This window comes from Glycine soja, chromosome 1 (assembly GCF_004193775.1).
Source record: "Glycine soja cultivar W05 chromosome 1, ASM419377v2, whole genome shotgun sequence".
NCBI lineage: Eukaryota > Viridiplantae > Streptophyta > Magnoliopsida > Fabales > Fabaceae > Glycine > Glycine soja.
This window is the reverse complement of record NC_041002.1, coordinates 27,717,567-27,861,745: the sequence shown is the minus strand read 5'-3', so window position 1 is coordinate 27,861,745 and position 144,179 is coordinate 27,717,567. Positions and strand designations below refer to the sequence as shown.

At 38.1% G+C, this 144,179-nt stretch overlaps 1 protein-coding gene and 1 pseudogene across 1 annotated transcript; one reads left to right on the top strand and one right to left on the bottom strand.

Moving 5' to 3' along the window:
- Positions 1–43,506: 43,506 nt before the first annotated feature.
- Positions 43,507–76,705, top strand: LOC114420745 (annotated as a pseudogene).
- A 44,107-nt stretch (positions 76,706–120,812) lies between these two features.
- Positions 120,813–122,184, bottom strand: LOC114404919. Its single transcript, XM_028367642.1, has 4 exons — positions 121,893–122,184; positions 121,676–121,781; positions 121,327–121,464; positions 120,813–121,068 (listed from the first exon to the last, which is right to left on the bottom strand). Exons 1-3 carry the CDS (start codon positions 121,970–121,972, stop codon positions 121,348–121,350), a joined length of 303 nt encoding a protein of 100 aa, XP_028223443.1. The 5' UTR covers positions 121,973–122,184; the 3' UTR covers positions 120,813–121,068; positions 121,327–121,347.
- Positions 122,185–144,179: the final 21,995 nt, after the last annotated feature.

Below are 144,179 nucleotides of genomic sequence, written 5' to 3'. Positions count from 1 at the left end.
CTTTGCTTTCGTGTAGCTTAGGAAAAACGCCATTTCTTCTCCTTTCTTTCTTCCAAAGCCATTTCTAACGTTCCAAGCACTTTCTCCATCACCCACAACCACCATTAGCCACTACAAACCATCATTGTTCTCCATTGAAACCCCACACCGAGAGGAACCCTTCAACCGAAGCTGAATCTTCCAACTTGGCTTGCAGTTTCGGTAGAGAACGAAACCCTAATCTGACCTTTCGTTTTCTTTCGAGGTAACCATGGTTCTATGCTTGTTTCTTGTTAGTTTCATCTTGTCTTTGCATCTTTTCTGACTTTGGAACCGCCATTGCATGTCTTATGCTTCCTTTGAAAAACCTTAGAGAAAGAGACTTTGTAAACGTTATCCTTTCATGAAATGCATGTTATTTTCGTAACCTACACTGAACCCCGGTCATATTGGCGTGGTCGGAATTTCCAAATGATGTTCCTTTGTAAAACCCGAAATGCTCTCAGCTCTTTCATGTAGTGATGTGGGTGTTTGACCCAGAGCACTATTACTAGCTTTGTTTTCTGAAATCCATACTAAGTCTCCTTCGTTTTGGCATGGTAGAGGCTTGCGTGGAATCAATGAGAAAGGACAAAAAGGAATCTTCAAGTGACGCGACGAGGAACCTGCGGGGTAGCCCACAATAGGTGAGGGGAGTTTATTATAAAATTTACCATTTTAACACCATAGCTAGGGTCAGGGAACCTAGCTATGAGGATATCTGTCTATCCCTATTGCATGCTGATTTTTCTTCAAAGAAAATTACGTTTTAACTAATGGGATGCGATATATATATATGAATGAAGTTCTTGGAGGATACTTCGCTGGAAAGGTTCTTGGCATAATAGTGAAGTTGACTGCTAAGGCGATTGCTCAAGGCATAGGCTGCGAGCGTCGTGGAACCAAGTTCATGAATAACAGGGGAAATGAACTAGAAGACTACATTGGGGGCACTCCTTGTGAGGAACTGGGCGAAGATTCCAAGGAAATATGGAACCCTATTGAGCAAGGTGAAGATTTTCCAATAGATTTTAAACAAGGCCATTATTCACAAACAAGGATCGAAGGACTTCCTGTCAAATGCCCATAAACTCATTTTATGTCATCTCATGGAGGGTACATCCTTTGACTTGCCCCAAATTCTCTTTAACTGCTTTGGAACTAAAGTGATGAAGAATAAGAGCATAGGGAAGAACATCTACCACAACGTTGTCCTAGCAAAGGTTTTTCAGGCTCATGGAGTCATAAGGAAGTTCTTGTATGAGACACTCGTGGATGTACAAGAAAAAATCTACTTTGACGGGGTGTTTATACTAATGCAGAAAGCCTTTAGCCAAGAGAATATTTCAAATATGAGATTGGTAGATGATGGATCCTACCAACAGACTCCCCAGGTGGATGATTCCATTCTTTTTGAACTTCATAAGTAGTTGGACTTAACATTGGGCCAGATGACCAGCTGGATGCAATTTGGGAGAAAGCTACTGAGCAAGATGAAGGAATGGATGCAAACGCAACCACTTCTCAAGTTCAAAAGAAAACTAAGAAGAAAATGGACACTTCTTCGTCCAAGGTTGCTTCTACTTACCAGCGTCCACCTCCCACTCTCTTTGCTCCTAACACAACAGGTGCAATGGCCTATGTGTCCAGAAGGGTAGCATCCAAGAAGCAGCAACCTTCATCCACTGTAGATTGTGTAATGACCCGCCTCATCGCTACGATATCACCACTCTAAATTGCGTAAATTTCAATTTTTAAATGAAAAATCCGTTAATTTGCTTATGAAAAATGAGAGTAATTTTTTTGCGATATAAATTCACCAAACAACACACAATTACTTAAACGAATATATATATATATATATATATATATATATATATATATATATATTAACTCAGTACACATCATTCACATAGCGGAAAGTAAATTAGTTTATACACATAATTAATTGTTTTATTTATATCCTCAATTCAAAAAGAATTATAGAACCAGCTACAGAAGAGTTGATTAACAAAACACAACTCTCTCTCAAAATAATCCCAACATCATTGTTAGTCATCTTATACGACTAACTTGTGTATAGAAAACTTTTACAAAATGTATATATTTTCCCCAATTTATGGTTCTTTTTGTAGGATTGTAAATAAATTTTATGCTAAGCTTGCCCTCTCACGCTAAGCGCAATTATCTCTCTATTTTTCTATTTGTTGGAATTGTGCTTAGTGAGCCTGCTCGCTAAGCCAGTGCTGCTCAGTAGACTAGTCGCACTAAGTGCAAATCCTTTTCTGCTTTGAAAATTTATGGAATTGGGCTTAGCGAGCCTGCTCGCTAAGCCAATTCTGCAGAAAAAATTGGATCTGTGTTCACTCGCTAAGCGCATGGCTATCGTGCTTAGCACATGAGTAGTTTTTCCTAAGGCGCACTAAGTGAGTCTCTTGTGCTAAGCGCCCAGACTGATTTTCAGTTTTATTTTCTGCTTTTCAAATTGAATAATTTCTTGTCTAATCTTGTGTTTTGATTCTTTTGTTTTGCAGATGGCTTCCCGTAAGAGAAAAGCCACAACTACATTGTCCCAGGCCAGTTATGACTCATCCAGATTTGTTTCAAGGGATGCTTGGGACCGTTATGCAGATAACATCCTCGGCCGGAACATTCTTTCGGAGAGGAATGTGAAGCTATACATTAATGAGTTTGATGACTTCAGAAGAGAAGTCGAGAGGAGGAATTGGCACAGGGAGCTCACTATTTTTTCTGAAGGAAGCATTGATGTGGTAATTGTTAAAGAATTCTATGCAAACCTATATGTCCCTGAGGACAAAGAACCAAACCAAGTTAGGGTTCGAGGGTACCTAATTAAGTTCAATGCGAACTCCCTCAACACCTTCTTGAAGACTCCAGTGGTCTTAGAGCAAGGGGATAGCTTACCTTCTTACTCTAGGTTTTGCAGGTTGAGGCCAGATCCTCAAGAGCTGGTAGCCTGGCTGTGTATCCTTGGAAGGGAATTTGTTCTTAACACCGAGGGCTTGCCGTGGAAGCTCTTGAGGAAGGATCTTTCAACTTTGGTGCAGACCTGGAGTGTTTTATCTTATTCTAACCTAGCCCCGACTTCACATACCTCTGATCTTAATCTTGACAGGGCTAGGTTAGTTTGTGGGCTAGTAATGAAGATGGACATGATCATAGGAGCACTTATATTCAGACAGATCTCGCTCATTGCTCAGTCCAACTCCTCGAGGCTTGGATTTCTAGCCCTCATCACTGCCTTGTGCAAGGCCCGAGGATTCACCTTAGATTCTCTCACTTATGAGTCACTCAGTCCAGCCATTAATTTGGCTTATATTAAGAAGAATTCCTGGAACCTGGATGACCCTTCAATCACTTTTCCAAGGACCCAAAAATCCAGGGCTAGAAGATCTGAGGCCCCATTTCCTTCAGTTGCCCCTGCTCCCTCTACTTTTGTTCTCCCTTCAGCTCCAGTAGCCCCAATTCTTCCAGGTTCCTCCGCTCAGAGATCAGAGCCTTTCATGTCTATGTGGCAGAGCCTACACCAGGGCCAGCTCTTGATTATGCAGAGCTTGCAGGATGTGGTCCAACAGCGACCAGTTATGAGTGTGGAGGAGTTTCTGCAGAAGGTTGCCTGGTCAGGAGTCCAGCCTTCTCCTTTGGGAGGGGGTGAGGCCTCCGCAGTCTAGGAACCTCAGCCAGACTAGGAGGATGTCTTTTCTGAAGCCACTCCTACTCCACCTGAGCCATTTATTTTTGAGGATGATCCAGTGACCGTAGAGGGTACTCAACAGGCATCTCCAGTAGGCACTCCTGCACTGGACTTGAACGAGGAGGCCATGGATCAGGGCCCACCACCACCATAGGACTCTGCATAGGATCATTGGTAGGATCAGGATTTTTATTTCCCTGCTTTTCGAATAGTTTTAATATTATCTCGTCTTTAGTACATTTTATAATTTAGATTTATGTTTATGTTTCAGTCTTTAAATTTTAGTTTATAGTTTTTATTTTGGTTGATAGCTTGTATAGAGCTTGATTGAACAATGCACTTATATTATCCAGTGGTTTGATGCTTGGTTTTGAAATTCAGTGTTTGCTGATTGGTTTGAAGTGATCGATTGCGTGATTTGAGTGAATTGGAATGCGTAAATCATATGTTTTGAATGAGTGTGCAATGATTAGAAGAGAAAGAACATGGATTAGGATCATGACTGAAAATGTTAGTCAGTTTGACAGTTTGATTGTGAAGGTACTCATTAGCCACAACCAGGTGAGAGTGTGATCTTTAATTGTGAGAGAACGACTAACATTGAGTAATGATTTTTGCATGAATCTCTGAGTATGGAATGAATGCGTGAAATTGAAGATGATGAAGGCCATGTTTTGATTGAAGATAGCCACTTAGCTAAAAAGCTTACCTTGTGCATGATTGATTTATCCCTTGCACCTATTTTGAGCTGAAAGTATGATTGTTTGATTGAACCTTGAGCCTGTAGAATTTATCTCCTTCTACCTTGTCTTAGGTTGTAGGAGAGCATCATTCATAAAAGAAAATTTTGGTTCAAAGAAAATTTGCCCAAATTTGGGGTAATTATGGGGTGAAAGCTTGTAATGGTAAGAAAAGAGCAACACACACAGTCATCTAATAAGTAGCAAGTATTTAAAAAAAAAACTGTAAGTATAAAATAGAAGTGTGTGTGCTGCTATTTAAGAAAAAGAAAAGCTAAGTGCGGAAAGGCAAGTAATAGAGTTGGAATAAAAATAAAAAGGTTGATCTATGTATGAATGCTCTCTTAGAACCTAAGCTTTTGCATCCTAGAAAAACCATGAATTGATTGCAGCCCAGCCTCGTTACAAGCCTAGTAAAGTCCTTCAGATTCAATTTGTGTGTTCTTGACTATATGGCATGAGATGAATTGCAAAGATTAAGACTTGTGTTAGTTGTTGATTGTTGAATAAGCCTAAACACTTGTGTTTGAGTGAAACAGTAGCTGTGTGACCTTGGTTAATGATCCTTCCTTGATATCTTTTGCTCTTACTAGCTTATTTCAGTTGTGTTCCTTAATAATCATGTTCACATCTTTGAAAAGCTGCATGTCTTGTGAGAAGATGTGATTGAAGCATTGTATGCCATTCATTTCATGTGATTGAATTCTTTGGAGCAAACACCTTGTGAATAACCACTGTGATTTTGTTACTTGAGGACAAGTGAGTTGTTCTTTCTTTGCTTGAGGACAAGTAAAACTGTAAATTTGGGGGAGTTTGTTAGTCGTCTTATACGACTAACTTGTGTATAGAAAACTTTTACAAAATGTATATATTTTCCCCAATTTATGGTTCTTTTTGTAGGATTATAAATAAATTTTGCTTTGTTTTTATCTGTGCTAAGTAGAAGCCTTGTGTATGGAATTAATGTCAATTTCTCTCAAATTTCAGGCAAAAAGGAGTTATTTTGAAGAAGTGCTAAAGTTGATGTCTCGCTAAGCGAGCTAAATGCGCTTAGCGAGTGTCATCCGCTAAGCGAGGCATCAACGCGCTTAGCGGATAGGAGGAATCTAGAAGGGAATCTATCACGCAGGCACGCGCTCAGCGCATCATCAGCTCACTCAGTGAGTCGTTTGTCACCTTTCAGGCTTAGCGCGAGTTTGGCGCTGAGCGAAAATTCACTTACTCGGGCTAAGCGCGACGTCGAGGTCAGTGAGCCCTTTTTAAGCCTGGAATAGCAGAAAAGAGAGAGAGAGAGAGAGAGAGAGAGAGAGCGCTGAATAGCCGTAAGAGCTTGAAGAATGAAATACACAAAGGTAAAGAACAAAGCAAAGAAACCAATTTTTGATCTTTTAGGAAGATTTGTGAGTTTTTGAGTGATTGCAAGATTCCTAGAGGTGGAGGAGACATCCCCACTCCTTTGTAAGCAAGCAATTTCTCTTAATTCCTCTTCTTCATTATAAAAGGAGCTTCCTTGCTATGGAAGGCTAAATCCTCAGTTGGGGATTCTTGCTGAGTAATTAATGTAAACTCTTTCCCTATCTAATTAAGGTTGTTTTATGTGTTCATTATTTCTATCAGTACTTTATTATTGCATGCTTGTGGCTTGATCACCCATATGTGTGTACTATTAAGGGCTTTAGCATTGAAAGATGTATTGTCTCCTTAGAACTTGATAGAGCAGGATTAGGTTACCGTATGTCCGGACACAGAGTGATGAAATCCTCCCTAGGAAGGGACCAGTCACTAGAGCCATGAGCAAGAGGCTCCAAGAGGATTGGGTTAGAGCTGCTGAAGAAGGCCCTAGGGTTCTGATGAACCTCAGGGTAGATTTCTGAGCCCATGGGCCAAGTTTGGGTCCAATTCTCTTTGTACATATTAGACTAGGATGTCATTATATTTGATCCTTGTATTTAGGGCTCCATATTATAGGTAGGGTACCCTAGAAATATAGGATTTTTCAGCCCTTGTATTTTAGGGCACTTAGACTAGTTTTTGTATTAGGGGTAGTTTTGTAATTTCACATGAACTAAGTGAATATTTGATGTGTGTGGTTGGAAATAAATTTAATTGAATTGGTAGAAGCCCAATCTAATTAAATTTTAGAGGGGGAGGTGAGCATTTGCTTACTACACCCCATTGCCACATCATATAGTCACACTTTGTGCATGTCCTTCATACTTTACATGCCTCATGACACCTAAGCACACTTAGTGGAGAATCTTGGAATTGATCTTGGATTAGTGGGCTGAACCATAACTAAAATTCACTAATCATAATTAGTGAAATTTTGGCTACAAAGTTTGGCTCCACAAATTCAATTTCAAATTCAAGTGAAATTTGAATTGAAATTCAAATTTCCCTCCAATTTTGTGTGACACTTAGCCTATAAATAGAGGTCATGTGTGTGCATTTGTTTCAACTTTGATCATTTGAATATTAACTTTAGATTTCAGAGCTCTTTTAGAGCACAAAATTTCGTGCTCTTCTCTCCATCTCCCTTCATTCATCTCCTTCTTCCTCCAAGCTCTTATCCATGGCCTCCTATGGTGGTGAGCTTCTTCTAGACTCATCTTCTCCTTGAAGTGGCGTCTCCTCTCTCTCTTCCTTCTCCATTCCGCTTCCATTTATCTTCCAAGAAGCAAAGGAATCTATTGATGAAGAAGATCCTAGGCCTACAAGCTCCAATGGAGCTTACATCACAGAGTGCGGTAATTTAGTTTTTGTTATGCTGTGATCATAAAGCTGTTCAATTAAGCTAAGTTCGAAAAGAGACATCTGCGAACAAAGTTTAATTAGAATTAGACTAAACTCACGAGACATCGGTGTTTAGTACTTGAGCCTTCAACATAGATCACAAAAACATCTTTAATTAGAGAAACATCCTTAATTGCATCAATTTGCTCAGTAAGAGGACCCAACGCCTTTAGATATCTATTTTCACACTTACTTGCTCACATTTATTGCTTTGTAATTAGAATAGAACATACTTTTACTTTCATTCACAATCATGATTTGTATTTGCAAATGCCTGCTTATAGAACAAACCTTTACCAAATGAACAAGTTCCCTGAGTTCGATACTCGGTTCACACCGTTTTAATTATTTACTTGATGACCCGATGCACTTACCGGTAGATTTTGCATTCACACAAACAAGTAGTATCCCAGAGTGCGAACATCACGTTGGCTTGGCAGCTCAACAAAAGAATCTCACTTCATTTACTCTACTATTGTCCGTGTACTCTGACGAACGAAGGTTTGTGATCATCACAAGTATCAAGCACACAATACAAAAATTGCAAGGGTGAGTTTATTATAAAAGAAATTAATACAAAAATCAAATGACCATAATCATACACAAACATCCTTGTGATCTATGTACCCTTAGGAGTGATCTATGTACCCTTAGGAGTCCCCCTTGTTATTATGTGCACATTCATCTTCTCCATCTATCATCGGAAATCTCTTTTTCTTTGTAAAGTTCAATCTTAACCGATCACTAGTGCAGTAAAATTGTCTTTAAAAAGATTGAAAGTTCATAAACAAAACCAAGATAAAACCAAGATAAAACCAACTCATAACTAACTTCATTTAATCAAATATCACTTGAGATCATTCCAAGGTCCAACGCCTTAAACGACTCTTTGTTCGGAATTAAAATGAATCTTTTAAAAGCATAAACCAACTCAACACACAAGCTTTTAGTCTTAAGGAACTACGCAGGTTTGAATTCCTCATCGCACCTGAGGATACATAGGAGCAAGGGCAACACCCTTGTTGACCCCCAAAAAATAAAAGAATATAAAAAGGGAAAAGTAAATAATTCTGAAGTCACGTTGCACACACTCGATTAAAGGCTGCCGTCCCTCGTGACAGGCATGTGGGGTGCTAATACCTTCCCCATGCATAAACAACTCTGGAACCCTTCTTTTCAATATTCGCAGACCTCTTTTTGGTTTTTCTAATGTTTTCCTCCAATAAATGTTGGTGGCGACTCCACTCGTTTTCTCCCTTGGAGACGAACACTTTGGCTTATCTATTTTGCTTTTGCCCTCTCGTCGAAGGGTAGGTTGTGACAGATGGCGACTCCACTGGGGACTTGTTAGAGAGTTAAGCTATTCGATAAGTGTGCAATGTTTATCATGACTTCTTCATTCATGTTCCATTTTCTCTTTTATCTTTTGTTTTGTCCATATTTGTGTATAACTTTTGCTATGTTATTGTGTTTGGTGTGTGTTTGTCTATCTATTACATTGGTAGTTAGAAATATTTGTTGCTCCATGCACACATGGCACCTACACCTTTGCACACACATTGAGATATTAGGCCCTATACCCGGGTCTGTATGAGCCATAGGGAGTGGAGGTCGATCTGTGGTCATGCTAGGTCTCCAACTCACTTGATAACAGTGAAGCCTCACCTAGAGTTATCCTCTTTTGGTGAAGCATTGTCACTGGTAGTCCCTACCGCCACAATGTTATTATCTAAGAGGATGATATCTTTAGAAGACAGTGAAGTTACATGAAAGTACCTTTGGGAGTTATCACTAGAAGTAGACTTTGGGATCCTTTCCATTAGGTTCCTAAATTAGGGGGCACATAGCAAACTTACTTTGGCTTGTTCCTTGATCACATCATGCATCTCTTTGTGGCATCGTAATGGACATATCATTCCTGCATTTATCATTTATCATATTCATGCATTGCATTTGCATAAGTCATTGCATCATCATACATCTTCATTTAACATGCTTTTGTTCTGCCAATTATGTACATTTTCAAAATTCACATGTTATGTTCACTCATATCGATCTCATAATTACATGTGTCATGCATAGCATGAGTATGCCATAATCATTCATCTTTATGATAGGTTGTCGAAGTATTGGCAATCAAAATTTCTATTCCTTCGATTTCTCTGTGCATGATGCCCGCCGGTTGGTTTGCACCAACCAAGCGAATATGACCGGAAGACTTCTTGCTGGTTCATTGGCTTTTGAGAGCCGCATCCTCCATTACCTTATTGTTCGCATCTTACTCCCTAGATCTTCCAACCTTGCTCAGGTTTTTGAAGAAGATCTCATTGTCATGTGGGCCTTTCATAAAGGTTTACAAATTGATTGGGCACACCTTGTTAGATATCGCATGCATAAGGCATTGCGATTGAATGCCCCATTTCCTTATCCTCATCTTGTTACCCTTTTCCTTCGACACTTAAACATCCCTCTTGATTCGGAAACTTATGTTCCAATCAAGAGATCATTCCTTATAGGCGCTTCAGTCATAGCATCCTTTGGTTATATAAAGGAGCATGATGGCTCTTGGGTGAAGAAGGGTGCTAGAAATATTGGTGAAGAAGGACATGAAGGAGAAGATTCATCTCTTCTTTCGAAGATAAAGGTTTGATGGTTTTCAAACCTTTGTTGGTGAGAGGTTTGATACTTTGGAATTGCAAGTGGATATGCGCTTCAATGAAATGGAGTCAAGAATGACAAAGGTTGAAGAAGATGTATCTCTCATCCGGTCAAGCTTTGATCTTCCACCACTGCCGCCACCATCATCTTAGAATTATATTTTAATATTAGTACTTTGATTTTCAGCCTTGTATTTTGGCTATATTATTATGGTATTTGAACAATTTACTATTTCCCTATTTGCATGGTATGTTTGAACAAATATTAAGTATGTTATTTGACTATATGGTTTTTATATATAATTTATTTATGATTGTTGCTTCATGGTTTGGTTGTTAGGTTCTCAATGTATGTTATATGAATGTTTGGTTATGATTGATTATTTCAAATTTATTATGCACTTTGGCTTTTTGTTGATGCCAAAGGGGGAGAGAAATGAGATTAAATCAAGAATTCACATGAGTAATCAACTTACTTTTAAAAGATAAGCATAAATTCAAAAACAAAGGGGGAGAATTTATGTGAGTGATCGACTAAGAAAAAGTGTGTGTGTGTTTCTTGATTTCAGAATTTGTCATCATCAAAAAAGGGGAGATTGTAGAAGCAAAGCTTCATGGTGAATCAAAGGTGATTCAAAGGTGTTTTGATGATAACAATGATGATAACAAAAGATGATGACAAAGGTGATGACAAAAAGCTCAAAGATCAATTGAAGAACAACTCAAGTGAATCAAAGATCAATCAAAGAACAACTCAAGTGAATCAAGAACAATTCAAGAGTTCAAGAAAAGAATCAAGAAGAATTCAAGACTCAAGAAGAAAGTCTAAAGACAAGAATCAAGATTCAAGGTTCAAGATCTCAATAATCAAGATCAAGATTCAAGACTCAAGATTCAAGAATGAAGAGAAGACTCAATCAAGATAAGTAATAAAAAGTTTTTCAAAACTTTGAATAGCACATGAGTTTTTGACAAAACCCTTTACCAAATATTTTTTACTCTCTGGTAATCGATTACCAGATTGTTGTAATCGATTACCAGTAGCAAAATTGTTTTGAAAAAGTTTTCAAATTGAATTTACAACGTTTCAATTATTTTCAAAAAGCTGTAATCGATTACAGTGTTTTGGTAATCGATTACCAGTGCCTTTGAACGATGAAATTCAAATTCAAATGTGAAGAGTCACATCTTTTCACATAAAAGTTTTGTGTAATCAATTACACTTTTTTGGTAATCGATTACCAGTGACTGTTTTTGATAAATCAAAAGATGTAACTCTTCAAAAAAGTTTTTGACTTTTTCAAATTGGTTTTAAGTTTTTCTGAAAGTTATAACTCTTCTAAATGGTCTTCTTGACCAGACATGAAGAGTCTATAAAAGCAAGACTTTGTTTTGCATTTTAAATTCAATTCATTCAATCTTGAATACTTTTCCAATCAATCTCTTACAATCCTTTACAAGCCTTAAATCTCTTTGAACTTCTTCTTATTCTTCTTCTTTGTACCAAAAGCTTTCTAAAGTTTTATGGTTTTCCAAACCTTGAAAACTTGTGCTATTCATCTTTTCATTCTCTTCTCCCTTTGCCAAAAAGAATTCGCCAAGGACTAATTGCCTGAATTCTTTTTGTGTCTCTCTTCTCCCTTTTCCAAAAGAACAAAGGACTAACCGCCTGAATTCTTTTGTGTCTCCCTTCTCCCTTGTCAAAGAATTCAAAATGACACAGTCTGAGAATTCTTTTGATTCTTCCCTTTCCCTAATAGAAAAGTGTTCAAAGGACTAACCGCCTGAGAATTCTTTTGTATCCCCATTCACAAAGTATCAAAGGTTTAATAGCCTGAGATCTTTGTCTTAACACATTGGAGGGTACATCCTTTGTGGTACAAGTAGAGGGTACATCTACTTGGGTTTGACTAAGAACAAGAGAGGGAACATCTCTTGTGGATCAGTTCTAGTGGAGGGTACATCCACTAGGTTCAAAGAGAACAAGGGAGGGTACATCTCTTGTGGATCTTTGCTTGTAAAGGGATTTTTACAAGGTTGAAAGAAATCTCAAGGACCGCAGGTCGCTTGGGGACTGGATGTAGGCACGGGTTGTTGCCGAATCAGTATAAAAACTCTTGTGTGTTTGTTTCCTTCTTCCCTACTCTTTTACTTTCCGCTGTGCATTTAATTTCCGCTTTTACTTTCTGTTAAGTTTCTCTTCTACTCCTCATTCTCTTAACAACATAAGTAAAAGCCTTACAAGAGTAATTTTTTAATTAGTAAAGGTTTAGGAATAATTAATTCAACCCCCCTTTGTTAATTATTCTGAGGCCACTCGATCCAACACTACACCTTTGCACACACATTGAGATATTAGGCCCTATACCCGGGTCTGTATGAGCCATAGGGAGTGGAGGTCGATCTGTGGTCATGCTAGGTCTCCAACTCACTTGATAACAGTGAAGCCTCACCTAGAGTTTTCCTCTTTTGGTGAAGCATTGTCACTGGTAGTCCCTACCGCCACAATGTTATTATCTAAGAGGATGATATCTTTAGAAGACAGTGAAGTTACATGAAAGTACCCTTGGGAGTTATCACTAGAAGTAGACTTTGGGATCCTTTCCATTAGGTTCCTAAATTAGGGGGCACATAGCAAACTTACTTTGGCTTGTTCCTTGATCACATCATGCATCTCTTTGTGGCATCGTAATGGACATATCATTCCTGCATTTATCATTTATCATATTCATGCATTGCATTTGCATAAGTCATTGCATTATCATACATATTCATTTAGCATGCTTTTGTTCTGCCAATTATGTACATTTTCAAAATTCGCATGTTATGTTCACTCATATCGATCTCATAATTACATGTGTCATGCATAGCATAAGTATGCCATAATCATTCATCTCTATGATAGGTTGTCGAAGTATTGGCAATCAAAATTTCTATTCCTTGGATTATGGGGTCGAACCAAGCACGTGCTTTTAAGAAAAGGTATTCATCAAGTCAAGGTCAAATATGGAAGTAACCAGCATGCAAAAGTTGGGGCAAAAGATGGATCGAGTTTTACATAGCTTCTTTAGCTACTGCCAACACATGATTGAGCTAAATAATTTACAAAAATTTGAGACTGTTGATGTTTCATTTCTAGTTGCACTTTGACCCTGACAGGATGTAATGAACAATGTTGATTTGACCCTATGTTCTACTGAATGTCCTGCATAAAATTTGCAATACTTCAACAAAGCATCATTCACATACATCCATGCTTTTTTTTTTCACATTTGCATTGCTCATTGCATTCTTTCCTTGTAATCATTGTAATCAAAAGGAAAGAATGTGCTTTTCGGCGCCCTTACCGAACTCATGCTAGAGCTAGAGTAATGAGTGAAATAGAGGAGGTGCAAGAGCAGATGAAGGCTGACATAGAGGCCATGAAAGGGCAAATGACCGCAATGATGGAAGCCATGATGGGTATGAGAAGGATGATGGAGGTCAATACAGCTACAGTTGTTGCTGCAAGTACTGCCACAAAAGTGGACCTGACTACCCACCTGGCTTCAATCAAGTAAATCATCCAGCCTTAGATATGGTAGGTCAGGGAGGCAAAGCATTGGGAAGTGCGAGCGGCCCCAATTTTGTGCAAATTCAGAATAAGCATTCCTTCCCACCATATAGCTTGCCTCCCAACTATACACCACCCAATGTTGCACACACTCCTAATGAGAATGTCAACAACTCCGCATTCATACCCATTTAGATCCAACAACCCTAATCTGATCATGCAAATGTCTCTCAACCTATGGGGGAGACACATGAAGCACCCCGAGACCACAATCTAGCCGGCTTCTAGCCTCACCTTGGATATGCCATAGAAGGGCAGGCATTTTGCGGCGTAACCTTGCCAAACACTTTGGGGGACCCTTAGTATCCCCTACAACCACAACCTTGCATTTTGTGGTGGAAAGACTGCCTCCTGCTATGGTGGAAAGGGAGAAATTTGATTATATAGAGGAGAGGCTAAGGGCTATTGAAGGAGGCGGAGGTTATGCCTTTACTGACGTGGCAGAACTGTGCCTAGTGCCCGACGTCGTTATTCCCCCAAAGTTCAAGGTGCCGGATTTCGATAAGTACAAGGGGAATACTTGCCCCAAGAATCACCTGAAGATGTATTGCAGGAAAATGGGAGCATATGTGAAAGATGAAAAATTATTGATGCATTTTTTCCAGGAAAGTCTTACTGGGGCAGTTGTCACCTGGTATACTAATCTGGAACCTTCTCGAGTCCATTCTTGGAAGGACCTAATGGTTGCCTTCATTAGGCAGTATCAATACAATTATGATATGGCTCCTGATAGAATGCAACTACAGAACATGTGTAAGAAGGAGCATGAATCTTTCAAAGAATATGCCCAAAGGTGGAGGGATTTGGCGGCTCAAGTAGCGCCCCCAATGATGGAGAGGGAGATGATAACAATGATAGTAGTCACGTTACCGGTGTTCTACTATGAGAAGATGGTGGGTTACATGCCTTCAAGCTTTGTCGATTTAGTGTTCATTGGCGAAAGGATCAAAGTGGGTCTGTGAAGAGGCAAATTTGATTATCCTGATTTGATGCATAGGAAGCATGGGGCAAATGGAGAGAATAAGAAGGAGGGAGGAACCCATGTTGTGACTACCGTTCCTACATGGCCCAATTTCCCACCAGCTCAACAATATCAATACTCAGCCAATATCAGCCCTTCTCATTACCCACCACCTTATCAGCCAAGAACACCCAATCATCCACAAAGGCCACCCCTAAATCAGCCACAAAACCCGCCTGCTGCACATCTGATACCAAACACCACCCTTAACATGAACCAAAACCCCAACTATGGAAGGAATTTTCCAGAAAAGAAGCATGTAGAATTCACCCCAATTCCGGTGACGTATGTGAACTTACTCCCATATCTACTCAATAATACAATGGTAGCCATAATGTCAGCAAAGGTTCCTGAACCTCCATTTTCCTGAGGATACAACTTGAATGCAACATGTGCTTATCATGGAGGAGTTCAGGGGCATTCCATTGAGCATTGAATGACCCTAAAACATAAGATGCAAAGTCTAATTGAAGCCGTCTGGCTAAAATTCGAGGAGGACAATCGCTTATGAATTCTGACGTTGTCAAGTGACACTATGTATGGGAAAATTTAAAGGTTGTTGTTAGATTTCTCCAATGACTCATTAGGATTTTCAAGTTTATGACATTACTATAAACAACAGTCACAACGCTAATAATATGGATGTCCTTGCCTCTCATTCTCTCTTAATTAAATCTTTGCGTATTTATTTAACATTCACTAGACTGTGAATGTATGTCGTTGGTTTGTTTGCTTAAGTGACTTGCGCTCTTGAGTTGATCTCCAAGTCTGTTCAATCACAAATTGCTCGTTCTACACGTTTGGTGGGGGTGCTGTAAACGACGAGTAAAGTAAAATAAAAAGTTCGATTGAGTGTGTTTCAAATGAAAAACAAGACGTACAAACATTCATGTGACCTCATTTTATCATTCTTAAAAGTTGTCTTTTGAGAGAAAAGTGAGTTGCAAGAACAAGAGTCATTCGACTTAATCTGTCAATTGGAAATCCTTTAAATATTTCTTGTCCTTGAAAATTCATTTTTGAGAACCTGTACAATTTCTTTCATTTTTCTTTGCTACAAGGTCATGACAAAAGACATCAATAGATACCTCAGAGCCCTACACTAGGGCAATGAGAGACACCATGCATGAGCCTCAAGCGAACCTAGGGGCAGATCAAAAGTTCTCACCTAGTAGGTTGAAAACTCGGAAGGGCGGCCTAGGAAAAAATTATGGTAATAAAAACATAAAAAGAAGAAAAAAATCAAGAGCGTGTTTATTAGGGGATTGGTCCCAAAATCCAAACTACAAAAGTATCTAGTCAAGTTTTGAAATGACACATGGCTGTGTTTCAACATCCCAAACACTAATTTATCCCTTGCTACCCTCTCTGAGCCAAAGCATATTTGTTTTCTAAAAACAACACGAAAAAAACAACAAAAACAAAATAGGAACCTTGAGTAGGAACCACCGCTAAACCGGTGGGAAGAGCAATGCAAACAACACATGCATGAAGTTGGGCAACAATGAAAGGAAAAAGAAAATAAAATCCGCCACAGGCGAGTGAAGAAAAAAAGAGACCAAAGATATCTCGATTTTACAAGGAAGGCACAAAAGTGCAATTAATGTATAAGACAAAAGGAGTAGAGCCCGACCCAAGAGTTGAAAGGAACAAAAGTACAAGCAAGACTCTCAAGGTTCTTACTCAATATAACCCTTAAAAACTCTTTGAGCCTATCTAATCCTTTCTTTCATAGCCCTCTTACCCCTGACCATGTTACAAGCCCAATAAAGCCCATGTGGATCAAGGAATGACTAATTTTGCTTTTAAGTTGGGATTCTGGAATGAAACCCATACACGCTTTTGATTGTTCAAAAAATATATATATAAAAAAAAGAGAATCCTCGAGGTTTTGCACTTGCACATTTGAGAAGAAAACTCATTCGACTAGGAGCTCGTGGAAAATGCCCAAAGACAATTGTGATAGTAGGGTACATTTGATGTTAGTCGCTTATGCAAACTCCTTAGGATTCTTTTGAATCCAAGGGTGGCTTTTGTTGTATAAATTCTTTCGAGATCAGCCCATGTCATCAAGTTTCAGCGGGATCGACAAACCCTTGGCATCACTCTACGATCTTAAATCAGGAAAGTTTCACTTGGTCACATACCAAAGTGTGACAATCCATTACCATCCTTCAATGAGGCGCACGATTGATCCCAAAGCCTTATGTTTTCATGTTGTACAAAATAATCGAAGATTTTAAAAAAGGGAAAGGGGAAAAACCTAGGATCAATATTTCGATTGATTGATTAAATGTCAAATGGGTCCATTGTAGTCACTCCAAAATTGTAAAGGAAAGGACTAAATAAAATGAAACATATACTTTGAGGGAGTCCCCGAAGAGATTTGCAAAAAGATAGGATGAGGTCTTAAGAGTTATCACGTCTTTCAGAAAGAGACAGTCAATCTATGTTTTCCACAAAAAGAAAAAAAAGAAAAAAAATCAAATCAAAATCAAAATAACAAAAGTAGGAAAGAATGTCATGAGCATTACACAATTTTCATGATTGAAAACCTTTTTCATTACTAGCATTTCAAGATGAAGGTTGCATGCATCTGCATCCCAAAAATCATGTTCATATTAGGCTATAAGTGCGTAGATTTCTCTTTATATACCAATTTCCCAAATATAATGTCCTATCTTTTAAGTTTAGGACGAGAGGCCCTCTTAAAGAGTCAATCTCTTACTTTCTCATAAGGTTGAGCCCTTTGGTACTAGTGCCTATTGGCTTGTTTCATAGGACTCAACGTCCTTTGCTTTATGATTTCATGGGACTCAAAGTCCTCACCTTTATCTTTCATAGGACTCAAAGTCCTTGCCTTTATCTTTCATAGGACTGAAAGTCTCGCCTTTATCTTTCATAAGACTCAAAGTCCTCTGTCTTTATGCTTTCATAGGACTCAAAGTCCTCTGGCATTTACATTTCAAAGACTTCAATGTCTTCGGTCGTTTACGCTTTCAAAAGACTACAATGTCTTCATTTACATTTCAAAGACTTCAATATCATCAGTCATTTATGCTTTCAAAAGATTACAATGTCTTCATTTACATTTCAAAGACTTCAATGTCTTCAGTCATTTACGCTTTCAAAGACTACAATGTCTTCATTTACATTTACAAGACTTCAATGTCTTCTATCTTTTACGCTTTACAAGACTTCAATGTCTTCTGTCTCTTACACTTTATAAGACTTCAACATCTTCTGTCTTTTATAGGACTCAATGTCCTTGTCTTTGTGCTTCTTAGGACATAACGTCCTTTGTTTCTATGCTTTGAAAAAAAAAAAAACTTCAAATTTCTTCTGCTCTACAGGACTTCAATGTCCTCTATATTACGTTTTATAAGACTTCAATGTCATCTTGTTTTTTCGGTTTCACTTCCTTGGTTTTCGCCAGTTGCCCGGTCGAATAGCAAGGTCGCTCGAACGAAATTAGTGTCCTTATCTTTACTTCCCTTTTATTTCCAATAAAAGATAAGTAAAGACGGGCAACTGTCATACCCTAATTTTGTTCGTTGATCTTTTGATCCTTGCTAGTCGACTTACGGTGTTGAACGCCAGTTACAGTGCGAAACAAATGATCATTCAGTGTTTTGATCAAGAATGCGAAAAATACCAAAAAAAAGGGGGGCAAAAGGGTCTTTTCCTTGGTTTTCCTGGACCCTAGCCCGCCCAGGCTAGTCTCTGGCTCGCCTGGGCCACCAAATAGCTTCATGGTGAAGAAACCAACTCGCCTGGGTGAGCTCACTGCTTCGGGGTTAAGTTCAACTGCCCCAACGTGACCCTTTTCCTATAAATGGGGGTCCTAGGGGTGTTATAAGGGGTTCCAAGGTTCATAAGTGGAGAGAATTGAGAGAAGAGAGAAAGAAGAGGAAATGAAGTTGAGGCGCTACCGAATCGCGACCACGATCATTCCCTACATCGTTCCTTGTTCGATGTTCTTCACACCAGTTGGTTAGTTTTATTTTTAGGCATTGGATGTGATCTATGTACCCTTAGGGTCCCCCTTGTTATTATGTGCACATTCATCTTCTCCATCTATCATCGAAAATCTCTTTTTCTTTGTAAAGTTCAATCTTAACCGATCACTAGTGCAGTAAAATTGTTTTTAAAAAGATTGAAAGTTCATAAACAAAACCAAGATAAAACCAACTCATAACTAACTTCATTTCCTCAAATATCACTTGAGATCATTCCAAGGTCTAGCGCCTTAACGATTCTCTACGCTTTTCAAAATTTAAAACATCGTTTCAAGTTCCAACGCCTTAAATGACTCTTTGTTCGCAATTAAAATGAATCTTTCAAAAGCATAAAACCAACTCAACACAAGCTTTCAGACTTAAAGAACTATGTAGGTCTAAATTCCTCATCGCACCTGAGGATACGTAGGAGCAAGGGAACCACCCTTGTCGACCCCAAAAAAATAAAAAAATATAAAAAGGGAAAAGTAAATAATTCTGAAGTCACATTGCACAAACTCAATTAAAGTCTATCGTTCCTCGTGACGGACGTGTGGAGTGCTAATACCTTCCCCATGCATAAACAACTCCTGAACCCTTCTTTTCAATATTCGTAGACCTCTTTTTGGTTTTTCTAACGTTTTCCTCGAATAAACATTGGTGGCGACTTCTCTTGTTTTCTCCCTTGGAGACGAACACTTTGGCTTATCTATTTTGCTTTTGCCCTCCCGTCGAAGGCTAGGTTGCGACAGATAGGAAGAGAAATTACATCAAGAGCAGTTGGCTGTTAAGTTTCCAACAAAAAGGGTTTAGCCTCTCATTGTCATGAGAGGCTTTACAAATGCAAGGGGTTGATGGGGAGAGAAGAAGAACAATTGGGATGGAGATGGAGGGAAGGAATGGCTTCCAAAGGTTGGTTTCCCTTATTTGGGAGACTCTAATTTTGTGGATATTGAATATAGAGCTTTGTGTCTCGGTGCGTCTTTTTCCTTTGCTTCCTCCTCTATTTATAGATGAAGTCAGCTTAAAATTTATGAATCCTCACACTAAGCATGACCTTTGCGCTTAGCGAGTGAGTCGGGGGTCACGCGCTTAGCACGTGAATCTCGCTAAGCGCACCTTCACATGATATCTGGCTTCTCCATGTGACTTTTGTGCGCTGAGCGAGTGCTACGTGTTGAGCGAGTATCTTCAGATCTTCAACTTCTCTTCCAATCTTTACTATGTGTTTTTGCATCAAATATAATACCAAAATAGCATAAATTCACTATTTTAAGTACCTACTGGACAAAAACTTAGATGATGCTAAAATTCAAATTATTCACGCAAAAAGGAGCAAAATTTTTATATGACTTAATCATAAAATATACCTATGCACAACAGTTATCAACAAACCTCTGCCTCACCCTAGTCCCAAAGATTAGGTTGCCTTGAATCCAATTCCTTACAATTGGAGTAGGTACGTCACTTGGGATGTTGCTAAGAAAATTGTTGCTTTAAAGCTGGATGTTGAGTTTGATCCAAACGATGCTATGCTATTTTATTTTAAAGACATGTGTGAAAACTCTTGTCTAGCATCCACCTTAGAGTATGACAAGACACCTCCAATCATATGCGCATGGTGAAGATCTTGCATCCAACCAAGATTTATAGATTCAATGATTAGCAAATGTGCTTCCTGATGCAAGAGGGGGATAACGAGTTCTATCAATGCCTCATCCATGATATTCCTCCTTTTCACTTTTGATTTGTATTTAAGTTGCATAAGTACCCCGAGGCTTCTATGAGAAGAGCAACAGTAATATTTTGGGCAAGGTTTCCTACACTTAAAGAGCATCCATTCTCTTTTGATTAGAACCCTTGGGTTCTAGGACAAGGAATGGCTGCTAAACTACAACGGAAATAGGACAAACTCAACCATTAGTTAACGGAGATACAAAAGGAGGCTGAGGCAAAACAAAAGTAGGAGAATCTCGAATCTGGAGAGTTGTTCAACAACCCACATGCTCATCTTGGACCATAGGTCAATGCAATTGAATCTCCGCTGGTTGAAGTCACCTCCCAACCTCAACCTCTCTTTGAAGATACATTGACAACTATAAGCACTTCCAGTACTCCTTGTGAGATAACCCCCTTGACCGTCATTGGTCCAACTAGTGTGTTTGAGGAACGCCTTCAAGAGCTATTGCATCTACAACAAGCCAACCTGGAAGAAACTATGGAGAGAAGGTTCCTTGTTGAATGCCTGGAAACCAATTTGATGATAAAGAATACTCTGGAGTCATCCCTTAAGTCTTTCAATGACTTTGTGCTTTTCAATATGAACTTATTAATGCAACAAAGGATGCCTCCCTCCGTCCAACCACCTCCACTGCCACAACCCACTATTCCTCCATCTACAACCACTACATATCTTGTGCCTACGCCTTCACCTTCACCACCAAAGTCACCACCTACTATCCCTCAACCTCCGTTCACTAAGGGTTGACCATGATGTCCTAAGTCATTTCCTTTCTCTTCAAACGCGTGTCTCTTGATAATGACAAAGGTGGGAGAAAGTAGAATAGGAATTTTGATTTATAACACACTTGTACTCATCTACTTTTTAATTAAATCAATGTTTTAGTGGTCAAATACATGTGTTTTTCATGTTTTTAAAATTTTCATGCGCACATTCTATGTATAATACATATTCACTAACTCATGCATAAGATAATGAACTCAAGAAGAGTCTCATCTATCCTCCTATAATCTGCTCATTCTTTCTAATAATATACATGCTCCTATTTATGCAATATTTGTTCTAATTATGTCTTTGAAAGATCTCCTTATGTTCTAATGTTCAACAAGTTTGGTGTATATCAAAGTTATATTCTTCATATACACGAACCAAGAGTAAGTGGTATGCAACAATACATTCTAAATTACTTTGATACTTTGACCCTAATCTTATCCTTTTGGTATCAAAATTTATACTCTTTGTCATCATCAAAAAGTGGGAGATTGTTAAGTTTGGCTGCATTCAAGTCACATTGGATTGTACCAAACAATTTAAACCCTAAGGTTTTGATGCTTAAAAAGTATAAATTTTATGTATTAACCTTTCATCCTTAAGCTACAGGTTCATATATCTTTGTGAGATACAGGCAGAAAACCATGAACAAAAAGGCTTTAGACAATAGGCAAAGTATTAATCATTGGATGATACTTCTTTAGCGCCCAGTCCTGAGAAGACAAGTGCTTTAGCACTTGGCTCGTAGTACAGAAGCAATGGAATAGTTACTTGATCCTCAAGTACTGAAAAAAATCATTAGAAAGTAACCTCCATATGTTCAGTAAGAAACTCATGCCCCAACGCAAAAATGGAAAGATTTAAATTGTCTTGCCTTAACATTCTTAATTCATTTTTTCTTATTCTGTTAATGTTTCTTTTAATTTGTATGCTGAAAGTCAACTCTAAGCACTGGACAATACTAGCAGATTGTACTTCTTTGAAGAAATGATGCAGAAAGTGTTTGTGGTCCCCATTCTCTCTTCACAATAGCGACCTTGTGTCAAGCACCAAAGCTATCAGACAATTGCTAGTTAGGATCTCTCAACAGATCGAAGCTCTGAAGTCTATATAAAGCATGAAGATGTTCATGTTCAAGTCTTTCAAATCACACAAGAATAATTTGAGACAAAACAAACAAAGTGTTGTAACACAGGTAGTTTATTGGACGAAGGAAACTTGAGCAAGTTTAGTGAATCTTAGCATTGCTAAGTTAGTAAGTTTCATTGTATTCAATCTTATTGTGTAAACACTCTTCGAGTGATCAGAATACATTTTCTATCAAACATATATTGTTAGTGAAAGCCAGGAGTGGCATAGTGACAAAGAATACTTAGGTCTTAATCTTAGGGGAAGATTAAGTGTCAAGTGTGGCCTAGAGAGTATTGGCTGTAGCCAGAAGTGACATAGAGAATACTTGGTTGTAATCAAAGAATTGATTAGTGGAACCCTTCAAGGTTTGAAGGAGAATTGGGCGCAGCCCAAGAGTTGGGGTGAATTAGTATAAAACATTTGTGTTTTCTTTACTGGAACCCTTCAAGGTTTGAAGGAGAATTGGATGTAGCCCAAGGGTTGGGGTGAATTAGTATAAAACATTTTGTGTTTTCTTTACTGCTTCTATATAACTAGTTTTTTTTTTCTATAATTTACTCTTACACTACTATATCCAAGTTTTGTGAACTATTTTTCTAAGCACAATGTGATTTCGAACCTCTTGGAGAAAACCCATCGTCCATTGATATCTGTTTGAGAAAAACTTTTAAAAGTTTTTCAAAAACTAAGTTTTTATCCATCACACTATTCAACCCCCCATTTAGTGTGTTTTAGGTACTTCAAAGAGAAAGAGCAACAATCATCTTCAAGGATCTATTTAAGGATCCTCAAGTGTAGCTGAAGTTCTTTGCTAGTAAGGAAAATAGAACAACGAGTGTATAGATTAGAAGCCGAATTGTACATACATATTATTAGCTTTTGATACTAATCTTCCTTATCCTAGACTATTTAGGATCTTAAAGTCAAATCCATCTAGCCATAGAGAGTCGATAAACATCTTCTCAAGGGGAGCTTAGTGATAAGTTTTCCTTGAAAGGTGTATTAGGCACCCATCCGTAAAATAAAACCATATAGGATAGAAAACCTTAGGAAAATGGGTAGGTGATTATTGCTTCTAAAGGTTGTGTGAGTGAGTATAACAGGGTGTTGTGTGAGTCAAGTAGTAGGTGTTGCATTAGGTTCAAAGCTTGGAGAGACTTTTTTGAAAGGATACATGGATAGAACCTACAGAGGGATAAAGAATACTAGGGAGGAAGCCTAAAGATGATTTTAGAAAGAATACTTGGGTGAAGTATGGAGAGACTTTTCAAAAACAATACATAGGGGTAGCCTGTAGAGGCTTGGAGAATACTTGTCTAGGAGCCTATGAAAGCTTCATGAAAAAAGAATATTGTAGTTGGTGTTATTGTTAGTGGATAATCCTACAAGTGTAGGGACTAGACGTAGCCTAAGGTTGTGGGTGAACCAATATAAATTTTGTGTGTGCTTTATCCTTCCTTACTAATGATTAGTTGCTTTTATATCTTTTTCTTGGTAAACAAGTTTTACAATGTTATATCTTTGATATAAAATCATAAGAAGTTTTCCCAGACTATTTTCTTAAAGTTCAGAAGCAACCTCTACTCTTCACTATAAAGATAAAGAAGATTACACAAGCAAGAGTATGATATTTTGAGTAGCTTTTCAATATTTTGAGTAACTTCTCAACCAGTATACGTTAGTGTCTTTGTAAAGACTTAATCAGAAAACTATTTTAATACAAAGTATTATTGAAGGATAAGCATCAATTGCTCCTAACAAGGCATCTGGAAAACTAAACTTTGATATATCTTAAAAACTTTAAAAGTTATGTGTTCTTTTGCAAAAAAAGCCATAGTCAATCAAGTGACATTATTCAACTCCCCTTCTAGTGAAATTTTGATCCAATTCAATAGTAGGATTTAAGAAAATTTTATAAGGATTAGTCTAATTAGGACATTGTTAAAGAAATCACACAATCAATCATTATGTTTTTTGTAAAGGTAAATATCACAACAAGGGATTGAATTGTGATATTAGAAATATTTTAAATCCTTTTTTCGAAGAAAACAAAGTTATCGTCTAAAGAGAAACTTTGTAAGGCAGATAACAGATTTCAATAGAAAACACTTTTAGACAATAAAAACAGATTTTGCAAAACAGATAGAGTTTTCTAAAACAAAATCAAATTCAAACCCTAGGTTAGTTTAAAGTAGAATGGTAAAGAAAGCACATACGACACATAGAATTATATTGGTTCATCTCTACTACTGAGACTATGTCCAGTTCTTAGCAAACCACCAAGTTCCACTAACTTTAGCAAGTTACAAGTATTAATAGTTACCACTTCTGGCTCTACAACTCAAGCTCTACCCTAAGCTTGATACAACCCAATATTCTTTGTCCTACTAAGCCACTGCTGGTTTTATACAAGTCAAAGTAGATTTCTTGTTTGATTGCACAATGACTAACTCTGAATCGTCTTACAGACGGATATACAATTGATAAACAAGATTTTATGGTATTTTTAAATGATTTTTCATGCCAATTTGATTCATTGTGACTCATTTTCATTGACAGAACTCATGTTTGTTATTAGTTTGTCTAAGATAGGTGTTTAAAAGGGTTCATGGAAAAAGAGTTGAAAATTATTAATTTTTTTTTATCTATTTAGACACTTCTGAGAAGACTACGACCATGGTAATTTCATACGTGATTTGATTTTTCAAGTGTGAGGTAATTTTGTACGCACGAGGTTATTTTGCACGGTTGCAATTTTGTACGATGGGAGTTACTTTTAGAACATAATAGATGGAGAAGTTAGGTTTCGCTTGGGGGATCCTATTGTTTTGTGCACAAAAATTGTACACTGACAAAAATTGTACACAACAAGGAAATTTTACCCGGACGAAAATTGTATGCAGTAGTGAACTAGGCACAAGGTGGGAAGATTTTGGTTGTAGAGGGACGTGTAGATCATCATTGGGGATAATTACTATGAATTTTATTCTCCTATGTAATATTTATGTCTCTTATTGAGTTGTTTGCTTATTCATGACTATGAGTGGCTAATCCTTCCTAGCCCCAAATTTTGATGTAATTGTATCCTTATACCCGACCCGATTCTGATTCTTAATAAAATTGTTGATGTTATTTAGTAGATTGTAACTCTTCATTGCTTTACTAGTTTTAGAACCAGTCACTCTATATTTTAGTTAATTGCCTGACAATGATCAACTACATGTAATACTCGAACCCTGAAGTGATAGGGTTTGTACAATTTGCATGACTAAACATATTGTGTGAACTTCTAGTGGATTAAACCAATTTAGTAAACCTCTCTGAGTTTATCATTCACCTTAAATTAATTCACCTATGATTAATTGGGATTTAAATTGGGGGGAATAGTATGGTTAACTATGGCCAATTGTTAACTATGATTTTAAGAGGGCTAGAAATTGAAACTAATTGAGAATTTTATTGGAATTAGAATTGGGGGAAATGGGTGCATGTGAGTTACAATCCTAGGTTGCTATATAACTATTGTTTTCACACCATTTTTTCTTCTTTGATTCTTATTTCATAAAGAATACAACAAATTACACCGGCACCTCTTGTCTTTTTTCTAAATTGTACCGAATATGCCTCCTTTTTTTTCACCCGACAAAAAACCCCTTATTTGTTTAGCTTACATTACACCCAGACCCCCTCCCTCCTAGACGCCGTTTAATAATTTAACACAAAGTATGCACATGTTGGTCAAATGACTTTTAATGAAAATTTATGTCTAAAATACCCTCATCTTCTTCCTCTTAACTCCATAAAAGACATGTCACCATTTTCAACCTAAAAATATTTTAACATTATTTCTTCTTTTTCTTATTTCTCTAATTAGATGTGAACCCAACTTTTTGTTGGATGTGAACCCACCTTGTTGGTTCACATGTGTTAACACCCTTCCCTTTTCTTCTTTTTGTTTAGTTCAATTTTTTTAGTGCGTGTTGGGTCATTTGAATGTTGCATTTTTGTTGGACATGTTCCTAGCAATGCTTATTGATTGAATATGGTCTTTTGCTTCAATTTTTAGAGTTTTGCTCCTGCATTTGTGTTTTAACTTTTTTCTTTGAAATATTTATTTTTGATGGCTAGGTGTGTGATATAATGTCCTAATCAAAAGTTGCATCTTCTTCAAGTGTTAGCAACAATGAAGAGTCAATTATTAAAGGAAAAATTGTTATTGCCTTAAGAAAGGTCCATTCATAGGGTCAATTGAAAATTTGTTATTGAGTATTTAACAAAGATGTTAGGACAATTTTGTCTGTTCACATATTTCAATTGACATTTTTTAACAATGTTAATAGAAAGGGGTGAAAGTAATGTAAAAAAGTGAGGGATATCGGGTGCAATTTGAAAAAAACATAGGGGGTGCGAGTATAATTTACTCTAAAGAATAATTGAACTCAAACCACTTTCAATTTGATAAAAATCCAAAACTGTTTGGTTTATTACAAATTTAATTATTTTGGGAACATAACTAGTCTTTTGGGTACGATATCTAGATTTAGGTCCACTATAATTATTGTGTAAGGTACATTTGCCCTTTGCAAACATATTTTTACGCAACAAGTTTCTAGCACCATTGTCGGGTACTAGTTGCAAAGTTCCTAGATAATTTCTTGTGAAAACCAAACAATTTTTTTTATACTGTTTATAATTTTTCATACCTTTTATTTTTTGTGTTACTTGTTTATAGTATTTAAATTAAAAAAAATTGTTGAATTTTATTTTAATTTATTTTCTTCGTACTTGTTGCATGTTGTGTTTAATCTTTTCTTTCTCATGTTTAACAATTTATGCTAACCCGATCTCTAAGGGTTGTTGTTTCTGAGTACAACCCTGAGATTGAAAGACCTTATCCCAGGAACAACATTGACACAAGGAGAAGAAGGTGGAGCAAAACCTATTAGACTATCTTACTCCTCAAGTGGGGGTAACCGAGAAAGGAAGAGAGGAGATTGTCATTGCAAGACTCTTTGATGCAGTATATCAACCAAAATGATGTCCAAGTGAAAGCCGTGGAGTCTCAAATCTCCTCTGTGGAAGCCTTTCTATCTTAGAGTGCTCCTGGCACAATTCCTTATCAGACAAAAATAAATCCCAAGAAGGAAGATGTAAGTGTGGTGACTACCAAGAGCAAAAAGGCTAAGGAGGAACTATGGAAGAAGGATGAGATAGTTTCGAGTGGAGAAGAGGTTCTTACAAAGCAGAACCCAGCTGTTGAGAAGGAGAAGGAAAATGAGGTACTAACACCTCCTAAGGTAAATATCCATTTCCCTTATAGGGTAAGGAATGATTTGTAAGATAAGCAATTTTCCAAATTTTTAGAAATGTTTAAAATAATTCATATCAACATTCCTTTTGTTGAGGCTATTGCTTAAATGCCTAAATATGCAAATTTTTTTAAAGAAATAATTTCCAAAAAAAAAAAGAAATTTGGCAGAATTTGAGACAATAGGACTTACTGACGAGTGCTCTACCGTTGTTTTGAAAAAGTTGCCCCCAAAAGTTAAAGGATCCTGACAGTTTTACCTTGCCATGCAAAACAATAAAGAAAAATGTTTGTACAACTTGGTGGCAAATATTAATTGGATGCTTTATTATGCTTTTTCTTTTAAAATTTCATGGGGCCACCACAACCCACAAACGCCACCTTACAACTTGTTGACAAGTCTATTGGTCATCTTAAGGGCATAGTAGAGGACGTGCTTGCTAAGGTGGAAAAGTTCATATTTTTGATAGACTTTGTTGTGCTTGATACGGAAGAGGATGGTGACGTCCTTATCATACTGAGGCATCCATTTTTGAATACATGTAATATGATTATAGAAGTTAGACAAGGAAAACTCACCCTCGGGTTGGGTGAGGAAAACGTTATGTTTAATTTGAATGGTTTTGTGAATAAGCCTGTTTATTTTGCCTCTTGTAATTTTATACAGGCTATAGACATTTCTAAAGAATTAGTATAGGCTTCATTCCTAAATATGGGGATTAAGGACCCCCTACAAAATTTTCTCTCTTTGGAGGACTTGGACTGGGAGTGGAGTAACGATGAAGAGGAAATACTAATGTTCCTCCAATCTCAACAAGATGCCAGATTGGCCAGAAATCAACAATTTGAAGAGTTGGATAGGGGCAATGGTTCAAAGCCAAATCCCTCAATTGAGGAACCTTTTACCTTGGAGTTGAATCCTCCTTCGTCCAACTTAAAATATGTTTTTCTTAACCCTCACGCTTCTTTGCTAGTTGTGATTGCTACAGGTTTAAATAAAATAAAAGAGGAGAATTTTGTTGAGAGTCTTGAGAGACAACAATAAAGCCTTTGGGTGGTCAATACATAACATCAAGGGCCTTGACCCTGCACTTTGCACACATCGGATTCTTATGGAAGAAGAGCATGACCCTAGAAGGCTTCCCTAAAGGAGGCTTAACCCTAACATGATGGAAGTTCTGAAAGGTGAAGTCATCAAGCTGCTAAATGCAGGCATCATCTATCTTATTTCTCATAGTGAATGGTTAAGTCCAGTGCAGTACGTCCCTAAAAAGGGGGTATCACAGTAATGGAGAATGAGTGAAAAGAGCTCATTACGGTAAGGAAAACTATTGGGTGCGAGATTTGCATTGATTACAGGAAACTGAATGAAGCCACCCAAAGGATCATTTTCCCCTTCCCTTTATTGAACAAATGCTTGAGAAATTGTCTTGACATGCATTTTACTATTGTTTACATGGATATTCTAGCTATTTGAAAATTCCTATGGCTGAAAAGGGTAAGCACAAAACCACTTTCACTTGCCTTTACGAGACATATCCATATATGAGAATGCCATTTGGATTGTGTAGTGCGCCATCTACTTTTCAAAGATGCATGATGGCCATTTTTTCTAATTTGCTTGAGAATTGCCTTGAGATTTTCATGGATGACTTTTCTATGTTTGGGCCATCATTTGATTCTTGTCTAAAAAATTTAAATGGTTTTTTGAAAAGGTGTAAGGAGACAAACTTGGTCTTGAATTGGGAAAAATGTTAGTTCATGGAGAAAAAGTGCATGTTCTTGGACACAAGGTGTCCTCTAAAGGTATTGAGGTTGATCCTGCCAAGGTGGAGGTGATTGCGAAATTGCCACCACCAAACTATGTCAAGGCAGTGAGAAGTTTTATTGCTAAACCAATGTGAGACCTCTTGGTAAAAGATGCTAACTTTGTCTTCCTTGAAAAATGTTTGTATGCTTTTAACTTGCTAAAAAAGTGCTTGGTCAATGCCACTGTTATGGTGGCCCCTGATTGGTCTTTACATTTTGAGCTAGTAACACTTCAGTGGGGGCAGTTTTGGGCCAGAGCAGGGACAAGGTGTTCCATACCATTTATTATGCCAACCAAACATTGGATGAGGCCCAAACAAATTATACCACAACCGAAAAAGAACTTCTAGCATTGGTGTTTGCTTTTAATAAATTTAGGCATTAATTTTTTTTGTCTAAAATTGTTATTTTTACTGACCATTCTGCCATCAAGTTTTTGCTCAGTAAACAGGATGCAAAACCAAGACTGATAAGATGGATATAATTGTTCCAGGAATTTGATCTAGAAATAAAAGATAAAAAAGGGTTAGAAAATTTGGTAGTGGACCACTTATCTCGCCTTGACCCCTTTGTGAGGCAATTTGCTGATGATGGAGTGATACAAAAGACCTTTCTTGATGAGCGTCTCTTCATTGTTGCTACTTTGATTGGAACACCTTGGTATGCTGACATTGTCAATTACCTAGCTTGCAAGGTGTTTCCGCCTGAGTTTGGTTACTAGTAGAGGAATAGACTAATGGTTGAGGCTAGGAAATACTTATGGGATGACCCCTACCTTTATAAGGTCTATGGGGACAACTTGGTAAGGCGATGTGTGCTTTACGAGGAGGTGAGTTTTATCTTGAAGCATTGTCATTGTATTGAGGCTGGCAGTCACTTGGGTTTTGCCAGGACTTTCCATAAAGTGTTGCAAAGTGGTTATTACTGGCCAACCCTTCATAGGGATGCTCATGCTTTTGTAAGGTCATGTGATAACTGCCAATGCACTGGTGCCTTGTCAGGGCGCCTTGAAATGCCTTAGAATAATATGCTTGTGGTTGAAATGTTTGATGTGTAGGTAATTGACTTGATGGGTCCTTTCCTTAAGTCTCTTGTAATAAATACATTTTGGTTGTAATTGACTACATGTCAAAGTGCGTTTAGGAAATAACACTACCCACTAATGATGCTCAAAGTGTAACAAAATTTTTGAAAAAAAATATTCTTACACAATTTGGTACACCTCGAGCAATCATAAGTGATGGAGGAACACTTTTCTGCAATAAAGTGTTTGATTACCTTTTGGCTATATATGGTGTTATCATAAGGTTGTTACTCCTTACCACCCTCACACAAGTGTTCAAGTCAAAATTTCAAACAGAGCTGAAAAGAATTATGGAAAAAATTGTTAGTGCCTTTAGGAAAGATTGGTTTGTGAAACTAGATGGTTCACTTTGGGCTTATAGGACAACCTTCAAGACACCCATTGGGATGCGGCCTTATAGGTTGGCTTTTGGAAAGAATTTCCACTCTCTTGTTGAACTTGAACACAGAGCCATGTAGGATCTAAAGCTACTAAATTTTGATTTTGAGCTTGCGGGTAGTAATAGGTTGCAATATTTGAATGAGGTGGATGAATTACGATTCAATGCTTATGAGAATGCTAAGTTGTACAAGGAAAGAACCAAGAAATGGCATGACCAACACATCCAGAAGCGTGAATTCCATGAGGGACAAAAGGTTTTAATTTATAATTCACGTCTTCACTTGTTTATGGCGAAGTTGCGGTCCCAATGGTATGGCCTTTTTGTGGTAGAGAAAGTGTTTCTCTATGGAACGTTGGAGCTAAGGAAATAAAATGGGTCAACATTCAAAATCAATGGTCATAGGGTTAAAAATGAGAGAGGATTTTCACAAGTGCACTTTGTTGTGCATTTTAGAGGGCGACTTATCCCTCATGATCTGTTGGGCTCGGGACGTTAAACAAGCGCTACCCAGGAGGCAACCTATGGACATTCTAAGTTCCTAGAACTCATAGTATCCTTTACCTGCTTCCTTTTACTACTTTCTATATTTTCTTTTCAGTGCTTTACATGTTTGTTATTTCCATTCCATTGTGTTGTTTTGATCTATTTGTGTTTATGCGTTGGGGACACTGCATTGTTTAAGTGTGAGGAGGGGGTTTTACTGCACATGGCTTGTACAACTCATAACTTGAATTACTATGGTGCTTTTGTTTTTTATATGTGAGTGTGATTATTTTGATTTCATGATGTGTTCTGTTTGATTCAAGAAGTGCATTTTCAAGATCCCATAAACAAATGTCTGTGTGTTTGGACTTGCAATTGAATGATGGATGTGTTTTTAAGGATTTCATAAACATTAGCAGAAATTACGTAGTTTGGTAGTTTTCTTTGAACATACAAAAGGGTGAGAATTGAGCTTCATGATCTTTCAGTGTGTGTTGTTTGGTCCACTTAGGTCGTCAAGCACTTGGTTATATTTTGACATGCATATCCTTGAATGATTTTCTTGTGTGGATGAATTGATAAGGCTGTTTGTAGGCTTTATTCTTGAACTCGGGATTGTGTTGCAATAAAACCCGTAGTTTCCTATGAGCCTTAATGAAAAATTCTTTGGCACCCTCTTACTCAATTTTGGGGGAAATTATATGCTTGGTGATGTGATAAATGAGCAAATGATGCATGCTTGTGACAATTGTGATGTGATCCTGGTTGACTTCTTCATCTCTGAGTTAAATAAAATAAGGGCAATGATAAATGTCAAATATATTTTATTTTCATATGCGATTTGAGATGTTTATTCGATACTTCAGTATACTTTAGGTCTTGTTTTGAATCAAATTTGTCATTTTTTCAGTTTTTAATATATTTTAGATAGGGATTACGATTTTAGAAGTTTTTAATATGATTGCAATTTTTTGTAGAAAAATAGGGCAATTTAACAAGGTAGCCTCACTCAAGCGAGGTATGGGCCGCTCAAGCTAGCTAAAAAAAAAGAGTGTGCCAGGCAGTGCGTCTAGAAACTAAATTAATTCAAAACAAAGATAACTATGGAGATATAGCTCAAAGATAAATGAAGAAAATCACTTGGAAGATAATTGCAACAATTAAAACATATTATATTAGGTGAAGAGATAATTTCCTTATATAAATTATATTATTTTGTAAATTAAGAAGATTATTTGCCTCTTTTAAACACATGTGATTCTATAAATAGTAAGGCATAGGCAGCAACAACAAAAAACACCTCTACACACCACCCTTTACTGAAAAACCCTATTATCTTCTCTTTTCTTGTATTTCATGAGTGACTAGTTTCTTTCTTAGCTAGGAGAGGAAGGATTGAACCTTATTTGACGTAATTTTTCTCACATTAATATATTGTTTGAGTTCATTATTCGCCTTCTATACTTAATGCTTTGTGAGCCTATGCACCTCATAGATGATTCTAGGGATTGATGTGCACTTTGACGAGTCTCGTTGAAATCCAAACTAAATCAGATACTTAATTGGGGTTATCTCTAGGGATAGAATAATATTGGTTAAGCCTCGTTAATTCCTAAACAATAATGCTGATTGCTTGTGTTGGTTTGCCAACTATCACAACCTACCCTTCGTTGGGGTGCGAAAAAGGCCAAAATAATGGGCTGAAGCGTTTGTCTCCAAGGGAGAAAACGAGCGGAGTCGCCACCAACATTTATTTGAGGAAAACGTTAGAAAAACCAAAAAAAAAAAAAAGGTCTGCGGATTTTGAAAATGAGGGTTCGGGAGTTGTTTACGCACGGGGAAGGTATTAACACCTCATGCGTCTATCATAAGGGACGCCAGCCTCTAATCGAGTGTGCAAAACATGATTTCAAAATTATGTATTTTCCGTTTTTATGTTTATTATCTTTTCCCTTTTTATGTTTTTTACTTTTTGGGGTCGACAAGGGTATTGCCCTCGCTCCTACGTATCCTCAAGTGCGATGAGGAACTTAGACCTACGTAGTTCTTTAAGTCTGAAAGTTTGTGTGTTAAATTATTTTTATATTTTTGAAAGGGTGATTTTAATTACGAACAAAACTCGTTTAAGGCGCTGGACCTTGAAATGATGTTTTAAACTTTAAAAAGTGGAGATGATCATTAAGGCGTTGGACCTCGAAACGATCTCAAGATTTTTGATGAAATGAAGAAGTTTATGAGTTGGTTTTATTTTGGTTTTTTGCATATTAACCTTCAATCCTTTTTTAAAGATAACTTTCAACAGTAATAATCGGTTAAAACTTACTTTACAAAAGAAAAGTGATTACCGATGATAGGAGAAGGAGATGAAGATGCACAAAACAATAAAGAGGAACCCTAAGGGTCCATAAACCATATTCATATCCTTAAAGACAAACACTAACCGGATGAAGAATGAAGAACGAACGAAGAATGCTCGAAGAACGAACGAAGAATGACCGAAGAACGATGTAGAAATCGATTGTAGTCGCGGTTCGACAATGATTTAGCTTCTTTTTCTCTTCTTCCTTCTTCTTTTCTCTTCTTTTTCCCCAATCCTTCACCTCTGGACCTCAGAACTTCCCTCTCAGCTCCTCTTCACACCTATTTATAGAAAAACAAGGCATTTGGGACAAAGGCAGCTCGCCCAAGTGAGCTGGAGCTCGCCCAGACGAGCTGTTTCTTCACTCTGAAGTAACCTTGCTCACCCAGGCGAGCTAGTTACTTCACCATGAAGTTATTTGGTGGCCCAGGCGAGCCAGAGGCTAGCCTGGGTGAGCCAGGGTTCAGAAAAACCCTTAAAATGACCCATTTGCCCCCCCTTTTGGGTATTTTTGCATCCTTGATCAAAACATCGAAAAACCTTTTGTATTGTGCAACACCAGGTGTCAAGCAGCTTAATTCGGATAGCAATAATCAAACTATTAGCAAATGATAGTCCCTGGACGAAATTAGGGTATGACACCAAGGGATTAGGAATCAAGGCAAGTGATTTAGGGTCTATCACCAATGAGATCAGGGATAGAATACATTAATGAATTGAGGATGAGCAATACAACAACATAGAAGTGTAAGGAATTGCAGCAAATAGGGGGGTTCCGAGTACAATCTTAGCATTTCAACTTTATTGTTTCCGTCTACAATTATTATCGTGTCAACAATTAACTTCTTACCTTTTCTTTTAATTTCTGTTATTAAATTTTCAACACATTAATCTCTCTAGAAAAATATATCTTTGATTTTCTATTTTGCTTAGTTCTAGTTTTATGTAGTTTAATTATAAAAACGCAAAAATATCTTTATTCGAAAGGTTTTAATATGAATATTCACTCTTGCACTATTCCCTTGGGAGACAACCTAAGCTTCGATTCAGTACTACAATTGGAATTCAGTACATTTGGCTGACGCAAATCCTAACATAATTAAAACGTTAACAAGTTTTGGACGTCGTTGCCGAAGAATACTTGTTTGAAATTCAAATTAAAATCTTTTAGATTTTATTTTATATTATCTTTTAGGGAATCATATTGGTAGATTAGGTAGTTATCTTTAAATTTATTAGAAAATTATCAACTTTCTAGATTTTATTGGTTAGGTTGTTATTTATATTGTCTTTTTTCTTTATCTTAATAGATTTAATTGATTTATCCTTTCAAATTTTCTTTTTAAATTTTCAGCATTTGATTTTATTTCCTTTTTAACTTAAAATATTGAAATATATATAGATAAATATATAATTTGGTTTTCTTATTAGATCATAGATTTATATTTGGAATATATCTTTTAAAATTTCAGCATTTAATTCTTCTTACTTTTATTTTCCTTTTTGATAATTAAATTTCGAAAAAGAATTCGACAAATATATTTTAGTTTTTATTTTATTTTCAATTTTCAGCATTAAATTTTAGTTTCCCTTTTTGATAAATTTTTTGAAAATAAACAATTATATATTTCAGTTTTTAGTATAGGTTTATATTTTTATGTTTTTAGATTTATTTTCCTATTTTTATCTTTTAATTTTCAACAAAATTTTTCTCTTTCCATTTCAAACATTCAAATTCTTGAAAAATATATCTATAACCTATCCTACTGATTTAAAAAAAAAATGTCTATTTTTAATAGTTTAATATTACCTCTTATCTCTTAATTTTTTTTCTAAAATATTTCTACTTACTCATTTTAATTATATATAAAAAATTATAATAAAAAAATTTTTAGGCTAATTACTTTATTCTTTATATAATTTTTCTATTTAGTTATGATCCTGTATTATCCAAAAATACCACTTACCCCTTCTTTAGAAATAAATAATAAATATTTCTTTCTTTAGTATTGCACATAATTATAAAAATGACCGAAGACCTAACCATGGCTAAATTAGAAGTTCGCCAAGGCATAGATATAAATGAACCTATTCTTCCACCGGACATGGGAGAGCATCAAGTAATTTTTTCTGGCGGGATCATTAATACTCTCCATAACACTCAATTTACAAGATCCAGCATTGAAGAACCACATACCCACCTTGCACAATTCCATGAAATATGCACATTAGTAAGAATACCCGGAATCAAAGACAGTCACATCAAGATGCTACTTTTTCCCTTTTCATTAGGAAGAAGTGCACTTGAATGACTCAATTCTCAACCACACCATAGTCTAACCTCATGGGAGCAAATCAAAGATGAGTTCTTCAAACAATTCTTTTTAGAATAAAAAATCAAAGCTATCAAGGAAAGGATAACTAGCTTCCAACAAACGACATCTGAGTCTTTCTTCTATGCATGGGAGAGGTATAAAGCTTTACTTAGGAGTTATCTTTGCCATAGTTACTCTGATTACACCCAAATCTCCATGTTTATAAAAGGAACCACTAATGAATATAGAAGAATGATAAATGCTTTAGCAGGAGGATACTATGTCAATGGAACCACGACCAAAGTAAAGAAAATTATAGAAGATGTAGCAGTTAGTGAACGAGACCATGATTGCAACCGCACCTCGCCAAAGGGCATTCACAAAGAAGACATTGAAGATGAATCCTTCAAACAACAAACACAAATGAAATCTATGATGGAGGCTATGATGGAGAATGTAACCAAAAGCATAGTAAAAAAATTTAATCATTGATATTGCCAAAAAAATCGATTCTCTCATGTGAAGAGTGTGGAGGTAACCACCATACCTTTTACTATATGAAGAAAGTAGCCAAGGAAGCCAAATTCATGAGAAAATGCGCTACAAAATTTGAAGAAGCCTTAATCAACCTTAGCAGCACATTCTACTCCAACCTCGAGAACACCATGGAGGTAATAAATTCTTTAAAAGATCAAGTAAAGGAGTTAGTGGTGCAAATAAAAGAAATTGCCAACAAGGTTGACTGCAATACCGTAACAACAAGAAACGGGTTAGCAACTAAAGTGATGTAGCTCTATGTGGAGCTTGTAGGCCTTGGATCTTCTTCATCAATGGATTCCTTTGCTTCTTGAGGTCTGATTGCAGTGGAATGGAGAAGGAGAAAGATGAATGGAGATGCCACTTCAAGTAGAAGATGAGTCTAGAAGAAGCTCACCACCATTAGAAGCCATGGATAAGAGCTTGAAGGTAGAAGAAGATGAATGAAGGGAGAGAAAGAGAAGAGCACGAAATTTACTGCCTCTAAAGAAGTCTGAACTTTGAATTTTAATTCTCAAATGATCAAAGTTGAAAAAAATGCACACACATGACCTCTATTTATAGCCTAAGTGTCACACAAAATTAGAGGGAAATTTGAATTTCAATTCAAATTTCACTTGAATTTGAATTTGAATTTGTGGAGCCAAATTTTGGAGCCAAAATTTCACTAATTATGATTAGTGAATTTTAGTTATGGTTCAGCCCACTAATCCAAGATCAATTCCAAGATTCTCCACTAAGTGTGCTTAGGTGTCATGAGGCACGTAAAACATGAAGGACAAAAACAAAGTGTGACTATATGATGTGGCAATGGGGTGTAGTAAGAAAATGTTCACCTCCCCATCTAAAATTTAATTGGATTAGGCTTCTACCAATTCAATTAAATTTATTTTCCAACACACACATCAAATATTCACTTAGTGCTTGTGAAATTAAAAAACTATCCCTAATACAAAAACCAATCTAGGTGCCCTAAAATACCAGGGATGAAAAATCCTACATTTCTAGGGGACCCTACCTACATTATGGAGCCCTAAATACAAGGACCAAATATAATGACATCCTAATCTAATATGTACAAAGATAATTGGACCCAACCTTGGCCCATGGACTAATAAATCTACCCTGAGATTCATGAGAACCCTAGGGCCTTCTTCAGCAGCTCTAGCCCAGTCCTCTTGGAGCCTCTTGCTCATGGCTCTAGTGACTGGTCCCTTCCTAGGGAGGATTGCATCATAAAGAGCTAGTAAGAAAAGACATGGAGGTAGACAACAGAGTGAAAGAAGACACACAATAGAAGGATGTGATAGTTGAAGAAATAGCACGAGAGCCAATTAAGACAAATAGCCAACTAACACGAGAGGGTAAACAAGCAATTACACGTGAGAAGTCGTATCCTCACAAACCAACAAAGCAAGACAAAGAACGACTATATAGAAAGTTTATAGACTTGATTAAGCCACTCGATGTTACTATTCTTTTCACCAATGCCATAGACATGATGCTGGAATACTCAAAGATCTTAAAAGATCTCATAACTAAGAAGAATAGTTTGAAAGACTATGGCATAGTGACTCTTTAAGAGGATTGTAGTGCCATCTTGGAGAATCCAAAGAAGCTAGGTGATCCTGGTAGTTTTACTATTCCTATATCAATAGGGAATCTACCGGTAGGAAGAGCATTCCTTGATCTTGGATCTAGCATCAACCTATGCCATTATCTTTTCTAAACAAAATTGGAAAGGTAGTGATGAAGCCAACACGCATGAAGATACAACTAGCGGACCATTCCATTAAATTTCCTTTTGGAATAGTGGAGAACATGCTTGTACGAGTTGGGAGGTTCACCATATCAATAGACTTTGTCATCATGGATATCAAAGAAGATGTTGTTGTCCCTTTAATTATAGGAAGATCATTCATGAATACTTCTAATGTAGTCATCAGTGTTGTAGAGGACAAATGAACTTTACGAGTGGATGATGAGGAAATCACATTTGATGTGCATGAAGCTATGAAGCACCCCAACAATAAAGGAGCTTGCTTCAAGGTGGATATAATTGATGAAGTAATATAAGAGAAAAATCCACAAATCATAACACCAACACGATTAGAGCTTGCTTTAACCAATGTCATGGAAAACCTTACACCGGAGCATAATGAAGAGCTGGGGGAATGCATCCAGCACCTAGATTCCTTAAAGGAAGTGCTGGAAAATAAAATAGAGGATCCAAGAACCTTGATTAAATAAAAACCTATTGTGGAATTAAAGCCCTTACCTTTGCATCTTAAATATGTCCTTTTAGAGGGCGAGGATGAGAAACTAGCCATCATTAGTAGCACATTGCACAAAGAGGAAGAAAAGAGACTAGTGGAGGTACTAAAGAAGCACAGACAAGCCTTAGGATGACAAATCTTCAACCTCAAAGGAATATGTCCATTTATTTGCATGCACAATGATGAGGACTTCAAACCAGTAGCACAACCACAAAGAAGACTCAGCCTGGTGATGAAAGAGGAAGTTCGAAAAGAAGTACTGAAGCTTCTTGGAGCTGGAATGATATATGCCATTTTTGAAAGTTCATGGGTAATCCCCATGCAAGTAGTCCCCAACAAGGGTAGAATAATAGTGATAAAGAATGACAAGAATGAGCTAATTCCTGTAAGGACCATGACCAGTTGGAGAATGTATATCGATTACTGCCTCCTCAACAAGGCAACAACAAAATACCACTTTCCTCTTCCCTTCATGGATCAAATGCTTGAGAGGTTAGCCGGTCAAGCTTTCTATTGCTTTCTAGATAGATACTCGGGGTATAATCAAATTCTTGTTAATCTGAAGGATCAAGAGAAAATAACCTTCACTTGCTTATTTGGAGTCTTTGCTTATTGGAGAATCTCTTTTGGACTTTACAATGCACCAACCACATTCCAAAGGTGTATGAATGCCATTTTTTTTACATGGTAGAAAAATGTATAGAGGTATTTATGGATGATTTCCCTATATTTGGAGATTCATTCATGTCATGCCTCAACAACTTGGAAAGAGTCCTAGAAAGATGCATTGAAAAGAACCTTGTGCTTAATTGGCAAAAATTCCACTTCATGGTAACCAAAGGTATAGTGCTTGGGCATAAAATTTCAACAAGAGGTATTAAAGTAGATCAAGCCAAGATAGAAGTAATTGAAAAGCTCCCACCACCTTGAGACATGAAAGGAGTAAGAAGCTTTTTGGTTTCTATAGAAGGTTCATACAATATTTTTGTAAGATTGCCAAACCCCTCAGTAACTGACTTGTAAAAAAGAACCCACTCCACTTCAGTGAAGAATGCCTTCAAGCTTTCGACCTCTTGAAAAAAAAACTAGTAATCGCACCAATTATAGTGGCTCGCAATTGGGGGCAAGAATTCGAATTAATGTGTGATGGTAGTGACTATGCGATAAGATTAGTATTAGGACAAAAATGGAATGGAAGATTTCATGCTATCTACTATGCCAACAAAGTACTAAATGAAGCCCAAATCAATTATGCAACAACAGAGAAGGAGATGCTAGCAATGGTTTATGCCCTTGAAAAGTTTTGATCATATCTTGTAGGATCAAATATAATTGTGACAACCTAGTGTAAGAGTTTAATCTAGAGATTTGAGACAAAAAAGGGTGTGACAACCTAGTAGCTGATCATCTATTGAGACTGGTCAATGAAAAAGTCACCAAGAAAGAAAAGAAGATTAAAGAAGAATTCCCAGATGAGACACTCATGGAACTAAGCATCAAGGACAAGGACTACCCTTGGTTCATTGACATGGAAAACTTTAAGGCTACGGGACAACCACCGGAAGGTATGCAATTCCACGAGAGAAAATGGTTCTTCTGGGAAGCCATCAGGTATGTTTGGGATGACCTTATTTTTTTCGTATTGGTGTTGGCAATTTGTTAAGGTGATGTGTAACAAAGTGAGAACAAGCTAGCATACTTTGGCATTGTGACAACTCACTATATGGAGGCCACTTCAATGAAGAAAAAACAACTGCAAAGATCCTTCAAGCTGGACTCTATTGGCCTACACTTTTCAAAGATGCTCATAACCATGCATGATCATGCAACAATTGTCAATGAACCGGCAACATATCTAGACGACATGAAATGCTGTTACAAAGCATGTAGGAGGTAGAAGTCTTTGATTATTGGGGAATTTATTTTTTTGATCCCTTACCATCTTTGCGTGGCAATGAATATATCTTGGTAGTGGTGGACTATGTCTCAAAGTGGGTGGAAGCGATTGCTAGTCCAACCAATGACACAAAGATGGTGATTAAGTTCTTAAAAAGAAACATCTTTGCTAGGTTTGGAGTGCCTAGACTCTTGATTAGCGATGGAGGTACAGACTTTTGTAATGCTTAACTCTCAAAGGTCCTCTAACACTATGATGTTCAACACAAAGTAGCATCATTCTATCATCAGCAAACAAATGGACAAGCTGATGTTTCAAATAGGGAGATCAAGAGGATACTAGAAAAGACCGTATCTACTTCAAGTAAGGATTGGACTTCAAAGCTTGATGATTGCCTATGGGCATATAGAACAACCTTCAAAGAACCCATTGGCCTCTCCCTGTTTCAAAAGGTGTACAAAAAAGCATGTCACCTACCAGTGGAGTTAGAAATAAAAGCTCATCGGGCCATGAAGTTCCTCAACTTTGACTCTACAACATCCAAAGAGAAGAGGAAGATACAACTACAAGAACTTGAAGAGATGCGCCTCAACGCATATAAATTATTCAAGCTCTACACAGAAAGAACCAAGAGGTACCACGAAAAAAGATCCCCCATAGAGAATTCAGGCCCGGACAACAAGTATTGCTCTACAGCTCAAGATTAAATTTATTTCTCGATAAAATAAAATTAAGATGGAGTGGTCCCTTTAATATCAAAGACATTAAGCCTTATGGAGTTATAGAGATAGAGGACTAATCCAAAGACCGCAACTGGTTGGTTAATGATCAAAGATTAAAGATCTACCTTGGTGGAGAAGTCCCACAACACACCATAGTCATCAAGCTCTAAGATCCTTAAAGTGATACAAAGCGTCAAGCTAGTGACATTAAAGAAGCACTTACTGGGAGGCAACCCAACTTTCTAACTCTTACATTTTACATTACATTCATTTAGGATAGTTTTTAGCTTTAAGTTTGGAGTTCAAAAAAAATTTATCACTCAGTAACATAGCATTAACTTACCTTTTTGAGTTTTGTTCATCATGTGTAGCCTTATTAATGGCTAGATCATTTAGAGGACCACATACTCGCTGTCCAGGGAGGTGGCGAAGCTGCAATGAATAAGAGAAGATGTTGAGGGCTCTTCAGCCACAAGTGAAGCCTTCTCTATCCCTCTTTTTTACTTTTTGTTAATTCCACTTTATTAGTTTAGTTGTTTAGTATATGTATGGTAGTTTAGGAATATGTTTATTATTAGGAAGATAAGGAAACATAAGTGATTAAGAAGCATCCCCATTTTCTTGCAAACTCACCATAAAATAAAACAAATTTTTGTGCTTAAATCATTCTTTGTGTGGTTGAACTCAAATGCTAAAAGTGAAAACCACTGATTTTGCTTGATTAAGATGTGTAATGAGTTTGACATGAAAAATTGAAAGCAAATAAAGCAACTTGTAGACCTAGCCCGATGAATGAGTGATCCTTATAATGATACAAATATATATTGAGAGACACTCTTATTTCACTCACGGTAGACTTTGACTAAATCACTTGTAGATTGATTGCAATTGTATGCAATGAAATGATCAAGGCCATGTTTGCATGTTATGCCAAGAGCCAAAAAGCCTACCCTACATTGTTTATCCCTTGCACCTTACTTTCAGCTTAATTGATGTATTCTTTTCTAATTCCCTAACCTTGAAATTTATATGTTTATATATCAGCTATCACCCTTGACTTAAAGGATAAGAGAACATAGGTCTAGGAATTGGGAAAAGTTTTAAGTTTGGAGTGGCAATGCACCACTCAAAGGGAACAACATAAAGGGTACCAACAAGCTATCACATGAACAAAGGTTGAAAGTGTTATCCTTATTCTCTCTTATAAAGTATTGAAAAAGGAAAAATATAAAAACCAAAAAAATAAAGAAATAAAGAAAAACAAGAAAGAAGCCAAGTAAAGAAAAAATAAAAAATTGAGGACAAAGCAAAGTATGTATGAAATTGAAAATCAAAGGTACTAAGGATTGGTAGGAAGTGAATGAAATGAAATGAATAGACTAATGCTTTCCTTCCTCTAAGTTACTTTGAAATATCTAGAAAAACCAATACTCTTTGTTGGTCAATCCTCGTTACAAGCCAATAAAGTCCTTAGTGATCTCTACATGTCTTTGATGTATTGATTAACTTGAGATGAAAGTCAAAGTTGAACTATGGTGTTCTAAGATGTGAATTGAGTGAAACACTTACCCAAGCTAAATCATGAGCTTAAGAGCTAAACACTTTATGAGAGGACAAGTTGCTATGTGATTAGATTTGTAATCACAATCTTGTTCCATATTTTGAACTTTGCAAATGATTTGGTTGAGCTAAACATTTAAATGTGGGCACTATAATTAGATGCACTACCAAGAAAATAGTTTTTACATTACACTTTCTAAGATGATTCCCAAAACTGTCTTAATATATAAGGCAGTTGCAATTTTATAAATAACAAGAGATGTACGATGACGGTTTTATAAAAACCGTCTTAGAAATTAAGTGTTCAAAGACAATTTTGTTAAAACCATCTAAAAAATCAAGTATTCAAAGATGATTTTCTTAAAACCGTCTTTGAAATTAATGTCATTCTCGCGCACCTTGGCCTTCTCCTAATTTTGACCTTTAGTCTTCCTTTCTCCTCATACACCTTTTCTTTGTCCCCTCACTCAAAAAGTTTCCTTTCATTTCCATTTTTGTCTTCTCCTTCAAATCTATTTATCCCTCAGATCTAAAATCATACCCACTCTTTTTTTTCCTTCACACAAAATCGCAACGATGTCGAGCGACAACAATGAAGACGAGCTACTCCAGAGTGGCAATGAGATGTCAACTATGGTGGCAAATCCTCCTCCAATTACCGAAAGCCAGTGGCAAACTACATCTAGCTGCCAAAGAAACTCGCATCTCCATAGTGTAGGGAGGGCACCCTAGTAATGTAGGATCTTTCAGCCCTTGTATTTTAGGGCACCTGGACTAGTTTTTTTGTATTAGGGGTAGTTTTGTAATTTCATATGCATTAAGTGCACTATTTGATGTGTGTGTGTTGGGAGATAAATTTAATTGAATTTGGAGAAGCCCAGTCCAATTAAATTCTGGACCTTCCTAAGGGGACGTGAGCATTTGCTTGTTACACCCCATTGCCACATCATATGGTCACACTTTGTGCATGTCCTTCATGCTTTACATGCCTCATGACACCTAAGCACACTTAGTGGAGAATCTTGGACTTGATCTTGGATTTGTGTGCTGAACCATAGCTAAAATTCACTCATCATAATTAGTAAAATTTTGGCTCCAAATTTGGCTCCACAAATTCAAATTCAAATTCAAGTGAAATTTGAATAGAATTCAAATTTCCCTCCAATTTTATGTGACACTTAGGCTATAAATGGAGGCCTTGTGTGTGAATTTTTTCAACTTTGATCATTTGAGAATCAAACTTCAAAGTTCATACCTCATTTGAGGCATAAATTTTGTTTGTCTTTCTCTCTCTCCCTCCACTAATCTTCTCCTACCTTCAAGCTCTTATCCATGGCCTCCTATGGTGGTGAGCTTGTTCTTGACTCATCTTCTCCTTGAAGTGGCATCTCCAATCACTTTTCTTCCTTCTCCGTTGATGAAGAAGATCCAAGGCCTACAAGCTCCACATGGAGCTACATCATGTGGTATCAAGAGCATCTTCGTCTAGGTGATGTTCTTTTGCTTCCTCTATCTTTTTGTTCGGTCAATTCACTTTAATTCTTTGTTCTTCATATTATTCTACATGTACATCCTCCATTGTCTTGTTTTTTGGTTCTGTTTAGAGTAGATTAAAAAAATAAACCGATTAAATCTTAGATCTACACTTGTTTTTGCATTTCTATGGTTCAAATTTTATAGATTTGCTCTTGAGTCATGTTTTTTGTTGATTTTAGGTTCTATCAGTTTTTAGTTATAATCTTCTTGTGATAAACCTTTAGATCTAAATTTTCTTCCAAAATATTGATTAGAAAAAAAACACAAAAATCTAAGTGTAAATCACTTAATCCATGTTGTCTTAGAGTCATGTTTAGTCATAATAATTGTCACATTATGTTTTAAGTTTGTGTTGAATTTTGATTTTGGTTTATTGAATTCTAGGTTGAAATCGCTGGTGCTGGAAGCTTGAACATACGAACTTGTAAATATTACTGGGAATTGGTCACTACGAATTTTGAGCTGAAATTTTTACTGAATTTTGTAGACATCTGGAAAAAAATTCGAAACAAAGAACAAAGTGATTTGGATAAATGTAAAAAATAATAAAAATCATACACTTTGGCAGGAAAATTAGTGTCCAGAAATATAAAAGTGAAAAGGAAGTGTGCTTGTTGTATGGCTCAAAATTTGTTCTATAATTGGTGTCTATTTTATACCAATCTTAGTTATGATATTTCAATTGAAAGTTAGTGTGAAAACAAGTGCCAAAACTAGAGGTTTCTTGAGTCTTTTTTTTTTAGTTTTCTACTCTACTCTAGAGTCATTCTAGGTTTCTCTTTGAGTCCTAGCTTGCTTTTATGTGCTTTTCATTGCTTTAATTGTTGAATGATCCTTGAAAATTTGTCTTGTTAAAACTCTATTGGTTTAACTTTCATTTAATTTTTTTGTTCTTTGATTATTGCTTGTCTCTTTGTTTCCTTGTTTGTGAGTTGCCATAAAGGGAATTGGAAAGGAGGATTAGTGTCATCCCTTGAAGAATTTAAGTCAAGAAGAAAGGGGCCAACCACCTTAAAAGCTATTGGACTAAGAAACACTCCAAATTGAGTGAATCACCAAAGAGACAACAACCACCAAAATTGAGGACCATTTTGTAATTTTGTAATTGGCAATTTACTTACCTTCATTGTGTTCAAGTTTTGTAATAAAAATGCCTTTCAGTGGAAGTGTGTTGGGAGCCTGCAATAGGTTACCAAACTTCCATTTTTGTGTAATAATTTTAGGCAATTTTCCCTTAGGATAGTGAGTGTTTTGTTGGGAACCTTAAATATGGTCATCCATGCACTCCTTGGATCTGCCTAGGTTACATTGCTTGCACTTTAATTTCTTGCTCTTATTTGCTTTACTAGTCACACCTTGTTTATCTTATAATTACATAATACTTTCTTCTTGCTTATCACGCTTATCTTGAGTTCTTTTGAACCCTAGTTTTTACCTTTTACAAACCCCCAACAACAAAGAACCTCAACTTAGGAACCAACATGAGTCATCATTCATCTAGTGTTAATGGTGAGGGTACTAGTCATAAGGATCCTTTATCTAGAATCTTAGATGAGTTGAGTTCCCTCAAGTTATAGAAATAAAAACTAGAAAGAAAAGAAAAAGGAAAAGAGAGGGTAGAAATAAATCAAGATAACAGAGAACAAATAATAGAGGAAGAAAGAAGAAACATAATGAAAGAAAAGAAAAGAGAAAAACATGTCTCATATAGTAGTCATGACTCTTGCAAGAGTCATAGCGACTATTATAGAGGGCGCCATAGTTCACATACTAAACATCATTCCCAAAGAAGAGAAAATGATAGAAGGCATCAAGAGGTTAACATTAGCCTCCTAAATTTCCATGGAAAAGATAATGTTGAGGCCTACTTAGATTGGGAAATGAAGGTTGAACAACTCTTTGCTTGCCATCATATTAGCGAAGAGAGAAAAGTTTCATTGGCTACCCTTAGCTTTCAAGAGTATGCCCTCTATTGGTGGACTTCCCTTGTTAGATTATTGGGGATCCTCCAGTAGAGTATTGGAATGATCTTAAGAGTGCCCTTAGGAAGAGGCACATTCCCTTCCACTACGAAAGGGAGCTTATGGACAAGCTCCAAAGGCTTAGAGAAGGGAGTATGAGTGTTGACGAATATAGACAACAAATGGAACTGCTCCTTTTAAGAGCTGGACTTAGGGAGGAGGAAAGAACAAGCATAGCTAGGTTCCTTAGTGGGCTTAATATGGAAGTGAGCGACAAGGCTAAACTCCTTCCATATAGGGACCTAGATGAGCTAGTCTAATTTTGTATAAAAGTGGAGCAACAACTTAAAAGAAAGTCTTCTTCAAAATCTTATGGCTTTCACTTTTATCCAAGGAAGGACCAAACCCAAGGAATTTTGGGCTGTACCTTCAAAACCCATGGAAGATAAGGGTAAGACCATGGGGAAAACTGATGCAATCCTACCCCGCAAGGGCATTGGATAGAAAACTCCAAGTAGATTGGGCCAGAGATGCAAGAGAAGGCCCTAGGGTTCTTATGAGCCTTAGGGTAGATTTCGGGCCCATGGGCTAAGTATGAGCCCACTTATCTTTGTAAATATTAGATTAAGGTTTCATTATTTTTGGGCCTTGTATTTAGGGCTCCATAATGTAGGTAGGGTACCCTAGAAATATAGGATTTTTCAGCCCTTGTATTTTAGGGCACCTAGACTAGTTTTTGTATTAGGGGTAGTTTTGTAATTTCACATGCACTAAGTGGATATTTGATGTGTGTGGTTGGAAATAAATTTAATTGAATTGGTAGAAGCCCAATCCAATTAAATTTTAGAGGGGGAGGTGAGCATTTGCTTACTACACCCCATTGCCACATCATATAGTCACACTTTGTGCATGTCCTTCATGCTTTTCATGCCTCATGACACCTAAGCACACTTAGTGGAGAATCTTGGAATTGATCTTGGATTAGTGGGCTGAACCATAACTAAAATTCACTAATCATAATTAGTGAAATTTTGGCTCCAAAGTTTGGCTCCACAAATTCAATTTCAAATTCAAGTGAAATTTGAATTTCCCTCCAATTTTGTGTGACACTTGGGCTATAAATAGAGGTCATGTGTGTGCATTTTTTTGGAAGCTTTGATTATTTGAATATTAAACTTCAGATTTCAAAGCTCATTTAGAGCACAAAATTTCGTGCTCTTCTCTCCCTCTCCCTTCATTCATCTCCTTCTTCCTCCAAGCTCTTATCCATGGCCTCCTATGGTGGTGAGCTTCTTCTAGACTCATCTTCTCCTTGAAGTGGCATCTCCTCTCTCTCTCCCTTTCTCCATTCCACTGCCATTCATCTTCCAAGAAGCAAAGGAATCCATTGATGAAGAAGATCCTAGGCCTACAAGCTCCAATGGAGCTTGCATCAAAATCCACCCCTAAGACTAGTTCCCAAGAAAGGACTAGCAACATTAAATGCTTCAAGTGTCTTGGGAGAGGTCACAATGCCTCAAATTCCCCACAAAGAAAACCATGATTATGAGGGGTGAAGACATTTATAGTAGTCAAGAGGAGACTACTTCTTCCTTTTCCTCTAGTGGAAGTGAAGATGAAGTAAGGGGTGAAGAGTCTAGTGAGGAAGTCTACCTCCATGAAGAAGGTAACCTCCTAATGGTTAGAGGGCTCCTTGGAGGTCAATCTTGTGATCTATCCCAATCCCAAAGAGAGAACATCTTTCATACAAGATACAAAATTTTAGATAAAACTTGTTCTCTCATTGTGGATAGTGAATCTTGTTGCAATTGTTGTAGCACAAGATCAGTTTCCAAGTTGAACCTCACTATCATTCCCCACCCAAAAGCTTATAAACTTCAATGGCTCAATGAGCAAGGGGAAATGATAGTTAACCAACAAGTGAAGGTACCTTTCTCCATTGGGACATATAAGGATGAAGTTAATTGTGACATAGTTCCCATGGAGGCAGGGCATATTCTTTTTGGAAGGCCATGGCAATTTGATAGGAAGATCATTTATAATGCCCTAACTCATGAGATTACCCTCACCCATCTTGGCGCTAAATTTGAGTTGCATCCTCAAACACCTTCACAGGTGGCCTAAGATCAAATAACTATGAAAGATAAGAGGGATGAGGAAGAAAAACTAGAAAATCAAAAGAAAAAGAAGGATAGTAAGGCCTTGTCTTTAAAGGCCAAGGGGAAGGAAAACGAGGAAAAAGATTCCTCCAAGAAGACTGTTAAGAATGAAAATCATTTTGCAATAAAAGGTGATATCAAAAGAGCACTCCTTCTTAAACAATCTTTCTACCTTCTCGTATCAAGGGAAACATCCCTTAGCACTGCCATACCTCTTGGGCTTGAGGTTATTCCACAAGTAAAGGAGTTGTTAGATAAGGGTTTGGTTCATAAGAGCTTAAATCCTTGTGCTTTGTTGGTGTCCCAAATAGGTATTATTAGGCACCAAATCCCTAAAATAGGTGGTATGATGAATGTGTTAAGTGGTGCAACCCTCTTTTGTAAAATCACTCATGCACCCAACATCTTCATGATTTGTGTACATAGGGACTCTTTAGGTAGGTTTGTTCTTATTTTTAGTTTCAATACAAACTTAAGTGCTGATATAGGATACCTTAGGTTTGTCGTACTTTTTGGTAGGAATAATCAACATGAAAATGTAGAAAAAGGTATGTTTTATTGCATTACTTTCCTTCATTTTTTAAATAGTGATCAAAGGGTTCTCATGGATCCAAAGAGAATAAAGGTCATTACTGAGTGGCCCACTCCACCAAGTATAAGGAAAATTTGGGGCTTCCATGACTAAACAAACTTTTACAAAAGGTTTGTCCCATATTTTTCTATACTTGTAGCACCACTCATTGAGTTGGTGAGGAACCATGTTCCCTTATGGGAAGATGCCCAGGAAAGGGGTTTTCAGACCTTACCCTACTCCAACATACCAAACACCACTAATATAAATGTTTTTATTCTTTTTACAGGTATTGAGGGAAAAAGCCCAGAGTTTAAAGAACCTCTGGATTTGAGGTCAAATCCTTTTGAAGGGGGAGGGAATGATACAATCCTACCACCCAAGGGCATTAGATAGAAGACTCCAAGAAAATTGGGCCAGAGATGTATAAGAAGGCCCTAGGGTTCTCATGAGCTTTAGGGTAGATTTTGGGCTCATGGGCTAAGTATGAGCCCACTTATCTTTGTACATATTTGATTAGGGTTTCATTATTTTTGGGCCTTCTATTTAGGGCTCCATAGTGTAGGGAGGGTATCCTAGTAATGAAGGATCTTTCAACCCTTATATTTTAGGACACTTAGACTAGTTTTTGTATTTGGGGTAGTTTTGTAATTTCATATGCATTAAGTGCACTATTTGATGTGTGTGTTGGGAGAGAAATTTAATTGAATATAGAGAAGCCCAGTCCAATTAAATTCTGGACCTTCCTAAGGGGGAGGTGAGCATTTGCTTGCTACACCCCATTGCCACATCATATGGTCACACTTTGTGCATGTCCTTCATGCTTTACATGCCTCATGACACCTAAGCACACTTAGTGGAGAATCTTGGACTTGATCTTGGATTAGTGGGCTGAAACATAGCTAAAATTCACTAATCATAATTAGTGAAATTTTGGCTCCAAATTTGGCTCTACAAATTCAAATTCAAGTTAAATTGGAATAGAATTCAAATTTCCCTCCAATTTTATGTGACACTTAGGCTATAAATGAAGGCATTGTGTGTGCATTTTTTCAACCTTGATCATTTGAGAACTACACTTCAAAGTTCAAACCTCATTTGAGGCATAAATTTCGTGTCTCCTTCTCTCTCCCTCCACTCATCCTCTCCAACCTTCAAGCTCTTATCCATAGCCTCCTATGGTGGTAAGCTTGTTCTTGACTCATCTTCTCCTTGAAGTGGCGTCTCCAATCGCCTTTCTTTATTCTCCATTCCACTTACATTGATATTAAAGAAGAAAAGGACTCCATTAATGAAGAAGATCCAAGGCCTACAAGCTCCACATGGAGCTACATCACCTTCTTCCTTCACTCATCTTCTCCTACCTTCAAGGTCTTATCCATGGCTTCCAATGGTGGTAAGCATGTTCGTGACTCATCTTCTCCTTGAAGTGATGTCTCTAATAACCTTTCCTCCTTCTCCATTCTTCTGTCATTGATCATCAAGAAGCAAAGGACACCATTGATTAAGAAGTTCTGAGGCCTACAAGCTTTACATAGAGCTACATCATGTGGTATCAGAGCATCTTCATCTAGGTGATGCTCTTTTGCTTCCTCTATCTTTTTGTTCGATCAATTCACTTTAATTTCTTGTTCTTCATCATCTTCTCCATATATCTCCTCCATTGTCTTGTGGTTTGGTGCTGTTTAGAATAGATTAAAAAAAAACCGATTAAATCTTAGATCTACACTTGTTCTTGCATTTCTATGGTTCAAATTTTATAGATCTACTCTTGAATCATGTTTTTGTGTTGATTTTAGGTTCTATCATTTTTCAGTCATAATCTTCTAGTGCTAAAACTTTAGATTTCAATTTTATTACAAAATATTGATTAGAAAAGAAAACACAAAAATCTAAGTGTAAATCACTTCATTCATGTTGTCTTAGAGTCATGTTTAGTCATAATAATTGTCACATTATGTTCTAAGTTTATGTTCAAGTTTGATTTTGTTGATTGAATTCTAGATACATTTGTTCATGTATTCTTGCAATTCTTAGCCTATAATTTGAATTTTGAGTCTAATTCATGCATGTTATTTAGTTCATAACATGTTCTAAATCAATTTCTAGAAGTAGTCTTGTTGTTGAACCCTTTTTTTTTGTTTTCTAAGTTTCCTATATGATGCCTATGAAGAAATTGAGTTGTGGTGCTGAGTTGTGGCTGGATTTGTGAATCAAGATAAGTCTTAAGCTCTCTTGAATTGTGTTATTCAAGACAATTGAGCATAAGAAAACACAAATTGTAACTATCCAAGCCTTAAGCAACATAAACACTACTCTTGATTTCTAGGTTGAAATTCTGGTTGCTGCCAGTTTTGGCACACTGTCTTCTTAACTCCTCCATGGCTAAAATAGACATCTTGAAAAAAACAATGGAAAAGGAATGAACAAAAAAGAAAAAGAAATGAGCAAGAAAAGGAGATAAAGATTAACATCAAAATACACGTCCGGAACAACAACAAAAAATGTGTATGCTTGATTTGCTTGAAAATTGTTCATTATTTTGAGTTGTATTACAATCCTATTTGACTCCTTGGAGTTTTTAATCTTTTATATGTGTTTCTAAATTGACATAACTAGAATTTTTCTTTGATTATTGTTTTTAATTTGCCAATCTAATCTAGTGCCATTCTAGGACTTCCTTTATGTTCCACCTTGGCTTGTGGTGCTGTCCTTTTGCTTTATTTTTTCTTGAATCTCATTGACTTGAAATTCCTTAAATTATAGAAAGAAAAACAAGAGAGAAAATAAAAAGGAAAAAAAAGAGTGGAAGAAATAAGTCAAGATGAAAGAGAGAACATAAGAGAGGAAGAAAGAAAAAAAATAATGAAAGAAATGAAAAGAGAAAATCATGTCTCCTATAGTAGTCATGACTCTTGCAAGAGTTTAAGTGAAGAACTTAGCGACTATTATAGAGGGCATCATAGGTCACATACTAAAAATCACTCCCAAAGAAGAGAAAAGGATAGAAGACCTCAAGAGGTTAACATTAGCCTTCCATATTTCCATGGGAAAGATAATGTTGAGATCTACCTAGATTGGGAAATGAAGGTTGAACAACTCTTTGCTTGCCATCATATTAGCGAAGAGAGAAAAGTTTCATTGGCTACCCTTAGCTTTCAAGAGTATGCCCTCTATTGGTGGACTTCCCTTGTTAGATTATTGGGGATCCTCCAGTAGAGTATTGGAATGATCTTAAGAGTGCCCTTAGGAAGAGGCGCATTCCCCCTACTATGAAAGAGAGCTTTTGGACAAGCTCCAAAGGCTTAGACAAGGGAGTATGAGTGTTGAAGAATATAGAAATAAAATGGAACTATTCCTTTTAAGAGATGGACTTAGGGAGGAGGAAACAACAAGCATAGCTAGGTTCCTTAGTGGGCTTAATATGGAAGTGAGGGACAAGGTTGAACTCCATTCATATAGGGACCTAGATGAGTTAATCCAACTTTGTATAAGAGTGGAGCAACAACTTAAAAGAAAGTCTTCTTCAAAATCTTGTGGCCTTCACTTTTATCCAAGGAAGGACCAACCCAAGGAATTTTGGGGGCTGCACCTTCAAAACCCAAGGAAGTTAAGGGTAAGACCATAGATAAATCCACCCCTAAGACTAGTTTCCAAGCAAGGAAACCATGATTATGAGGGGTCAAAACATTTATTGTAGTCAAGAGGAGACTACTTCTTCCCCTTCCTCTAGTGGAAGTGAAGATGAAGTAAGGGGTGAAGAGTCTATTGAGGAAGTCTACCCCCATGAATAAGGTGACCTCCTAGTGGTTAGAAGGCTACTTGGAGGTCAATCTTGTGATCTATCTCAATCCCAAAGAGAGAACATCTTTCATACAAGATGCAAAATTTTAGATAAAACTTGTTCTCTCATTGTGGATATTGAATCTTTTGCAATTATTGTAGCACAAGATTAGTTTCCAAGTTGAACCTCACTATCATTCCCCACCCAAAACCTTATAAACTTCAATGGCTCAATGAGCAAGGGGAAATGATAGTTAACCAACAAGTGAAGGTACCTTTCTCCATTGGGACATATAAGGATGAAGTTAATTGTGATATAGTTCCCATGGAGGAAGGGCATATTCTCTTAGAAAGGCCATGGCAATTTGATAGGAAGATAATTTACAATGGCCTAACTAATGAGATTACCCTCACCCATCTTGGCACTAAATTTGTGTTGCATCCTCAAACACCTTCCCAGGTAGCTAAAGATCAAGTACAAATAAAACTTAAAGGGATAAGCAAAAGAATAGAAAATGAAAAGAAGAACAACCTTTAATGGTTAAGGAGGAGTGTAAGGAGGTAAGTGTCTCCTCCAAGAGATTAGCTAAGAAGGAAAGTCATTTTGCAATAAATACAAACATTAAAAAAGCTTCCCTTCTTAGGCAACCTCCACATATTCTCCTTTGTAAAAGAACACTTGTTAGCACTACCAAACCTCTTGAGCTTGAGGTTATTCCTCAAGTAAAAGAGTTCTTGGATGAGGGTTTGGTTCGTAAGAGCTTAAATCCTTATGCTTTGTTGGTGCCCAAAATAAGTATCATGAGGCATTGAATCCCTATGTTAGGTGGTATGATGAATGTGTTGAGTGGTGTAACCCTCTTTTGTAAAATCACCCATGCATCCAACATCTTCATGATTCACATACATAGGGACACTTTAGGTAGGTTTGTTGTTATTTTTGGTTTCAATACAAACCTAGGTGCTCATATGGGTCACCTTAGGTTTGTCGTACGTTTTGGTAGGAGTAATGAACATGAAAATACAGAAAAAGGCATGTTTTATTGCATTACTTAATTTTTTAAATAGTGATCAAGGGGTTCCCACGGATCCTAAGAGAATAAAGGTCATTACAGAGTGGCCCACTCCACCAAGTATAAGGAAAATTTGGGGCTTCCATGACTAAACAAACTTTTACAAAAGGTTTGTCCCATATTTTTCTATACTTGTAGCACCACTCATTGAGTTGGTGAGGAACCATGTTCCCTTATGGGAAGATGCCTAGGAAAGGGGTTTTCAGACCTTACCCTACTCCAACATACCAAACACCACTAATATAAATGTTTTTATTCTTTTTACAAGTATTGAGGGAAGAAGCCTAGAGCTTCAAGAACCTCTAGATTTGAGGTCAAATCCTTTTCAAGGGGGAGGGGATGATGCAATCCTACCCCAAGGGTATTAGATAGAAGACTCCAAGAAGATTGAGCCAGAGATGAAGGAGAAGGCCCTAGGGTTCTCATGAGCCTTATGGTAGATTTTGGGCCCATGGGCTAAGTATGAACCCACTTATCTTTGTACATATTAGATTAGGATTTCATTATTTTTGGGCCTTGTATTTAGGGATCCATAGTGTAGGGAGGGTCCCCAAATAATGTAGGATTTTTCAGCCCTTGTATTTTAGGGCACGTAGACTAGTTTTGTATTAGGGGTAGTTTTGTAATTTCACATGCATTAAGCACTATTTGATGTGTGTGTTGGGAGAGAAATTTAATTAATTTGGGAGAAGCTCAATCCAATTACATTTTGTACCATCCTAAGGGGGAGGTGAGCATTTACTTGCTATATCCCTTTGCCACATCATATAGTCACACTTCGCGCATGTGCTTCATGCTTTACATGCCTCATGACACCTAAGCACACTTAGTGGAGAATCTTAGACTTGATCTTGGAATAGTGGGCTGAACCATAGCTAAAATTCACTCATCATAATTAGTGAAATTTTGGCTCCACAAATTCAAATTCAAATTCAAATTCAAGTGAAATTTGAATAGAAATTCAAATTTGCATCCAATTTTGTGTGACACTTAGGCTATAAATAGAGGCCTTTTGTGTGCATTTTTTCAACTTTGACAATTTGAGAATTAAACTTCAAAGTTAGACCTCATTTGAGGCATAAAATTTCGTGCTCCTTCTCTCCTTCTCCCTCCACTTATCTTCTCCTATCTTCAAGCTCTTATCCATGGCTTCCTATGGCGGTGAGCTTGTTCTTAACTCATCTTCTCCTTGAGGTGACATCTCTAATCACCTTTCCTCCTTCTCCATTCCGCTATCATTGATCTTTAAGAAGAAAAGGACTCCATTGATGAAGAAGATCCAAGGCCTACAAGCTCCACATGGAGCTACATCAGGCTCCAGAACCAAAGCCACCGCAGCCGAAAGACCAATGCACAAAGATGATTGCACCTGTGATGGTGAGGAGGTTAGTCATTGGAAGCATGCATACTAGGCTGAGGTATGCGATAATCGCATGTGTCAAGACTTTTCTCGTAGGGTTCGTGAAATGAGGGAAACAAGATTAGCACCAGTGCCTCAAAAATTTGTGGCTCCAAAATTTAGAAAAAAGGTTCTATAGGGGGTAGAAAGCAACTTACCTTTCCTATAGTCATTCCCTCGTGGCATGGAATATGTTGGTCCAATGGGGTTGGGGTAAAGTTCATTTTGATGCTTATCTTACGTTGCTTTTGCATTGTTTCCCTCTTTGTTATGTTAGTCTTTGGTTCTATTGTTGGCGTTATTTCCATGTTTCTTTAGTTCTTTGAGGGAATAAATATGCTTCTATCTTGTATGTTTAATGTCCTTTACCTGCAGTATATATTTTATATACTTTGACTCTTACCTTTTGTAACAATTTTTGTATGAAGATTCAATATGTATTTGATTGGCTTTCTAATTTCTGATGCAGTCGGTGCTTTGCTGGCTCTAGTGAATGAATGGCAGAACACACCACCTAATTGAGTGGGTTCAAATCCTTGTGGTGTTGGTTGGGATGGCATTGAGTATACCAATTCATGCATTACCTCCATGTACTTTGAAGTTTTAATTTCTTGCAAAATTGATACCTTCTCTTGAATTGTCTTCTTTGAGATTAACTTGGTTGCTAGTATTTCAGATCATTAGCAGGCATGGATTTATCTGGCCAGCTTACTTCAGATATTGGATCACTATCTAAATTTCTGATTTTGTAAATTTTCTACTCTAGTGCTTATCAATGATCAAATATCTTAATTTGTCTCCTGAACTTGTGGAGTATATATCAAAATAATGTTGAGGACTAAGCATCCTGAAAACTAATTATGTATGGCCATTATCTATTGTATTGCATGAAGTCCTCATTTCATTTTCATTTACAACATCCCTGATGTGAGCATACGAAACCGTTTTTCATAAAGTGGTGACTTTGTGCTTTGTTATTGATTTTTCCTTTGCAGGGATTTGTCTTACAATAAGAAATTAACTGGACCACTTCCTAGTGACATTGGAAACTTGAGAAAATTGAGAAACTTGTAAAATGATATTGAATGTCGTTAAGAATTTTAAGATCATAACTCAATTGTGATTAAGTATGAGTGTTTGACCAAACAACTCTAACAATGCATTTTATTATTTTATTCTGCAAACTTCTTATAAATTGTGGTTTCACTGGTCATATCCCAGTTAGAATTAGAAATTTAGAATGGCTTGTTTTTCTGTAAGGGTTGTTTGCTTCATTTAGCCTAACTAGGATCTTTTGTACTTCCCATTTGGACTATGTTTTGAGTATCATATGTTCATATGTTTGTGCAATCCCTATATTCTTAATGCTACTAATATCTTGTAAGATAACAAAGTTGGATTCAATTCCACATCTTTAAATTCTAATGGCTCACTCAGCCAATTCCAGCTGCCATTGGTAATCTCACAAGTTCTAATAACCTTCCTAAATTGCAGCATTATGTTCTTAAACTTGTTTGATAAATAGAACAATGTATTTGGTTAATTAAGTTAATTTTCTTAAAGGGATGCTATATGATGTTTATTTGTTCACTTTTGTTTTAAGTTCTTCATACCTCAAACACTTGTGTTTATACTTTATACTACAAAGTTTATATCCTTTTATTCCTTACCTCCAGGAACTTGCAGGGCTCCTAAAACTGTCACCATACTCTAGCTTTAGTCTATTTGAATGTTGTAAAGTTGTTACTGGCTCCAAAGAACCTGATCTTGGGAATGGCATGTCTTTTTTCCTCTCCTTGTTTTTGTTATATTATAATCAAGTTGTAGTTAATTGCCTAATAGCTCCTTTTATTGTTACATAGAGGAGTACATTGGGTTAGATGAAAAGAAATATATTGGGGATCTCCTGGCGAAATTAAAAGCCACAAAGGATCGAAGTAAAGCAGAAATCTTTCACTGTGAACTGATATTCAAGGAAAATTTATTTTGTGAGTCAGATGAAGTTGTTCGTGTTGATTAAGGAATTGTTCGTGTTGGGTTTTCAGCAGCAGACTCTTCCAATTTCTATATTAAGAGTTAACCAAGTTGATGCAGCGAGATTGGACATTTAAATGTCATCCATGTTGAAAGAATAATTGGTTAAAGTGTTTTCATTAATGAAGGTATTGTTATGAAATACTTACAGTAGTAATTGTTGTGTGAAAGGAATGTGTGTGGTAATTTTGCTACCAATTTGGAAATTGTTTTGAACATCTTTCAAATTTCTTTTATGTGTTTTGGGATTAGCTAGGAATGTTATTTCAGTATGAAGTTGAGCTTGATGCTTTCCTTGAGTTTCTTATTTGGAGGTTCTCAATTTGGGTGGATAAGCCAACCCCAGGCATTGCTCTCTTGAACCTGAGGTACAGAGATGAGCATGTAGTAGAACCAAGAGATAAAGACAGGAAGGTCTGAATCTCATCTGTATGTACTGTAGTGCTATTTAGATAATTAAGTCTTTAATGTTGTGAGATGGTTCTGAATTCTAGTTGATTATTTGATAAGTTGTAAGGGTTAAAGTTAAACACATGGAATGGACATTTTGGAAAACACCAGTTATTGTTGACATTACTTGCATCATGGATGACTCTGCCCTGCCCTGAATAAGTGTAATTGATGATATCCTATTTGTCATACCCTAATTTTGTCCGGGGATTATTACTTGATGATATGCAACCTTTGATTGGCCGCTTCAAGATACTTGGCACCCTTTGTTGCACAATATGCGAAGTCCCGAGACGCGCCGGAAATCAAAAGGAAGTATTGTTACGCAATCCGTGAGTTTCCGTAACTTCTTCGAAAGCTAACAAATAGTAAATACATAATCCGTAAGGATTCGTAACCTTACGGAAAGAAAATAAGTATCGTTACAAAATTCGTAAAGTTTCGTAACATTACGGAAAAAGAATCGCCAAAAAAGGGGCAAAGGGGTGTATTTAGTAAAATAGGGGGTGCATATAGTAATTTTTGAATCTGGGCCCTTCTAGGGGTTTCTGGGCCATTTCTTGCTTAAGGTGGAAGCAATCTAGCTCGCCTGGGCGAGCTAGGTGGCAACCACCTCCCCCGTTTTGTTAAAAAATGGGATTCTGGGGCTTCCGGGACACCCGTAATGCTTCCGTAAAATTCTCATAACCCTAAATAAGCATATTTCACTTAATACGGGTGAGAGGGAAGAGAAAAAAAGAAGAAAATCAAGTCCTATATGCTTGCGTAAGGCTTCCGTAACTTTTCCGTAAATTACGAAAGAAGGGGGGTATACTTATCAAAATTGGGGGGGTGCAAATAGCAATTTCAAAATTTTGAATTGGGCCTTCCAGAATGATTTTTTGAAGCTGGGTTGCTTCCTCCCCCTTCCGGAAGTAACCCAGCTCGCCCAGGCGAGCTGGGCAGCAACCTCCTCCCCCTTTTTCTTATAAATAGGCTGAAGGGGGCTGTTCTAAGGATCCCAGATCCCCCTGGTGATGTATTTCAGCTGTTTTGGGTGAAAAAAATTGTTTCCGTGAAGAAAGTCCAAGCCTCCTCCCCCTTTTTCCTATAAATAGGCTGAAGGGGGTTGTTCTAAGGATCCCGGATCCCCCTGGTGATGTATTTCAGCTGTTTTGGGTGAAAAAAATTGTTTCCGTGAAGAAAGTCCAAGCCGAGGTGCTTCCGTAATGCTTCCGAGATGTTTCCGTAAGCAAATTCGTGAAGGGTTTCCTCCGTTATTCACCGTTCTTCATTCGTTCTTCGTTCTTCAACGGGTAAGTTTCCAAATTGAGCTTTTCAATTCATTCTATGTACCCGTGGTGGTCCCCGTTTGTTTTGTGTACTTTTATTCTCGTTTCATTTACTTTCCGTACCCCCTTTTGACATGCTTCAATCATTTATTTAAGTCATTTCTCGCCTAATCAAAAAATAAAATTAATATCCACCGAACATTTGATTTGTAATATCCGTTAATTTCCGTTAAAATGAATTCCGACCGTTCGGTCGTGCCGTAACCACGTTGGAAATCAAAAAAGAGGTAAAATAATAATATAATAATAAAAAAATACCTTTTAGTAAAATAAAGCGAAAAATCAATCGGACGCTTTCTCTTTGGGATTTCTCATTCTTAATTGAATTGACTAGTAACTAAAGTGAAACTAACGCTAAAAAACAATTCGCCTAGTCAAGCTCGTCCACAAAAAATCACTAAAAAGGGTTTGAAGGTTTATCATCTCAGTTTTCCTTATCAAGTAAATGGATCATTTTTAAGGTCCAACGCCTTAAAATGATCACCTTCCAAGTAAAAAGAATCGTTTGATTCACCCTTAAGAAAGAACTACGTAGGTCTGATTTCCTCTTCGATAGAGGGTACGTAGGAGCAAAAGCCCCGCTTTTGTCGACCTCAAAAAATAAAAAGAAATAAAAGTTAAGGTAATACAATTTCCACAATTCTGAAAAATAGGTTGTTGTCCCTTAAGACAAACGTGAGAGATGCTAATACCTTCCTCAAACGTAAATACAACTCCCGAACTTAGAATTTTCATTTTTGACCGGTTTCCTTCGGTTTTTCCGACGTTTTCCACAAATAAACGTTGGTGGCGACTCCACGCATCTTTCCTCCTTTTGGAAAGTGCACCCGTGAGCCTCGCCTCGCACGCCCGCAAAAGGGCATGTTGCGACAGTTGGCGACTCCACTGGGGACTTTTTGTGAGTTAGCCTATTTTAAGGAATTGTGGAATTATGAAACTTTGTGTGTGCATTTTTCGAACTATGTAAAATGTAAATAACTGTTGTCTATTTCACATTCTTTACACTGCATTCTAAGCACCCACGGGTTTGAGTGAAAAAGGGGCCCTATACCTGGGTTCATGGGAATTTAAGGAGTGGAGGTGAATCTATCATCATGCTAGGTCTCTGACTTGCTTGATAATAGTGAAACCTCGTCTAGAGCTTTCTCTCTTTATAATATGTTGTCGCTGGTATTCCATACCGCCACAATATTATTATCTTGAGTGATGATACCTCTAGAAAACGGCTATGTGAGTTATGAATCATTGGGAATAGTTATTAGAGACCCCTAGATACTATCCTGTAGGTCCCTAAAATAGGGGCACGGAGCAAACACGCTGCGTGCCATTTTAAACACTGCCATGCATGTAGTCCTAAATGTCATATACGCCTTTGCTTGTAATTATTTATGGATATTGTCGTACTTTGTGCATCCCCCTGTTGCGCTTTTGCGCATCTGCATCATGCCGTCACACATGCATTGTATGTGGGTCTCGTCTTTTGTCGTGGGAAGTCGAAAGATCCATATCGTCTTCTTAACTGCACACATGGGGCACTGCGCCCCCAAATGCGCAGTAAGGAGAGATGATTTTCCGGGCTCTCGTGTCCGTAAATGCATTCATATCATGCACCACATAAACATCTCTTCAGCATCATAATGAACATATCGTTCCTGCATTTGTCTGTTATCACATTCCCATTTTGCATGAGTCATTGCATCATCATGCATATACGTTCAACATACTTTTTGTTCTACATGTTTGCTCATACATGATCCTTGTATTTTCCTCTACAAAACAAAAACAAAAAAAAAAGGGAAGCATGAAAATTCATGATGCATTATTAGTTGCATGTGTTAGGTACCATGAGCCAACCATGTTGGGATCATAAACCCATTTCTAAAATTAAAAAAAAAAACGCAAACAACAAAACAAAATGATTGAGCATGGTACCTAATGCGTGGTTAATTAAGAAAGGATGTCTCTTCGGGCATCTCAATCTCATAATTACATTTTCCATGCGTAGCATGCGTATTCTCGAATCTTTCACCCCTACGAAATGTTGTTGAAGTATTGGCGATCAAAATTGCCATTCCCTGGGTTATGGGGTTGAACCAAGCTCGTGCTTTTACGAAAAGGTTCATCGAGTCAAGTTGAAGCATGGAAGTAACCATCTTGCAAAAATTGGGGCAAAAGATGGATCGTGTTACATCATTGCTTCATCTACTGCCAAACACGTTTAGGATTGTTGATATCCTTGTTACTTCCAGCTTCACCTTAACAAAGATGTCATGGACCATGTTGAAAATCTAAATTGATTCAACCCCATGTCCTGCGTAAAAATTCGCAATACTTCAACTATGCATCATTCGCATACATCCATACTTTTCATTGGTTGTATTGCTCATTACATTCTTTCCTTCAAAAATAAAAAATAAAAAGAACTTAATCATTGTTATAAAAAAGAAAAAACCCGTTTTACGACGCCCTTACTGAACCTGTGCTAGAGCTAGAGTAATGGGTAAAGCAGAGGAGGTGCAAGAGAAGGTGAAGGCCGACATGGAGGCCATGAAAGAGAAAATGGCCACAATGATGGAGGCCATGATGAGCATGAAGAAGATAATGGAAGCCAATGCGGTTGCAATTGCCACTACCAGCGTTGTTGCTAAGGTGAACCCGACGTCCCCATTCGACATCAACCAAATGAATCATCCAACCTCAGATATGGTAGGCAAAGATTTGGGAAGTACGGGCGGCCCCCATGATGTGCAAATTCAAAACGAGCATGCCTTCCCGCTATATGGCTTGCCTCTCAACTATACGCCACCCAATGTGGCGTACACTCCTAATAAGAATGTCAATAACTCCACTCCTATACCCATTGAGAGCCAACAACCCTAAGCTGATCATGCACATGTCTCTTAAACCGTGGGGGAGACACATGAAATTCCCCATCACAATCTAGCCGACTTCGAGCCTTGGCTCGGATATGCCACTGAAGGGCAAGCAGTTGGTGGTATACCCCTTGAAAACACTTCGGAAGGCCCTCAGTATCACCCCCAGCTACACCTCTTGCATTCCACAACAAGTAAAAACCCTCATGCTATGGCAGAAATGGGAAAGTTGGATCATCTAGAGGAAAGGCTCAAGGCCATTGAAGGAGGTGAAGATTATGCCTTTGCTAACCTAAAAAAGTTGTTCCTAGAACCCAATATCATCACCCCTCCCAAGTTCAAGGTGCTGGACTTTGACAAGTACAAGGGGACTACTTGCCCCAAGAACCATCTAAAGATGTATTATCGGAAGATGGGGGCATGCGCAAAAGATGAGGAATTGCTGATACATTCCTTCCAAGAAAGTCTTACTGGGGTAGCTGTTACCTGGTACACTAACTTGGAACCTTCCCGAGTCCATTCTTGGAAAGACCTAGTGGTTGCCTTCGTTAGGCAGTGTCAGTATAATGTCTTCGGATAGGATGCAACTACAGAACATGTGCAAAAAGGGGGCACGAATCTTTCAAAAGAATACGCCCAAAGGTGGAGAGACCTTGCAGCTCAAGTGGCACCTCAATGACGGAGAAAAAAATGATGACAATGATAGTAGACACATTACCAGTATTCTACTATGAAAAGATGGTGCGTTACACACCTTCAAGCTTCGCTGATTTAGTTTTCACCGACGAAAGGATCAAAGCAAGTATGAAAAGAGGCAAATCTGATCATCATGCTTTGATAAATGCAAAAAAAACTAGGGCAAATGAAGAGGGTGAGAATGAGGGAGAAGCCCATGTTGTGACTGCCATTCCTATACAGCCAAGTTTCCCACCAACCCAACAATGTCATTACTCAGCCAATAACAAACCTTCTCCTTACCCACCGCCCAGTTATCCACAAAGGCAATCCCTAAATCAACCACAAAGTTTGTCTACCGCACTTCCAATGACGAACACCACCTTTAGCACAAACCAAGAACACCAACCAAGAAATGAATTTTGCAGCGAGAAAGCCTGTAGAATTCACCCTAATTCCAGTGTCCTATGCTGACTTTCTCCCATATCTATTTGATAATTCAATGGTAGCCATAACCCCAGCCAAGGTTCATCAACCTTCATTTCTCCGAAAATACGACTCGAACGCAACGTGTGCTTGTCACGGAGAAGCCCCGGGGCGTTCCACTGAGCATTGTAGGGCTCTGATGCGTAAGGTGCAAGGTCTAATTGATGCGGGCTGGCTGAAATTTGAGGAGAATCGCGTGTAAATCCTGCCATTGACAAGAGATGCCACACATGGGGCAATTTTGAAAGCTGTTGTTAGATGTCTCTAATGACTAATCAGGATTTTCAAGTTTGTACCATTATTGTAAACCACAGTTACAATGTTAAATGAAATGGATAAAGTTGATATCTTTGTCCTCGTCCTCTCACAAATGCATCTTTGCTTATTCAACTTTCACCGGAACGTGGGTGCAAGCCATTGGTTTGTTTGCTCAAGTGACTTGTGCTCCTGAGTTTGGACTTCCAAGACCGTTCAATCGGAGATTACTCATCTTGCACGTTGTTGGGGGCACCGTAAAACGAGTAAAGTTCAAAACAAATAAGTTTCAAAATAAAAATAAAAAAAGTGTTCAAAAAGAAAAAAAAAAGCATTTGATTGACTGTGTTTTCAAGACGTTCATGTGACCTCATTTTATCATTCCAGAAAGTTTGTCTTTTTAGAGAGAAGTGATTTATCAACAATAGGATGTTGGACAAATGGCCTCAGTTACCTTAAGAAAAAAGGGGGTTGAATTAAGATGCGAAGACTATTCCCCAATTAAACTTTCACTCTCTCTTTTCGGATTAACAATGCACCCTTAACATGAATTACTCAAAAGACAATTCAAAATAAACTTCTTTAAAGCAAAAGATAAATAGCAATAAATAAAAGAAGTTTAAGGGAAGAGAGGAATGCAAACTTGATTTATACTGGTTCGGCCACTTCCCGTGCCTATGTCCAGTCCTCAAGCAACCCACTTGAGATTTTCCACTCTCTTTGTAAAACTCCTTTTACAAAGTCTGAACCACACAAGGACAACCCTTCCCTTGTGTTCAGGAATCCTCTACAACAAGAGACCCACGGTCTCTTAATCCCTTTTCAGAAATAAGATGAAGAGAAGAAGAAATGTCTCTTAAAAGAGATAGATTGTACAATGAAGATCAATCAAAATTCCGTATTGAATATGCAAGTGGTTGACCAAAGAATCTTTTTGAGAGGATAAGACAGTTCAGTTCAGAAAAAATCTTAATCTTTTGAGAGGATAAAACTGTTTGGGCAATGAAAACTCCCTTTAAATTCGTGTTTCCAAGTCACCTTTGATGGCCATTCATAAAACATTTGAATAGATGTGACTCTTGGAAATTATTTTTTGAAAATCCCCTCTGGTAATCGATTACAAGACTTGTGTAAACGATTACAAGTTTTGAAATTTGAATTAAAACGTTCAATAAACTGTTGGTAATAAATTACCATCCATGTGTAATCAATTGCACATTATAAATTTTGAATTCAAATTTCTAGTGACTGTGATAAACATTTTCAGCTGCTGGTAATCGATTACCAGAGAGAAAATCTCAATTTGAAATGATAGAATTCTTTGGTCAAACCTTTTGTTTTTTCAATTTGGAAACTTCTTCCTAAAGATTCTAGAGATCAACTTGATCATATATCTTGATTTTCTTCGATTCTTGTCTTGAATAAAACTTAGAAGCACTTGATCCTTTAGCAGCATCAAGACATCAAAACATCTTGCTTCTACATAGGAGTCATTCGACTTAATCCATCAACTGAAAGATCCTTCAACTATTTCTCGTCCTTGGAAAATTCTTTTTGCAAGAATCAATTGTGTCTTTCATTCTTCCTCACTACAAGGTTGTGAAAACAAGACAACAATTGGTACCTCGAAGCCCTACACTGGGGCAATGAAAGGCCCCATGCATAAACCTCAAACGAACCTAGGGGCAGATTAGAAGTTCTCACCCAATAGGTTCTTTGCTACAAGGTCATAACAAAAGACAACGATTGTACCTCAAAGCCTTACACTGGGGCAATGAAAGGCACCATGCAAAAACCTCAAGCGAACCTAGGGGCAGATTAGAAGTTTTCACCCAATAGGTTCCAAGCTACAAGGTCATGACGAAAGATAACAATTGGTACCTCAAAGCCTTACACTGGGGCAATGAGGGGCATCGTGCATGAGCCTCAAGTGAAACATAGGGGCAGATCAAAGGTTCTCACCCGTCGATGTTTTTAAACAAGAAAAAAAAAAGGGAGACAAGCCCTGGAATTTCAATAGATTGATTAAACGTCAAACGGCTCCATTGCCATCACTCCAAAATGGTCAAGTGACTAAATCAAACAGAATATACACTCTGAGGGAGTTCCCGGAGAGATTTGCAAAAGATAGGATAAGGATGCATGAATTATCACCTTTTTCAAAAGGACAGTCAATCTGTGTTTTCCAAAAAAAATTAAATCAAAATCAAAATCACAAAATAGGGAAAGAATGTCATGAACATTGTACAAACTTTCCATTGCATTGCATTGTTTCATATGAGGTCAGCATTACCAAATTTCACAACAAAGGTTGCATGCGTCTGCATCCCTAAAAATCATGTTAACTGCATAGATTTCCTACATCTCGTGTCCAATCTTTTTGGATGACCGGCCCTCTCGATGAGTCGATCTCTTGCTTTCTTATAAAGTTGGACCCTTGGGTACTAGTACCTATCACCTTCAGAGGACTATATGTCCTCGCCATCAAAGGACTGCACATCCTCGCCTGCAGAGGGTTGCACGCCCTCGCCTTTAGAGGGCTACGCGTCCTCATTTTCAGTGTGCTCCATATCCACACCTCAGGAGAATATAAGGTCCTTTGCCCTTAGATGCTTCACCGAGACTTGCGCTCCCGATTACGAGGGGCCAGTGGTTTCCTTTCAACGGTTCCTGGGCCACCCCCTGATATTGGAGGGTGACCAACTGTGCGAGCACATCCAGAGAGGGAGGCTATCATGCATACCGGGGCAAGATTTCACCCGTTCCGCTGCAAAAAGACGAGTGCAGATCATGCGCATCAACATGACCACTCTTATATGGATATGGATGATGTTGCTATTTAGCAACATTCTGCCCAGCGACCACAATGTCAATCTCCCCCTGCAGATGTATCAGTTGGTCTGTGCCGTCATGACATAGGTAAGTATGCACATGGCTCAATAGATTTCTGATGTCATCTATTGTTTGCAGGAATCGCGCCCACAAGACGCCCAGTGGACCCGAAGAAGTCCAACAGGGCCCTGGGGTTTCCAGCTCTGGTTACGGGCCTCTGTAGTCCTACAGGGTGCCCGTTCCCCCCGGCAAGGTCACGTCATCATGACATAGGTAAGTATGCACATCGCTCAACTGATTTCTGATTTCATCTATTATTTGCAGGGATCGCGCCTGCAAGACACCCAATGGACCCGAAGAAGTCCAATAGGGTCTTGGAGTTGTCAAGCTCTAATTACGGGTCTCTGTGAGTTCTATAAAGTGCCTGTCGCCCCCAACAAGGTCATCAGGCCCCCTACTAATCGAGCTTTCATCAAGAAGTACTGCGTCCCCAGGCAGGCGCAGGGCAAAACACCACAACAGCCTGGGGATGGCCGACAGCGGGCAACAGACGCACCGCCATCACCTCTAGAGTTCACCTCAGCTCATCCACAAAAAGGTTAGAGCGTTGCTTACGACCCATGGCCGACCAATAGGCGACCAAGTCCAAAGCCAAAGGTAAGCAAAGTACTAGGTCAATGACAGACAAGCCATCACACGTCCAGCTCAAGACATTAAAGAAGCGCTACTAGGAGGCAACCTAGTACCTTTTAAATCTCTGCTTGTTATTTGATCACTTTTGTTTCTCAAGTCTTAGCAGGACACACCTAGTTGCTCATGATCCTAGGAATTTAAATAAAACAAGCACAAGCTCGGAAGGTAGTCATACCTCATAAAAAATACTTCACAAAATATATATATGTATGTTTAGGTAGCAAGATACCTTGGACATGTATATATCAAAAATATCTGACAAAACATATATATGTATGTTTAGGTAGCAAGATACCTTGGACACGCATGTATATAGCAAAATACTTCACAAAAATATACGTATGTTTAGGTAGCAAAATACCTCATGGAAAAAAAGAGAGCAAAAAGAGAGCGAGCAAGAAAAGAATAAGAAGGAAGAAAAAAAATAGAAAATAAAAAATAATAAAGGTTGTCTAGCTAAAAAACAACATGCTTGTGAAAAGAGATAACTTCCAGCTTTTCTTTGAAAAAATTCACTGATCATAAACAGTTTTTGAAAAAATGTGTATACACCTGAAGGGTGAGTGCTGTGAAAATTTTCCCGAACGCCCAAAATGGACTCGGATGAATGCATGAATTGATAAAAAAACATTTTGGAAACACTAGGTTGACTTAAGTAGGGAAAATGAATCCTGAGCCCTAGTGTCACATGACCATAAAAACTTGATGCTTGAGTGTCCACATGGGTGCATGCATGACCAGTTTTGCATAAAATTTCCTAATCATCATTGTTGCATGTATATCATGGAAATAATGTGGGACATCCCCTTTATCCCCGAACCGCTGGCCAAACCCTGACATATATCATGACCAGCCATTCTACAAGCCTTGAGCCAAAATCCCAACTTATCATAAACTTTGACCCAAGATGAGAATGTCGATCCTTGCCCTCGGAAGAAAACAAAAAAAAAGAGAAAAAAAGAAAAGAAAAATTCTCAATCAAAGAGTGGGAGAAAGCAAAAAAAGGAAAGAAAATTATTAATCAAGGATCGAAAGAAAACAAAAGAAACATCCAGAAAGGTCTTTGGACCAGACAATATCTGAACAATACAGAATTGTCATCAAGTAAACGAAAAAAAAAGAGAAAGGAAACCACGACCTAAAGTGGCCCTCTCCCTTTGATTGCCAACCAAAATCCTGTGCGTCGGTGACTTGTTCACCTCACACTAAACAAAAACAAAAAAGGAAAAGGCCAAAAACACTCAAAGCCAAAGTTCCTACCAAGAAAAACAAACCATTCCGAAGAAAAAGTCCTATTGATCCATGATCACGCATGTAATCTTTGATTTGATAGGAAATGATTTGCAAAATCAAGTCATGACATATCTATGGTTCGGAATTAGGATAAAACACTTACCTGTGTGAGATTGATACACTTTGAGTGATTTTCTCCTATTTTTTGTTGGACCCAGTGTTTCCTCTAAATGATCATTTAGAAACGAAATGCTAACATCCAAAATATCATTTATGGTTATGAGAAAATTTCATCAGCATACTCTCCTTCCCCGATAGACACATCATTTTTCATCCAAAAAAAAAAAAAGCATATGTTGCTCTGATCAGTTGGAAGTTTTGTCTCTTTACTAAAGCATGTTCGCATTTTAGTGAAGAAAACACCGAGTCTATTTTTAGTCTCAGTTTACAAGAACTACGTAGGTCTGAGTTTCTCATCACAAATTGAGGATACGTAGGAGCAAAAGCCCTGCTTTTGTCGACCACCCCACCTTTTGTTACCGTGACCCAAGAGTCCAGTGGCATGCGAAGCCACATGACCGTGGGATCCCCAAATTCGTATGTTCCATCATTTATCATTTGTATGTTATCTTTTTTCTATGACTTGAGGGACTAACGTTTGTTTTTGTTGTTTCGATTGCCTTTTGTTTTGTGCATACATTTTATTTGGATTGTTGCGTCAGTGCTTACTTCGTTATTTGTTGATAATGTTTGTTCCAGAATCTTGTAGAGTTTTCCTTTAGGAACGTCGTCCTAAAAATAAAACGAACAAAAATCATGATAACACCAAGAATTGAAAAAGAAAGAGGCGTTGTGAACAAATGTCGTGTCTATATATAAAGAAAAGAAAAGAGTTTTTATATGTAAAAAGTGTATGGAAAGATTTGGTGTGTGTGTAAATAATGTGTGAAGAGAAATTCTCGTGTGTGAGTAATGAGTGTATATAAAGAATTTTTTTATAAACCACGAGTGTATCTTTGAACAAGAATAGAGTTTTTATGTAGACCGTGTGACGTAAAGAGAAAGAGTTCCAATGCGTGTACAGAAAAAGTTTGTCATGTATAAGAATGTAGATGTACAAAGAAAAGTTTTCCTCATAGAGGACCATGGGTGTATAGTTTTGTGAATATAAAAATGAAACAAAAAAAAAGAAAGGAAGACCTCGAAGGTCGACATGTTATAGTTAGGAAGCATAAATCATTCGTAGAGAGCAAACATATCTTCTGGAAACAAGGGACTGACGCTAAGAGTTTATTTTCCTGAATAACCGAGATAATAATGGATAAATTCGTTGAACTGATGAAAGAACATAATTGGGAAACGTTGGGTCTGTTTGTGTAAATTCCCAACCGTAGTATCACAATGCCATGAACGGGATGCTTGAGTGCCCACCTGGTTGTGGCCATGACTAATTTTGCACATTGTTTCCAAATCATCATTGTCGCGCGTGCCTTGCGGAATAATATGGAAGTTCGGCCCGAGACCGACACCTTGACGCACGAATTTGTTTTGCCCCAGACATCAAGATCGGGCGCCCACGATAAAAGACCCCATTGAGACACAACCTTAGACTATTTTGAACCTTGGCCTATAAAAAGAATCCTCATCCTTTCCTCCGAAGCAAAGGACAACGGAATCTCCTCAAGGGAGAGCAAATAGAATACTAAAACCCGATTTCCCAAAGAAAGGAATGGAGAAAGAGAAGTGAAAAGAAAGAAAAGGAAGAAATGGAAAGAAAGAAAAAAGAAAAAGATGAAAACAAAGAAAAGAACAATAAAAAAGAAAGAAAAAGAAGGATTCCCGATCGAAGATCGAAAGGAAGTGAAAAAGGAAAAGATCGGAGGAAAACAGAGTAATTCCCGATCAATGAAAGAAAGAGAACAGAAATTCTTCAAGCCAGATAAATTTTCGGCAAGGTAGGTGACTGCCGGCAAAGGAAAACCCATTTTTGGTGGCTCTTCCTTTCAGATTGCCACTCAAAATCATTCTCAACTGGCGATATCCCGCCCCACATAAACAAAGAGGAAAAGACCGGAACACCCAGTTTCCTCTCAAAAAACACTACCCTCGAGAAAATCCTATTGATCCGTGATCGTACTTGTGATCTTTGATTCGATAGGAAATCGTGTGCAAAATAAAGTCGTGGTGCAGTTATGGTTTGGGATTAGGGTAAAACACTTGCCTGCGTGAGTTTTTATACACTATGAGTGATTTATTCCCAGTTTCAGCTTAACCTGATGTTTCCCCTGAATGTTCATTCAAAAGCTAAAAGTTGACATCCTGCCTTTCATTTTTGGGTACAAGGAAGATTACCCTTGGCATAAGTATATTGTTTTTCTAAGACATGGTGCTCTCACGAATGATTTATTTTTCTTTTCAAAAAGCATGTTTGCCTTTTTTAGGTGGAAAAAACCCGGTGGACCATTCGGTCCTGCCTCGCCTTTTATTCGGAGCCCCATGAATTGCGTTTTCATTCATGCATCCTCCACCAACGAGTTTGGAGCCATGCGTAGTGATTGCTTAGTGCAATTCTCCATTCTCTACCCCTGTTTCAGAGCCCCATGAATTGCGTTTTCGTTCATGCATCCTCCACCCACGAGTTTCGAGCCATGCGTAGTGATTGCTTATGCAATTCTCCATTCTCTACCCCTTTTTCGGAGCCCCATGAAATGCATTTTCGTTCATGCATCCTCCACCCACGAGTTTGGAGCCATGCGTAGTGATTGCTTAGTGCAATTCTCCATTCTCTACCCCTGTTTCGGAGCCCCATGAATTGCGTTTTCGTTCATGCATCCTCCACCCACGAGTTTGGAGCCATGCGTAGTGATTGCTTAGTGCAATTCTCCATTCTCTACCCCTTTTTCGGAGCCCCATGAAATGCATTTTCGTTCATGCATCCTCCACCCACGAGTTTGGAGCCATGCGTAGTGATTGCTTAGTGCAATTCTCCATTCTCTACCCTGTCTCGGAGCCCCATGAATTGCGTTTTCGTTCATGCATCCTCCACCCACGAGTTTGGAGCCATGCGTAGTGATTGCTTAGTGCAATTCTCCATTCTCTACCCCTTTTTCGGAGCCCCATGAATTGCGTTTTCGTTCATGCATCCTCCACCAAAGAGTTTAGAGCCATGCGTAGTGATTGCTTAGTGCAATTCTCCATTCTCTACCCCTTTTTCGGAGCCCCATGAATTGCGTTTTCGTTCATGCATCCTCCACCCACGAGTTTGGAGCCATGCGTAGTGATTGCTTAGTGCATTCTCCATTCTCAACCCTTTTTCGGAGCCCCATGAATTGCGTTTTCGTTCATGCATCCTCCACCCACGAGTTTGGAGCCATGCGTAGTGATTGCTTAGTGCAATTCTCCATTCTCTACCCTTTTTCGGAGCCCCATGAATTGCATTTTCGTTCATGCATCCTCCACCCACGAGTTTGGAGCCATGCGTAGTGATTGCTTAGTGCAATCCTCCATCCTCGCCTTTTATTCGGAGCCCCATGAATTGCGTTTTCGTTCATGCATCCTCCACCAATGAGTTTGGAGCCATTCTTCATGATTGCGTAGTGTGGACCCTCTAGTGCAATCCTCCATTCTCCAATGTGTTCAACACTGTCAAGTGCGGACCCTCTTGACTGGGAAATATGATCTTTGTTATTTTCCCGATTGATTCCTTTGCCAAACGTGTATATTATATTATTGTTGTTTTTGTGGTTGTTTGTATTTTGTTTTGTGTTGTGCAGAAAAAAAAAGGAGTAGAGACGAGAGTCGTCATGGACTAATCACGGAAAGGGCGAGACGGACGAAATCAGTGTCTTATCTTTGCTTTCCTCTTATCTCCGATAAAAGGTAAGTAAAGAGGGGCAACTGTCATACCCTAATTTCGTTCGGGGATTATTACTTTATGATATGCAACCTTTGATTGGCCGCTTCGAGATACTTGGCACCCTTTGTTGCACAATATGCGAAGTCCCGAGACGCGCCAGAAATCAAAAGGAAGTATTATTACGCAATCTGTCAGTTTCTATAACTTCTTCGAAAGCTAAAAAAGAGTAAATACATGATCCGTAAGGATTCGTAACCTTGCGGAAAGAAAATAAGTATCGTTACAAAATTCGTAAAGTTTCGTCATGTTACGGAAAAAGAATCGCCAAAAAAGGGGCAATAGGGGTGTATTTAGTAAAATGATGGGTGCATATAGTAAATTTCGAGTCTGGGCCCTTCTAGGGGTTTCTGGGCCATTTCTTGCTTAAGGTGGAGGCAACCTAGCTCGCCTGGGCGAGCTAGGTGGCAACCACCTCCCCCGTTTTGTTAAAAAATGGGATTTCGGGGTTTCCGGGACACCTGTAATGCTTCCGTAAAATTCCCATAACCCTAAGTTAGCATATTTCACTTAATACAGGTGAGAGGGAAGAGAAAAAAAGAAGAAAATCATGTCGTATGTGCTTCCATAAGGCTTCCGTAACTTTTCCGTAAATTACGAAAGAAGGGGGTGAACTTATCAAAATGGGGGGTGCAAATAGCAATTTTGAAATTTTGAATTGGGCCTTCCAAAATGATTTTTTGAAGCTGGATTGCTTCTGGAGGAAGCAACCCAGCTCGCCTGGGCAAGCTGGGCGGCAACCTCCTCCCCATTTTTCCTATAAATAGGCTGAAGGGGGCTGTTCTAAGGATCCCGGATCCCCCTTGTGATGTATTTCAGCTGTTTTGGGTGAAAAAAATTGTTTCCGTGAAGAAAATCCAAGCCGAGGTGCTTCCGTAACGCTTCCGAGATGTTTCCGTAAGCAAATCCGTGAAGGGTTTCCTCCGTTATTCACCGTTCTTCATCCGTTCTTCGTTCTTCGTTCTTCATTCTTCAACGGGTAAGTTTCCAAATTGAGCTTTTCAATTCATTCTATGTACCCGTGGTGGTCCCCATTTGTTTTGTGTACTTTTATTCTCGTTTCATTTACTTTTCGTACCCCTTTTTGACGTGCTTCAATCATTTATTTAAGTCATTTTCTTGCCTAATCAAAAAATAAAATAAATTTCCACCGAACATTTGATTTGTAATATCCGTTAATTTCCGTTAAAATGAATTCCGACCGTTCGGTCGTGCCGTAACCACGTTGGAAATAAAAAAAAAGGTAAAATAATAATATAATAGTAAAAAAATACCTTTTAGTAAAATAAAGCGAAAAATCAATCGGACGCTTTCTCTTTGGGATTTCTCATTCTTAATTGAATTGACTAATAACTAAAGTGAAACTAAGGCTAAAAAACAATTCGCCTAGTCAAGCTTGTCCACAAAAAATCACTAAAAAGGGTTTGAAGGTTTATCATCTCAGTTTTCCTTATCAAGTAAATGGATCATTTTTAAGGTCCAACACCTTAAAATGATCACCTTCCAAGTAAAAAGAATCGTTGATTCACCCTTAAGAAAGAACTACGTAGGTCTGATTTCCTCTTCGATGGAGGGTACGTAGGAGCAAAAGCCCCGCTTTTGTCGACCTCAAAAAATAAAAAGAAATAAAAGTTAAGGTAATACAATTTCCACAATTCTGAAAAATAGGCTGTTGTCCCTTGAGACAAACGTGAGAGGTGCTAATACCTTCCTCAAACGTAAATACAACTCCCGAACTTAGAATTTTCATTTTTGACCGGTTTCCTTCGGTTTTTCCGATGTTTTCCACAAATAAACGTTGGTGGCGACTCCGCGCATCTTTCCTCCTTTTGGAAAGCGCACCCGTGAGCCTCGTCTCGCACGCATGCAAAAGGGCATGTTGCGACACTATTGATGCCTTTGAATAAGAAATTTTAACACACATGTATACAAATGTTTTTTTTTTGTTGTACATTTTTTGTCAAATTAAACTTAAATATACACATCATCAATGAACTTTTGTACTTTGCATCACGGTCATGTAGCATACTGCTAAAGGTGTTTAGTTGTCTAATTTTATGAGGTGTTTTCTTACTTTAACAAACCAATGATATAAAAGGAAAAGTGTACATTTTTTCTGGTGGTCTGTTTCCAGTGCATGTATATCTTGATTTGAGTATTGCCATCCTTGTCCAATGTTCATCCCAACTGCTAACTTCTTATTCTTATGTGGTACTTGTACACAGTCCAAACTGGTATGGAGGGACTTGGACTCACTGTTGCTCAACAACTTTGGTATTGTATTGCCACTATTGGTGGTCAGTATATATGGGCTCTCTTACAATTTTTCTTTGCTTTATGTAGATGGGGTGATACTGAGTAGGTATTTTTTTAATGTTTCCCTACACTGCTTACTTGCAAGCCTATAGACAAACATGGATTGAATTAAAGTGAGATCTAGTTTGACTTTCAATTTTTCTTTTTCCCAAAGACCATTGGCTAGATGTTTATGGATCTTAATACAACGGATAGAAGGAATACATAGAGCTGCTTCATTTGGAAACCTGTTGATATTTCTTTGCACGGGAAGGTGATTCCTTTCAACAACCAAACAATTCACACAACACCTGTGTTTGTCTTTTGAAATATACAAGCAATGTATCAAGTGAAAACCCTTGTTATCGTAAGAAATGAGAAAAATAAATTCAAACCATTAGATCACATTTAATTAGTAAAAATTAAAAAATAAATATACAAGACTTTTTTTAGTGATGTGACTACAAATCCATGACTGCTAATGAACTTTTAAATTTGACCATTAATATTTGTATTTTTCTTTCCTCACAATAAGAGTTCTCACTTGATATATATCATGTGTATAAATATTTGAATGATCAAAGATTTAAAAAAAAAATGCATGACTTTTTTAAGTGGTTATATGACCACTAACTAATTTTAATCTTGATCATCCGTTGTATGATCTAGATTTATAATTTTCTCATTTTTCACAATAAGAAAAGTTCGCACTTGATATATATTTCTCAATCTTTAGTCTTTAATCAAGCATAATAGAATTGGGTGATCCATGTAGCCAACCTCACCTAATTGGATAAGGCATTTGATGTTGTTGTTGTTCTTGTTCTTTGGGCCCTCCAAGATATATTCCTAGCATATAATTGGTTTCATTCAGTTTGAATTTTCATTAGGTCCTCTAGGGTGAAAATGTATGATGATTGACTTGCTCTGTAAAACTTATCTTCTTGTTGTGTGCTATTGTGAAGCAGATATCAAAATCTTATTGAAAGAGCCTTACGAGCTAGGCTTGTATGTAGAAGCCCAAATATGAATCGTGTTGTTAGCTTTGAATATATGAACCGAAAATTAGTTTGGAATGAATTTTTAGTACTTCTTATCTTCATTTTGTACTTAACTTGTGGAATCATATTGGTCACATGAGACCTTTCATTTATTTACTACTTAAGACAAATGAATGTGAAAATGAGCCTAGTTGACTGAATGTGATAGGACTACAAAGCCCATAACCCTTAGGACCCCTAAATCTCTTCAGGTTTACACTAGAAGGCCCAAGAATAGTTAAGGCCCTATATTCACTTGGGCTGGAAATGACTAAAAATGGAGGGGAACTAGTTATACATCTGTTAAATAGGAATGAGAGATAGAGAAGTATATGTTGGTTGTGAAACGGTAAAAGTAGCTTATGGCTTTCCCATAAGTTCTATTTTGCTAATTTCATTAAGTTTCATAGAAAAGTTTATCATGATAAGCTTTTATTAGCTTTTTTCCATAAGTGTTACTATCAAACATATCAGTAAGCTCTTATTTGATAACAGTATAAATTAGTGCTTAATTAGATTGGTAATTCAAATGCAGCCCTATTCCAATTCCTAAAAATGTTTGTCACATCCTGAGAGCTGCTATTAGTTGTTTTGGGCATTTTACAAAAGCTAGATGCTATCTTGATTTGTTGGCGAGTGGATTTGCAACAATGTTGCACTTCTTACTTTACAATCCATTGGAGCTAATTATGTCGAATTCTGATTGTAGGAAATGTTATTCCTGCTTCTTCCCTTTCTTAATTCATCATCCGTGAAAAATCTCCTTCGACCTTTTTCTAAAGATAAATCATCAAGTTCAGCTGAGGATGGCACAACATGTCCCATTTGTCAGGCTACTCCCATAATTCCTTATGTTGCCCTACCTTGGCAGCACAAGTACATCTCTTTATAATAGATATGTACTCTCATCTCACATTATTGTTTTGCCACTAGAAACATCTATTGATATTTCGGTGGGATTATAGCTACAAAATGTTCTCTTTATGTATATATATATATGCTTCAAATTCAACTCTTTTTCATTAAAAGAGGATAACTAAGAAATAGTTGACAATTTGTTTATGGCAGGTATTGTTACTACTGTCTTAGGATATGATGTGTTGCTGCTCCATCGTTTCGGTGTTTCAGGTGCATTTAGCCTGTTGTTGCTATGCAACGACATGGTGGTGTCCCTTCAAAATGATTGATTGTTACTAGGAAACAATCTTTAGAGTTAGGGAGCATTTGATCTACTTATAAAATTAGCATATAAAATACTACTTGGAATTGTGGTGGTATTCTTTTCCCCTTATTATTATTATTATTATTATTATTCACATTTAATTGGGAAAACAAATCAAAATTTCTTCATAGAATCACTTACTCGGTTTAGTGGGAAGCATTCTTTCCCTTGTACCAATGTATCATTTAGTTACCCCTCATACATTTTTTTCTGTTATTATGAAGTTAAACTTCTTACATGTAAGTTGTATGTGTTTTGATTGGAGGTTTCATTATTAGATTAAGGTTTCATTATTTTTGGGCCTTGTATTTAGGGCTCCATAATGTAGGTAGGGTACCCTAGAAATATAGGATTTTTCAGCCCTTGTATTTTAGGGCACCTAGACTAGTTTTTGTATTAGGAGTAGTTTTGTAATTTCACATGCACTAAGTGGATATTTGATGTGTGTGGTTGGAAATAAATTTAATTGAATTGGTAGAAGCCCAATCCAATTAAATTTTAGAGGGGGAGGTGAGCATTTGCTTACTACACCCCATTGCCACATCATATAGTCACACTTTGTGCATGTCCTTCATGCTTTTCATGCCTCATGACACCTAAGCACACTTAGTGGAGAATCTTGGAATTGATCTTGGATTAGTGGGCTGAACCATAACTAAAATTCACTAATCATAATTAGTGAAATTTTGGCTCCAAAGTTTGGCTCCACAAATTCAATTTCAAATTCAAGTGAAATTTGAATTTCCCTCCAATTTTGTGTGACACTTAGGCTATAAATAGAGGTCATGTGTGTGCATTTTTTTGAACTTTGATGATTTGAATATTAAACTTCAGATTTCAAAGCTCATTTGGAGCACAAAATTTCGTGCTCTTCTCTCCCTCTCCCTTCATTCATCTCCTTCTTCCTCCAAGCTCTTATCCATGGCCTCCTATGGTGGTGAGCTTCTTCTAGACTCATCTTCTCCTTGAAGTGGCATCTCCTCTCTCTCTCCCTTTCTCCATTCCGCTGCCATTCATCTTCCAAGAAGCAAAGGAATCCATTGATGAAGAAGATCCTAGGCCTACAAGCTCCAATGGAGCTTGCATCATGTGGTATCAGAGCATCTTCATCTAGGTGATGTTCTTTTGCTTCCTCTATCTTTTTGTTCGGTGAATTCTCTTTAATTCCTTGTTCTTCATCTTATTCTCCATGTATATCCTCCATTGTCTTGTGGTTTGGTGCTGTTTAGAGTAGATTCAAAAAAAAAACCGATTAAATCTTAGATCTACACTTGTTCTTGCATTTCTATGGTTCAAATTTTGTAGATCTACTCTTGAATCTTGTTTTTGTGTTGATTTTAGGTTCTATCATTTTTCATTCATAATATTCTTGTGCTGAACCTTAGATCTATTTTTTTTTTCCAAAATATTGATTAGAAAAAAAAACACAAAAATCTATGTGTAAATCACTTAATCCATGTTGTCTTAGAGTCATGTTTAGTCATAGTAATTGTCACATTATGTTCTAAGTTTGTGTTGAATTTTATTTTGTTGATTGAATTCTAGATACATTTGTTCATGTATTCTTGTCATTCTTAGCCTATCTTTTGAATTTTGAGTCTAATTCATGCATGTTATTTAGTTCATAACATGTTCTAAATCAATTCCTAGAAGTAGTCTTGTTCTTGAACTTTTTTTTTGCTTTCTAAGTTTCCTACATGATGCCTATGATGAAGTTGAGTTGTGGTGCTGAGTTGTGGCTGGATTTGTGAATCAAAATAAGTCTTAAGCTCTCCTTAATTGTGTTATTCAAGATAATTGAGCATAAGCAAACACAAATTGTAACTATCCAAGCCTTAAGCAACATAAACACTACTCTTGATTTCTAGGTTCAAATCGCTGGTGCTGGCAGCTTGAACATACGAACTTGTATAAATTACTGGGAATTGGTAACTACATTTTTTGAGCTGAAACATTTACTGAATTTTCTAGACATCTGGACCAAAATTATAAAAAAAGAACCAAGCGATTTGGATTAAAGGAAAAAATAAGAAAAATCTCACAGGTTGGCAGAAAAATCAGTGTCCAGGAAAAAAAAAAAGAAAAGTGAAAGGAAAGTGTGCTTGTTGTTTTGGCTCAAAATTTGTTCTATAATTGGTGCCTATTTTATACCAATCCTAGTTCTGAAATTTCAATTGAAAATTATTGTGAAAACAAGTGCCAAAACTAGATGTTTCTTGAGTCTTTTTTTTTAGAGTTTTTCTACTCTACTCTAGAGCCATTCTAGGTTTCTCTTTGAGTCCTAGCTTGCCTTTTTGTGCTTTTCATTGCTTTAATTGTTGAATAATCCTTGGAAATTTGTCTTGTTAAAACTCTATTGGTTTAGCTTTCATTTCATTTTTTTTTTGTCTTTGGTTATTGCTTGTCTCTTTGTTTCCTTGCTTGTGAGTTGCCATATAGGGAATTGGAAAGGAGGATTGGTGCCATATCTTGAAGAATTTGAGTCAAGAAGCATGGGGCCAACCACCTTAAGAGCTATTGGACTAAGAAGCACTCCAAATTGAGTGAAACACTAAAGAGAGAATAGCCACCACAATTGAGGACTTTTTTCTTTGTAATTTTGTAATTGGCAATTTGCTTTGCTTTCAAATTTTGTAACAAAAAGGCCTTTCATTGGAAGTAAGTTGGGAGCCTCCTCTAGGTCACCCTACTTCCATTTGTGTGTAATAATTTTAGGCAATTTTCCCTTAGGATAGTGAGTGTTTTGTTGGGAACCTTAAATGAGGTCATCCAAACACTCTTAGGATCCGCCTAGTTTGCATTTCTTGCACTTTAATTTCTTGCTTACTTTCATAGCTTATTTCCTTTTCCCTCGATTGTCAACCGCCTAGATAGATTTCCTTTTACCAATTAGTTTTTACCTTATCTTTCACACCTTTTTTAGTGTTTATTTTGGCTAGTTTCAACCATAGTTTCTTTTACCTTTTTTTTCAAACCCCCAACAAGAAAGAACCATAACTTAGGAACCAACATGAGTCTTCATTCTTCATCTAGTGTTAATGGTGAGGGTTCTACTCCTAAGGACCCCTTGTATAAGATATTAGATGAGTTGAGATCCCTTAAGTTGTGGAAAGAAAAACAAGAGAGAAAAGATAAAGGTAAAAAAAGAGTGGAAGAAATAAGTCAAGATGAAAGAGAGAAAATAAGAGAGGAAGAAAGAAGAAAAATAATGAAAGAAATGAAAAGAGAAAAACGTGTCTCCTATAGTAGTCATAACTCTTGCAAGAGCCTAAGTGAAGAACTTCGTGACTATTATGAAGGAAGGCATAGGTCACATCTTAGACCTCACTCCCATAGGAGAGAAAATAAAAGAAAGCCTCAAGAGGTTAACATTAAACACCCATACTTCCATGGGAAGGACAATGTAGAGGCTAATTTAGATTGGGAAATAAGGGTAGAGCAACAACTTAAAAGGAAGTCTACTTCAAAATCTTATGGCTCTCAGTCTTATCAAAAGAAAGACCAAGGTCAAGGAATCTTAGGGGTGAGACCTTCTAAGCCCAAAGATGATAAGGGGAAGACAATAGAAAAGCAACCCCTTAAGGCTAGTATGCAAGAGAAGACTAGCTCCATGAAGTGCTTTAAATGTCTTGGAAGAGGACACATTACTTCTCAATGCCCCACCAAGAAAACCATGATTATGAGGGGCCAAGACATTTATAGTAGCCAAGATGAGGCTACTACTTCACCTTCCTCTAGTAAAAGTGAAGAAGCAAAAGGGGAAGAATCTAGTGAAGAGATCTACCCCCAAGAAGAAGGACAACCTTTAATGGTTAAGGAGGAGTGTAAGGAGGTAAGTGTCTCCTCCAAGAGGTTAGCTAAGAAGGAAAGACATTTTGAAATAAAGACAAATATTAAAGAAATTTCCCTTCTTAGACAACCTCCACATTTTCTCCTTTGTAAAAAGACACTTGTTAGCATTGCCACATCTCTTAGGCTTGAGTTTAATCCTCAAGTAAAGGAGTTGTTGGATGAGGGTTTGGTTCGCAAGAGATTAAATCCTTGTGCTTTGTTGGTGCCCAAAATAGGTATTATTAGGCACCAAATCCCTAAAATAGGTGGTGTGATGAATGTTTTGGGTGGTGCAACACTCTTTTGTAAAATCACTCGTGCACCCAACATCTTCATGATTTGTGTACATAGGGACTCATTAGGTAGGTTTGTTCTTATTTTTAGTTTCAATACAAACTTAGGCACTCATATAGGACACCTTAGGTTTGTCATACTTTTTGGTAGGAATAATCAACATGAAAATACAGAAAAAGGTATGTTCTATTGCTTTACTTTTCTTAATTTTTTAAATTGTGATCAAGGGGTTCCCATGAACCCTAAGAGAATAAATGTCATTCCTGAGTGGCCCGCTCCACAAAGTGTAAGAAAAATTTGGGGCTTCCAAGACTTAACAAACTTTTACAAAAGGTTTGCCCCATATTTTTCTATACTTGTAGCACCACTCATTGAGTTTGTGAGGAACCATGTTCCTTCATGGGAAGATGCCCAGGAAATGAGTTTTCAGACCTTACCTTACTTCAACATACTAAACACCACTAATACATATGTTTTTGTTCTTTTTACAGGTGTTGAGGAAAAAAGCCCAGCGTTTCAAGAACCTCGGGATTTGAGGTCAAATCCTTTTCAAGGGGGAGGGAATGATGCAATCCTACCCCGCAAGGGCATTGGATAGAAAACTCCAAGTAGATTGGGCCAGAGATGCAAGAGTAGGCCCTAGGGTTCTTATGAGCCTTAGGGTAGATTTCGGGCCCATGGGCTAAGTACGAGCCCACTTATCTTTGTAAATATTAGATTAAGGTTTCATTATTTTTGGGCCTTGTATTTAGGGCTCCATAATGTAGGTAGGGTACCCTAGAAATATAGGATTTTTCAGCCCTTGTATTTTAGGGCACCTAGACTAGTTTTTGTATTAGGGGTAGTTTTGTAATTTCACATGCACTAAGTGGATATTTGATGTGTGTGGTTGGAAATAAATTTAATTGAATTGGTAGAAGCCCAATCCAATTAAATTTTAGAGGGGGAGGTGAGCATTTGCTTACTACACCCCATTGCCACATCATATAGTCACACTTTGTGCATGTCCTTCATGCTTTTCATGCCTCATGACACCTAAGCACACTTAGTGGAGAATCTTGGAATTGATCTTGGATTAGTGGGTTGAACCATAACTAAAATTCACTAATCATAATTAGTGAAATTTTGGCTCCAAAGTTTGGCTCCACAAATTCAATTTCAAATTCAAGTGAAATTTGAATTTCCCTCCAATTTTGTGTGACACTTAGGCTATAAATAGAGGTCATGTGTGTGCATTTTTTTGAACTTTGATGATTTGAATATTAAACTTCAGATTTCAAAGCTCATTTGGAGCACAAAATTTCGTGCTCTTTTCTCCCTCTCCCTTCATTCATCTCCTTCTTCCTCCAAGCTCTTATCCATGGCCTCCTATGGTGGTGAGATTCTTCTAGACTCATCTTCTCCTTGAAGTGGCGTCTCCTCTCTCTCTCCCTTTCTCCATTCCGCTGCCATTCATCTTCCAAGAAGCAAAGGAATCCATTTATGAAGAAGATCCTAGGCCTACAAGCTCCAATGGAGCTTGCATCAGAAATCCACCCCTAAGACTAGTTCCCAAGAAAGGACTAGCAACATTAAATGCTTCAAATGTCTTTGGAGAGGTCACATTGCCTCTCATTGCCCCCCAAAGAAAACCATGATTATGAGGGGTCCAGACATTTATAGTAGTCAAGAGGAGACTACTTCGTCCTCTTCCTCTAGTGGAAGTGAAGATGAAGTAAGGGGTGAAGAGTCTAGTGAGGAAGTCTACCCCCATGAAGAAGGTGACCTCTTAATGGTTAGAAGGCTTCTTGGAGGTCAATCTTGTGATCTATCTCAATCCCAAAGAGAGAACATATTTCATACAAGATGCAAAATTTTAGATAAAACTTGTTCTCTCATTGTGGATAGTGGATCTTGTTGCAATTGTTGTAGCACAAGATTAGTTTCCAAGTTGAACCTCACTATCATTCCCCACCCAAAACCTTATAATTTTCAATGGCTCAATGAGCAAGGGGAAATGATAGTTAACCAACAAGTGAAGGTACCTTTCTCCATTGGGACATATAAGGATGAAGTTAATTGTGATATAGTTCCCATGGAGGCAGGACATATTCTTTTAGGAAGGCCATGACAATTTGATAGGAAGATCATTTACAATGGCATAACTAATGAAATTACCTTCACCTATCTTGGCACTAAATTTGTGTTGCATCCTCAAACACCTTCAAAGGTGGCCAAAGATCAGCTAACTATGAAAGATAAGAGGGATGAGGAAGAAAAACTAGAAAAACAAAAGAAAAAGAAGGATAGTAAGGCCTTGTCTTCAAAGGCCAAGGGGAAGGAAATGGAGGAAAAGGATTCCTCCAAGAAGATTGTTAAGAAGGAAAATCATTTTGCGACAAAAAGGTGATATTAAAAGAGCACTCCTTCTTAAACAATCTTTCTACCTTCTCCTATCAAGGGAAACATCCCTTAGCACCACCATACCTCTTGAGCTTGAGGTTATTCCTCAAGTAAAGGAGTTGTTGGATGAGGGTTTGGTTCGCAAGAGCTTAAATCCTTGTGCTTTGTTGGTGCCCAAAATAGGTATTATTAGGCACCAAATACCTAAAATAGGTGGTATGATGAATGTGTTGAGTGGTGCAACACTTTTTTGTAAAATCACTCATGCACCTAACATCTTCATGATTTGTGTACATAGGGACTCATTAGGTAGGTTTGTTCTTATCTTTTGTTTCAATGCAAACCTAGGTGCTCATGTGGGACACCTTATGTTTGTCGTAATTTTTTGTAGGAATAATCAACATGAAAATAAAGAAAAAGGTATGTTTTATTCCATTACTTTCCTTAACTTTTTAAATAGTGATCAAGGGCTTCCCATGGACCCTAAAAGAATAAAGGTCATTCCTGAGTGGCCTACTCCACCAAGTATAAGGGAAATTTGGGGATTCAATATCTTAACAAACTTTTATAAAAGGTTTGTTCCATATTTTTCTATACTTGCAGCACCACTCATTGAGTTGGTGAAGAACTATATTATCTTATGGGAAGATGGCAGGAAAGGGGATTTCAGTCCTTATCGTACTCTAACATACCCAATATCACTAATACATATGTTTTTATTCTTTTTACAGGTGTTGAGGAAAGAATTAATGAGTTTCAAGAACCTCTGGATTTGAGGTCAAATCCTTTTCAAGGGGGAGGAAATGATGCAATCCAAACCCCCGAGGGCATTGGATAGAAGACTCCAAGAAGATTGAGCCAAAGATGCAAGAGAAGGCCCTATGGTTCTCATGAGCCTTAGGGTAGATTTTGGGCCCATTGGCTAAGTATGAGCCCACTTATCTTTGTGCATATTAGATTAAAGTTTCATTAATTTTGGGTCTTGTATTTAGGGCTCCATAATGTAGGTAGGGTACCCTAGAAATGTAGGATTTTTCAGCCATTGTATTTAGGGCATCTAGACTGGTTTTTGTATTAGGGGTAGTTTTGTAATTTCAGATGCACTAAGTGAATATTTGATGTGAATTGTTGGAAATAAATTTAATTGAATTAGTAGAAGCCCAATCCAATTAAATTTTAGAGGGGGAGGTGAGCATTTGCTTACTACATCCCATTGCCACATCATATAGTCACACTTTGTGCATGTCCTTCATGCTTTACATGCCTCATGACACCTAAGCACACTTAGTGGAGGATCTTGGAAATGATCTTGGATTAATGGGCTGAACCATAACTAAAATTCACTAATCATAATTAGTGAAATTTTGGCTCCACAAATTCAAGTAAAATTTGAATTGAAATTCAAATTTCCCTCCAAATTTGTGTGACACTTAGGCTATAAATAGAGGTCATGGGTGTTCATTTTTTTTACTTTGATCATTTGAAAATTAAACTTCAAAGTTCAGAGCTCTCTTAGAGCACAAAATTTGGTGCTCTTCTCTCTCTCTCTGATGAGAACCCTGAAACTGGCCAAATACAGGCTAAAGGCCCAAGTGGAGAAGGACGAAGGCCTAAGTGGAGAAGGACGAAGGCCCAAGTGGAGAAGGATGAGGGCCCAGAGGCAGAGACATTATCAAGACTATTAATTGTTGCTGAAGGCTCAGATTAATTTGAAGGCCCATAATAAATATGTTCTATTTTTATTAATAATTTTTATTTATTGTAATTTTGGCCCAAACTGTTTAGAAGGCCCATGTCTATTTTTATCTTTTTGTTCAGATACGCTATAAGTATTGGTTTTTGTTTTCAATAAAAAAAAAACTTTTGGCATTTGATAAAATTTGGTGAGAGTTTTTCTCTGAGTTCCTTGTTGAACCAATCTCAGACTTATCAAGGTAATCCTTGTGGCGTCTACCCTGACTTATCTTCCTTCACTGGAAGTGGCGTCTACCCTGACTTATCTTCCTTCACTAGAAGTGGCGTCTACCCTGACTTATCTTCCTTCTTTGGAAGTGGCGTCATCCAAAAATCTCTGTTACCTGTATCAAGTGATCCGCTCCTACTCAGGTTCACATCATCTGGTATCAGAGCTTCATCTCTTGATACAGGTTCTATCCTATCCTATTATTTTTCTTTGTAATTTTTCCAAGTTCGTGTTTTGTCCTTGTTTTGTTATTTGTTTTCTTGTTTGCTTCTTGTTGCGTTCTTGTTTGTGTCTTCATTTCGTTCTTGTTCTTGTTCTTGTCATGTTTTTGTTCTTGTTCTTGTTTCTTGTGTCTTTCAGACTTTGAGTAAAAAAAAATCTGTTTGAGTTCTGTTTCAAGTAAAAAAAAAAAGTTGCAGAATTTTTTTTTTAAAAAAAAGAAAAGAAAAGAAGAAAAAAATGGGTGTTTAATCTTTGAACACGAAATTGAGGCAGTTAGAGGCTTTTTTTGTCAGAAAATCGTGTACCAAATCCCCTTATCTGGATTCTCCTCTGAATTCTGAGCGTTTTGATATATAGTGGGCCTCAAACGGACAACCGTAGCAAAAGTTATGAGCATTTGAAGTTTACTTGTCTTATCTGTTATCCTATTTGTTATCATATCTGTTATCCAAATTAAATCTAGTTTGTTATCCAAATCCAATCTAATCTGTTATCCAAATCAAATCTAATATATTATTCAAATCAAATCTGATCTTTTATCTAAATCAAATCCAATATGCTATCCAAATCAAGTCCAAGTTGTTATCCCAAATCAAATCTGTTGCTCAGTCTATGATAATTATATTGTCTTTCCTTTTATTTTATATTACCTTGTGTGTCTAATTTGGTCCATCCAGGAACTTAAGAGTGAACACGAGTGGTAAAAGGCAAGAGGGAATACATTACACAAAAGCCTATATTGAGAGCATCAAACATGAGTGAACTACCATCAAAGAGAGAAACACGTGAGTAGAGTGAGGTGAGGTCCTGAATTTTTTTTTTAAATTACTGCAAAATTCTTTGTTCCTTAATCATGGTAGGAGCTGGTGACAATGGTGGTGTATATCATCAACTGGACGGATTTCAGCGCTTATTACTGGACGCGATGACTACACAAATGCAACGTTTGTTGAAACGTAACAATGAAGAGCTCTACATGCGAATAAAAGGACTAGAGCACCAAATGAATCCAAATGCTGGGAGACCTTATGGTGGCAACAGAAGGGTCAATGATGGATCGAACCGAATAGAGGGGCAAGACAGAATTGAGGGAGTAAAACTCAATGTATCCTTTTTTAAAGGCAAGAGTGACCCAGACGCCTACCTTACCTGGGAGATGAAGATTCAGCATGCATTCTCTTACAATGATTATCCGGAAGAGCAGAAGGTGAAGTTAGCAGCAGCTACATTCTCAGACTATGCCTTTGTTTGGTGGAAGAAAAATCAAAGAGAGATGAAGAGAGAAGAAGGGCGGGAGATAGATGCATGGACTGAGATGAGAAGGGTTATGCGAAAGAGGTATGTTCCAATTAGCTACAGTAGAACCATGCGACAAAAACTCCAGAGGTTATCCCAGGGAAGTTTGATTGTTGAGGATAAGGAGATGGAGATGGCACTAGTGAGGGCCAACATTGAAGAGGACACCAAAGCAGTGCATGATGGCTTCACCAACAAGATTTCTTTCCAGCACCACGACCAGAAAATTATTCATAAACCTCTATCCCTCAGAGAAGTGTGTGATGACCAAATCAGAAGGAGAGAAAAGAGAGAACAAGAGAGAGATATTAGTGAGGCATCATAGAGAAATAGAAAAAGGAAGAGTGATATACTTGAGAGATGGAGTGACACACAAAAGAGAGAGAGTGATAATTCTAATTAGTTAACTATTTATGTTTCTCCTAGTGTTCAACCCTTATTGCAGGAATTTAAAGATGTCCTTCCTAAGGAGATTCCTCATGGACTGCCACCTTCAAGAAGCATAGAACATCAAGTTGATCTCCTTCCAGAAGCTTCATTGCCTAACAGGCCAACTTACAACAACAAGCCCCAAGAGTTTCAACATAAGGATGCACAGGCCAAAGTTGAGTATGTGAAAAGATTGTATGACCAAGTGAAGGTACAAATTGCAAAGAAGAATGAAAGATATACCAAGCAAGCCAACAAGAAAAGGAAGGAAGTGGTACTTGAACCCGATGATGATCCTGGACATTTGAGAGCAAATGTTTTCCAAGAAGGAGGGAATGATGAGAATCCTGAAACTGGCCAAATACAGGCTAAAGGCCCAAGTGGAGAAGGACGAAGGCCTAAGTGGAGAAGGACAAAGCCCTCGAGTGGAGAAGGATGAAGGCCCAAGTGGAGAAGGATGAGGGCCCAGAGGCAGAGACATTATCAAGATTATTAATTGTTGCTGAAGGCCCAGATTAATTTGAAGGCCCATAATAAATATGTTATATTTTTATTAATAATTTTTATTTATTGTAATTTTGGCCCAAACTGTTTAGAAGGCCCATGTCTATTTTTATCTTTTTGTTCAGATACGCTATAAGTAATGGTTTTTGTTTCTTTTGGCATTTGATAAAATTTGGTGAGAGTTTCTCTCTGAGATCCTTGTTGAACCAATCTCAGACTTATCAAGGTAATCCTTGTGGCGTCTACCCTGACTTATCTTCCTTCACCGGAAGTGGTGTCTACCCTGACTTATCTTCCTTCACTGAAAGTGCCGTCATCCAAACTCTGTAACCTATATCAAACGTTCTGCCCCGTAAGGTTCACATCATCTGGTATCAAGCAAGCCAACAAGAAAAGGAAGGAAATGGTACTTGAACCCGATGATGATCCTGGACATTTGAGGGCAAATGTTTTCCAAGAAGGAGGGAATGATGAAAATCCTGAAACTGGTCAAATACAGGCTAAAGGCCCAAGTGGAGAAGGATGAAGGCCTAAGTGGAGAAGGACAAAGCCCCCGAGTGGAGAAGGATGAAGGCCCAAGTGGAAAAGGGTGAGGGCCCAGACGCAGAGACATTATCAAGACTATTAATTGTTGTTGAAGGCCCAGATTAATTTGAAGGCCCATAATAAATATGTTCTATTTTTATTAATAATTTTTATTTATTGTAATTTTGGCTCAAACTGTTTAGAAGGCCCATGTCTATTTTTATCTTTTTGTTCAGATACGCTATAAGTATTGGTTTTTGTTTTCAATAAAAAAAACTTTTGGCATTTGATAAAATTTGGTGAGAGTTTCTCTCTGAGTTCCTTGTTGAACCAATCTCAGACTTATCAAGGTAATCCTTGTGGCATCTACCCTGACTTATCTTCCTTCACTGGAAGTAGCGTCTACCCTGACTTATCTTCCTTCACCGGAAGTGGCATCTACCCTGACTTATCTTCCTTCACTAGAAGTGGCGTCTACCCTGACTTATCTTCCCTCTTTGGAAGTGGCGTCATCCAAAAATCTTTGTTACCTGTATCAAGCGATCCACCCCGTAAGGTTCACATCACTCTCCCTTCATTCATCTCCTTCTTCCTCCAAGCTCTTATCCATGGCCTCCTATGGTCGTGAGCTTCTTCTAGACTCATCTTCTCCTTGAAGTGGCGTCTCCTCTCTCTCTTCCTTCTCCATTCCGCTGCCATTCATCTTCCAAGAAGCAAAGGAATCCATTGATGAAGAAGATCCTAGGCCTATAAGCTCCAATGGAGCTTACATCATGTTCTACCAATCCAATTAAATTTATTTCCAACAACACACATCTTTATCTCCTAGAGATGCTTTAGTGAAAAATTTATGCACAACCTCTTCAAGAGCATCCTTCCCTTCAGGATCCCTATATTTAGGAACCATGGCAACTTCCATCTCTGCTTGTCTTTCAGAATCATATACAAACATGATTTTAGCTCTATGCTTTGTGGCAGATTGCACCCTTTCAATCTCAACTTTTCTTACTTCATCTTCTAAGTGAGCTATGGCAGACTCAATCACTATTTATTTAGGCATAGGCTCACCATCTATATCCATCATGGTGGCCTTCTCAGTAACCTTTCTCTACACTATCTCAAGAAATAAGGTCTTCTAAATTCCATAACAACATCTTCTGGAATTTCTTCAGATACCTTCCCAGCTAAGTAAACCAAGCTTGCATCCTCTTCTAGCTTCCTCTTGTGCTCTTCCGTAGATAGAGTTAGCACAGAAGCCAAAAGAACCTCATCTAGCTCGAAGGCCTCCTTTTTCTCCAAGGATTTATCCAACTTGGCCTTCTTTCTTGTTTTAGACAAAGACTTCTTCTCAGTCTTTTTCAAGGCAACAACTTCTTTTTTGCTCAAAGGGGGTGAAGTCAGTTTGGATGAAGGTTGAGAGGTCTAAAGTTTGAGGGGTAAGAGCTTCAAGAATCTCAACATCAAATTCATGCTTCTTTGATGGTGATGTTGGCTTAGGCTAAGGGGTTGGAAAAATCTAAGATATAGATTCTTGTGGCTTAGGAGGAAAGATGAGAGTAGATTGAGGTTTGTGTTAGGGGTGTTTGATTTTGATGGTTGGTCTTTTGGGAGCATGTTTAGATTCAGGTTCAAACTTAGAGTCTGGAGCATTCTTCTTTTGGGAAGTTTTGGTGTTAAAGGGTTTGGGATCATATGGAGGTTATTTCTTGGGTGGATCAGAAGGCTTAAGGTTAAATGGTGTAACATCCTATTTTTTTAGAAGCTAGCTTAATGAAATTGTATAGTAATTATATGTGCTTAATTGATTAAGTGAGTTATTTAAGTTTTGTTATTAATATATATATATATATATATATATATATATATATATATATATATATATATATATATATATATCATGAGTATAGAATAACTAATGTCTTAGTGGTCTGTGCTAGAGGTTAATGATTTACAATTATTGTAGAAGCAAGATTCATGATGATGAATCAAGTTGATTCAAGTAGTTTTGATGATGACAAAGATGATAACAAAAAGCCCAAGAGAATGATTTCAAGATTGAGTCAACAAGTTCAAGATCAAGTTTAATTTCAAGTTTCATAAGAAGAAATCAAGAAGATTCAAGAATCAAGAGAAGTTTGATTTCAAGATTCAAAAGAAGATTAATTCAAGATTCAAGAGAAGAAATCAAGAAGACTTCACAAGGGAAGTATTGAAATTTTTTTTCAAAAAACAAACATAGCACAATTTTGTTTTTCAAAAGAGTTTTTCTCAAAATTTTCTAAGTTACCAGAGTTTTTACTCTTTGGTAATCGATTACCAGTTTCCTGTAATCGATTACCAGTGGCAAAGTTTGATTTCAAAAGCTTTTAACTGAATTTGCAACGTTCCAATTGTTTTTTTAATGGTGTAATCAATTACAATATATTGGTAATCGATTACCAATGGATTTGAACGTTGAAATTCAAATTCAATTGTGAAGAGTCACATCTTTTCATAAAATGCTTTGTGTAATCGATTACATGGTTTTGGTAATCGATTACCAGTGACAAGTTTTGATTAAAAATTAAGAGATGTAACTCTTCCAATGGTTTTTAGGTTTTTCTCAAGGTTATAACTCTTCCAATGGTTTTCTTGACTAGACATGAAGAGTCTATAAAAGCAAGACCTTGACTTGCATTTCAATAACCTTTTACACAACTTTTTCATAACTTTTGAACATCTCTTTGAACTTCTTCTTCTTCTTCTTCCTTTGCCAAAAGCTTTCTAAGTTTTCTGGTTTCCAAACCTTGTCCTTTCACAGAAAATAAAAGTGTGCTATATCTTTTCATTCTCTTCTCCCTATGCCCAAAAAGAATTCGACAATGACTAACCGCCTAAATTCTTTTTGTGTCTCTCTTCTCCCTTTTCCAAAAGAGCGAAGGACTAACCGTCTGAATTCTTTTGTGTCTCTCTTCTCCCTTTTCCAAAAGAACAAAGGACTAACTGCCTGAATTATTTTGTGTCTCCCTTCTCCCTTTTCAAAGAATTCAAAATGGCACAGTCTGAGAATTCTTTTGATTCTTCTCTTTCCCTTAAACAAAAGATTTCAAAGGACTAACCGCCTGAGATATCTTTTGTTTCCCCTTCACAAAGTTTCAAAGGACTAACTGCCTGAGAACTTTGTCTTAACACATTGGAGGGTACATCTACTTGGGTTGTTGTAACTGAGAACAAGAGAGGGTACATCTCTTGTGGATCAGTTCAAGTGGAGGGTACATCCACTTGGTTGTTCAAAGAGAACAAGGGAGGGTACATCCCTTGTGGATCTTTGCTTGTAAAAGCTTTTACAAGGTTGAAATGAAATTTCAAGGACCACAGGTCGCTTGGGGACTGGATGTAGGCACGGCTTGTTGCCAAACCAGTATAAAACTCTTGTGTTTGTCTTCTTCTTCCCTACACTCTTTAATTTCCACTGTGCACTTTAATTATCGCTTTTACTTTTGGTTAAGTTTCTATTTCTGTTCTTTACTTTCTTAATATTATAGTAAAAGCCTAATTGAATTTAGTAACATTAAGAAGGATAAGTTTTTTTTAATTAGTAAAGGTTCATTAATAATTAATTCAACCTCCCCTTCTTAATTATTCTGAGGCCACTTGATCCAACAATTATTAATACCCGTGACAAGGACATGATTTGGGTTTCTTTGAGTGATTCAAGTTTTAAAAAAAGTCAATTTGGGATTGTTGCACAATCTAAATAAATTCTTAAATTTATTCTTGCTCTTATAGTCCATCTAAATTAGATTCTAAGAAAACTATTGTTGCTATAGCAGTTCACATTGCTTGTGTTTTTGATCCAATTTCATATGCTAATTAGTAAAGCTATCATTTGCAATTTATTCAATCTCAATCATAATCCTTCAATTATATCCTAAAGTTTTTACCTTATCCTTTATTCTATTCAGCTTACACTCATTTTAATCCCATTACCCCTAAGATGTTGGCCTATACTTGTATTATTGTAGTATTCTATTCATTTCCTTTCTATAATCTTGTGGCTAATAAACTAACATACAAGTTGCTACTTCTCATTTTTTTTCTCTTTTTCCCTATAAACCTTATAATACATAATTTTATAAGTTTAACACCTTATAAATTCATTTAAACATTTTATAAAACTTAAGCCTTATTACTCCATGGTCAACAACCTCCACCACCTTTCCTACTTTTCTTTAGACAAGAAAATAACACCTTAGTGAAACATTGCAACATTCTTTATCACTCAGAGCTTGCCACAAATTCAAGAAAACTACCTACCACCCAATTCTTTCCATTCTTTCAATTCATTCCTTGTCATATCATAAGGTCATCACATACAATACCATTTCATCTAGCCTTGTAACCTCCCTGAAATCAAAGACTGCTTAAGTCTAATGCCTAGTATGCACTATACCCTGTTGGAATTTTCTATTCCAATCATTATCGTGGGCTGATATTATAAGACAATTATATTAGCTATTTATCATTAGTTGGTTTTATTTTATGTGATCAAATTAAGTAAGCTTGTTAGACAACTAAATCATATGATATGGACTTAAATGCGTAGATGTCAGTGTTGGCCCATTAGGGGATAATGAGAACCCTATTAAGTTAACACGCTATAAGAAAGATATGGTCCCCAATATATTGAGTCGTCACACATAGTTTCTCTTCTCCCCATCTGAAGAGTTACGAAGGTTCTATTGAGGAATAAAGAGATTCTGGTTGAGAAAGAACCATGAAGCCACCAATTATGCTTTTAGTCAGTTATTCATTGTCTCTGCAACATTTCATAGCAGATCCTAAGAAGAGCGCATACATAAGAAATCACCTATGGATTCAGATTTTGCTGCGTTTGTTTGATCAAACATTATTGATCCAGGTATTCCTAAAACTCTTCTTGATAATCTAACGTAATATATTCTGAGTGATTGTTGGTATTTTATAAAGATCCCCTAAAATTCCAACACGCCCCTCCATTCAAATTCTCTTGCTAACAAAGTTGTGTATATTATGGACCCTGCAACACAAAGTCGCACTACTTCATTCCTTTTCCATTCCTCTCACCAAAGGCCAAATCATGAACAAACTAGCACTTCTCACACGCTCTAAGCCGTTGTTTAAGCAATTCAACACCAAAGCTCAAAACATTCATTTGTGCATGTTGAAATTCCTCTCAATACAAACTTTTTAAATCACAAGAGCATGAGCTCTTGATCCCTCACCATTTTGCGTGTCCAAGGTTAAAGTTTGAACGACAAAAATTCGCTAATTTGGAATTACGAACCTATTCTCTACATCTCATCTGAGGTCACACTCGTCAATCGGAGCACCATGCGAAAAATGACGCCAATTGGAAGTTAGGGGAGCAAACCGTGTGCGAGCCTCAAAGGACCACAGGGAGATATCTGTGAGCCCTCAACAACAAAGGTACGAGGTGTTTGAGATAGTTCACTACTTGTGGAAATTTAGTATTCGTTGGGGGCACCTCACTAACCTAAGAATGGCCCCCACATGGCTTTGGAGTTGTAGAGTAGGGTAGTTCATAGAGCTAACCTATAGGCCATGTGGAAGTCAAGAAACACTTAATTATAATGACAACGCACGTGGGTGTAACGTGTTGATGAAAGATTATATATATCTATGTATGTTTGATTAAGAATACTACATGATTCCTTCTAACTTTGCACATTGATTTTAAGGTCATTGAGTGGTGGATTGTCATAATTGAATGCTACATTATTTTTTGAAATTGGAATTGGTTGTATTGGAAGTTTGGTGATGAGCTTGTAATGAAAATGTCATGGTGATGAGATTACATTTGTTAAGTGTGTCTTATCCTATCAATTGCTACTTGTTTGTGAGGTTAACGATTGCAAATGTTGGTGGTTGATTGTTATGACCCCCTACATGAAATTGAGTACAATGTGGTATGAGTAATCTTCAGCTATGAATGTTGTATGTGTGTCCATGTTATAGATATTGGGTAATTTAAATAGATTTTGTTTCTTGATGTGGGAAGCTTGTTGAGGAATAAGAGAAAGTGTAGTTGAAGAATGAAGTGGACTAACCAAGTGGGCTAGTATACAACTAATCATAGAAAACAAAAGAAGCATTAACATCACTATGAATGATGTTTTACTGCTTGAAATTATATTTTTCTGAACATGTTTAATAAAGAAAGCGTGTATGTTATTTTTGTGATGTGCATCACTTTAGAGCATATGAAATACTGCAAATTTTCCTCATCTTTCATGCTAAGGAAAAATCGATCAAAAGGAGATAATTTTTTTGCTTTTATTTTATTCGAAGTTGATGTAAGACCGAATGCTAGAACATGTCAAAATTATTTATTTTAGAATAAGTGTTGATTTTCTTGTGCCTATAAAGTGTTCGAAAGAATGCATAAACAAAACTAAAAAGCATCTGTCATACCCTAATTTCGTCCGGGGACCTTTGCTTGATGACATGCGACCATTCTTTGGTCCTTGTGAGGTGCTTGGCACCCATCGTTAGGCAATTTATGAAATTCCAGGACATGCCGAAAAACCAAAAAAATATTGATGCACAATCCGTAAGTTTCCGTGACACATCGGAAATCAAATGGAAGCATCGTTGCATAATTAAGTGAGGTTCCGTAACATTCCGTAAGTCAAAAAGGGGATGATTATGTAATCCGCAAGGTTCCGTAACATTACGGAAAGAAAACAAGTATCGTTACGAAATTCGTAAGTTTCCGTAACTTTACGAAAAAAGAATCACCAAAAAACAGCAGAGGGGGGTGTACTTAGTAAAAATGGGGGTGCAAATAGCACCCAGGCCCATTTGGGCCCTCCAGAAGATTCCTCCAGAAGGCGGTTGCTTCTGGAGGAAGCAACCCTGCTCGCCTGGGCGAGCTGAGCTCGCCTGGGCGAGCTGGGCGGCAACCACCTCCCCTATTTTGCTATAAATAGGGGAGGGAATGAAGAAGGAAGGGATCCCAGCCCTTTAGGCACTTCTCTCTCTTTCGAATTTGCTTGGAAAAATTGTTTCCGTGAAGAAAATCTAAGCCGAGGCGCTTCCGAAACGTTTCCGTAACGTTTTCCGTGAGGAATCTCGCAAAGGTTTGAACCGTTCTTCGACGTTCTTCATTCGTTCTTCATCGTTCTTCGATCTTCAACGGGTAAGTACCTCGAACCAAGCTTTTCGATTCATTCTATGTACCCGTAGTGGTCCACATTGTGTTTCGTGCATTTTGATTCTTGTTTTGTTTACTTTTTATACCCCCTGTTGACGTGCTTAAGCCATTTTACTTAAGTCGTTTCTCGCTTAACTTAAAAATAAAATAAATTTCCACCGAACGTTTGAATTGTATCATCCATTAGCTTCGGTTAAAATAAATTCCGACCATTCGGTCATGCCGTAACCACGTTGGAAATCAAAAAGAGGTAAAAAATAATATAATAATCAAAAAGACATCTTTTAGTAAAATAAAGCGGAAAATCAATCGGACGTTTTCTCTTTGGGATTTCTCATTCTTAACCGAATTGATTAATAACTAAAGTGAAATTAAGGCTAAAATCAACTCGCCTAGTCAAGCTCGTCCACAAAAATAGGCTTTTGAAGTTTGTCATTTCAATTTCTCACTAAGTGAAATGGATCATTTTTAAGGTCCAACGCCTTAAAATGATCACCACTTAAGTAAAAAAAAAGAATCACTTGATAAGAAAGAACTACGTAGGTCTGAGTTCCTCATTGAGGATACGTAGGAGCAAAAGCCCCGCTTTTGTCGACCACCCCAAGAGATCGTTAATGGTCCAAATGCCTTAACGTTTCTCTCCTTTCAAAAACAAGAGATCGTTAATGGTCCAACGCCTTAACGTTTCTCCCCTTTCAAAATCAAAAGACCGTTTAATGGTTCAACACCTTAAATGACCTTTTGTTCAATAAAAACATATTTTGCAAAAAAGACAAAAACAACTTAACCAAACACTTTGTTCCGAAAGAACTACGTAGGTCTGATTTCCTCATCGCAATTGAGGAATACGTAGGAGCAAAGGGAAACACCCTTGTCGACCACAAAAAGGAAAAAAATATAAAAAGGGTATAAAGGATATAAGAACATAAAAAGGGAACATAAAAAATCAAAGTCATGTTTGCACATTCGATTAAAGGCTGCCGTCCCTTGGGACGGACGTGTGGGGTGCTAATACCTTCCCCGTGCGTAAATACAACTCCCGAACCTTTCAACTTAAAAGTTCGTAGATCGCGTCTTTTCCGGTTTTTCCGACGTTTTCCTCGAATAAACGTTGGTGGCGACTCCGCGCGTATTCCTTTCGTGGAACACGCATCCCGCGAGTCACGCGTCGCCCTCCCGCCGAAGGGTAGGTTGCGACAGTTGGCGACTCCACTGGGGACTTTTTTTAGAGAGTTAGGCCATTTAATTTTGTGCAATGTTTTACCGTGACTTACCCCTTTGTTGGTTTCCTTTCATTATGTTCTTGTGTATACAAACTCGTTGTTGCTTTTAGTGCGTTTTAAAATGTATGCATGAAGTAAATATTTATTCATTTGATGCACACAAACACCAACACTATTTGCACACACTGTGAGTGAAAAAGGGCCCTATACCCGGGTTCATGGGAGCATAAGGAGTGGAGGTGAATCTGTGATCGTGCTAGGTCTCCGACTTGCTTGATTACAGTGAACCCTCATCTAGAGCTTTTCTCTTTGGAAACCTATTGTTGCTAGTAGTCCCTACTGCTACAATATGTTCTTCAAAGGGGATGATACCTCTAGAAACCATCAAGAGAGATATAACTACCTTGGGGATTATTGCTAAAAGCCTAGTTAGTTCTCTCCCTTATAGGTCCCTTAAATAGGGGCACGGAGCAAACACGCTGCGTGCCATTTTTCACACTGCCATGCATAAGTATCATATACCCGTTTGCTTATGTTCAGTGAATATTATCATACTATGTACATCCCCGTATTGTACCTTTCGCATGTGCATCATGTGCGGGTTCCGTCTTAATCCCCTCTCTTGGGCAAACCAACGGAGGGTCCGTGTCACCTTCTTAAATACATACGTTGGGCACTTTGCTACCCCAAGACGTTGTATCTAAGAAGGAGACAATTTCCCGAGCTCCCGTATTCATAAATTGCATCCGTGTCATATGCATTCCTTCATGCATTCATCCATTCCACCCATGATAGATGTCGGAGTTTTGATTCACACTAGATTTTATTTCACTTTAGTAAAACATGGGATCAAGTCAAAAGCCTTCGCTTAAAAAGAGGTTTTATCAAGTCAAAATCAAGAGCTTAGAGGTCACCAGTTTACGAAAGTTGGGGCAATTAATGGGTCAACTTCAACGGCAAGCCTTCCGCAAAGCCTATGGTAAGCATTTGGGACCTAGCTAGGGTAGAAGTCTCCATGGAACCAATTGCCTCCCTCGCCCAGTATTATGATCAGCCGTTGAGGTGCTTCATCTTTGGGGACTTCCAGCTATCACCAATGGTGGAAGAATTTGAAGAGATCCTAGGATGTCCTCTAGGGGGAAGGAAACCATACCTCTTCTCAGGGTTCTACCCCTCATTGGCCAGAATTTCTAAAAAAGTCCAAATCTCGGCGCAGGAATTAGACCGCCAAAGGCAAGTCGAAAATGGGGTGGTCGGAATACCGAGAAAATATTTGGAGGTAAAAGCAAGAATCTTGGCAGATAAAGGCGAGTGGACCCCATTCATAGATATTCTCACACTGTTGATTTTCGAGGGAGTCCTCTTTCCAAATGTGGATGGGTTGGTGGACCTGGCAGCGATCGACGTTTTTCTCGCCTATCATAACCACAAGGAAAGTCCGGTTGTCGCTATGCTAGCCGACCTATATGACACCTTCGACCGAAGATGTGAAGAAAGCAATGCAAGGATTGTTTGTTGTACTCCAACTCTCTATGTGGGGCTGGTTTCACACCTTTTTCTCCAAGTAGGTAGGCCCGTCTATCCGCTACAAGGTCACCGCTCGTGCGTTGAAAAAGGAAAGGCGAATTGGGACCAACTCTTGGCTAGCATGGGGGGGCGTCTGTTAATTGGTTCCCTCGCTAGAAGGAAGGAAGAATCAAGATTCTATCTTCATGCGAAGGATGTCCAAATGTTCCCTTGATAGGAACAAGGGGTTGTATTAATTATAATCCCGTTCTCGCCATAAGACAGCTTGGCTACCGCATGAGAGGAGCGCCATTAGACGAAAGCATCACGCCTTTCATCGCACGGGGTTTCAGTGACCACAACGCGAGGGTACTCCAAGGAGTTCGCAAGGCATGGGATGCGGCGTGAAGAAAGGACAGAGAGCTTAGGGGAAGCAGTAATGGGATCATCGACGGCTATCATAAGTGGCTGAGAGTCCGAACACAAGGATTGGATTGGCTCCCAAATCTAAAGACTGTGAGAGACGATGAGGTTAAAGCTTCGGAAGAAAGTGATGAGGTACAAGCCCTAAAGGTAGAGCTTGAAAGAGCCTGGGTAGTCGAAGAGAAGTTCAAGTCCATAGCCATCAAAGTCTGAAAAGAGTATGATGAACTAAGGGATGTCAATATGGCCACCGATGAAGCCTTGGAATGAGAAACCAAGAAGGCCCGAAAGGAAGAACACGACCAAAGCAAAGTTTTGAGGGGCTTTATAGGGCAGCAATAGTGAGCTCAAGCTCCGAAGAGGTGAAAGGAATCATCACGGGTCAAAGGCATGATCTTGAAGGACGAGCTAAAGGTTTGCCTTAGGTCGAAAAGAAATTTGTCCCAACAGTTAAGCGAGACTGAAGGGAATATGTGGGCCATCATCGATAAGTGCAAAGAGAGGCTAAATCTAGCGGCGACTCACGAGCAAAGGCTAGAGGATGAGTACGCCAAGATATCAGCAGAAAGGGAAGCAAGGGAAAGGGTAATTGATTCATTGCACCAAGAGGCAACAATGTGGACGGACCGATTTGCTCTTACTTTGAACAGGAGTCAAGAACTTCCCCCATTGCTAGCCAAGGCCAAAGCAATGGCGGACACCTACTCCGCCCCCGAGAAGATCCACGGACTTCTCAGCTATTGTCAACATATGATAGACTTAATGGACCATATGATTAGAAACCGCTAGGAAGTTTGTATTGTCGCTCAGATCTTGACTAGTTATAACTTTTTGAATAAAATGAGTTTATCCCACGTTTTTACTCCAAAAATCAGTGCGAATCAAGTCACTCCCGCATTTTATCTCTAGCATGCATTGTATGTTGGTCTCGTCCTTTGTCATGGGAAGCCGGAAGGTCCATATCACCTTCTTAATTGTACACATGGGGCACTGCGCCCCCAAATGCACAAGTAAGAAGAGATAATTTTCCGGGCTCTCGTGTCCGTAAAATGCATTCATATCATGCATCGCATAAGCATCTCTTCATAACATCATAATGGACATATCCTGCATTTGTCCGTTATCATATTCCAGCCTCACATTTTGCATGAGTCATGGCATCATCATGCATATGCGTTCAACAAACTTTTTGGTCTGCAAAATTGCATACCATTTGTTTTCATGTTTGCTCATCCTCGCGTTTTCCTCTACAAAACAAAAACAAAAAAGGGGGAAGCGTGAAATTTCACACTACATTCTTAGTTTCATGTGTTAGGCACCATGAGCCAACCATGTTGGGATCATAAACCCGTTTCACTTAAAAACAAAATAATTGAACATGGTACCTAATGCATGGTTAACTAGGATATGGTGTTTCTTCGGGCATCTCAATTTCATAATTACATTTTCCGTGCATAAAGCTTAAAGTATGCCCGAGTCATTCGTCCCTATGAGATGTTGTTGAAGTATTGGCGATCAGAATTGCCATTCCTTGGATTACGGGGTTGAACCAAGCTCATGCTTTTACAAAAAGGTTCATCAAGTCAAGTTGAAATATGGAAGTAACCGTTTTGCAAAATTGGGGCAAAAGATGAATCGAGTCACATCACTGCTTCGTTTACTGCCAAACATATTTAGGATTGTTTATGTCCTTGTTACTTCCAGTTTCACCTTGACAAAGATGTCATGGACCATGTTGAAAATCTAAATTGATTCAACCCCATATCCTGCGTAAAAATTCGCAATACTTCAACTGTACATCATTCGCATACATCCATGCTTTTCATTGGTTGCATTGCTCATTGCATTCTTTCGTTGAAAAATGAAATAAAATAAAATAAAATGAACTTATCAAAAAGAAAAAACATGCTTTATGGCGTCCTCACCGAACTTGTGCTAGAGCTAGAGTAATGGGTGAAGTAGAGGAGATACAAGAGAAGATGAAGGCCGACATGGAGGCCATTAAAGAGAAAATGACCACAATGATGGAGGCCATGATGAGCGTGAAGAAGATAATGGGAGCCAATGCGGTTGCAATTGCCGCTACCAGCGTTGTTGCTAAGGTGAACCTGATGTCCCCATCCGGCATCAACCAAATGAATCATCCAACCTCAAATATGGTAGGCAAAGATTTGGGAAGTACGGATGACCCCATGATGTGCAAATTCAAAATGAGCACGCCTTCCCATCATATGGCTTGCCTCCCAACTATACACCACCCAATGTGGCATACACTCTCAATGAAAATCTCAATAACTCCACTCCCATACTCATTAAGAGCCAACAACCTCAATCTGATCATGCACATGTCTCTCGACCCATGGAGGAGACACATGAAATTCCCCACCACGATCTAGCCAACTTCGAGCCTTGGCTCGGATATGCTACGGAAGGGCAAGCAGTTGGTGGTATACCCCTACAAAACCCTTTGGAAGGCCCTCAATATCACCCACAACTACCCCTCTTGCATTCCACACAAGTAAAAACCCTCATGCTATGGCAGAAATGGGAAAGTTGGATCATCTAGAGGAAAGGCTCAGGGCCATTGAAGGAGGTGAAGATTATGCCTTTGCTAACCTAGGAAAGTTGTTCCTAATACCCAAACATGGTCATTCCCAAGTTCAAGGTGCTGGACTTTGACAAGTACAAGGGGACTACTTGTCTCAAGAACCATCTAAAGATGTATTGTCAGAAGATGGGGGAATACGCAAAAGATGAGGAATTGCTGATACATTCCTTCTAAGAAAGTCTTACTGGGGTAGCTGTTACCTGGTACACTAACTTGGAACCTTCCCGAGTCCATTCTTGGAAGGACCTAATGGTTGCCTGTGTTAGGCAGTATCAGTACAATTTTGATATGGTTCTGAATAGGATGCAACTACAAACAGTGTGCAAAAAGGGGGACGGATCATTAAAAGAACACGCCCAAAAGGTGGAGGGATCTGGCAGCCCAGGTGGTACCCCCAATAAGGGAGAGGGAGACGATAATCGTGATGGTAGACACATTATCGGTACTCTACTATGAAAAGATGGTGGGTTGTGCACCCTCAAAGCTTTGCAGATTTGGTCTTCGCCAGTGAAAGGATCAATGTGAGTCCGAAAAGAGGCAAATTTGATCATCCTACTAGGACGGCTGAGAAAACTGGGGCAAATGAAGAAGGTGAGGATGAGGGAGAAACCCATGCTGTGACTGCCATTCCTGTACGGCCAAGTTTCCCACCAACCCAACAATATCTTTACTCAGCCAATAACAAACTTTCTCCTTACCCACCACCCAGTTATCCACAAAGGCCATCCCTAAATCTACCACAAAGTCTGTCTACCGCACTTCCAATGACGAACACCACCTTTAGCACAAACCAAAAACACCAACCAAGAAGTGAATTTTGCAGCGAGAAAGCCTGTAGAATTCACCCCAATTCCAGTGTCCTATGCTGACTTGCTCCCATATCTACTTGATAATTCAATGGTAGCCATAACCCTAGCCAAGGTTCATCAACCTCCATTTCTCCGAGAATACGACTCAAACGCAACGTGTGCTTGTCACGGAAAAGCCCCGGGGCGTTCCATTGAGCATGGTAGGGCTCTGAAGCGTAAGGTGCAAGGTCTAATTGATGCGGGCTGGCTGAAATTTGAGGAGAATCGTGTGTAAATCCTGACATTGACAAGAGATGCCACACATGGGGCAATTTTGAAAGCTGTTGTTAGGTGTCCCTAATGACTCATCAGGGTTTCCAAGTTTATGCCATTATTGTAAACCACAGCTACAATGTTAAATGAAATGGATAAAGTTGATATCTTTGTCCCTCATCCTCTCACAAACGCATGTTTGCTTATTCAACTTTCACCGGGATGTGGGTGTAAGCCATTGGTCTGTTTGCTCAAGCAACCTGCGCTCCTAGTGTTGACTTCCAAGGCCGTTCAATCAGAGATTACTCATCTTGCACGTTGGTGGGGGTGCCGTAAAACAACGAGCAAAGTTCAAAACAAATAAGTTTCAAAATAAAAAAATAAGTTTCAAAATAAAAAATAAAAAGGCATTTGATTGACTGTGTTTTCAAGTAAAAATATAGACGTTCATGTGACCTCATTTTGTCTTTTTAGAGAGAAGTGAGTTATCAAGAATAGGATGTTGGACAAATGGCCTCAGTTACCTTAAGAAAAATGGGGGTTGAATTAAGATGCAAAGACTATTCCCCAATTGAACTATCAATCTCTCTTTTCGGATTAACAATGCACACAGGGATAACCCTTCCCTTGTGTTCAGGAATCCTCTACAACAAGAGACCCACGGTCTCTTAATCCCTTTTCAGCAATAAGAAGAAGAGAAGAAGAGGTCTCTCTTAAAAGGGATAGATTGTACAATGAAGACCAATCAAAATTCCTTATTGAATAAGCAAGTGGTTGACCAAAGAATCTTTTTGAGAGGATAAGACATTTCAGTTCAGAAATACTCTTGATCTTTCGAGAGGATAAAACTGTTTGGGCAATAAAAACTCTCTTTAAAACATTTGAAGGGCCGTTCATAAAACATTTGAATAGATATGTCTCTTGGAAATTATTTTCTGAAAATCCCCTCTGGTAATCAATTACAAGACTTATGTAATCGATTACAGGTTTTAAAAATTTGTATTAAAACATTTTCAACTACTGGTAATCAATTACCAGAGAGCAAATCTCAATTTGAAATGATAGAATTCTTTGGTCAAACCTTTTGTTTGTTTCAATTTGGAAACTTCTTCCTAAAGATTCTAAGAGATCAAACTTGATAATATATCTTGACTTTCTTGGATTCTTGTCTTGAATAAAACTTAGAAGCACTTGATCCTTTGGCATCATCAAAACATCAAAACATCTTGCTTCTACATAGGAGTCATTTGACTTAATCCATCAACTAAAAAAAATCCTTCAAATATTTCTCGTCCTTGGAAAATTCTTTTTGCAAGAATCAACTGCTTCTTTCATTCTTCCTCACTACGAGGTCGTGAAAACAAGACAACACTTGGTACCTCTAAGCCCTACACTGGGGCAACGAAAGGCACCATGCAAAAACCTCAAGCGAACCTAGGGGCAGATTAGAAGTTCTCACCCAATAGGCTCCCTCCTACAAGGTCATGACGAAAGGCAACGATTGGTACCTCAAAGCCTTACACTGGGGCAATGAGGGGCACCGTGCATGAGCCTCAAGTGAACATAGGGGCCGATCAAAAGTTCACACCCGTCGATGTTTTTAAACAAGAAAAAAAAAGGGAGACAAGCCCTGGAATTTCAATAGATTGATTAATTATCAAACGACTCCATTCCCATCACTCCAAAACGGTCAAGTGACTAAATCAAACAGAACATACACTCTGAGGGAGTTCCCAGAGAGATTTGCAAAAAGATAGGATAAGGTCGCATGAATTATCACCTCTTTCAAAAGGACAGTCAATCTATGTTTTCCAAAAAAAAAAATCAAATCAAAATCAAAATCACAAAATAGGGAAAGAATGTCATGAACATTGTACAACTTTCCATTACATTGCATTGTTTCATATGAAGTCCGCATTTACCAAATTTCACGACAAAGGTTGCATGCATCTGCATCCCTAAAAATCATGTTAACTGCATAGATTTCCTACATCTAATGTCCAAATCTTGTGGATTTGGGATGACCGGCCCTCTCGATGAGTCGATCTCTTGCTTTCTCATAAGGGTGGCACCTTGGGTACTAGTTACCCTCACCGTTGAGAGGACTACACGTCCTCACCTTGAGAGGACTACACGTCCTCACCATCAGAGGGCTACACGCCCTCACCTCCAGAGGACTACCTGTCCTCGCCTTGAGAGGGCTACACGCCCTCACCTTGGGTACTAGTTACCCTCACCAGTGAGAGGACTACACGTCCTCGCCATCAGAGGGCTGCACGCCCTCACCTTCAGAGGACTACACGCCCTTGCCTTTAGAGGACTACGCGTCCTCACTTTCAGTGGGCTCCATATCCACACCTTAAGATAATTTAAGGTCCTCTGTCCTTAAATGCTTAACCGAGACTTACACTCCCGGTTAAGGGACCAGTAGTTTCCTTTTAACGGTTCCGGGGCCACCCCCTGATATTGGAGGAGGGCCAACTGTGCAAGCACAACCAGAAAGGGAGGCTATCACACAGCTACTATGCATACCGGGGCAAGATTTCACCCGTGCCGCTGCAAAGAGACGAGTGCGGATCATGCGCACCAACATGACCACTCTTACACAGATATAGATGACGTTGCTATTTAGCAACATTCTGCCCAGCGACCATAATGCCAATCTCCGCCTGCAGATGTATCGGTTGGTCTATGCCGTCATGACATAGGTAAGTATGCACATGGCTCAATTGATTTCTGATGTCATCTATTGTTTGCAGGGATCACGCCCACAAGACGCCTAGTGGACCCGAAGAAGTCCAACAGGGCCCTGGGGTTTCCAACTCTGGTTACGGGCCTCTATAGTCCTACAGGGTGCCCGTTCCCCCGACAAGGTCACGTCATCATGGCATAGGTAAGTATGCACATCGCTCAACTGATTTCTGATTTCATCTATTGTTTGCAGGGATCGCGCCTGCAAGACACCCAGTGGACCCGAAGAAGTCCAGCAGGGTCTTGGAGTTGTCAAGCTCTAATTACGGGTCTCTGTCCGTTCTAGGGAGTGCCTGTCGCCCCCTACCAATCGAGCTTTCATCAAGAAGTTCTGCGTCTCCAGGCAGGCGCAGGGCGAAACACCACAGCAGCCTGGCGATGGCCGGCAGCGGGCAACAGACGCACCGCCATCACCTCTAGAGTTCACCTCTGCTCATCCACAAAAAGGTTTGAGTATTGCCTACACCACATGGCCGACCAATAGGAGACCAAGTCCAAAGCCAAAGGTAAGCAAAGTACTAGGTCAGTGACCGACAAGTCATAAGGCGTCCAGCTCAAGACGTTAAAGAAGCGCTACTAGGAGGCAACCTAGTACCTTTTAAATTTCTGCCTGCTATTTGATCACTTTTTATAGTAGGACGCACCTAGTTGCTCATGATCCTGGGAATTTAAATAAAACAAGCGCAAGCTCGGAAGGTAGTCATACCTTACAAAACATATATATGTATGTTTAGGTAGTGAAAATACCTTAGATATGCATGTATGTAAACAAAAAAACACTTCACAAAATATATATATGTATGTTTAGGTAGAAAAATACCTTAGATATGCATGTATGTAAACAAAAAACACTTCACAAAATATATATATGTATGTTTAGGTAGAAAGATACCTTAGATATGCATGTATGTAAACAAAAAATACTTCACAAAATATATATGTATGTTTAGGTAGAAAGATACCTTGGATATGCATGTATATAGCAAAAATACCTTACAAAACATACATATGTATGTTTAGGTAGCAAGATACCTTGGATATGCATGTATATAGCAAAATACCTCATGAAAAAAAAAGAGAAGAAAAAAAAACAAACAAGAAAAAGAAATAAACAAATAAAAAAAAAAAGAAGAAAAAAAGAGAGAAAAAAGAAAAATAAGTTGTCTAGCTGAAAAACCAACATGCTTTTGAAAAGAGATGACTTCCAACTTTTCTTTGAAGAAAAATTCGCTGATCATAGCTAGTTTTTGGAAAAAAAATGTGTGTACACCTGAAGGGTGAATGCTGTGAAATTTTCCCGGACGCCCGAAATGGACTTGGATGAATGCACAAATGGATAAAAGAACATATTTTGGAAACATTGGGTTGACTAAAATAGAGGAAATGAATCCTGAGCCCTAGCATCACATGACCATAAAAGTTTGGCACTTGAGTGTTCACATAGGTGCATGCATGACCAGTTTTGCATGAAGTTTCCAAATCATCATTTTTGCATTTGTGTCATGGAAATAATGTGGGGCATCCCTTTTATCCTTGAACCAAACCAAACCCTGACATGTACCATGCCTAGCCATTCTACAAGTCTTGAGCCAAGATCCTGACTCACCATAAACCTTGACCCAGGGTGAGAATGTCAATCCTTACCCTCGGAAGCAAAAAAGAATAGAAGGGAAATTTCCAATCAAAGAAAAAGAGAAGGAAAATTTCCAATCAAAGGAAAAAAGGAAACAAGGAAATTCCCAATCAAAGAGAGGGAGAAAGAAAAAAGAAAAGAAAGAAAAGTCCCAACCAAAGAATGGGAGAAAGTAAAGAAAAAAAAAGAAGAAAGCTCCTGGTCAAAGAAACCAGAAGAAATGTGCAGAGAGGTCTTTAGACCGGACAATATCTGAACAATACAGAATTGTCACCAAATGAACAAAAAGAAGGAAAGGAAACCATGACCTAAAATGGTCTTCTCCCTTTAATTGCCAACCAAAATCAGTGCGCTAGCGACTTTTTCGCCCCACACTAAACAAAAACAGAAAAGGAAAAGCCAACAAAAAATCAAAAGCCAAAAACACACAAAAGTCGAAAAACCCACCAAAAGAACCCATTCCCAAGGGAAGTCCTATTGATCCATGATCACACATGTAATTTTTGATTTGATAGGAAATAATTTGCAAAGTCAAGTCATGATATATCTATGGTTCGGAATTAGGATGAAACACTTACCTGTGCGAGATTGATACACTTTGAGTGATTTTCTTCTATTTTGTCGAACCCAGTGTTTCCTCTAAATGTTCATTTAGAAACGAAATGCTAACATCCAAAATCTCAGTTAAGGTTATGGGGGATTTCATCAGCAGACTCTCCCTCCCCGGTAGACGCATTGTTTTTCACTCAAAAAATCATATGCTGCTCTAAATCAGTTGGAATATTTGTCTCTTTGCTAAAGCATGTTTGCATTTTAGTGGAGAAAACACCGAGACTTTTTCAAGTCTCACAAGTTATCCAGAACTACGTAGGTCTGAGTTCCTCATTGGAGGATACGTAGGAGCAAGAGCCTCGCTTTTGTCGACCACACCGCCTTTTGTTGCCATAACTCAAGAGCCGGTAGCCCGCGGAGACACCTTACGGTTATCCGCACCCTTTTGTCATCCAGAGGCGGCGGGCCCGATGACAAGCAGAGACCAAGTTTGGTCATTCTGCACACATGATACGCGGAGATACCTTACGGTTATCCGCACCCCTTTGCTATTTAGACACAGTTGTGTCCGATGGCACGCAGAGACCAAGTTTGGTCATTCTGCACACATGATACGCGGAGATACCTTACGGTTATCCGCACCCCTTTGCTATTTAGACACAGTTGTGTCCGATGGCACGCAGAGACCAAGTTTGGTCATTCTGCACACATGATACGCGGGGATACCTTACGGTTATCCGCACCCCTTTGCTATTTAGACACAGTTGTGTCCGATGGCAAGCAGAGACCAAGTTTGGTCATTCTGCACACATGATACGCGGAGATACCTTACGGTTATCCGCACCCCTTTGCTATTTAGACACAGTTGTGTCCGATGGCACGCAGAGACCAAGTTTGGTCATTCTGCACACATGATACGCGGAGATACCTTACGGTTATCCGCACCCCTTTGCTATTTAGACACAGTTGTGTCCGATGGCACGCAGAGACCAAGTTTGGTCATTCTGCACACATGATACGCGGGGATACCTTACGGTTATCCGCACCCCTTTGCTATTTAGACACAGTTGTGTCCGATGGCAAGCAAAGACCAAGTTTGGTCATTCTGCACACATGATACGCGGAGATACCTTACGGTTATCCGCACCCCTTTGCTATTTAGACACAGTTGTGTCCGATGGCACGCAGAGACCAAGTTTGGTCATTCTGCACACATGATACGCGGAGATACCTTACGGTTATCCGCACCCCTTTGCTATTTAGACACAGTTGTGTCCGATGGCACGCAGAGACCAAGTTTGGTCATTCTGCACACATGATACGCGGAGATACCTTACGGTTATCCGCACCCCTTTGCTATTTAGACACAGTTGTGTCCGATGGCACGCAGAGACCAAGTTTGGTCATTCTGCACACATGATACGCGGGGATACCTTACGGTTATCCGCACCCCTTTGCTATTTAGACACAGTTGTGTCCGATGGCACGCAGAGACCAAGTTTGGTCATTCTGCACACATGATACGCGGAGATACCTTACGGTTATCCGCACCCCTTTGCTATTTAGACACAGTTGTGTCCGATGGCAAGCAGAGACCAAGTTTGGTCATTCTGCACACATGATACGCGGAGATACCTTACGGTTATCCGCACCCCTTTGCTATTTAGACACAGTTGTGTCCGATGGCACGCAGAGACCAAGTTTGGTCATTCTGCACACATGATACGCGGGGATACCTTACGGTTATCCGCACCCCTTTGCTATTTAGACACAGTTGTGTCCGATGGCAAGCAGAGACCAAGTTTGGTCATTCTGCACACATGATACGCGGAGATACCTTACGGTTATCCGAACCCCTTTGCTATTTAGACACAGTTGTGTCCGATGGCACGCAGAGACCAAGTTTGGTCATTCTGCACCCATGATACGCGGAGATACCTTATGGTTATCCGCACCCCTTTGCTATTTAGACACAGTTGTGTCCGATGGCACGCAGAGACCAAGTTTGGTCATTCTGCACACATGATACGCGGAGATACCTTATGGTTATCCGCACCCCTTTGCTATTTAGACACAGTTGTGTCCGATGGCACGCAGAGACCAAGTTTGGTCATTCTGCACCCATGATACGCGGAGATACCTTATGGTTATTCGCACCCCTTTTGTCATCCAGAGGCGGCGGGCCCGATGACAAGCAGAGACCAAGTTTGGTCATTCTGCACCCATGATACGCGGAGATACCTTATGGTTATTCGCACCCATTCTTTTGCTATCTGTAAGACAGAACGCTTGATAGCATGCAGGGGCTGGCACAGTCTTCTGCACCTTTTGTTCCTCCGGGAACAACAAAGTCATTTACATGCGGAAATTTTATGGTCGCCCGCGACTCTCGTCAACCGAGAGGAGCGAAATTAGTGTCATACACTGATTTTCGGGGACCTTTGCTTGATGACATGTGACCATTCTTTGGTCCTTGTGAGGTGCTTGGCACCCATCATTAGGCAATTTGTGAAATCCTAGGAACGACAAGTCACGGTCACCCGCGACTCTCGCCAACCGAGAGGAGCGAAATTAGTGTCATACACTGATTTTCGGGGACCTTTGCTTGATGACATGCGACCATTCTTTGGTCCTTGTGAGGTGCTTGGCACCCATCATTAGGCAATTTGTGAAATTCTGGGAACAACAAGTCATTCGCATGTGGAGATTTTATGGTCACCCGCGACTCTCGTCAAATCGAGAGGGACGAAATTAGTGTCTTATCTTTACTTTTCTTTTATCTCCAATAAAAGACAAGTAAAGAGGGGCAACTGTCATACCCTAATTTCGTCCGGGGACCTTTGCTTGATGACATGCGACCATTCTTTGGTCCTTGTGAGGTGCTTGGCACCCATCGTTAGGCAATTTATGAAATTCCAGGACATGCCGAAAAACCAAAAAAATATTGATGCACAATCCGTAAGTTTCCGTGACACATCGGAAATCAAATGGAAGCATCGTTGCATAATTAAGTGAGGTTCCGTAACATTCCGTAAGTCAAAAAGGGGATGATTATGTAATCCGCAAGGTTCCGTAACATTACGGAAAGAAAACAAGTATCGTTACAAAATTCGTAAGTTTCCGTAACTTTACGAAAAAAGAATCACCAAAAAACAGCAGAGGGGGGTGTACTTAGTAAAAATGGGGGTGCAAATAGCACCCAGGCCCATTTGGGCCCTCCAGAAGATTCCTCCAGAAGGCGGTTGCTTCTGGAGGAAGCAACCCTGCTCGCCTGGGCGAGCTGAGCTCGCCTGGGCGAGCTGGGCGGCAACCACCTCCCCTATTTTGCTATAAATAGGGGAGGGAATGAAGAAGGAAGGGATCCCAGCCCTTTAGGCACTTCTCTCTCTTTCGAATTTGCTTGGAAAAATTGTTTCCGTGAAGAAAATCTAAGCCGAGGCGCTTCCGAAACGTTTCCGTAACGTTTTCCGTGAGGAATCTCGCAAAGGTTTGAACCGTTCTTCGACGTTCTTCATTCGTTCTTCATCGTTCTTCGATCTTCAACGGGTAAGTACCTCGAACCAAGCTTTTCGATTCATTCTATATACCCGTAGTGGTCCACATTGTGTTTCGTGCATTTTGATTCTTGTTTTGTTTACTTTTTATACCCCCTGTTGACGTGCTTAAGCCATTTTACTTAAGTCGTTTCTCGCTTAACTTAAAAATAAAATAAATTTCCACCGAACGTTTGAATTGTATCATCCATTAGCTTCGGTTAAAATAAATTCCGACCATTCGGTCATGCCGTAACCACGTTGGAAATCAAAAAGAGGTAAAAAATAATATAATAATCAAAAAGACATCTTTTAGTAAAATAAAGCGGAAAATCAATCGGACGTTTTCTCTTTGGGATTTCTCATTCTTAACCGAATTGATTAATAACTAAAGTGAAATTAAGGCTAAAATCAACTCGCCTAGTCAAGCTCGTCCACAAAAATAGGCTTTTGAAGTTTGTCATTTCAATTTCTCACTAAGTAAAATGGATCATTTTTAAGGTCCAACGCCTTAAAATGATCACCACTTAAGTAAAAAAAAAGAATCACTTGATAAGAAAGAACTACGTAGGTCTGAGTTCCTCATTGAGGATACGTAGGAGCAAAAGCCCCGCTTTTGTCGACCACCCCAAGAGATCGTTAATGGTCCAAATGCCTTAACGTTTCTCTCCTTTCAAAAACAAGAGATCGTTAATGGTCCAACGCCTTAACGTTTCTCCCCTTTCAAAATCAAAAGACCGTTTAATGGTTCAACACCTTAAATGACCTTTTGTTCAATAAAAACATATTTTGCAAAAAAGACAAAAACAACTTAACCAAACACTTTGTTCCGAAAGAACTACGTAGGTCTGATTTCCTCATCGCAATTGAGGAATACGTAGGAGCAAAGGGAAACACCCTTGTCGGCCACAAAAAGGAAAAAAATATAAAAAGGGTATAAAGGATATAAGAACATAAAAAGGGAACATAAAAAATCAAAGTCATGTTTGCACATTCGATTAAAGGCTGCCGTCCCTTGGGACGGACGTGTGGGGTGCTAATACCTTCCCCGTGCGTAAATACAACTCCCGAACCTTTCAACTTAAAAGTTCGTAGATCGCGTCTTTTCCGGTTTTTCCGACGTTTTCCTCGAATAAACGTTGGTGGCGACTCCGCGCGTATTCCTTTCGTGGAACACGCATCCCGCGAGTCACGCGTCGCCCTCCCGCCGAAGGGTAGGTTGCGACAGCATCCATGCTGGCCAAGCAATGATTGACGTTAATGTTGATTTTACTCACAAACTATGCATAAAAACAAGTACGTAGATATAGCTTGTATAGTATAAATTTTTCATGCATTAATAATTCAATAAAATGAATAATTATAATTTTTTTAATTAATTGTATGATGGATTTGTTGGTCACCAAAGTGGCCAAATCTATAAGGTTATTTAATTCCAAATTAATGATTATTTTAATTACTCATAGAATAATGGATGCTAACTTATATGATTACTGGTTTATGGGTAATTGAAATTCATTGTTATAAGAGATTTATGGATCGCCCAAAGGTTGATTAGTTGTTCTTATAATTAATGAATATAATTGTAGGTAAGTTGTGTGTATCATTAGTTTTATTTATATACTCAAAGGTAATAGGTACTACTAATTGGTGCATATTTAATTGTCAAATAATGTTAAGAGTTTTATTAGCATCATCTTGTTTGTATGTTGTGTGTTGGTGTATCACCCAAAGGAGAACATCAATATACATTGATTGTGATCTGAATGAATTATATGTATAACATGTGTTTTATGTCTCAAAACACTTATGTGAATTTTATTATGCAATACATGTTTCCAATTCACTGAATTTTCGTGTATCATTTGTGTGGAAGATGATGCCCTATTTTATAAATGCCAAATTATCTGTTTGGTCCTTTATGTTTTTTTTAGTTCAATTTGGTCCTTTATCTTTTAGAAAGTTCATTTTGATCCTTTACTTTTTAAATTGGTTCAAAATGAATCTTTCACCCATCAAAAGTTAACTTTGTTAATGTATTAACGATATTGACAACTAAAAACCGCCATAAAAGGTAAGGTTTTTCTTCTTCTTCAACTCCCCCCCTCTCTAGCTACCGTTCTTCACTTTTTTCTTCTTCTCCATTGACAACGACAACGACTGACAATGAAAGCAACAACAGGTCCATAGATTTAGAAATCAAATTCTTTTTTCTCCATTTGTTTCCTTTCCCTGATTTCCCTTCCCTCTCTTTCCACTTTGCCTCTCTGATTTCCTTCGTCGATCCCTTCCACACCTCCCACAACCATCACTCTTCCTACATCCAAAACATCAACAACAATCAAATCCAAGAGTTTCCCTTGAAGAAATTATAAAACAAATATAAGAAATCAAGAACAAAGAAACCATAGAAATTGAAAAACAAAAAATTGAATAAATTAAAAATAAATACAAAAATCAGATCCAAGAGATTCTTTTGAAGAAATTACAAAATAGATCTAAAAATGAAGGTAATGTGACTGGTTAGAAATTATATCGAAGAGTTTCTTTTGAAGAAATACAGATCGAGGAGGCCATGCACTAACAAGGAGTTGTGAGAAGGAGCGGCAATCCCTGGAGGCATCGGAGCCAAAGAAGCTGGAGACGACGGTCATGGGGTCGGGGCTAGCATCTTTGAGAACAAAGAAAAAGGCCATGGTGGAGGGATGTAGAGGAAGTATGATGTTGGGGTGCAGAGGCGGCGTGATGATAAAATCGGCATTTGGAGTTGACATCGCTGGATGATGGGAAATGATGGAAGGGGGAGGTTAGGGTGGTGTGGATGTTTCAGATGTTGGGCATGGACTAGCATTGGAGTGTTTGATTTTTTTTGTGTGTGAGAAATTTGAGAAGAAGATGAAGAGGAAGAAGGATAAGGGAGAAGAAAAAAAGGAAGATGAAGGGGAAAACATACATTTTGTTGCAACTTTTAACCATCAATATCTTTATTTTATTAATGACATTAAGTTTGCACTGACAAAAAGAACAATTTGATCATTTTTTTAAAACATATAGGACCAAAATAAACTTTCTGAAAGATAAAAGATCAAATTGAACCAAGAAATAAGAAAAAGGATCAAATAGGTAATTTGGTCTAAACCAAGACTAGACTTATCAAAAGGATGTTGATAGAATTTTAAAAGGACGGTTAAGGTGTTTGAGCTTTCCAAAAACTTCCCAAAGTCTTTAGTAAGACAAGCTACCTCCTCTCTTTGTTTTTCAACTATAGAGGATTTGTTTGTCTTTCTGGTTTGGATCAGATTCTCTTCCAGAATCTGAATTTTCTTCTCCAGAACATCATTTGATTTATTCAGCTCAACATTTTCAAACATAGATGTTTTATATTTTTCTTTATACTTTTTGTACTAATGATAAATAATATGACAATTACGAAGAAGGACATCATAAGCCATTTCTTCTTCATTGTCTAATGATGAAGAGATATCAAATTCAAAGCAAGTTTTTACCTTAACTTTGTTGTCAGTATCTGTCATCAAACAAATGTTGGTGTGTTCATCTTCTGAATTGCCACTCTTCTCATTGTTTAAGTCTTCCTAGGTGAACATTAACCTTTTCTTTTTTTGGCACCATAATATCTTTTCTTCTTCAGCTGAGGACACTCAACCTTCATATGTCCAGGTTATCAACATTCAAAGCAGATGATCCATTGCTTTCCTCCTTGTATTTCTTCTTGAATCTTGTGTCATTTCTACTAGAGGAATGTTGGAAATTTCCTTTTTTTTCTATCATTTGCTTGAACTTCCTGGACATGAGAGCTACTTCATCATCTATGGAATCTTCAGAACCGTTGTTTGAAGTCTTCTACACATGTCATCCACAAATTCTCCTTCTTTCATGGAGAAGCTCTCATAGTGTCACATTAGAGTGACAACCTTTCTCAGTTGAACATCTTCTATTCCTTCATAGTTGATGCTCAATGAATCCCAAATTTCTTTAGTTGTCTTTAGTTTGTAGATCTAGTTATAATAGTAATAATAACCTAGAAAAGAAATAATTAAATTATTATAATAATAATAGATTATAATTAAATGGAAAGTAAGAAAAAAAAGACTCATTTTCTAGTAAAAATATAGAAAGTCAACCTAAGACTACTAGAGTCAATGGGAAGGAGCTAACTCACTCAACTCATTATGGCATGGTGGTAAATATGTGCAACTTTTGTTAAGAAAGGAAAATTAGGGTTTTAATTGTACAAATAGTTTGCTTATCGGTTTATAATGATTTTAATTAGTGAAATTAACATTTTTAAATGTAATTAGTGATTTAGAAATTGTATGACCAAAAGCATTTGGGAACCCTAATCCTAACCCTAATTGGGCCTTATAAGGGCCCAATTAAAATCAAAATTTTGCCCCTAAGTCATAGAAGGGGGCACCGACCATTAATAGGGGGAGGGGAGTTATTTTTATTTTTAAAAGTCTCTCTCATCTCTCACACTCTTATTTTCATGACCATTTTCTCTTACCTCCTTCTCTAACTTCTGTCTAAAATTTTTCCACAACCACAAAGATGCATCCATTCAATTTCAAGTGTGCTGAAGAGGAAGAGGATGCTCTACAAGGGAAGCCCATTTTTGTTGCATTTCAAGTTGGTGCTTATGAGGTATAGGGGGTTTTGTATCTCTTCTCACGTTATTTGTGTTGTTATGGAGCATGGCTCTATGAAGTGGGTCATTGTGACCTTTGGATTATTTTTCTATGTGTTGAGAAATTGAGTTTTTATGTGGTTTATGGTATTGTTTTTGTTGAAGTTAAAATTGGAGGGTTTATTTTCATTTTTAGACCTCAAAATTCAGTTCTATGGGCTGGAAAACATTGGGTTGGATATAAACTTGCTAGGGTTGATTTCTAGAATCATTCGGTACCAAAATTTTGTGTTTTAATGCTCTTTTTGGGACTATTTTGTGTTACGGGAATTTGTGTAGACAATGGATAAATGATGTTAAATGTTTGTTATGAGTTTATCCTTTTGGGAAATGATTGATCCTAAATGTATATATGTTGAAGACTTGTTTTATGATGATTGCTTTGCACAATTGAAAGTTATGATGCTTGAAATTTACAACTATGTTGTTGGTGTTAAAATTTGTGTACTCAAGTTGTTTAATATGTTGTTGCACATACTACACGAAAATTGATACTTGAATTTAAGGATTCTCTTATGATGAAAATAAATTATATTCTTAAAGTATACATTTGGGACTTATGTTTTCATGTATAAAACTTAAATTTTGGGATGAGAAATGAATTTACTATAAATTGTGTAAAATGACACTTGTGTTGAACGTTTTGTTATGACCTATGCTAATTAATTGATGAACTGGGAGCAATTTGGAAATCATCTGTGTATATGGTGAACATGTATAAAAATAGATATGATAAGCTTTAAAAGTTGGAGTCACTATTATTTTAATTCACTAAGTAAGTTAGGAAAATAATTTAAGTAAGAGGAAGCATGTGCAGAGGAGTCTATTATTTTTTTGCTAAAACATGTTTTGATAAAATGGTTAGTTCTCTCTGCATGGTTATCTTCTGGTGATGTGTGAGCCCAATCTAGAAAATAGAAGTAAAGATATTTCTATTTGACAAATTTCATAAGAATCCACTGAGAAATGAAGTTATTGTTCAAAACTGTGAGAAAACAGAGGATTGAACTTCTTCTTCTAAAATGGAAGCTACTGCCCTGTCTTGCAACAATTTCATTCTCCTTTCGGCTCTGTTCCTTCTTAAAGTGGCTTCAATTTCCAAATCGAGAGGAACTAGATTACCTGTAGGAGATCTATGCATACAAAACACCGATAGAAACAGCGGTTATCCAATTCAAGAAGAAACCAAAAATAAACAAAAACAAATATTCACAAGTAATAAAAGAGTAACAAATAGACACTTAAAAACTAAACTAAACTTTCCAAATAGAAAGAAGTTCCCTGGCAACGGCACTAGAAACTTGGTCGAAGGCCGGCAAGTGTACCGGATCGCTCAAGTAGTATATAACGGTAAGTGAATATCGAGTATCGAGTGTCTTGTGATAAAAGTTTGGTGTGTGGTATGGACAAGTATGTAAACTAACCTATTCAAAAGCAAGTAAAGGTGAGTAGTGGTGTGTGAAGATAGATAGACAACTTGTTGGTCTTCCTACTGGGTGGACTGGTGTTACTAATGATGTTATCTACCTAACAATGTTCCTGTATTCTATGTTGTCTCCTGGACTACTAACCCGATGTCTCGCGCATGTTTAGCCTAATCCTAATCAAGCATCGTCCTTAGATGTCTCTTGTTGAACTAAACTTAACCAGAACCGCATTAAGACATAACATACCAAAAACTAAGTTATCATACCCCGATGTCTCACGAAAATACGATAAGCTAGCCCCATCCTATCAGGTTCTAAGGATCAAACCATTTCCCAATGTTGAGTGACCCTAACTAAGCATGGAGTTGCGTGATCAAGGCAAAGGCACACTAGAATTAAGTACTGATAGCACAGTGAACACATAAAACATCATTAGATAAATATGAAAGTATTTACATCAAGTACCCCATAGGAAGAACCAACTAAGGATTTAGCTCTCCATAACAGGGAAGCTCCTTTTACAACAATGAAAAGAGAAAATGAAAGACTGAAGATATACAAGTAGTGGAGGTGTCTCCTCCACCTCTAGAAACCTCACAATCACTCAAAATTTCATCCAAAGCTCCGCAAGATGGCTTCCTCATCAAGCTCAGATATCTCTCAGTCTCTCCACAGCCAAAACTAAAAACTAAAAACAACCTAAAAAAAACTCACCATCCTCTCTCCAAATTCGAGATTTCAGCTTAAATAGGCAATCCTGTAGGCAGCCATGCGCTTAGTGATATCATCGCTCGCTTAGCACACATAAGTGGCTTTTGGCTTAGCGCCAGTCTTCTCGCTCAACCTGGAGGATGCAAGCAGTGCGCTTAGCGAGTTGACACTCGCTCAACGCTTTTGTATAGCTCATCCTTCTTCTAGAGTCTTCTATGCGCTCAGCCAGCGGACGTCGCGCTTAGCAGATTACTCGCTCAGCATGTGAAACGGCTTAGTGAATCAATAAATTCTCCACTTCACCAATCTTGCCCATTTTAGCTGAAATTGAAATGGAATGATCATTAAATACACAAAATTGGGATATTGAGTATTGATTACCTATATTAACAAAAAGTAATTACAATACCACCAAAAAGAACTATAAATGGGAGGAGTTGTATACAATTTACAACAGCTTCTTACACAAAAGTTAGTTGTATTAACCGACTAACAAGTAGCTCCTCCAACCAGTACATAGTATGATATATAAAAGCAAGCCTAACTAAGGAGTCTGCCAATACATTGCTCGCTCTTCTAGTAAAAATCAAGCCTACAACTGGTATTTGCATGAATACACTACGAAAATCTTCCACAACACCACCAAAATAGTTTCTTTGTCTATAGCTTCCTTTCTTCTTCCATTCAAAGAAAATTCTTTGGCTATTAGTTTTGAACAACCCATTATGAAAAACCATCTCAACCGACACCTTCATCACCCACCTAAAGCATAAGGCTTCTGTATTGCGAGTGCCCATCTTGTACTTGTTGATGGAATCGTGGTACTTCCTTACTGAACACAAATTGGTATCCGAATTTGACACTATAATTCTCATTTTCTATGAATTTTCAGCAAAGAATAGAGTGAATTTTTTGTGCAGTAGCGTACGCGAACCACTTATTTACCTTCTAAGACCTTTTCCTCTTTAAAGAGACAACTCATAGTGGTGTTCTCATCTATAAGTTGAGAAATATTGTCTCTTATCACATCATCATCATCCATCATAACTTCCCAGTTGTCTTTCCACACACAAATTGTCCTTCCTTCACCAATCCTCTAAATTCCCCCTTTATTTATCACCCACCAGTTACCCCACATGTTTGACCATGCATAACTAGGCTGGAAAACTTTTTGTGGTTATGATATTGATGTCCTTGGATAGCATTTTTCCTTGACCACTCTGGGAAAGAGGGATTCCAAATTTTTCATTAACCTTCATCACTATTTTTCCAAAAGTGTTCTTTAGGAAGCTTGTGCAATTTTAAAACCAAGGCCACCATCTTTTGTGCAATTTGATTGCATGTTGACTTTGGTAGCATGAAACATCTCATCACATAGGAAGGAATAGCTTGCACCACTGACTTTATTAGGCCACTCATCCTGCTTTTGAAAACGTCTTCTCCTTCCAACCTTTCAGCTTCTTCCAAACTCTATCTCTAGCAAAATTAAACACTTGAGTCTTTGATCTCCCCAAAATGGTTGGAAGACCCAAATAATTTACATGTCTCTCCACTGCCTTTACCCCATAACTTATCAAGTTCATCAATTCTGGTACTAGACACATTTTGGATACAAGAGAGCTAAGATTTCTCTAGATTGATCCTTTGGCCAGAAAAAGCTTCATAGGTTTTCAAGATTTCAGCCAAGTGTTTTGCTTCCTCTCCATTGGCTCTTGCAAAAATAATGCTATCACCTACAAAAGACAAATGTGAGATAAGAGGAGCCCCAAAGTGCACTTTGAATCCATGCGGTCTCTTTTGATTCACAACCTATGATATCATTGAAGAAAAGTTTATGCTCATTAAAAGAAAAGGTATATGGGGATAAAGGCCCCCCTACCTCAATACAAAATTCCATAGTGTGGAATGGTACGTTGTGTGTATTTATCATTAATGTGTGGAATTTTGTTGCATAGGAAAAATAAAATAAAATTGATGACCCTAAAAACCTCATTTAAAAGATGTTTTTAATTATACGCACCTAAATTTTGAAGACTTTTTTAAAGAAAAATGATTTTTTTTTCTAATAACAATGTGGCTCTAAATATTAAAATTTGGTTAAAAATGATTTTATCTCATCATTTTAATTTATTGGAAGAAAAAAATAACAAGAAGTTAAATAGAATAGGTTTGTGTTTTACGCAATTCCCCTTTCTCCATATTGGACCAACTGCATCCGTCATTCTTCTCGTGTGTGAATCACAGACTATTTGGTCACCGACTATTAGGATTTTGTCTATTTGTTGATATTTTTCTTGCTGAATTTTGTTTAAGAATTTTACGTGACTTTTATTTTGATTTACACAAAATTTGTTATAAAATTTATGCTAATTTAAATTCATGGGATTTCAAAGTTTCTTGTAGATCAAATTGATTAACACTCTAATAAGATTCTAAAATAAATACCAAACGATTAATGTTCGAGAAGGGAAATTTACTTCTCAACTAAAGCTTTCCAAATTACTAGAAAAAGTATTTGATGTAAGTGAAAGAAAAAAAGTATGAATCAAAAAAGCAATAAAGTAAAATTTAAAGGCAATAAAACTGTAAATTCCGTAACATAAGATGTACAAATAAGATAAGTGCCTTAGCCTAAACTGATGCTAATTTCAAATTAGAGTCATCTTACATTGGCCAAAGTTAACACTAGTAGTGTATGCACGGTAACATCCACCTGGCCAAACGCTGCATAGCAATTAATGTTATTGCACTACTACAGCAGGTGCATTCTACATCGGTTATGGATTGACGTTGTAGAAGACGTCGTTAAAAGGGGGTAGGTGTTCTATGACGGTCGCAAAGACCATCATAGAATGACGTTAATTCTACGACGGTCACTTGGTTCGACCGATGTAGATTGACTTTTATTCTACTACGATCCCTTGGCCACGACCATTGTAGAATGGCGTTAATTCTACGACGACCGTTTGGTTGGACCGATGTAGATTGGCTTTTATTCTACTACAGTCCCTTGGCATTGACCGATGTAGAATGACATTAATTCTACGACGGTCTTCCAAGAACCGATCTAGAATGCATTTTTTTGTTATTTTATTTATTTTTGTTCTTGGATAAATTTTTTTTGGTATTCATCATCACAAACTTGAAACGTCAAAAATTCAAGGAATAAACACACATTACAATATGAAATTAAATAAACTTTATGCAATCAATATCAATTATTCAAACCTTTTGTAGTTTGAAGCACTTTCAAAAGTAAAATGAATTCCTATATATCCTACACACCAGAACATCCATCAAACTATAAAACATTTGCTTATCAAAAAAACAAAAACAAAATATATACAAGCCAGAAGAACACTTGAGTTTTTCAGAAATTCAACTCACCTCATCAGGAACCACATAGGCACATGTAGATTGTTTGGCAAGTTTTTGGACATATTTATTAAGCCCAAATTTCTTAGGACCCATGCTTTCTTTGAGGAGATAATGCATTCGCATATTGTTTGTCTAAAGCTTCCACAATGGCCTTTTCAATATTAGCAACGACCTGTCGCCAATTTTTTTCAAAAAAAATAAAAATCAAACTCATCCTTCAATCTTTTGTCCATCTCATACAATAAGACACTTAGAATCAAGGAATAAAAACTCCAGTGCTAAAATATGCCTTTTTATTATGAGCAATAGTTTAAAAAAAAAAAAAAAACTTATCATAGGTATTTGCTTATAGGAGAGATCAAAAGATGAAAATGGAAATGAATAACATCTGGAATTCACAGGGGGAAAGAAATAATAGGAATTGGCATACATTCTCTAAGACCAAGGTATATTATGGCCAACGACAAATGATGACCTCGTAGTCTGTCAATGTCTCCTTCAGCCGCTCATACATATCATCAACAAAGGGAGTAGTAGAATGTTGTGTTCTAACTCCTGACCATTTCACCTGCAACAGCATTTAGATTTAAGACAACCCCACTGTCACAAAACAATTTACTACTGAAGTGATGCAGCAGTTAACATATGACCAGTTTTGAAGTATCCTTCAAAATCAAATGGTTCATTGAAACCTAGATCACCTAAAGGGAATATGATGAAGTCCTAAAGACACAAAATGGAATATGACAATATTATTGTGATATGTTAAAAATAAATACCTTATCTAATTTGCACGACTCCAACAAAGATAGACGTTTATCTTGTATCCAAACAAGAATATACAAATGGAACAACTCTTTTGCATCTACTCCACCTTTGATGGAACTAAGAAGGAAATACAGCAAGTTAGACTTGCGTAGTAGTAGGGATTCGTTCTAGGACTTAAACAGGGCTATACTCCTAGTCTCTCCAACTAAAAAGCATAATAGCACTTACCCAATACCCCAGCGTACAAGATATCTCTGAAAATCTGATGTGGCAATAACAAGTTCTGCCACAGGTGATGATGGGCCCATTGGTGGACAATATATGAGGAAGGCTCTTAATCTGTTGCAAAGCTCTGTGCTGTATATGGAAGCAGAAAGATTTGGCACAGGATTGCAGGTTTCAGCTAAGAATTTCCTTATCTATTACATTTTCCATCCACATCCCGTAAGATCGGCAATTCAATCCAGATTCCGAACATTATAATTACAAATGAACAGAAAAGCAAGGTTGAGCCATTCCTGAAAAAATTGAAATCATTCGTTATGCTCCAGTTGGTAATAACAAACACATTTTGGGAAACCTTTTTCACCCAACTTTTTTTAAAATGCTACTTTTGCTTCAAACTCAAGCTATGTGTTATATGAATTCTTGAAATAATTATTAGAAAAGGTGTTAAGAATGTTCGAAATAGGTTAGTCACTGCTACTTACTTTTTTGTAGGCCATAGGACAAAATCAATTCAAATGGATTTAAACAGTTGTTTGAATTGAAATAGGTTAGTCACTGCTACTTACTTTTTTTGGTAGTGTGTTGCACAAAATAGTTAAGGGCCCAAAAGCCAAACTTCAGACATTACTTTTTTAGTAGTGTGTTACACTGGCTTATAGTATCTCAATGATCAACTCAGCCACCATCTAAAGCACTAAAAATCTAGAATAGATAAAATGATACAAACTCCAAAAATATTCATTTTAGGAACAAAATGGCACTACTGATGTACAGAACAAACTACCTATGCTGAAGTAATTATAGTACACGCCTTCAAAACTCAAATTTATAATTTTCAATAAATTAAAATGTTACTAAGAAACAGTATTATCGGTAGTATTTTTTATAATGAAATAGATACTTGTCAAAGTACTAGCAAAATTGAATTTAATTATTTTGAATTAATTAATTAAATAATATATAAAAGCAAAAGCGAGAGCAAAATTTTAAAAGATTAAATATTATTATATATAAACATGAGTAAAACATTCAAGTAACCCCTTAGATATAAGCACCACTTAGAATTTCATAATTCAAGCATAAAGCATAAAGCATAAAGCCATCAAATACACATATATATAGTAAACAAATAAAATGGTTTCCACAACTTTCTGCCCTACGCTGCTACGCACGTAAAATTAATTATCATATCATCATTGTTTAAAAGATCAACATATATTAATTTATATCATTTGTTAAAAATTAATTATCATATCATCATTGTATAAAATTAACGATTTTAACATATACATAGATACGATAAGATGTAATAAAATAGGGGAAAAATAATTACCTTATTTTTTGATAATGGATTGTTTTGAGGAACCGGCTTCGAATAGGAAAGTTCCTCTTCCTTTTTTATTGCTGCCAACAAAAATAATTTGAAAGCATGTATGGAAATTTGAGTTGAGTATATGTCCTAAGCAGGTTACACTAATGAAACAGAAAAGCTTACCTTGCTCCAAAAATGAGTTGCCTGAAGGGCTAGAATTCTCACTTGTGCTTTTCCTGTTAGCAATATAATCAATTAACTTCCCTCTGTAAATTTCCTTTAATTCTGAAAATACTTCCGAGGGAAGATTCCGTATAACTTCCACGTCAAGGTTACATAAAGGAGGGGTGTTGAAATTGGGTTGGTACTTGCTTGGTTATTAGGTATTTTATTGTCCATTTCTACTGAAGACCCTGGCAAATCTCTACAAGCACGACTGCAAATGCTATCCCTGTTCTGCTTGTCATGACCTGAAGAAAGAGAAACCACCAGAGGTTTTTCACTAATTCCATCATTAACAAAACCTCAAAATGAACCAAAAAGAAAATTTATATAAGTTAAGTGATCAAATAGGGGGTTCATTAGCCATAGGATATTTCTGATTTTCAATACTTGCATATTCAGAAGTGAGCCATGATTTCAAAGTATATTTTACTGTACTTCATGAAGCAAATAATGTTAGACAACTATAGAGAAATTAAAACCAAGGAAAAAACAGTAAAGTTTGTCTTGAATACTAAACTGAAGGATGGAAAGATGAAGAACATCAAGATAGCAGATCTCCACTTAAAAACTTTTGTTTCTATTTAGTTCAGTAGCAGGCATTACCAATAAATAGGAGGCTGATAAGGTGAACCCCCTTAGTTGAAGTTATTACCTGGATAAGATATCCAATAGTGGTCCTGCAAAAAATAATCTCTTTGATAGAATCCTGATGGTCCTTCTTGGTGGTACCCTTGGAATCCATGCCAATTTGGTATGCCCATGTAGTTTACTTCCCTCGAAGGATCTTGTTGGACTACGCATTGCCCTAGCTCGTGTGTTCCTCCACATATGTGGCATCCCCCTACCTGCATAACTGAAGAATGAGAAGGACTTACCACTTGTAATTGTTGTGGAAGCTTGCTGAGGGTCTCTGTTAGAGCTTCTATTTGTCGGGACAACAACTTTTTCTGAGCTAAGGTTGCATCTTGAGTGGTGAGTTCTAGAAGGCTTCTCTTTGTTGGTGCATATGTGCAATCACAAAGAATGGCGTGATCACTAGCCGCCAATAAATAGGAGGCTGATAAGGTGAACCCCCTTAGTTGAAGTTATTACCTGGATAAGATATCCAATAGTGGTCCTGCAAAAAATTATCTCTTTGATAGAATCCTAATGGTCCTTCTTGGTGGTACCCTTGGAATCCATGCCAATTTGGTATGCCCATGTAGTTTACTTCCCTCGAAGGATCTTGTTGGACTACGCATTGCCCTAGCTCGTGTGTTCCTCCACATATGTGGCATCCCCCTACCTGCATAACTGAAGAATGAGAAGGACTTACCACTTGTAATTGTTGTGGAAGCTTGCTGAGGGTCTCTGTTAGAGCTTCTATTTGTCGGGACAACAACTTTTTCTGAGCTAAGGTTGCATCTTGAGTGGTGAGTTCTAGAAGGCTTCTCTTTGTTGGTGCATATGTGCAATCACAAAGAATGGCGTGATCACTAGCCGCCATGTTTTCTATGAGTTTCATTGCCTCCTCCAGTGTCTTTAGATTGATCTTCCCTCCTGCGGATGCATCTTGTAATTGCTTTGATTGTGGTCGCAGACCATCTATGAAGATGTTTAGTTGCACCGGTTCACTGTACCCATGTGTAGGCATCTTCCTAAGTAGTTCGTGGAAACAGTCGAGGGCCTCGCTGAGGGATTCGTCAGGAAATTGATGGAATGAAGAGATTTTCATCTTCCCTTTAGCGGTATTTGATTCTGGGAAGTATTTCTTCAAGAATTTCTCCACCACCTCATCCCATGTTCGCAGGCTATTCCCCTTAAACGAGCGAAGCCATACTTTTGCTTTATCGGCCAAAGAGAAACAAAATAAGTTGAGGCGGATGGCATCTTCAAGCACTCCTGCTATTTTCACCGTGTTGCAAATGTCGATGTATGTGGCCAGATGTGCATATGGATCTTCACTTGGTAGGCCGTGAAATAGATTCCCTTGAATCAGCTGGATGAGGGAATGTGAGTATGAGATGTTGGCCGCCTGCACCTCTGGTCTGGCTATGCTAGTGAAGTATTGAGGTATAATAGGGCTAGAGTAATCCTCTAGTGTCATCCTATGTGGACGATCTTTTGCCATGATGTGTTCTTCAAAGAAGGAATATGAACTGCTCACACAAGAAATAACTATCGTGCACGTTATCACAGAATAAAAATTAAACTTAAATATTTTTTAAAATTTTTTTATTATTTTTTTCTAAAAAAGAAAAGAATAAAGAGAAAAAAAAAATGAAGCAACTAAAAAAATAGATAAAAAAGAAAGTAAAATAAAAAATAAAAAGTGAAAACTAATTGCTTTAAAATTGGAATATGCAAATAATCAAGTACGAAAAACAAAGTCCCTGACAACGGCGCCAAAAACTTGTTAACTCGTTGGAAAGATTACCACATTTGTCACAAGTAGTAAAGTACTCGGAAGTTCGAATGTCAAATCCACAGAGACTTGGTTTATACTTAAATTAATACAAACCCAATTTAAAAGCAATAGATAAAGAATTTAAAATAAAGATAGGCAAATATAGTAGATAAGATAAAGATTTTAAGATGAAAATAAAAGATTTAAATTAAAAGATGATAAAGATAGAAGATAAAGAAAATAAGAAAATAAAAGTAAAAGATAAGAAAAATAAAAGATTAAGATAAAGATAAGAAAAGATAAGATAAGAAAAATAAAAGATAAAAATAAAAGAAAATCAGAGTGTGATAATGTTGGGACCTAGCATGCCTTGTTTGCCTAGAACGTATGAGTTTATGATTTTTCTTTATCAATTTAGGTGATTCTATTTTACCCATATCTGTTCATTTACTTGCCCCTGATTCCTCGCGATGACAAGCCTATTTTATTTATCTATCTCCCAAATTCCTTTGCAAAGACTCAATAAATAAAATGCATGAAGTACGAATTCTAGATGTTTACAAGAATGCATGGGCATAAAATAATCATTCTATGTCTAGCAATGAATTTCCTATGAAATCATTTCTTTTTGTTCTATTAGAAATTACCCTTTTCCGAGTGTCTAACCCCTAAAACCAATGCATGCATACCTTCTTTAAATCTTATTTAGAAGTTACCCTCTCCCGAGCATCTAACCCCTAACAGAATGTAAAGATGAATAATGCAAGATAAAAACAGAAAAGATAATAGAATAAAAAACACCATTGCATTGATAAATAGTGAGTACATCATACATCGCTTGGCTTTTAGGCCTGTCAGACCCTAACTAGGGGTTTAGCTACTCATAGCCATTGAGGGCTTTACAATGGATGGGGTATAAGAACTGATGGGATAAGAGGGGTGAAAGAAAGAAAAAAAGGGAGTAAATGAAACTCCTATGAGAGGGGGTTGTGTGGTGTGTTCTTTTCCGTTTGGCTTGACTCCCTTTTTATATTTGTTGTAGTGGACTTGGGCTTGATGCTAGAAATCTTCCTTTTTGATATTTTTGATATTTTTGGATTTGTTTTGCTTTTAATCATATCTTCATGAGACTTCCTGATATTTTAGATAACTGCTAAATAAATATTTTTAAAGATATTTTTAATATATTTTTATCATCAAAATAACTCATATTTAGCAATTATCAACTATTTGCACAACAAAAAAAAATATATTATTACAGTCCAGCTGGTTAAAAATCCCCATGAATAACAAAGATACCTTGTTTAAAAGCTTATGCAATTTCAAGCCTGGAAACATGCAAGCCAATACCTTAAATCTCCTTGACATCTATGTGAAATCAACAAAAGGAGAAGATGAAGATGATATGATATCCGGTTAAATCTGCATTAAACATGTATGGATACCCTGTTAGAAGTCAAGGCTGGAACACTTTTTAAAAATGAGATGTACAAATTAATCTTTTAGATTATAAAAAGAGTTCTGTAACATCCTGGAAATTTCTACCCGGAGTTTACGGAAACGATGTATTTTGAATGATTATATATATAAGTATTATTCAGTGTATATGCCTATATGTTCTTGGTAGAAGTAGGAATAGTGGGGGCAAGATACGTGGGTTAGACTAATTAAGGAAGAGAAATCCAGAACTTGGAGGTTATGGGTTAATTCTTAATTAATTAGTTAAAAATCATCGTTTTGCGTGCGACTTAGAATTTAACGAAACCAACCTCTGAACCACGCTCGGGGTTTTATTCTGAGCGTTTTGATATATATATTGAGTACTTTCGAAAACTGGCCCCGACGGACGCAGAAAAACGCGAGAAACTGGAATCAGAGAAATGGCACGCAACCCAAGGCAGGATTTTAGCGTTTCTAAGGTCAGATTTTCCTCACTTTTGTGACTGAGTATGGGTCACAGTCAAAAAGAGAAAGTGGGCCCTTTTTGCTCCAATCAAATAGGGACATGTGGCAGAGCTTGAATAAAATAATAGAAAAAGAGGAAAACCCTTTTATTAAAACCCAAAAAGCAACCCTCTCTCTCTTCACTCAGCCCAATTTCAGACAGCTCTCTCTCTCTCACGCAGCCTTCTTCTTCTTTTCTCCCATCCACCATTGTTGCCCAACAAAGCTTCAACCTTTGGTGCTCATTTCTGCTCCAAATCGCGAAAGGAGGGCATTTTCGGGGTCGTGAAGTGCGTGGCTACAAGTGGGACTTCGAAAATCCAGGTTTGGGTGGACTTCTTTCTCTCTTAAATTTCGTGGGTATGGGGTTTTGGGAGATATGATGGGTGGTTTTGTTAGTTTTCTGCTGTGTGATGATTATTTGTGAAGGCATTTGCTGAAAACTTGTTGAAATTGCCATGTTTGGGTGAGTTAGACATACCCATTCTGTTTTAGGGTTTTTGTGATGATGTTTGTGATGTTTATATGCTAAAAATTGCTGATGGAAAACTGTTAGAGATGAAGGGTAGAACTAACCTAGGGTTAGAAAGTGAGAATGTGATGTTATGAGTGGAAAAAGAGTGAGACTTTGAGAGTTGGAAGGCTAAGTCTGAATTCTGTGGTAAATGGAGGTTAAAGTGAGTTAATACTAGCTTGAAATGTCATTTAGGACATGTGAGAAAGGTTAGGCTGAGCTAGAGAGAAAAACAAATGACCAAAGTGAACCAAGAGCCATTTCTAGGGCAAAATTGGGTGTTGAAGAGTCAAATTTTGATTTGGTGGAATTTTTGGTGTAAATTCAGTTTGAGCAAGTTTAGATTGATGTTATGGACTTGTGTGAGGTGAGAGTTTGCCTCAAATTTACCTCATTCTAAATTTCACTTTTCAAACCTAGAAAACCCATTGAATTGAGGGGTTTTGGACACCTAGATTTTGTGTTGCTGTGGTTTGAAGCTTGACCTTGGTTTAGACATGATTGATACATGATTTGGGACTTGTAGGATTTGATTTGGGCAAGATTGGATGAGGGGAAGTGTGGTTTTCGAAATCTGCATTTTGTGCAGATTTTTGCTGTGAAATTGTGCAGCAGGATTTTGCACAAGTGCAGAAAAATACTAGGCTTTTGCTGGTTGTGGAAAGAGCAGTGCAGAATGAGTTCTGGATGTTTGCTAGTAGATCCCAACGGTCAAAATGTAGGCTTATGTACTAGAGACTTCCAGTAAAATTTTGGAGTCGATCCAACGGTTAACGAATTGGATCGAAGGAATTGTTACTGGGGTCTTTGAGTGGGAAAAGCTGTGATTTTTGGTTGGTGTTTTGGCAGAGTTTTCTGCCTTTGCTCTGTTTTGCTTGGTTGTGATAGCTTGTGCTGTGTGAATGTTGTTTTGCTTGGATGTTGTGGAAGCTTGAGAGGATTGATGGGGACCCGGTGTTGAGAGAAACGAGGATATGGGCTACGTGGGAGTACGTGAGCTCAGTTGGAGGTGGGCAACAGGGGATGGTGGGTTTATGCGCGCATTGTGGATGTGGAAAACTTGTTGTGCACCATCGCCCGACCGCCACCTAGTACCACATGTGATGGGTACCCCATAATCCTACAAGCTTGAGATGAGGAAGTGTTGAAGGGTGAAACTTCCTGCTTTTATTGTTGACCACAGAGTGGTACCTGGAGATATGTCGCGGGGGTCAGGAGACCTTGGGGACGTCAGGTGGGGTGCTATTGCCCAAAACCAAGCTTGACCAATCCCGACCCAACCCGGGCATAGTCGGTCAGTGAGAACCTGTGATGTACCTAAGCAGGCGAGCTCCTGGCAGTCAACAGATAAAAGGAAAACAAGACCACAAAGCAAGGAGGCTTGTGGTGGCTGGCCAGCTGTGAATTTTGTGTAATATGTGGATGGTGGCCTCTGGTAATCGATTACCAAGGGGGGGTAATCGATTACAAGGCTTAAAATTGAGGACAGGAGGCTAAGATGGTCTCTGGTAATCGATTACCAAGGGGTGTAATCGATTACCAGGCTTGAAAACGAAGTCAGGAAACTTAGGGAGCCTCTGGTAATCGATTACCAGCCTGTGTAATCGATTACACAGAGGAATGGGTCACTGGTAATCGATTACCAGGCATGTGTAATCGATTACACAGTGTATTATTGCATATTCATGTCCTGAGGCTGTGTAATTCAAGTTTAGCCTCTGGTAATCGATTACCAAGGTTGTGTAATCGATTACCAGAGATGGAAAGCCTTTAAATGCCCCTTTTTATTGCATGTAGTGTTTATGAGACGCATCGTGTGCAGCACAGTTAGATTCTTGTGAAAGAGTCTACCCCTTTCTCTTCTTTCTTGTAGATCGTGATGGCGGCACAGCTAATTCGTGATCGAGTAGAGATGGAGTGCCTAGAGGGAGCTTGGGAGACCCTCGAAGGCAACACGAGGTGCCGATTTCGGGGCACCATTCGATTCACGGCTACTTCTTTGGTGCATCCAGATGAACCTGCACGGACGCTTCAGCGCACGGTGGCGTGGACAGCTCCTTGGATTAGTTTTGTATACTTTTGAGGGTGGGTGTATCTAGGACTGACTGTTAGGTTTACTCTTTTGCTTTTGTATGGGTAGACCTGATGTATAGGCATTTGATTATTGTATACTTGTGGCTGAAGCCACCACTAGGGATACCTTTGCTCTGGATGACACTATATATTTTGTAAAACTCCCATATTTTGGACAGCTTTAAATGATGAATGCATTTATGATCGATCTTGTTATTTGAAAAGAAAGCGTTAGCAACTTTATTGTAAAAGATTTTATCGACCGTATTTTATTCTTTTATTTTCACGTGACGGCCTAAAGTAATGGCTGGTACATTCTTCCTTTTGAAACAACAAAATAATTTAGAGACTTATGAGCGGTAAGAAAGAAATGACTCCGAATAGAGTTGTGAACTGGCCATTCAGGACTTTATAGTGAGGATTTTCCTTCTAAACCTATTTATAGTGAAAAGAGAAAGAAATGAAAAAGAAAAAAAGAAGAAAAAAAAAAGTTACCATGGTTTTTGTTATTTAATTTATTTCTATTAAGCCAGTCATTAATTTAGGGACGCCACAATTGGTGGTATCAGAGCAAAAGTTGGATTCTAGTGAACCTGTTTATGGTCTTGCTGTGTGAATGCTGTGTATCTCTGAAACTTGAGAGTAGGTTTCGGGGAGTGACGTTAAGTCACACATTGTGTGTATTTCTGCTTTCTTGTCTTGAGCATGGATGTGTGACTGATTCGTAGGATTGTTATGTGTATAAGTATGTATAAAGAGAAGGATGTTGTTATAACTGTCATAGCCTGTGTGGTACACTCTCTCATTAGGATTTCTTAGGTGCTAATAGTTTCCCTACAGGATAGGTATGGCAGGGCGTGGTAGGGATCAGAACCGTGATGTCCTTGACCGCATCACCGCTGTGCTGGAAACTCTAGTGCAGGAACGTGATGTGGAACCGGCTGAGTATCGGGGACTCATGGCTTTCCGTAAGAACCACCCGCCAAAGTTCAGTGGAGACTATGATCCGGAAGGTGCTAGGTTGTGGTTAGCTGAGACGGAAAAGATTTTCGAGGCGATGGGTTGCCTTGAGGAGCATAAGGTTCTTTATGCGACATTTATGCTCCAAGGGGAGGCTGAAAATTGGTGGAAGTTCGTGAAACCTTCGTTTGTTGCACCTGGAGGCGTGATTCCTTGGAATGCCTTCAAGGACAAGTTCTTGGAGAATTACTTCCCGCGAGATCTCAGGAAGCGGAAGGCGAGGGAATTTCTGGATTTGAAGCAAGGAAACATGTCTGTTGGGGAGTACACGGCTAAGTTTAATGAGCTTCTGCAGTATTGGCCTCAATACCAAGATGCTCGGAATGAGGAAGATCTGTGTGCTCAGTTTGAGAATGGACTTCGGTTGGAGATCCAACAGGCGGTTAGTTATATGCAGATTACGGATTTTAATCAGTTGGTGACAAAGTGCAGGATTTTTGAAGATAAGATGAAGGAGAGGCAAGCTAGAGGTGTTGGAGGACCTCAGAGAAACCATCCTTTTAGGGGGAATGGTAACAAGAGGATGAAGCCGTATGCTAGCGACAAGGGGAAGCAACCTATGGCTGCCTCCAACATGAGCCAGTCAAGGGGGACTGGGGTACAATGCTTTCAGTGTGGAGGACCGCATCTTAAGAGGAATTGCCCACAGCTCCAACAGACACAGGAGAACCGTTGTTATGTGTGTGGCAAGGTGGGCCATTATGCTCGAGAATGTAGGGTGACCGGGAGACCGACGGTAACTGCCAATTCCAACACCGTCAATCGTGGACCCACTAATTCCACAAGGAACGGTAATGTTAGCAACAACAACACTAGTGGTGGAAGACCAAAAGTACCCTCTCGGGTATTTGCTATGAGTGGTTCAGAAGCGGCTGCCTCCGACGAGTTGATACGGGGTAAGTGTTTGATTGCTGATAAACTACTAGATGTACTTTATGATTCAGGTGCCACGCATTCTTTCATATCTCATGCATGTGTGGAGAGGTTGGGGTTATGTGCGACGGAGTTGCCATATGATATGGTGGTGTCTACTCCGACGAACGAGCCTGTAACCACCTCTCGGGTGTGTTTGAAGTGTCCTATAATTGTTGAGGGTCGATCTTTTATGGCGGATTTGATTTGCCTACCTTTAGCTCATCTAGATGTGATCTTGGGGATGGATTGGTTATCTGCTAACCATGTCTTTCTAGACTGTAAGGAGAAGATGCTAATGTTTGGTGGAGATGTAGTTCCACGTGAACTATTGAAAGAGGATGCGGCCAACGAAGAAACGGAAGATGTTCGAACTTACATGGTGTTGTTCTCTATGTATGTGGAAGAGGACGCTGAAGTTAGTTGTATACCGGTGGTGTCAGAATTTCCAGAAGTTTTTCCGGATGATATTTGTGAATTGCCACCTGAGAGAGAAGTGGAATTCATTATTGACTTGGTGCCTGGGGCGAATCCAGTGTCGATTGCGCCTTACAGAATGTCTCCGGTAGAACTAGCAGAGGTGAAGGCACAAGTGCAGGATCTTTTGAGCAAACAATTTGTTCGTCCAAGTGCATCACCATGGGGAGCACCGGTCTTGTTGGTTAAAAAGAAGGATGGAAGTATGAGGATGTGTGTGGACTACCGGCAGTTGAACAAGGTCACTATCAAGAACAAATATCCGCTACCAAGGATAGATGATTTGATTGACCAATTGAGGGGAGCAACGGTATTTTCGAAGATAGATCTGCGATCGGGGTATCATCAAATCCGAGTTAAGAAGGAAGATATCCCAAAGACTGCGTTTCGGACTCGGTATGGGCACTACGAGTATTTAGTCATGCCATTTGGAGTGACTAATGCTCCGGCTATTTTCATGGACTATATGAACCGTATATTCCATGATTACTTGGACCAATTTGTGGTTGTGTTTATTGATGATATCCTAGTGTATTCAAGGAATAAGGAGGAGCATGAGAAGCACTTGAGGATTGTGTTGCATATCCTGAGGGATAGGAAGTTGTTCGCCAAATTGTCAAAATGTGACTTTTGGTTGGAGAAAGTGCAGTTCTTAGGACACGTGATTTCTAAGGACGGGGTTGCGGTGGATCCGAACAAGGTGGAGTCGGTTATGGAGTGGCAACAACCGACAACTCCAACGGAGGTTCGAAGCTTCTTGGGGTTGGCAGGCTATTATAGAAAGTTCATTGAGGGATTTTCTAAATTGGCATTGCCCCTAACTAAGTTGACTCGTAAGAATGAGAAGTTTTTCTGGAATGAGAAGTGTGATCAAAGTTTCCAAGAGTTGAAGAGGCGGTTGACGACAGCTCCAGTGTTAATTTTGCCCGACCTTAAGAGAACATTTGAAGTGTATTGCGATGCAAGCGGGCAAGGCTTGGGGTGTGTGTTGATGCAAGAGGGAAGAGTAGTGGCGTATGCTTCGCGTCAATTACGTCCTCATGAAGTTAACTATCCGACTCATGACTTGGAACTAGCAGCGGTGGTCTTTGCCTTAAAGATTTGGAGGCATTATTTGTACGGTACTCGTTTCGAAGTTTTTAGTGACCACAAGAGTCTCAAGTACTTGTTCGATCAGAAGGAACTCAATATGAGACAACGAAGGTGGATGGAGTTCCTCAAGGATTATGATTTTGGACTTTCCTACCATCCAGGAAAGGCTAATGTAGTAGCCGATGCGCTAAGCCGGAAATCTTTACATGTTGCGACTATGATGAGTTTGGAGCAGAGATTGATAGAGGAGTTCCGAGATTTGAATCTAGCAATTGAGGTGCGACCCAAGAGCTTATTTGTGGGAGCATTGCGGATCACCAATGAATTTGTAGACCACATACGCGAGGCTCAAGGGGATGATCCGTTTTTGCAAGGCAAGGTGTTAGATGTAAAGGGGGATAGGGGTGTGGAGTTTGAGAAGGATACAACCGGGTTAATTAGATTCAAGGGGAGGATATGTGTGCCATCTCTAGATGATTTGAGAGTAAAGATCTTGGAAGAAGCTCATAAAAGTCGTCTTAGTTTCCATCCAGGAATGACTAAGATGTACCAAGATTTGAAGAGAAGTTTTTGGTGGCATGGCATGAAGAAAGATGTAGCCGAATATGTAGCAAGATGTTTGACCTGTCAAAAGGCTAAGGTTGAGCACCAACGACCATCGGGAGAATTGAAGCCATTGGAGATTCCGGAATGGAAATGGGGGAGCATATCTATGGATTTTGTATCTAGTTTACCCAAGACTAGTCGTGGACATGATGCTGTGTGGGTCATAGTTGATCGACTCACCAAATCTGCTCATTTTATTCCAGTGAATATGAAGTATAGAATGGAAAAGCTAGTGGAGTTGTACATCAAGGAAGTAGTAAGGTTGCATGGAATTCCTTCTAGTATTGTATCTGACAGGGATCCGAGGTTCACTTCGCGATTTTGGACGAGTCTACATGAAGCCTTGGGGACAAAGCTGAAGTTTAGTTCAGCTTATCATCCTCAAACAGATGGCCAGACTGAACGAACCATTCAGACTCTAGAGGATCTACTTCGGGCGTGTATTATAGAGCAACAAGGTAGCTGGATGGATTGTTTGCCATTGATTGAGTTTACTTACAACAATAGTTACCAAGCCAGTATTGGTATGGCTCCTTTTGAAGCTTTATATGGACGAAAGTGCAAAACTCCTATTTGTTGGTATGATGATGGAGAAGCAGTACTTCTTGGACCTGAAATGCTACAACAGATTAATGAACAAGTGAGGTTGATTCGAGAGAAGATAAAAGCATCTCAGGATAGGCAGAAGAGCTACTATGATAGAAGGAGGAAGCCACTAGATTTTCAGGAAGGAGAACATGTGTTTTTGAAGGTTTCTCCCGTAACCGGAGTCGGAAGAGCTCTTAAGGCTAGGAAGTTGACACCCAAGTATCTAGGTCCATATCAAATTTTGAAGAAGATTGGGCCTGTAGCTTATCATATCGCCTTACCTCCGAGTTTATCGAATTTGCACCCTGTGTTCCATGTCTCTCAGCTGAGACGATACAACCCGGATCCATCACATATTCTTGCAGTGGACGAGGTACAGGTGAAGGATAACCTCACCTATAGAGCACAACCTCAGGAAATCACTGACCGAAGGACGAAGTCGTTGAGAGGAAAGGAGATCGCGTTGGTGAAGGTGCAGTGGGGAACCGATGAGGGTGATTCTACCTGGGAGTTGGAGGATAGGATGAGAGAATTGTACCCAAGTTTGTTCATAGAGTAGTTAATTTCGGGGACGAAATTCCTAAAAGGGTGGGAGTATTGTAACATCCTGGAAATTTCTACCCGGAGTTTACGGAAACGATGTATTTTGAATGATTATATATATAAGTATTATTCAGTGTATATGCCTATATGTTCTTGGTAGAAGTAGGAATAGTGGGGGCAAGATACGTGGGTTAGACTAATTAAGGAAGAGAAATCCATAACTTGGAGGTTATGGGTTAATTCTTAATTAATTAGTTAAAAATCATCGTTTTGCGTGCGACTTAGAATTTAACGAAACCAACCTCTGAACCACGCTCGGGGTTTTATTCTGAGCGTTTTGATATATATATTGAGTACTTTCGAAAACTGGCCCCGACGGACGCAGAGAAACGCGAGAAACTGGAATCAGAGAAATGGCACGCAACCCAAGGCAGGATTTTAGCGTTTCTAAGGTCAGATTTTCCTCACTTTTGTGACTGAGTATGGGTCACAGTCAAAAAGAGAAAGTGGGCCCTTTTTGCTCCAATCAAATAGGGACATGTGGCAGAGCTTGAATAAAATAATAGAAAAAGAGGAAAACCCTTTTATTAAAACCCAAAAAGCAACCCTCTCTCTCTTCACTCAGCCCAATTTCAGACAGCTCTCTCTCTCTCACGCAGCCTTCTTCTTCTTTTCTCCCATCCACCATTGTTGCCCAACAAAGCTTCAACCTTTGGTGCTCATTTCTGCTCCAAATCGCGAAAGGAGGGCATTTTCGGGGTCGTGAAGTGCGTGGCTACAAGTGGGACTTCGAAAATCCAGGTTTGGGTGGACTTCTTTCTCTCTTAAATTTCGTGGGTATGGGGTTTTGGGAGATATGATGGGTGGTTTTGTTAGTTTTCTGCTGTGTGATGATTATTTGTGAAGGCATTTGCTGAAAACTTGTTGAAATTGCCATGTTTGGGTGAGTTAGACATACCCATTCTGTTTTAGGGTTTTTGTGATGATGTTTGTGATGTTTATATGCTAAAAATTGCTGATGGAAAACTGTTAGAGATGAAGGGTAGAACTAACCTAGGGTTAGAAAGTGAGAATGTGATGTTATGAGTGGAAAAAGAGTGAGACTTTGAGAGTTGGAAGGCTAAGTCTGAATTCTGTGGTAAATGGAGGTTAAAGTGAGTTAATACTAGCTTGAAATGTCATTTAGGACATGTGAGAAAGGTTAGGCTGAGCTAGAGAGAAAAACAAATGACCAAAGTGAACCAAGAGCCATTTCTAGGGCAAAATTGGGTGTTGAAGAGTCAAATTTTGATTTGGTGGAATTTTTGGTGTAAATTCAGTTTGAGCAAGTTTAGATTGATGTTATGGACTTGTGTGAGGTGAGAGTTTGCCTCAAATTTACCTCATTCTAAATTTCACTTTTCAAACCTAGAAAACCCATTGAATTGAGGGGTTTTGGACACCTAGATTTTGTGTTGCTGTGGTTTGAAGCTTGACCTTGGTTTAGACATGATTGATACATGATTTGGGACTTGTAGGATTTGATTTGGGCAAGATTGGATGAGGGGAAGTGTGGTTTTCGAAATCTGCATTTTGTGCAGATTTTTGCTGTGAAATTGTGCAGCAGGATTTTGCACAAGTGCAGAAAAATACTAGGCTTTTGCTGGTTGTGGAAAGAGCAGTGCAGAATGAGTTCTGGATGTTTGCTAGTAGATCCCAACGGTCAAAATGTAGGCTTATGTACTAGAGACTTCCAGTAAAATTTTGGAGTCGATCCAACGGTTAACGAATTGGATCGAAGGAATTGTTACTGGGGTCTTTGAGTGGGAAAAGCTGTGATTTTTGGTTGGTGTTTTGGCAGAGTTTTCTGCCTTTGCTCTGTTTTGCTTGGTTGTGATAGCTTGTGCTGTGTGAATGTTGTTTTGCTTGGATGTTGTGGAAGCTTGAGAGGATTGATGGGGACCCGGTGTTGAGAGAAACGAGGATATGGGCTACGTGGGAGTACGTGAGCTCAGTTGGAGGTGGGCAACAGGGGATGGTGGGTTTATGCGCGCATTGTGGATGTGGAAAACTTGTTGTGCACCATCGCCCGACCGCCACCTAGTACCACATGTGATGGGTACCCCATAATCCTACAAGCTTGAGATGAGGAAGTGTTGAAGGGTGAAACTTCCTGCTTTTATTGTTGACCACAGAGTGGTACCTGGAGATATGTCGCGGGGGTCAGGAGACCTTGGGGACGTCAGGTGGGGTGCTATTGCCCAAAACCAAGCTTGACCAATCCCGACCCAACCCGGGCATAGTCGGTCAGTGAGAACCTGTGATGTACCTAAGCAGGCGAGCTCCTGGCAGTCAACAGATAAAAGGAAAACAAGACCACAAAGCAAGGAGGCTTGTGGTGGCTGGCCAGCTGTGAATTTTGTGTAATATGTGGATGGTGGCCTCTGGTAATCGATTACCAAGGGGGGTAATCGATTACAAGGCTTAAAATTGAGGACAGGAGGCTAAGATGGTCTCTGGTAATCGATTACCAAGGGGTGTAATCGATTACCAGGCTTGAAAACGAAGTCAGGAAACTTAGGGAGCCTCTGGTAATCGATTACCAGCCTGTGTAATCGATTACACAGAGGAATGGGTCACTGGTAATCGATTACCAGGCATGTGTAATCGATTACACAGTGTATTATTGCATATTCATGTCCTGAGGCTGTGTAATTCAAGTTTAGCCTCTGGTAATCGATTACCAAGGTTGTGTAATCGATTACCAGAGATGGAAAGCCTTTAAATGCCCCTTTTTATTGCATGTAGTGTTTATGAGACGCATCGTGTGCAGCACAGTTAGATTCTTGTGAAAGAGTCTACCCCTTTCTCTTCTTTCTTGTAGATCGTGATGGCGGCACAGCTAATTCGTGATCGAGTAGAGATGGAGTGCCTAGAGGGAGCTTGGGAGACCCTCGAAGGCAACACGAGGTGCCGATTTCGGGGCACCATTCGATTCACGGCTACTTCTTTGGTGCATCCAGATGAACCTGCACGGACGCTTCAGCGCACGGTGGCGTGGACAGCTCCTTGGATTAGTTTTGTATACTTTTGAGGGTGGGTGTATCTAGGACTGACTGTTAGGTTTACTCTTTTGCTTTTGTATGGGTAGACCTGATGTATAGGCATTTGATTATTGTATACTTGTGGCTGAAGCCACCACTAGGGATACCTTTGCTCTGGATGACACTATATATTTTGTAAAACTCCCATATTTTGGACAGCTTTAAATGATGAATGCATTTATGATCGATCTTGTTATTTGAAAAGAAAGCGTTAGCAACTTTATTGTAAAAGATTTTATCGACCGTATTTTATTCTTTTATTTTCACGTGACGGCCTAAAGTAATGGCTGGTACATTCTTCCTTTTGAAACAACAAAATAATTTAGAGACTTATGAGCGGTAAGAAAGAAATGACTCCGAATAGAGTTGTGAACTGGCCATTCAGGACTTTATAGTGAGGATTTTCCTTCTAAACCTATTTATAGTGAAAAGAGAAAGAAATGAAAAAGAAAAAAAGAAGAAAAAAAAAAAGTTACCATGGTTTTTGTTATTTAATTTATTTCTATTAAGCCAGTCATTAATTTAGGGACGCCACAAGTTCACTTTATTTTATCTTTTTATTTTCTTTTTCTATAGTGAAAAAGTTTATTGAAACCACATGTTCACAACATCACTCCTACCAAGATAGTTATGGAACCATAATTGTTTCAAGCCAAGAAATTATTTCTTATGAGACAAACTCTAACTTCTCATGATGAAGAATTCACTTTTTTTACAACCAAATTTGAAAACCTGGGGAACTATAAAAGCAGACTCACATAACATTAAATGTGATCATCAATGTATAGTGTTACTATATAGATCAAAGACCCTACTAATTTGTTTACATTTATAATTTGACTATTTAGTAGTAACAATCTATTCTATACATAACTACATATAACAAGCAAATAGTAATGCAAAATTAAGAGAATGATTTTGTTTTATTTTTTATCAAGGCTTGGAAAAAGAAGTATCCTTTGGCGAATCAAACGGGCTCCAATTACCTATTAATAAGTTTGCATCATGAACTTCAAGTCCAAGTAGTGGAGGTTATGTGACTTGAAATGCATGATGATTAATCATCATCTCAGAATTCGACCACATCATGTGATGATTATGTGAGGCTTCCTCTTCACCCGGCAATGGTGGCAGCTCAAAATTCATAGCACCACCATGACTACTGTATTGCTCAAATGATAAGAAAGATGCATACAATCTCAGAATGATGCATGCTCATTTAGATTTTGGTGGTTAGAAGAAACACTTATTGACTTTCTGAGACATGAATAAAAATCCATAACAATTATAAGGCTGGTGAATTTGCAAATTCCCATTAGAGAATTTCCAGTCGCGGTTGAACTTGAAGCAACCACATGTCAATTTGCAAATTTCCATCCAATTCCAATTTCTTCTTACAAAACATACCCTTGGTTGAAACCTTGTTTCTCCTAGTCTCTTTAGAAGCTGGTGTTTTGGGGATGAATCCCTCACTCTCACCTTTTGAATTCCCCGACACAACAATGGTACAAGGCAACCCATTTTGCAATTCCAACTGAAGCTCACAAAGAGCCTGAGCCATGCTCAACGTCCTCGGCCACCTGGAAAAGTTTTGTTTCCACAATGTGAGCAACAGAAAAAGGGAAAACAAAGTGCCTGAGCCATGCTCAACGTCCGCCAGCCCATTTTGCACTTAAAAAAGGAAAACAAAGAACAAAAACACGCCACCAAACAAAGGTCGAGAAAAAGGGGTTTTTTTTTTCCTACAATGTGACATTATGACAAACACGTAGTGGATAGTAGTCACTAGCAATTACAGAGGAGTATGCACTTGACCATGTCCTCGAACAACGTGAGAGAGCGAAACACCCTTCCAGAGAAGCTTCTATTTGGATCATCAACCACGTGCAAGCTTTTGAATTCCCTCACATCCTTCTCTTCCACTTCAGAGAAATGCAACATTCGCGAAACCTGAGCCTAAAAGCAACAACAGCGGAAGAAGCGAAAGAATGAAAACGCACGAAGCAAAAGAAGCGGTTAGAGGTTAGCAGTTACATAGAGAGTTGGGTACCGTGATGGGGTTTTGTTGTTGGGGAGAGAGGGTGTGGGTGGCGTGAACCCTAACAGCAAGGGATTGGGAGTGTTGGGAAAGTGAAATGAGGAAGGAGGAGGGAGAAGAATGGAGTGGGAAAATTAGGGTTTTGGAGAATGGGTCCCAGTGGTTGGGCGGCATCATAAAGAGGTCGTGGCTGCACACTACTTACTCCAACTGGAATGGTGAGGGAAGCTATCGTCAATGGGGAGGATGAGCAATGCAAGCTAGGGTTAGTACGTAATTAGTAAAGGAACGAAGGTGGGTTTTCTTGAAACCTGTCATTGTTTAAGCTTTTTATAATTACAAAAATGCCACTATGTCACATTCTAAGACGGTTATTTATAACCGTCTTAGAATGTACGACGTAAAAACAAATTTTTGTTTTCCTAATTACAAAATTTCCACCGCGCCATATTCTAAAATGGTTCTCCAGAACTGTCGTAGATGGCACGTCGTAAAAGCAATGTTTTCTAGTAGTGTTGATAGATCTAACTATTTTAAATTAGTTGTAAGATAGTATCGGCTTGGCTAACACTAAAACAAATATTTTGTTTAGAATTAGTTAAAAATAACTCTAAGTCAGAAGCTAATTCAAAATGCTATAATGCATTAAATACGTATTAGAGTTGGCTTGATAGACACTAGCGCCTAATTAATGCACTCATTTCAACTTAACGTCAACATAATAAATGGCCAGCCAGATCCATCTCCCATATTCTCCTTTTTCTTCTTTTTTAACAATGTCCCATGGTGATCATTCTAACGATCTCAAATGGAATCAGATAAAAGCACTAGGATTTTAACATAAAAAGTTTCATTTTTAGTCCTTTTGAAAATAGGTAATAATTTTTCACGATTCCAAGCATGTCATATAAACATCGCACATAAAATTCTCCAAGTCCTAAATCATAAAGGTACTTGTGTCCCAAGACACTACATTATCAAAACATCGTAAATAAATCTCCAAAACAATTCTCAAGTATCCCATTAAGAGAATAAATACAACATAGATCCATGAATATATTTAAATCCTAAGCTAGTCTCCATTATGACAGAACATAAATAAAGACCAAGGGTCAAATCTCGACTCAAAGTTCTCTACCAAGTCTACATCAACCATGAGTGACATGCTCCTCAGAAGCTACATCATAATTTTCTTCCATGTCAAATGACACGATTATCACAGTTTAACAAAAAACGTAAGGGTAAACTCATTTTAAAAGAAATATCATATAATTGAAATAATATAAGATCACAATTTTAAGAAAGATATAGAAAATCCTTCACATTTTTTATACCAATGTAGTTATACAACTCACCAAGTATCACGTCATTCTTAAGTCACAATTATTAATGTACATGCCTAACAATTATGTCATGTCATCCTGACTTTTTACTCTCATGTAGATTTCACCTTGAGCGATTAACCCAAGTACATCCCTTAACATAGTCACGCTTTGACCATTTGACAAGGTTCAAATTAATCTCATGGAGGAAGTGTGATTTTATTGAAAATGGATGAACATGGATAGTGGCTTACCTCTTGTAAGACTTGTATCAACCTTAAGTTATTTAGGGATTCACTCACTCATCCATTCTTAGCATTGTTAGCCATCACTAACAACCTCTAGCACTAGGTTGAGGGCCTTCTTAGCACCCCAAATCCATATCCAACTCAAATCTTTTGTTTCCAAATATGATCATCGAATTAGTACACCATTAATAATCTAAAACAACGATCCAACACATCAAACATATGATTGAAGTTAGTTTAAAGCTTTCCTTACCTATCAAACTCAAGAAACTTGCTTTGAGATGAAGAAAAGTAGAAAGGATGGAACTTTGGGTCCAAGATGCAAGCATTCCCTCACCTTTACTTAGTTCTACATCATCCATACCACCCAAATCCCAAAAACCAACATAAAACACATCAAAACCTTGAAAAAAAACACCTTTATGAAACTTCTGAAGGTACCTATGGAGGAAAAGAAAATAGAGGATGTGAGAAGAAAGATGAGGGTCTTTTACCTCTAAAATCAGTCCAAATTTGAAAAAGAAGCTTAGTCACAATCTTGTTTGTGCTAGGGATTCGAGGTCTCACACTCTCTAACAGTGGGTTGTCTTGGAGAGGAAGAAGCTAAAAGAGTGAAATGAGAGGATTTTATGTTGTGATTCAGTTTTGATTCAATAAAATTGAGAATAAAACTCTTCTACTTATTTCTATTCACACTTCTTCAGTTCACCTACTTTGTTTTCATCACTTAAGGCCCACTCATCTCAACCCAAACATTCTAAAACTTACTATTCACACTAAAAACAAGATTTTCACATATGTCAACATTAGTATACATATGAGCACAACAAACCATCATCTCATAATAGATTAAAAATCAAAGGAGTTGCCATCAATGTTTATTAAGGAAAACATTGATAAAATCTTTTCAGAAAAAAATGGTCTTTGGAACCAGATTTTGAGTTTAAGAGTCCATTATTAGTAGGAAAGATATTAGCATCCTACGGTGCATGTCATAAAGACGACTAACTCTAATTAAATGCATAAAATTTGAGTAACTTAAAATTATTTACTTTACACCTCAAAACAAACACATATTTTATATTTTATTTATTGAGGTCTCACACTCTCTAAAAGTGGGTTGTCTTGGAGAGGAAGAAGCTAAAATAGTGAAATGAGAGGATTTTATGTTGTGATTCAGTTTTGATTCAATCAAATTGAGAACAAAACTCTTCTGCTTATTTCTATTCACACTTCTTTAGTTCACCTACTTTGTTTTCATCACTTAAGGCCCACTCATCTCAACCCAAACACTCTAAAACTTACTATTCACACTCAAAACAAGATTTTTACATATGTCAACATTAGTATACATATGAGCACAACAAACCATCATCTCATAATAGATTAAAAATCAAAGGAGTTGCCATCAATGTTTATTAAGGAAAACATTGATAAAATCTTTTTTGAAAAAAATGGTCTTTAGAACTAGATTTTGAGTTTAAGAGTCCATTACTAGTAGGAAATATATTAGCATCCTACAACGTATGTCATAAAGACGACTACCTCTAATTAAATGCATAAAATTTGAGTAACTTAAAATTATTTACTTTACCCCTCAAAACAAACACATATATTTTATATTTTATTTATTTATATTTTAACAAGAGATTTTTATTAAAAGGAAATGTATTACTATGAAAGAGGAATGTATTTTTGTTTTTTAATTTATCTTCTTTGACTTATTTTTGCTCAATGGGAATGATCCTTTATTCCTACGTATCGTTAGGTGCAATGAAAAATCAGAGTTTTACATAATTCTTTTGTAGAAAATATTTTTGTATTGATATTTTAGTCATTTTTATCTTTTTATTTATTTATTTATTTTAAAAGTTTTGATAATAATCAAGTCAAAAATACATTTA

Excerpts from the sequence above, each read along its gene's own strand:
- LOC114404919 (XM_028367642.1), bottom strand. The coding sequence starts at position 121,972 with ATGGGCCCATCATCACCTGTGGCAGAACTTGTTATTGCCACATCAGAT. Across the intron at positions 121,782-121,892 it reads CTTGTACGCTGGGGTATTGG|TTCCATCAAAGGTGGAGTAG; the intron begins GTAAGTGCTATT and ends TTTCCTTCTTAG. Across the intron at positions 121,465-121,675 it reads AGTCGTGCAAATTAGATAAG|GTGAAATGGTCAGGAGTTAG; the intron begins GTATTTATTTTT and ends ATGCTGTTGCAG.